Source organism: Thrips palmi, unplaced genomic scaffold, assembly GCF_012932325.1.
Source record: "Thrips palmi isolate BJ-2018 unplaced genomic scaffold, TpBJ-2018v1 HiC_scaffold_5, whole genome shotgun sequence".
Taxonomy (NCBI): Eukaryota; Metazoa; Arthropoda; class Insecta; order Thysanoptera; family Thripidae; genus Thrips; species Thrips palmi.
The window spans coordinates 13802654-13925524 of NW_023144632.1; the positions used below are offsets into that span (position 1 = coordinate 13802654).

The window sequence follows — 122871 nt, forward strand, 5'->3', positions numbered from 1 at the left end:
GTCTCGGTCGCGCAGTTCGTGGTCTTCCCGAACGGCGTGACCCACACTTTGACGTCGCTGGTGTGCGTGTACACTCGAGTGACGTCACCCATCGACCCGACTCGAAATCTCGTGTACACTCTGGCGAGGAAGAAGTCCTCGTCGTCGCGCATGAACCAGAACATGATTTCGTTTTTTATCACGCCGTATTCGAACCAGGGAACGTGGGTTCTTGCTCTCTGATGGTTTGCCTGGAACGCATCTCTTTTGATGACGTTTGGTGGTATGGACGAGCTTCCTTCAGTTGGAGCCTCTGTTTGCAGAGTCGTAGGCGTTGTGTCGGCTGTCGTGGTGGGGGCAGTCGACGTCTCAGCTGTGTTTTGAGTTGTAGGGGATGTTTCGGCTGTCGTGGTGGGGGCAGTCGACGTCTCAGCTGTGTTTTGAGTTGTAGGGGATGTTTCGGCTGTCGTGGTGGGGGCAGTCGACGTCTCAGCTGTGTTTTGAGTTGTAAGGGATGTTTCGGCTGTCGTGGTGGGGGCAGTCGACGTCTCAGCTGTGTTTTGAGTCGTAGGCGATGTGTCGGCTGTCGTCGGGGGGACAGTCGACGTCTCAGCTGTATTTTGAGTCGTAGGCGATGTGTCGGCTGTCGTCGGGGGGACAGTCGACGTCTCAGCTGTATTTTGAGTCGTAGGCGATGTGTCGGCTGTTGTCGGAGGGACAGTCGACGTCTCAGCTGTATTTTGAGTCGTAGGCGATGTGTCGGCTGTCGTCGGGGGGACAGTCGACGTCTCAGCTGTATTTTGAGTCGTAGGCGATGTGTCGGCTGTCGTCGGGGGGACAGTCGACGTCTCAGCTGTATTTTGAGTCGTAGGCGATGTGTCGGCTGTAGTTCGAGTTGCAGGTGATGTCTGAGTTGTTTGCTGAGTTGCAGGTGATGTCTCCGCTGTATTTTTAGTCACCGACGATGTTTTGGCTGTATTCTGAGTCGCAGGCGATGTTTTGGCGGTAGTCGGAGCCGTAGACGTCGGCCCGGCTGACTGTTGGGTCGTCTGCGTCGGTGGGACAGTTGCCGCGGCCGTTGTGCTAGGGCTTGGACTTGGACGCGCTGTCGGCTCTAGGGTGGAAGTCTCCGTCTTTGGACTAGTCTGGATGTTTGGTGGCATAGTCGATGGGACCGATGAGCCTGAACGAAATTAGTCAATAAACAAAAGTGGAAAATGTTTCCTGGTCCGCTGACAGCATGGTGGCTCACTTGTGGGCTCATCGTCAGGGTTCCACGACGTCCAGGTGACGGACACGACCTGCGTCGTGGCGTTCGAAGACTCGCAGAGCAGGTTCACTTCTGCAGATGCGGGCACGTGGATGACTGCAGCTATGCCCTGAGTCGTGGACCAAGCCAGTTGCAATACACGAGACAGCTTCAACGTTCCCCAGCCTCCCACGCACACTGTACCTGCCCGTTTTCGTAGGGGAAGAAAATGGTGGCATCGAAGGTGATGTGCACCCCGCCAGTGGTGATGCATGAGCAGAACTTTTCGGGGGGACCAGCCACAGAGTCCGAGTCCGGGGCCGCGACCACCGCGCACATCCCTGGGACAACAAGTCCGTCCAAACACGCCGCACTAGGTCGCCAACGACCGCGTAGTCCGAGACTCACCCAGCAGGACCGCGACGACGAGCGCCATGCCTCCAGCCGCACTGCCGCACTGCTTGATGGCACTGGCGCCCCGCGCATCGGCTCGCGCGATAAGCTAGCGGCCAGTGCTGGCGGGGAGGGGTGGGGGCCCCGCAGGGGGTGGCGCAGCAGGTGGTTGCCTTGCGCGCCTTGCGCCGGGGTGACATCTTCACTCGCCGGGGGCGCGTGTCGCGGTGCTCGCGGCGAGGGCGCAGGTCAGGGCCGTGCCTTGGTCCAGCACCGAAAGCGGCTGGGCCGAGCTGGGCCGACCTCGACCAGGGCCACGGCCTCGGCCACGGCGCTGACCGGCAGAACGTTTGCAGCCCGGCACAGAGACGGCGCTGTAGCGCGCCGCTGGACCGTGCGACGGCCCCCAGCTGCCCCCGCCCCGCCAGCACTACAAGAAGTCGTTGTGCGTCAAGTGTGTACTGCCCGCACAGCAAGTTTATGGCAGAGTTGGCTACATATCGGCAAGCTCGCTGTATCGCAAATAAAACACGGCAGGCGTATCAGCGACAAACGGACCTGGTGGATCAGGCCAATCGGGGTTGGCAGATGGTGGCGGGGCCGGCCGGCCGTGCCGGACCGTGGCGTGGGCCGTCAGGCCGGCCGCAGGTGTGACGCCGTGCCGCGCCGAGCATTGACTGACTCGCCGCCGAGGAGTCTGCGGGAAAAGACAAGCCGCGAGTTCGTCGTCCTAATTGCCCCGTTTCCAGAGTAATCAAGAGAGGGAGAGAGAAGGGGGAGGGGCAATGCGCGGCCCCGCGGGGCGGCCCGGCAGCGCGTCGCCGCTCCCTGTGTGTTTGCGCATTTCCACTCGAGCCGAGCGGATCAAGTTTGACTTTGCCGGAAACAAACGAGTGGCTCTGAAAGGGATCGGACTGGATCGGCTGACCACGACCCCCTTGACGGCCGTCGACGGCATGGTCGCGGCGCTGTGGCGGAGGGGCCGGAGGGGTACGCCATGGGGCTGCTCCAGGGCCAGCGCGGCCGGCAGGGCCAAGGCCAGGGCCAAGGCCAGGGCCGTGCAGCTTGCGGCCGGCGTGAAAACGATCGGGAATCAATTGGGAAGGGCGGCGGAAGGGAAGGGCGTTTCGTGCCATATGGCGGCCCGGGCCGAGGCGGGCCGCCGAACACATTTCGCCGTCAAATATCTATTTATTTAAAGGGGTGCCGTCTTGATGGTCTTGATGGGGTGGTGGGGAAGTTGCCTCCGCCCCCTGCCCCTGCCGCCCCCCTGCGGCTGGCGCGAGGCAGCGCGAGGCAGCGCGAGGCTGGCGGGTCGGCGGGACGGCATGGCGCGCAAGCAAGCAGCTTGCGGCTAAGTCTGGCGCACCCCTTCGGCGCACCCACAGGTACCATCTGCCGTGTACCATGACCGTGACGTACTGGGCCTGCACTGGGCCTGCACTGGGCCTGCACTGGGCCTGCACTGGCCATGAGTGATTTCGGGGAACCCAGGGGAACCCCTGCCCGCCGTGCCCGCGGTGCGGCAGTACCGGGCTCACGGCCCATCAATCTTAACCCCTTGCTTTACTTAGCCCAACTGCCTCGATTACACACGTTCGTACACGCGAGTCCATATGTCCGTGCCTCATTTCATTATTGGTTTTTGTTCCATTCCTGCGTCCACGTTTTAAAAATTGTCTGGTTTCCGGCCCACTGAAAACTAATCCCTTCTGGCCAGCGCCAAGTCTGACCGCACAGCTCGGCGTCGCGCCACCCCCTCCCCCTCCCCTCGCCGTCGACGCGTGTGTGCCAGTGCCGCACAAAGGACCGGCTCCGCCCCCCAACGTGCGCCGCGCGGATGTCTTTAAATTTAATCACAGGAGCATTACTTTAACATGAAAGAAATCAATCCGGAAAACACGGTGCGGTGTAGGGCACACGCACACACACGCACACACAAGCCTAGAAAGCTGGATGGCGGTACACCACAATCGCTGCCGATAATTATATGAAATTATTGGCAGCGACATAATTCCCTTCCCCGCTGCAGTCGCTGCAGTCGCGTGCGGTCGGACACGGACACCGCGGCACTCTCGCGTGGCGTGCTGCGTGCGGTCTGCACGGCAAACGACCCAGGAGTTACGGTTCAAATCCGTTCGCACACGGTTACGGATCTTGCACGACAACGAAACTGCGGCCAAGTCACTTTTTCCAGTGGTGTTTAGGACAAGCTGTTTAGAAATATCTCGTTCCAAAGACCAATTTTCCAGGCCAAAAGCATTTCTTCAGGCCAAAAGCATTGGCCAAGAGTCTTTCTTCGGGCCAAGAGTATTTCTTCTGGTCAAGACCATTTCTTCAGGCCAGTGCATTTCTCCAGGCCAAAAGCATTACTCCAGGACAAAAAGCATCACAGGCCAAGAGCATTTCTTAGGCAAAGAGCATTTTACAGGATTTCTTGCGAAGGTTTCGAACGACTGGTCTGTAGGTGGCCACCAATCACCACTCTTGATCCTTGTTCGTCACTGCTTTTTGTTGCACAGTGGGCCAGAAAACCGGTGGAGGCGGTCAAAGATCCCAGACGCGTTTTTTTTTTCTCCAGAGTCGCTAAACAGAATCGAGCTTAAAATGCGTCTAGAATTTTGGCCGCCTCCACCGGTCTTCAGGCCCACTGCGTGCTGGCCGCGAGACCCCCCGTGCGTCCGGTCGAGGCTGCGTCCCAGCGGGCAGGACGGCGTGGCGGCGCGGCCCGGTGTCGCACGCCAAGCCACCCAAGGCTCACCATTAGCCTCAATGCCATGATATGTTTTGAATGCGCCAAAAGGGTTGCGATTACCCTAATTACAGGCTGGGTCGGGCCGCGCGCCGTACGCAGTTGCCGGGGTGCGGTACTGGGTGCCGTGTGCGGTCCCTGCGGTCCCTGCGGTCGCGAGGCAAGGGTGCTGCCGCGGCACTCAGTCAAAGGCCACACTGCAAATTTTATTTTACAAACCATTTTTACGAACTCCGCGCCTCGCCACTGGGCGTCGCGCGCTTGATCCAACCCAACCCGAATGTTTTCTCTGTATCTGTCGTAGTTCAGTGGCGTGGCGTCGTGACAGGACTGAGCGGGGAACACGGGGTGCGCTTGGCCGAGGCGTGTCGCGGCTCCGACCGCCTTCACGTTTTCCATACAATCATCATCAGCGTCGTCTCGTCGTCGCAGCGGGCAGCAGGCCCGGGGCCGACCCCGCCAGCCCGGCCAGCCCAGCCCGGCCAGCCGGACGCTCATCTAATTAATTGAGCCGATTATTCGGTTCATCGGATGTGGCAATGATGCGGCCATGCCGGGAGAGGGCACTGCCAGCGGCGGTCGGGAAGGGGCAGGGAAGGGGGATCCACCGGGGATGTGCCCCTGCAGAGTGATTGCGCAGTGCGGCCGAGTCAGTCCATCTCCGTCGTACTCCTATGGGACGTACCATGAGTGCGAGTGAGAGAGAGGGGCTCCCGCGGAATCGTCTGCTGCGCGCGCCTCCAGCTTTTTGGCCACTTGGCGACCCGGGCCGGGGCCGACGTGGTGGGTGTGGTAACGGCTGGCACCTCCACCTTCTCCACCTCCAGGGTGCCCGCCTGGCCCGCCCTTGGGCCCGCCCGCACCAGGCCGGCCAGGTGATGACGGGGTGGCCCGGCGCATGCCAGCCTGTGCTCTGCCTGTGCCCCCGGCGGCCCTGCGGCCCTGGAGCCTCGAGCTGCCTCGAGCACGGCGAACAAGGCTGCAACTCCGGCAGCGGGCCGGCGCAGCTACGGGCCGCCAGACGCAAGGTGCAGAAAGACCAGTGGGGAGTCGTAACGGCCGACGGCCAGGGCGGCAGGGCCAGGGCGGCCAGCTCCAGGACCAGCGCGTGCCACAGCCAACAAAGGCGGCCGTCGAGCGCCCCGGGCTGGCCGAGTGGCCGAGCGGCCGTCTCGCTGGGTGGCTGGGTGGGGGTGCGGGCACACTTTGTTGCCAAAAAGAGAAATGGCCAAGTCTCGGAATCCCCCCCCCCCCTGCGGCCCCCCGACCCCGACGGACTCAACGGCGGGCGTAAAATGCATCTATGACAAGAGGTTGGCTACTTTGGCCGCATTTCCCAACTGCGCAAGCCCCCGCATGGTGCCCGATACCATAGAGGTTCCATTTCCCACTTTTCTCCAGGTCCAAAACGTGCCGACGAACCCGGTGGTCGACTTGGCGCTGCGCGATTTTCCCGCGCCAAACGGAGGCACACTGGCACGGCAGTGGCACGACGGGCACCCGGGTCGCGGCTGCTGCGCGACGCTGCGCCTCAAAGCACGCCGAGCTCCAGGTGTGCTGGCACTACCTGCCCGGCCCTCTTTAAATGCCCCGAGAAGACGAAACCTGCACATGCCTTGGTTGGCCTCCCTCGCCCCGCGTAGCCCCGCGCCCCGCCCGGCCGAGACCAACGAACACACGTCGGGGCCCTTCGCCCTGAATGCGCGCACAACGGACGACGGGGACCCCGGCAGGCAGGCAGGCCGCCGAGCCGGGCTCCAGGCCCCGGCAGCCCCGGCAGCCCACGGCAGCCCCGGCACGCAGAGAACACCGAGAACACCTTGGCGGAAACCCAATCCAGGTGCGCGGGCCCGGGCCAGCAGGCCCGGGGAGGACGAGGTGGAGGGACGAGGGGCCTCCATGGACGGCGCACGCGGAACGACAACAAGGAGGAGCCGAGGAAGGTGGCGGAGGTCTTGCTGCAGCGCTGCAGCACAATGGGGAGGCAGGGACCTTTAAAAGATTAAAGATCCGCGGCGACGCGGCGGAGGAAAATTTCTCGAATGCAAGGTGTGTCCCTCCGTCTCCCCCCTCGCAATGCCGGGCCAGCTCACCCCCGTCGTGAGCCCGCCACAACTTGCAGGGCCAAAAGTAAACACGTCAGAATACCAGCAGCTTTTACCCAGTGAGGGTAACTCGTGTTGGTTGGTCTGTACGTCCTCCCGCGGCGTGCTGGCACTCTTCAGACCCCCACACTTCCATGCCTCGACTCGGAAAAGTCAAGACTTGGCCCGCGATCCACGATAGCCACTGCAGGTGGTGCCCTGCTGGTGTCAACGTGGTTCCAAGCATTCGAACGTCCGGCCCAGGCCGGCCCGGGCCATGATACACCCACCCGGAAATCAAGACACGTTGGGGCAGGAAGGGTGGGGGTCGAGGCGTAACCGCCACAATGTTATTAATCGGGCCCCACCTGAGGCGGCCGGGCCAGCAGGGCCAGCAGGGCCTACCGGGGGCACCCCCCACCCCCATCCCCACCCCGTTCGGCCGTTGGAGCGTAACGGCCGCGACCTTCCTCAAAGCAGATCCACCTGCCGGGGCCCCGCCGCGCCCCCGCCGCCCCCGCCGCCCCTCGCAGGCCCCACCGGGCGCCAAAGGCAAGGGCTCTAATGGTTTCCCCAACGGTCGTATGCGCGTTTTGTTTGCAGGCGGCGCGCTGCTGTACGAGGCCCGCTTACTTTTTCCTTGCGACGGTCGCCGCAACGCCGTCGGATTTTGTGACTTTCGGGACGACCCGAGGCCGGCCCAGCGCTTTCCCGTACCGCACGTGTCGTCGGTTCAATCGGTCGGTTCCAGCTCGGCGCAACGGCTGGCGGGGCGTGGCCAGGGATGGGCCAACGGCTGGCCGAAAAAAGTCGGCTAAAATAGGAAGTGCGTCGTCGGCCGAGTCGGCACTGCACTAAAATCAAAACGCACTGATCACGGCTGAGTGGACGCGGAGTTAGTTGTTCAAACAGTGCTGCAGCGGCATGTCCTCAACGTTTTTTCCTCCACTTTTCCAGTTCATAAAGACTCCCGGCGCTGTTTTTTAAAAGCAGATGTCGCGCCGGGCCGGCCGGCCCCGCGACACAGTTGCAGCCGAAGTTGCACCGGGGCGACGCGCTGTGCGACGCGCCATCCGCGGCAACACAACTGCATTCCGAATCGTTGATTTTTACGAGCAGCGATTGACACCTCCATCTGAGTGACGACGCGGCGGCCGGCAGCCTCGCCAGCCGGCCGGACAGGAACGGCGTTCTCGTCGCTCTGTCTCTCTCGCACTCGTGGGGCGTCCCGTCGAGGTGCGAGAGAGACAGACCTGCGCGGCGGCCTTTTAGCCTCGCTTCCTGCTGCTCAGCGGTGCCCGGCGACTTGCCGTGCGCCTCGAGGAGGGCAGGGCGCGGTTTCGCGCCAAAACGCCAGAACGCCAAAACGCCGAAGCGGCGTGTGCACCGAGACGTGCCGCGCCGTTTGCCCCAAAACAAGGAAAGCGGCCAAACAGAGACGCCGAGACAAAGCGGCTTGACGGCAAACAACGCCAGCGACGCGGACGCGGTGAGGCGCACGCGAAGCACGCGAAGCACGCGAAGCACGCGACGCGCAAACGCGCTTTGTGCGGACGCAGCCCCGCAGCCACCGAGCGCCAATCGCGCACTCACTCTGTTCGACTCGCTGGCGCGCTCGCACCCCTGCGGCCTGCGCGGAACGCCGCGGAACGCCCCACGAGTGCGAGAGAGACAGAGCAGGCAGAGCGACGAACGCACACCGGCAGGCTGCGCGGGCACGCGTCGCCGTCTCGAACCATCAACCTCGTTGTTACTCGTCAACGCCTCTACGCTCTCGCCTGCCAGCGATTGTAGTGTTCGGCTCGTCAGGCATCGTACTTGAAGGCAGTTGCTCCGAATCACGGAATCCGCACGGCAGAATGCATCCCCTGCACGTGTTGACTACTCGCAGGGCGGCGATGCAAATCACACTAATTCCAGGATCGTTTGGAGCGCCCCGGGCAAGCGGGCGGGACGCCCAGGTAATTGTTAGCTTAGCGCGCCCCAAATCCGAAATGCAATGAGGCGCGGCGGCTCTAGTTTCACTGGTCTCACTGGCTCACGATGACTCGAGCCAAGGCAGTAGAGACGCATGCATATTTCTCGACGGAGTGTGTGGTGGTGGTGGTGGTGCTGCTGCTGCTGCTGCTGCTGCTGCTGGACGTTCAACGAGAAGAATGATCCCTTCTTTGTGTGCTCCGGCAGACACGGAGGAGCCCGGCGTCGTCTCGGCTTTCCAACAATCATCATGTGAAAAGCGAAAAGCGGCGGCTGAATTGCGCGCACAGGTCGAAGACTCGAAGACTCGAAGACTCGAAGACTCGAAGACGGTCCAACCGCGTTTCTGCGAAGAGGGAAAAGCAGGCAGGCAGGCCCAGGCCCAGCCGGGCAAGGGGTTGACCACTCAGCTCAGGAGTGTACACAGGATTACTGATTACCAGTGATTTCCTACAAAAATACCATAAAAATTCCATAATTTTGGCCAGCTAAGAGCATTTTGGCCTAATTTCATAAGAAAAACCCCCAAAATCCGACAAAAACGGCGAAACTAGCCAGTTTTGGTGTGTGATTACCAATGATTACTGGACGAAGTGTACACACGATTACCAGAGTGGGTAACCCCTTGCAGCCGGGCGGTCCCGAAAGATGCGAGAGAGACAGAGCGACGGCGGTTGAGTCCTTCGTGGGCAGATGGCCTGACCGATAAAGGTGGGTGTAGTGAGGCCGTAATAAGTGAAGAGAAATGTGAACGCCAAACGCTGTCGGTTCGCGGGGCAGCGGGGACGCGGGGAAGTGGGGCACGCAGACGGTGGTGATTCAAAGGTGAAAAAGGAGCCGTGTTTTTGTTTTTGGCAAACGCGGACATTTTGGCGCGGGAGGCGATGAGGAGAGAGAGAGAGCTGCTGCCGGCTGCCGATGGTAATTGGCAGCCGGACTGATGAAGGGGTTGGGGTTGCGGTCCGAGGGGGCGGCCACGCCGTGCACGGGGGCGGCTCCCGACTCGGCGGCAAGCGGCGGCGCGTCACGCCCAGTCCGAGGCACGCGTCGACACGCGTCGACACGAGGAGCTTGTCAACGAGGCCAGCGGGCTGTCTCTCTCTCTCTCACTCCCACTACAGGACGCACCACTCGGACAGTCCGCAGCTTGCTAATCGGAGTGTGCACGACGAGCAGGGTGATCTGCGGCCCGGCTCTGTGGTAGCTGCGCAAGGAGCATTTCAAGACACCGTGGACGCAACCGCCCATGACGCACCAACTAACAAAATATTGAATAAATGCGCGCTACGCTTCGCGCTTTGAATTGAAGTGCTCCAAAGTTTTATCTTTGTTTCTCGGATTTGGCAACATTCCAAGTTCCACTCTGTACTCTTGGCTCTGCTAAGCGTGACGGTGATAATGATTCATGCGACACACGTTCAAGTGGCGTACTCGTGGGCCTCGTAGATAGCCAGTGAAAGGTTGAAACCGTCGAAACGCCGCACCAGAGTATACCAGCAGAGTACTAGAGAGCTTCAGAGAGCGCTGACCGCTGCCCGGGTGGGTCTCCTGTTGCCTGCCACCGCTGCCACCGTGGAGACAAGCTTTGCCTCCTGCCGCTGCCGTTCGGCGGGGCTGCGGGCCGCGGGCTGCGGATGCTGCGGAGCGAGGCCTTTGCGGCTGCCAAATACCGCCGCGGGCCGCGCGCCGCGCCGCAGTGCACCGCACGCACTGCATTGTCTCTGTGAAGTGAGCCTTGGGATCGGCGCACTATCACGCTCCCGGACACGCGCGCACACACACACGGCGGGGCGGGTCGGGGCGGGGCGGCCAGCTGGTGCGGGGCCTTTGTCGCCGCGGACATGACAAATGGCCGCGGGGCGGGGCGTGATGACAGTGGTCACTTGATTTGTGCGGTCCAGCCGACCGACTCCGGTCGCTCCGTCTCTCTCGCGCGCCCACGTAACGCCCCATGAGTGCGAGAGAGACGGATAATCACCGTTTGGGATGAGTTGGACTGCTTTGTGTGGTGCTTGATGAGGCCCGAGGCGCGGCGGATTTGGCATTTGGCGGTCCGGCAGCAGGGGGGTCCGCGTCACGACGCGTCGCCCAGTCCGCGACGCCAAGTCCGCGAGGCTGCGCCGGGCTGTGCCGCCGACGAGGAAGCTGACGAGTACCCGACCCGGCCGCCGTCCCTCTCCTCTCCCTCTCCCCCCTTCGGCCGGCCAGACGGCACACTGACGGTACACTGACGGCACGGAGGACTGACACTTCCAGATCATAAAGTACCCTTTCGGCGCGCCCTTCTCTTTGAGAGCAGTCGATCGCTGGAAGACATAAATTGCAAGGAGAGCGCGGAGAAGGACAAGGCCGTCGGGGTGGACGGGGTGGACGGGGAGGGGACGCGCCACCGCGCTTGGCTGCGCTCGCCGCGCGCTGTCCGTGCATCGCGCACCTCGGACAGCGACCACTCGTCTCTTGGATTAGATGTCGCATTGTTTGTTGTTTGCCCCGAGCCGTCGGCGGCAAGGCGGCAAGGCGGCAAGGCGGCAAGGCGGCACTCAGCCAGCTGCCAAGGGCCATTTTTCGCGCGAAGCGACCCACCGCAGCCCTGAGTTATGAGTCAAGATTCGCGACTGGCGCGGCATGCCGCTCGAGACGAGCGGTTCAGTACAGCCCGAGGGGGCCACCACTCTCATTTCAGGCGTACACAAGATTACGGGATTACTGGATATTTACCAGGGATTACGCGTGAAATTTTCGAAAATTGGTTCGAAAACGTTGAAAAATAGCTTGAAAACGTTGGAAAATGACTCAAAAACGTTGAAAAATGGCAGAATTTAGTCAAGGATTACGTGATTACGCCATGGATTACCAGAGATTACCAGCAAACTTGTACACAGGATTACGGGGGTGGCGGCCCCCTCGGTACAGCCGCGACGCAAGTGTGCAGTGGTGGTCAAGTAGACCCGGCGCCACGGCGCGCCGGCCGGATGGGCGGATAGGAGAGGAAAACTCTCCTTATGTGAGATAAGATCCGAGATAGGCCGCGGCTCTGCAGGCTGCTTCCGAGCAGAGCTGGTCTCTCTCCCACCCACATGGGACGCTCTGCGAGTGCGAGAGAGACCTCCCGCACGCAACCAGCCTGCCTCCTCCCTCAAGGCGCGGGCAGGGTCCTGGGGCAGGGAGGGGATCCTCAGCCGCCCGCCAGGCAGGCAACCCATTCGACGCGGCGCGGACCGTGCGGCTGTTCGGTGGGTTGCCTGCCTGCCTGCCTGGCGGCTGTTCGATGGGTTGCCTGCCTGGCGGCAGTTCGATGGGTTGCCTGCCTGGCGGGCGGCTGCGAACTGCGTTTATAAGCTAAGCATCTTGCCAGGTGAGCATAAGCGCGCATTAGCGAGTCGTTGGTGAGAACGGTCACTAAGATGATGCCTTCCGCGTAGCCGCGTCTCCGCGTGGCGTTGGCCCCAACGCCGACCACACCGACACGTGCGTGTGCAAATGCGCGCGCTAGACAATGGCCAGGCGTGACGCACCGACCGTATTTTCCATCCGAGAAACGAAACGCGCAATTTTGTCGGCGGGATCATCTTTCCCACGAGGTTGGCGTCGGAGCGGCCGAGTTCCGCGTTCAGTCCAAATTAGGCGTCGTCGCCTGGACCAGCCCGACCGACCGCCAGCGCCAGCCCCGCCTGCCCCGCCTGCCCGGGCGGCGTTATTACGATGTCTGGGGCCATCTCGCCCAGTCGACTGCATCTCCTGCCTCGCTGCGGAGGACGCAATCATCGCCATGACCCCTGCTTGCTGCTCATGCAGTACGTGGCGGCGGCATGGCGGCCTCTGGGCCCAGGGCCGAGCCGAGCAGCACGCCGATGACGCCCACTGACGACCGGACTGCGATGCTGCTTCCGGAAACGCCGAGCAAGGGGCGGGGCGGTGGCCGGGCTGGGCAAGGGCCTCAAGGACCGGTGGAGGGAGGGCACTCCCTTCAACCCATCATCGCTATCATGAAGCAGTGGCGCCAAGAAGCAGTGGCGGCTGGCGGCGACCCAGCGGCCCAGGCCCAGGCCTGTGGTGTGACGGTCGGCCCGGCTGGTCTGGCTTCCGATTCGCGTGTGCCCGCGTGCCCGTGCCGGGGAGCACTCCAAGCCGGCGGGCGCGCCAGGCCGGTAGTGTGGCCGGCCTGGCGTGAGTCCGGTGCGCTGTCTTCGTCTTCATTGTCCGGGTGGCGATGAGGCGGCGGCCGGGAGGCGGCAGGCCCGCGCGGCCCTGAGAGGTCATGCACATGGCCCAACGCTCCAACGCTCACGTCGCGAGCCCCTCCGCGCTCCGGCCGGATACGTCGCGCGCCGCCTTTCCCACGCCGCCTGGCCGCCTGGCCGCCTGGCTGGCGATGCCTGCTAGTTGAACGAGACACTTCCTAATGGCGCCCGGCTGCGCTAAGCTGCGCCGCCCGGCCCTGCAGAATGGCTAATTCTCGGCACGGGACGCGCAGTGCCGCGGACTGCCGGCCCGGGGTGCTGACCCCCGTGTGTCGTGTCCCTGGGACCCTGGAGCCTCCAGGCAGGAGGCGCGGGCCGCGGGGCCGCGGGAGTTGGCTGTCGAGTCATTTTCACAGTTTATGCGGCCGGACTGTCCGGCAGAGCGTCTGCACTGAAAATGTATCGGCGCCACTTCGTGCCGACTTCGTGACAGAAAATGTCTTCAGAAGTCACGCTAATCTTTCGGCGCGGCTTATCAGACACGCCCACGCTGGTTTTTGGCATGACTTTCCCCGAAAAACGCCTTGAAAGCCACCTGTCATGCCGTACTTCGGAGTGACTTTCCCATCACGCTGGTTTTCGGTGTGACTCTTTTTCATGCCATCATTTGGCCAGTCAAATGCCAAATGCAGGCCCGCGGCCAAACCGGGACCGAAAGGCAGAAAATGACATTCCCAGTGAGAGGGCAAACTTCCACTATGGAACTTGTAGCCCCTAGGAGGTACAGTACACGTTCATCCTGGGGAGCTGCGGTTGGTGCCTTGGGTAAGGGGTTAACCCGATCTACTCCACGCCGAAAAAAGTCATTTCTTGAACCAAGACAATTTACTTAAAACATGTGCATTTAAGTAATTAAGCAAAGTGAAAGTCCTTGGTGCAGACAACCCGAGGAGATAAACTCGCGGAAACTCTGCGGCCTTTATCAGGCTGAGGTGAATCCTACGACCGTGGTTAGGCAGGGCGGGGCGGGGCGGGGCGGGGCGGGGCGTGCAGGGAGCGGGCGTCTGGACCTGGGCAAGTGGGGGTGGGGGGCGGTGGGGCGGCTGGCGGGACGGGCGTCGCGAGCGTTTGAGGCAGGCCGCCGTCGCGAGGTTGCCCAGGCCCCGCCGCCCCGCCGGGCTTCGCGCTTCGCCAGGCCGGCCGGGGCCCAGGCCCAGAGTGGCATCAGGTGCGAGAAGTGGCAGGCGGCACGGCAGGCCGGCAGGCGAGTAGAGGCGTTGGACCAGGACGGAGCGCGGACTGCGGAGCTGCGGAGCGGCACAGGGACCAGTGTGGAGCGGCACCTCGCGGCGGCAGGACTGCCAGGACTGCCAGGACTGCCAGGACTGCCAGGACCCGACCTCGCGCCTTCCACCCTGCAGCAGGTGACTTGCATCGCTTCCCGAAAGCACCCACGAGGCTCTACGGCTCGTACAAGCCTCCCCTCGGCGAGGGCGGCCCGCCAGTGCCCGCCAGTGCCCGCCAGTGCCCGCCAGTGCCCGCCAGCACAGCGCGCCCATTTCGCGTGGGCCGCTTTGTGTGGCGACGTCGGCGACGTCGAACGTGCCACTGTCGCTATCGAAAGCGGCCGGCCGCGGTGCCGCGGCAGTGTAGGGGCACTAGTGAGTGGTTGCCCGGCGGCTGGCGGCCTGAGAAGGGAGGCGCCAGCCCCGCAGGCCGCACCGCCGCACCGGCGCACCGCACCGCGGCCCCCGGTTCGCGGCGGCCCGTCTGCTCGGCGGCCCTTCCTCAGGTAAGCCTGGCTAAGCCACGCGGCTTTGCCTAGGCCGTTCTGCCCAGGCCGTTCTGCCCGGGCCCCAACCGACTTACCCCCGTTTCCGTGCGGCCTTCGGGATCGATTGCCCATTGTCACTGCAGTGGCGTGGACAGTGCAGCGCAGTGCGGAGTGCGCCTCGGCCTCCGCCCAGTGCGTCCGTCCGTGTGCATTGTACGTTGTTCGGTGCTGTGCTCCGCGCCTGCGCGTCTTCGCATCCGTGTCTCGGCCCGCGAGGCTCGAGGCGGCGCTGACGAGTCGCGCCGTGGAGACAGACCAGTTCGTGACGTCGGCGCGGGACCCGACTTGGGACTCCGGGACGCGTGCAGGCGTCATGGAGGACGCCGTCAGTCGGCCGCGAGCGCGGAGCGCAGCGCGCAGCCGCCGTAAACGCTTCATTTCGTTTTAGCTCGTTTCGCTTCCTTTCGCAGGCGGAGGGAATGTGTTTGCGGCCCCTTTGACGGGCATCCAGCGCCCCTCGGCCAGTGGAGTGGAAAGTTTGAACGAGACCCAGACAGTCACGCGGGCGTTGCCTGGGCGTTGCCCCAGCGGCTTGCGAGGACGAGGGCCAGGACGAGGCGAGGCGAGGCACCCGCAGAAATACAAATCCACCCGCCCAGCCCGCCCAGCCGCCAACACAACGGCAGCACCTCATTAGCCATGCCAGTGTTTGTTTCCGCGGCCGGCTCATGCCAGCACCGCGTCCCGCTTAGCGTCCCGTCGCTCTGCCTCACTCGCACCTGCGCGCGACCATGCAGAGCGGCCCGCGAGTACGAGAGAAACAGAGCAATGGCAGCGACTTTTGTGGCGCTTCAGTCTGCCTGAGAGACTGAGGCACAGAGGGCCCCTCGCGGATATCCAATCGCCGGGGAACCCCCGGGGCCTCGCCGAGGGAAGTCCAGCCGATTCTCGCGGCTCTCTGTCTGTCTCGCCCGCGACTTGGACTCAATTTGCATTCCCGCGTCCGGCTGGATCCTCTGCCGGCCGAATGAGCGGGAAACGTTCCGGATTTTAAAGTTGTTCACGCGTGAATTGAGAAAAAGCCACGACAAGTCAGAAAATTTCTCGCTCTACCCATAGCCGGGAACCTCCTCAACACGCTGGGCTTTCGGAAGTTAGCCGTGAAGTTCGCTGCAGAGATATTTGACTTCGAAAATGGGGTCTTTTAACATTGGCCCTTATCTCCTGACAGTTAGTCAATTTGTCGTCATTGTGTGATACAAAAGTCATGGCCCACTTCAAACATCGGCCTAATGTATTCTTCGTTCTTTTCTGGTCGACACCCCCGGTAAGAGTTAGCTATCTACGGCTTCTGAATTGGCCTCGCACAGATAGCAGACTCTTGCTGGGGGCATCGTGTGTGTTTTGAGTTGAGGCCCTCTCACATTCCCCCGTGGCCCGGGCGCCGGTCGGAGGGGGCGCTGGTGGCGCGGCGCTTGGGTGCTCGTCTCGCCTAGTCCCGCCAGTCTCCACGGTGAAGGTTCCCTTCCCGCTCGGCCGTTTCGTCAGTGGCGCCCGTTCGGCAGTGTTCGGCAGTGTTCAGTTCAGCCCTCCATATGTGGCACGGCCCGTCGACGGGAGGTGGCCGTGGGCCACGTGGCGCAAGGCGGGCCGGGCGGGCAGGGCGGGCCAGGTGCAAATTTTTAATACAGTCACCTCCCCTCCTCCGACCAAAACACGAGACACGCCGACACCACGCCGCATCTACTCGCTCCTTTATGGCTGCACTCGGATTGGCCCATGCACGGCCCGGACGGCCCGCGAGAACCGCTTTCACCCGCTTCGGAGTGGCACAGTGCACTGCAGTGAGCGGGCGGGGCTCGCCGGGCCGGTCGGGTATTCGGTTAGTCATCCGCCACTGCGGGCACTTGCACTCGCGCTGCACTCCCGAGGCCCCAGGCCCGCGACCGCCCGCGACCCGCCGGGGGGGGGGAGTGCACTGGAAGTGGAATCGCTGTAGCGATGCGTGAGGTCGAGATCAGCTTGCCTACCCAAGGACACAGCACCGAGCCCAGTCCTGCGGGTACGTGTCGGGCAGTGGCGGATCCAGAAGCGGCCGGGGGAGGGGGACATGTCCACTTCCAGGGACAGTGTATGGCTTTTTGCCGTCCATACAGCGGACACGGGGCTCCTGCGGCTCGGCGTTGCATTTGAGAATTCTATAGTCTCCATTCAATAAGTCTACATTTGTTTCTGCCAAACATTTCTATTTCTAGTAAACTGGGTTTGTCAACTGACGGGGAGGTAGATCAACTGACCCAGCCTGGCGCCGCCGCCCCCGCAAGGCATGCCAGGTTCTGCGGCTTATTATTGCTTCTGTCACTTCTGTCTTTGCTCCGCAGATGCGCCATGGCCCCGGTGCTGCTGCTGCCGCTGCTGCTGCAGCTGCTGTTCGGGCGCAGCTTGGCGGCGTACCGGCCCAACATCGTCGTCATCGTCGGTGACGACCTGGTGAGTGCCGCGTGCACCGCATGAACCGAGTCGTGTCGCCCGGAAAACAACCGTTGAGTGGAAAACGCCGCACACGCCAGCACTCGGCGGCTCGCTGTGCACTGTACGGCTAAATTTGTCACGACGGGTGTCCGAGACGTGACAAAGCGAGTCTCGAGTGAAGAAAAAAAAAGTCGAAATGTAGTGTTGTGTTGGTTGTCTCTGCTAATCGTCGCTGGGCGCGGTTTTTTATTGGAGGGACTTCCCCCGCGGACGTCACGTTTATTCGCGCATGAACCCAAAGGGCGCTCCGTTCCATTTGGCGCTAATAGCAATCAAGTATGCAAAACAAGCACAAAAACTGACCAAAAAGAAAACATTGTGACCTCTGCTACAGGGATGGAACGACTTGAGCTTCCATGGCTCCGACGAGATCCCCACCCCCAACATCGACGCCCTGGCCTACAACGGCGCCATCCTGAACCAGCACTACGTGCAGCCCGTGTGCACCCCCAGCAGGGCCGCCCTGCTGACGGGCAGGTACCCCATCCACCTGGGTGAGTCCGCGCGTGCCGTCGGCGTGCCGTGCTGACGGTGCTTGCACCGGGTACCTCTTGACTCTCTTGACCTGATGCCCGTCGTTGCAGGGATGCAGGGGCCACCCATCCTGGCCGCCGAGCCGCGCGCGCTGCCGCTGGGCCACACGCTGCTGCCCGAGTACCTGCAGCAGCTGGGCTACGTGACGCACGGCATCGGCAAGTGGCACCTCGGCTACCACCGCAAGGAGTACCTGCCCACTAGGCGCGGCTTCGACACCTTCCTGGGCTACTACAACGGCGCGCTCAGCTACTACGACCACATCCTGGAGACCACGGTAGGCGTCCGCTGCGTGCGCGGTGGTGGCTTTGAGGGTGTGCGGGTTCGAGGAGGCGGCCCCTGACCGGCCTCGGCCTTGGCCTCGCCCTTTGCAGTACCCGGACTACGGCTACATGGCGGGCCACGACATGCGGCGCAACGAGAGCACCGCCTGGGACCTGCAAGGCAAGTACGCCACGGACGTGTTCACCGACGAGGCCAACGACATCATCCGCGCGCACGACCAGCGCCTGCCGCTCTTCATGTACGTGGCGCACCTGGGCGTCCACGCCGGCAACGCGGGCAAGCTGCTCGAGGCCCCGCAGGAGGAGATCGACAAGTTCAGGCACATCGCCGACCCCAACCGGAGGACCTACGCGGGTGAGTAGCGCGGCGACGCTGCACTGGCTGGACGCTGCGAGGGCCCCTGCCAGACAGAGGGTAGGCCGCCCATCGCACGCGGCGGCGCGGCGGCGCGGCGGCGCGCTAGGCTGACGACCTCTCTCTCTTTCTCCTGCCCGCCCGTTGCAGCCATGGTGTCCAAGCTGGACCAGTCCGTCGGCAGCATCGTGGCTACACTGCAGTCGCGCAACATGCTCGAGAGCTCCATCATCCTGTTCATGTCGGACAACGGCGCACCCACCATCGGCGACCCTTACCCCAACTGGGGCTCCAACGCGCCGCACCGCGGGGTGAGTCTTGCTGCCAGCCACTGTAAGCCACTGGCGTCGAGTCCCGGTGCACGCAGGCCTGACCCCCGCTCTGCCCGCTCTGCCCGCAGCTCAAGGACACGCTCTGGGAGGGCGGCGTGAAGGGCGCGGCGCTCATTTGGAGTCCGCTGCTCAACCGGCGGCCGCGCGTCTCCTTCGACATGATCCACATCACGGACTGGCTGCCCACGCTGTACAGCGCGGCCGGCGGCCGGCCATACGACCTGCCGCCCGACCTGGACGGCGTGGACCAGTGGACGTCCCTCGCCAACGACCTGCCCTCGCGCCGCTCCGAGATCCTCCTCAACATCGACGAGCGCATCAAGACGGCCGCCCTGCGCCAGAACAACTGGAAGCTCGTCGTCGGTATGGCCCTGCCCGTCCGTCTGTGTGTCTGTCTGTCTGGTTCGGCTGGGAGCTGCCGGAAGCCTGCCACGCAAAGTGGCCCGGACTCCCTTCGCTGCGCGCCGCGCGCACACACTGCTAATTCGTATTCAATCTCGTTTTCCCGGGTGCTGGCCGCGGGCACTGCATGCGCCTCGCGCCTCGCCTCGCCGAGCTGGGCGCCGCGGAACTCATTTGTCGGGAGTAAACAATACACACTAGCCTACACTACACTAGCCGCAACAGTTTGCCTGCCGCGGCCGCTGCCCCGACCGCGGAAGGGAAGGCTGGGGGATGCGCCGCGCGGCGTGGCGGCGTGGCGGCGTGGCGGCGCGCGGTGCTGCGGTGCGGCCTCGCGGCGGCCTTGCCCGCCACGCCGCGCGCTTCCCACGCACGGCCAAGTAGTGCCAAGTCGTGACGCGTGCGGATCATTAGGGCCTGCAGACTGATTCGCTCTGTCTCTCCCACATGCTGCCCGTGCTAATGCCCCTCTGCTTCTGCTGCCCCGACAGGGTCCAGCCAGGGCGGCAAGTTCGACGAGTACTTCGGGTCGAGCGGCTCGGCCTCGGACCCGCCCTTCAACTTCTCGTCCGTGCTGACCAGCCCGGCGGGGCGCTCCCTGACGTCGCACGCCGCGCGGTCGGGCTGGCCCGTCATCGGCGAGTACGCCATGGTGGCGCTGCGCGCGCGCGCCACGGTGCGCTGCGGGCCCAACTACGTGTCCGCGACCTGCGACCCCGCCGCCTCCGCCAACAAGCACTGCCTGTACGACGTGCAGAACGACCCCTGCGAGCGCAACAACCTGGCCGACGTCTACCCGACCGTGGCGCGCGCCCTCAAGCGCACGCTGGTGCGGTACCGCGCCGGCCTGGTGCCGCAGCCCCCCGCGTTGCAGCAGCCCTCGCTGGCCGACCCGAAGCGCTTCGGCGGCGCCTGGTCGCCCTGGGCCGACGACCTGCAGAGCAGCAACCTGCAGGCCGACAGCTCCACCGCGCCCACGGACGGCCCCATCGGCTCCGGGCCCAGCGCCAGCGTCGGCCCCAGCGCCAGCGCCGGCCCCAGCACCACACCCTCGGGCAACAAGCCCGCGCCCGCCACGGCCCCCAAGCCCTCAAAGCCCAGCACCAAGCCCAACAAGGCCACCACCGAGGCCAACAAGCCCAAGAGCACCGCCGACCCGCTGGAGGAAGCGCCACCGGCCACGGAGGACGATAAGGACGACAACGAAGACATGATCCTGTACTGACACGGGCTGCACGGGCCAGGCCGAGGCCCAGGCGCGCGTCCAAGCTGAAACCGTACTGGTCATCGGGGATAGGTCGAAAGCGAGACCGCAACTCTACTAACTGACTAACTACTCGTTCCGTCCCTGAACCACCTCTTCCGGTTGCAGAGCCAAATAAGATGTAGGAAAAACGGAAAGCAATCAAAATAAAAACCATTGTTTTTAAAATAAAAAAAAAATAGAGAATGCTCGTCTGTAACCGGAAATCTTCGGAAAGAAATCATATTTGTTTTCCCTAAACAACCTGCTTGCACTGAATCCCTACTTTGTCTGTGATAAAAATGTTCTAAATGTAGCTTCGCCCTGTGCGAATTAGTTATTAAGATGAAGAGGACTGCTTCCCGTGAGTGGCGCGTCCCCTGTGTGTAGTTCTTCCTTATTCTGTTTTTCTTTCCCAATTCAGCAGTAACGATTTCACTGCCAATGTAACGCGTCACCGGGCCCTTTCGTGCCCAAGAAACTGAGACTTCCGGTGAACTCCGATTGCCTTCATCATGTGCATGTGTGGGCATCGGCGTTGTTGTCGAAAACAACCTGCCAACCACCAAAATTGTTATTTATTTTACTTTTGCCTAGCGTTTGTCCTCAGAGTAGTGACTCCCCCGAATGTAATGAACCTGTACAAACCCCCCGAGTTATTCCAAAGTAGCACCTCAATAAACCGAGTTCGAAAATCATTTTCCATGTGTGCCATTGATCCCACTTGCGCCCCCTTCACGACACAGCACCATATCGATTGGTTGTGAATGCGTCGCCTTGAACATCGCCGTCGGTCAGCTTGCCGCTGGCGGGAACGCCCGCGCGGTAGGCCACCCAAGCGGCACGGCTCGGCGCGGGGCCCCGCGCGGGCAGGCAACCCAGCGCACACCGCGGTGCTGCAGCCCGGGCAGTAGGCAGCCCATCGTGCAGCGCCTTCGCTGCCATGAGGGAGATGCTCTGAGCCACTGAGATGCAGAGAGAACTGATGGCGACGAAGAGAGAGGGGAGAAGGGGAGTGTGAGTGTTTTTCGGGAAAGGACTGCGCCACGCGTCTGTGGGCATGTAAGGCCCCCGCCTGCACACACACGCAGTCAGAAACAGAGACACGCCACGCCGTGCCCTGCCTGCACTGCATGCGCCGTTGGACAAATGGGCCTCCGCGGTGGAGTCCGTCCGCGAGTCCGCGTCCTCGGCGTGAAGCTCGGCTAGATTCGTCCCTTTGCAGTGTTGTGACAGGGAGGGCAGGGGGAATGCTCGCGGCGCCGGCGCCGTGCCAGGCCGACGCCGCGCGAGCCTCTGCAGCCTCTGCCTGGTCGAACCCCGACTCCGAAACGAGGCTGTCCTGCTGTCCCACATCCGCGACGCGACGGGGGCGGGCAAAAACCGCGAGCGGCAGCCGCGGCCCGGGAGGGGGGGAGGGGGCCCTAATTATCGCCAGGACAAAACACGCGACCAATAATCCCCCTCCTTCCTCTCTCCGCGCGCCGCCAGCCGCGCGGGGTCCTTGTTTGCACCGGGGCGGCGTTGCGGCGTCGAGGCGTCGAGGAGGCACCGCGACGCCGAGGCCTGGATCGCTTTATTTGGCGATGCGGTGGAGGTCGTGGAGGCCGCGGAGGCCGTGAGCGTGTCCTCGGCCGGCTCAAACTTCCGGGGAGGGGCGGGTCGCGCACACACCTGCCCTGCCGCGCCTCACCTGTCCAGTCAGTCGAGGCCCTCCGAGGCCCTCCGAACGGCCCCGAGGCCTGGCGCGCGTCACCAGCGTCGCCGTTCCCCGGAGTAGATCATCTGTACGACCTCTTTTTGTCCGACCTGCTGAAATTCGTCCGACCTGCTTCCCGCTGTTACATTTTTGTACGACCTCTACTCGCGGTGTGCACCGCACCGCCGAACCACCGCCAAACCGTTCCAAAAGACCCCCCTCCCCTCCGCGGCCACCCTCTAGCTTCCGATTCTGATTCCGTGTCGATGCGGCGATGCTAAGATGCCATTGCCCGCGGCGAACGGGAGGCTGTGGCAACCGTAATGCGGCAAGAAGTCCCTTGCTGCTGGAAAAAGCGGAAAAACCGGCGGGGAACACAAGCCCTATCGCCGCGGCGTGAGCAACGAGCATCGAGCCGCCCCCAACTGGAGTCTCGGCGACCGGCCACGCGCTGCCTGCCTGGCTGCCTGCGAGTCGCGGGTTCGAGTCCCCGTTAGGGCTGCACTTTTCACGAAGCCTGCCGGCCGAGTCGACCGGTAGCGTCCCACTGCACGTGCCGGCCAGGCAAGAGTCCACTCTGTCCCTTGTTGCGCGAGAGAGACAGAGCGACGAAGCAGGTACCCGGTGTTCCCGGTCCCGGTAGGTAGTACCAGCCTCGTGACTGTGCCCCTGTGACTCCGAGTCGAATGGCTGCCGCTGCTCGCTGCCCAGGCCGGTCGCGTGGAGCCATGGAACGATGGAACGTGGTGGCGGGCTGCCCCGAGCGCCAGCCGAGCGTGGTGTTTGGAAACGAAAGCAGCCTGCTCCAGACGCTCTCCGCGCTCGCCACGCTCCAGAAGCACGGCATCCCCGGCGCGGTCATGAACGCCGCGAACGGCATGGCCGGCACGGCACGGCCGGCATGGCGGGGGCGAGATAGGACACGTGATCACGTGCCTCGGACGGCTGGCTGGACACGGCGACGCCGGTTTGGTTTCCGGAGCATTCTCAAGGACGTCCTCCAGCGGGGCCGCCCCGCCGACGCGCTCATCGGCGGCCCTTCGCTGAATTTTCACCTCGGTGTGTACGAGTCTGAGCGGGCTCCTGCACGAGGCGCCAAGCGCCGTCTCGCGGACAACAGCCCCCCCCCCCTCCCCTTCCCACCCGGGTCGCCGCCGAGCGCAGGACAGTTATGGAACCAATCGCAAGCGCCAGGCGAGGCGCGGAGGGACCCCGCGGGGGTGGAGGGCTAGCGAGCGCGACCAGGCGCGGGTTTGGCCCTTGGCACTGCAGCACTGCCCGAGGCTGAGGCGCGCCGAGGCTCACGATGCCGGAAACCCGGAAACCTGGAAAGCAACCCCATCGATACAGCACCGCTTTCTACGTCCCGGCCAGCCAGCCCGCACCTCGCGGGGTCGTCGGCGTCGTGTTTTGCCGCCGATGCAGAGCACCTTTTTCTTTTTCCCGGTTCGGTAGCGGATGCCGCGGCCGCGCGGGTCAGTGGCGGGACGAGGACGGGTCCACCCACGCACACCGCGCAGCTTGGAGGCGCGAGTGGGTGCGGCCCTGGTGCGGCCGGCGAGCGGACGTGCGCGCGGCGGGGGGTGGCGGTGGCGGCGGGGTGGCGGTGGCGCCGTGTCGCCGTGTCCGTCACAGCGCGACAAAGACGTCGTCCGTGTGCACAACGACGTCCTTTATCCGCCCGCATTGTCCGGGCCTATCATTTGGCCCGATTCAGGGCCTGGAGGGCTCGGCCTGCAGGCTCGGCCGCTGCTGCCCCAAAGCAGCGGAAGTACGCCTGCCTAGACAATGGCCATGCCGCAGGTGGCCGCTCGCTGCGCCGCGCTCGGCCCAATTTTCTATTTTCACTCTCCTCGGCTGCTTGGCTTGTTGGCGCGGTTATTTATTTGAGCCGCGGACTTTCTCGCCGGCGACCCCGCTCCCCGTTTCTCATATCGCGTCACGCCGAGGAGGGCGACGCATGACCCCGCGCCGCCCCGCGCCGACATGCAGTGCCGCAGCGGCATCAATCACCAATCATCGTCCCTGCCAATCAGCGCGGGCCTTGCCTGCCGTGCCTGCCTTGCCGCGGGTGGCGGCGCCCGGCCCGGCGCTCCGCCCGGAACCAGTCCGCAGAGTTCGCCGCGGCCGGGAGGGGAAAGGGGGTGGGGATACACACGCACGCCGTGTGCCGTGTGCCACACGCGGGGCGCCTCGACGGCGGAGGCCGCGTTCCGTTCCGTTCCGTTGTTGCGCCGCTGGGGTTCCAGCGTGTGTTCCAGCATGTGTTCCAGCGTGCTCCAGGAGGCAGAGGGAGCCCGCCGGCCCGGCCCTGCTTGTCATCGTTCTGCCCCGTCACCCGGTCGGCTCGGTCGCCAAAACCCCAAGTGCGTTCTGCGGAAAAGGCGCCGGCCGCGTCACCGCGTGTCGACACGGGGACCGCGACCACCTCGGCGACCTCACGGTGCGTCCGCGTTGGTCCGCGTGCGTGGGGAGGCGGTGGGGGCCCCGCCGGGTCCCCCCATGACGCGCGAGGCGCGGCGACGACCCTCGCAGGCTCGCAGTGCACACCGAGCCGTGCGCAGCGGGCGGCAGCGGGCCAACGGTGAGGGCGTGACGTGGCGTCGCCGTCAGCATCCCCGTCGAGGGTTCGGCCCCGGACTCGACTCCGGAGCATGCCGCCGGGCCGCGGTCACTTTTTGCCATTCATTATTATCATTAGCGTGCGCTGCCGACCGCTGCCTGCCTGGCCATGCCCGCCGCGGCGCCCGCCCCGAGGCACCACCGCGAAGGGGGAGGGGATGGCAGGGGGCAACAACTTGCACTCCTTCCCTTTCTCCGCGCCGGCCGGGAAGCGGGCGCGGCGGGCGAGCGGGTAACGCCGCCGTGGAGGATGTGGGAGGCTGGGAGGCCTGTGTGGGGGCAGTGCTGCCTGCCTGCCTGCCTGGCTGTGCCGCCTCTGGGACTTGAAAGTGGCGGTGCCGATTTCCTCGCCCTCCACCGCTGCAATTCGCATACAGTGACGAACACCGTGATAGCTGCGAAGCTGCGAAGCGCCGCCAATGGCCGGCCAGACGCCTCCGCGACCCCGTTGCTCCATAATCACACTCACACACACACACACACATACACTCACACAAAATCACACACACGCACACTCTCGGCGCCTCTCCCCGCGCCTCTCCCCGCGCCTCTCCCTGCGCCTCTCCGCACCGCCGAGAAGGTCATCGCCCGCTTCATTTCGGCTCGCGGCCGCGCCGTCTTCGCCGTCTCCGTGGCGAGGTGGCAAGGAATTCCAGCGCTGCGTTGACGGCGGCGCGGGAGCGCAGCAGAGTGCTCTTTCGTTCGTGCCGCGTCGTGTGAGCTTTCGTTTCTAAAACGCGGCATGACGTTTGGCGTCAGTTTACTACGTCCTTTCGCGCCATTTCGGCTCTGTTGTTGTTTTGCTCGTTCCAAGAAACTTTGACAGGGCTACGTAAGCGGCCGCGGGGGTCTGGGGGCTGGGCTGGGCACCGCCGGGGTCGGCCTCGCTATGCATGGACAGGTGACTCATCTCGAGAAGTGGGAGCGGGGGAAGTGCAGGGTGGGGGTGCCGCGCTGCTGCTGATGGTGGTGGTGGTGGCGGCGGTGGTGTGTAGAGTTGAGAGTGTAGTTGCGCTGCCGCCGCTGCCGCTCAGGAATTCGGTCGTGGTTGCCGAGGGCCCCGAGGGCTCGGCAAAGGGCGTATCGTATCGTGCTGAGGATCATCATAGAGGCACTGCCGCGCTGCCACGCTGCCCAGCGTCCAGGATGCTTTCCTCGCCGGTGTTGGCGTCGGCAAGTCAAGCTCCTTGGGCCCGGTGGCGGAGGCGTTTCGTAGTCCTCGAGGACAGCGTCGGTGTGACTGCGGGTAAGGCCCGGGCCGGGCGGCAGCCCTGGCAGCCCTGGCAGCCCTGGCACCACGACACCGTCAATTTTGTAATCAAGCGTAACCCCAGCCCGCCGCCCCGGCCCAGCCCGGAACGCAGCAACGCGGCGCGGGGCGGCGCGGGACCGCGGCCTCCACTGGTTTGGAGTTCCCCGTGCCCGTGCCCGTCCACTCGCACCGCGTTGACTCAGTGCCGTTGCCGCTCCCGGATCGATGGCTGTTGAACGGTTCGCTCTCAGGCACCCCAAGACCCCCTCGACGGTCGACCGAGCCGCCCCCGTTGCGTGCTCCTCTCCGCGGCGCTGGCGCAGGGCGCAGGCCTCGGCGCCAACTTGGGACCCCCGCCGTCAATCAAAGGGCGCGAGGGCGGCGGATCCGGGATTATGTGTCAGTCACGAGCACGGCGCGCCGCGGCGTCGCGAATGAGTCCTCGCGGTGCTCGGCCTGGAGCACGCCCAGCACGCCCAGCACGCCCTGCGCCGCGCCACCCCCGCGCTGTCGTCATGGCGACGCCGCGTTCGAACGGCGAGCAGCACATTTGTTTCGCTTTGGACGGCGCTCGGGCCAGGCGGCCAGGCGTTCTGACAGAGGGCCGCGTTGGCCAACTGGAGGGTGGAAAGCGATGCGCGGAGCAGCGCCGCGATAGAACGAGATCGCATGAAGGAGACGAGAGCGTGTTTTGTGAGGTGGGGAACGGGGAACGGTCTGCTGGCCGTGGCTGGAACGACGTGGAATGACCTGCTGGCATTGCTGCAGGCTGTTATGTGTGTCCGTCCATGCAGCGGCAGCGGCAGAGCGGCCGCTACGGCCCCTCCACAGGCCGGCACGGGCGAGTCTCAGCTCGCGCGCAAGAAGTAGTACATCAAATAGGAAAGCCTTCAAATTCCACACACAGAACTGCAGGAACTTGAGCGCGTCGCTTCGTTTCGTCATGATGGGCAACAACATTCCCCTCCCCGTCACCCGTCGTCCGGCCGCCCCGTGCTGGGTCTCGGCACACACACTCCAGCGTCCAGCCTCGTCCAGCCGTCCGGGTGCCTCTGCTGGAGGGCCCTCCTGGAGGGTCCGGCGTGTTGTCCAGAGGAGTCCATGGGGCTGGAGTGCTGGAGTGCGGAGCCTGAACCAGAGCATGCAGGCCGTGGGCTATGTGGGGCAACGCGAGCGGTCTCTAGGCCCGCCGACCTGGCGGACCTGGCGGACCTGGCAGGGCCGGCAGGCTTAGGCCCTGCAGAGCGTCGGCGAGAGGCCGGCCGGCCGGGCGGGAGGCGAGGCGAGGCGAGGCGCGGTGCGACGACGCTGCGCGACGCGGCGCGGCACGGCAGCAGACAGCACCGAGGCGGGGAGAGGGGGGCTTCGTTGTGGAGGAGGAGGTGGAGAAGAAGGGGGAGTAGAAGGCGAGCTCAGGCCGGCAGGTCGAGAAGGTAGACGGGCGGACCGCGGCAGGTAGCTCAGGCCGGCGGGGCGCGGCGGGGCGCGGCGGGGCGCGGCGGGGCGCGGCGGGGGCCGCGCGGAGGGGGAGGGGCCCAGGTTGTCGGCTTGGGCCGGTGCGCCTCGCCTCGCCTCGCCCGGTGTGGAGCCCGTCCCGCCCGGCCCAGCTCGCCGCTCGCCGTTTGCCGCCGCAGCCCCAGTCTGGTCCCGGCCGCTGGAGATGCAGGGAGCACAGGATCACCGCCGGCCACCGGTGATTCCAGCCCCATAACCGTGAACCGTGCTGCGCGCGCCGTAGTCAGTGTCCGCGTTAGTGCAGTGTGCGTGTGTGTGTGAGTGCGAGTGTTAGTGCCTAAGTGTTGTGATTGAGGGCATGGCGCCGTCCTCCGCGCTGGTCGTGCTCCTGGTGGCGAGCCTCTGGATACACTCCGCCCCAGCGCAGCAGACCCAGCCGCCCCAGCCGCTGGCCGCCGACAACAAAGGTTCGTCCAGTGCATCAATGCAGCCCGCAACGCAGCCCGCAATGCAGCGCCACGTCTCCAGGTGCAGGCCGTCGGCGCGCCGAAAGTCGGACGGCCCGACGGCCCGGCCCGGCCCGGCCTGCCCGGTGTGTCTGTGTCGCCGGCAAGGTCAAGCTGGCGTGGGGCTGCCGCCCTGCCGCCCTGCGGAAGACCAGACATTTGGCTTTGGTTTGCCGCCGAGGGCTGCCGACGAACTGACGGCCCGCCGCCCCGCCGCGCTCTTCGCTTTCGCCCGCTTTTGGCGCTTGTGCGTTTGGCAGTGTGGTGGCGTACGGCCGGTTCTGGCCGCCGTGGCCGCCGTTTCCGATGCCGCTGTCCTGCTTTCATCCCAGTCGGCCTGGCCTGGCCTCGCCTCCTCGCACTCCACACTCCGTGCCGGCCGCTCGCAGTCCGTCCAGCTGGCCTTGCCCTTTGCGCGTCTTGCCGGTCTTGCCTGTCTGCATGTCTTTCTCCCCGCCGTGCAAGCACACTGCAAGCTGCAAGCCGTGCACGCCAGGCCTGGGCAGCAACTCGGCCCTCGGCCTCCAGGGACTCGAGAGACTCCCAAGCGCGCCAGTGCACCACCGTGCCGGCCTGGCCGGCCAGCAGGCAGCCTCCATGCACAACCATGCACACACCTGCGGGCAGAGCAGGCCCAGCAGGCAAGCGAGAGCCTACAGTGTGCCAACTGGACCTTCTTCACCTTTTCCGCGCACAATGACAATCGCCAAGTCGGCAAGTCTCGGTGCCCGGCGACGCACGGCGACGCCGGGGGACGCACAGCGACGCACGGCGACGCACAGCGACGCGGTGCGGCGCCACAGGTAGACGCCCATAATTGAAGAGGTCGCCGTCGCCGCTTTCGTCACTCTGTCTCACTCGCACTCGCGGGGCGTGCCGGGCGTCCCGTGGGGGTGCGAGAGAGGCGGAGTGACGACGCCCGGCAGTTATTCACGGCACCGGTAAGCCCCCCGACAACGCACGCACGCCGCCCATTCAGCCGCAGGACAGCCCGTGCCGTCTCTCTCGCACCCCTCCGCCACGCCCCTTCAGTGCGAGAGAGACGGAGCCACGGCACTATCCTGGCCCCCGCAGCTTCCCGCAGCCTCCCGCAGCCTCCCCCGCGAAGCCGCGGCGACACTGTATACACAAGGAGCGGGCTCAGATAAGCCGCAGAGGGGGAGGCCGAGGAGGGGGAGGGGGGTGCGGGCGAGGGTGGCGACTTGAACGCGCGTCGGAGGATAGAGTGTGAGCACAGCGAGCGAGGGCCGACGAGACGAGGGCAAGGGTTGCCCAGGCCAGCAGCTCGTCCTGGTCTCTGCCATGTTGACTACAAAGGAGAACGGCCAGGGAAAAGGATCTATCATTTTATAAACATGGGTGGGTCATATGGGTGTGTGTCCGCGTGTCCTTGTGTGTGTGTGTTTTACCTTGAGACGGACTCCGCCATGTGTTGAAATCGATACACCATTGTCCCACATGGGCGGGCACGCACACACGCGCGCGGCCGCGACCTGGACTCGTCGCGGGCGAGACGAGGTTTGCTCCGCGTGCTCTAGTTGTTGTCCTGCTCGCGGCTCATTTGCTGTCGCGCTGTCGCATGGAAGGGCTGCCTGTCCACGCCTCGTCCCCCTCTTCTCCCGTGTAATTAAGCCAGACTGTGTGTGTGTCTCTCCGTGTGTGTGATGCACGGGAGAGCTGCTTTCAAGTGATCTGCGCTGATCTGTCTCGAAAGGACGCGAAGAAGGGGGAAAAAAGCAAAGTGTGTCGGGTCGCTGCTCTATGAGACGCAAGAAGTGGACGCCGTGAGGCTGCGCGCAGGTGTATGTGCGCGCGCGTGTGTGTGTGTGTGTGAGTGTGTGTGTGCGTGTGTGTGAGTTCGTGGAAGAGGGAGAGAGTGTGTGTGAGAGAGTGTGAATGTGTGAGTGTGCATCGAGGGCAAAGAGGGGGCGAGACACGCGCCCTGCTTATGACACAGGACTCATGTCACTCTGCCTCCTCATCCCGATTTCCTTGTGTCCTCCAGCATCCAACCCGGTGGCGCCCACTCCGTCGCCAGGTTGCCTCGTCCTCTCTGGGTGGGGCGAGGCAAGGACAATGCCCCACGCGGTGCCGGTGTGCCGGGGCCCCCGCCGCGCGGCCGGTCTGGTCGGGGAGGTGAAGGTGGCCGTCGCCGTCACCATTGTCCGATCATCTGCCGCCCAAAAAGGCCTTCTATCCTTCTATCCGTGTTTCCATGAGTCACCGCGCATTGTTGCGAAGACCCCCGGAGCCAGCCCTGCGCTGCCGGGCCGTGCGGCGCGGTCCGGCACGCCGCGGCCGAAGGCTAAACGAACCCCAAAATGTGTCGGGGATGTCCGGCACGCCGCGGACTTCCCCCTCCCGCAGAGCGCGCGAAGCGGCTTGGCGTGCCGGCCTGCCGCCGGCCTGCCGGACTTGCCAGATTCCTGGTTGGAGTTGTAGTGGAGTGGATCGTCGATGCGCCGCCGTGGCCCCGACGCCGCCCGGCGGCCAGCCCGCCCAGCCCGGCCGGCCCAGGCCGAGAGTCCCGTTGCGAAGAGCGAAGAAAGCGCCGCGACGCCGTGGCGACGCCCGCAGCCCGCCTCGCCGGATGCAAAGCAGGCAAAGCAGTGTGGTGTGCTCCATACGGCACCGCCGGCACCGGGGAGCGCGACTCGACGACGACGCCAAGATCACGGCCGCGGCGCGCTGCCCCGGCCGTGGCGGGTGTGACTCGCGGGACGCGTCCGAGTCGCCTCCACGACGACCGCCTCGTCGTTGACGACGTTGACGACGTTGACCGCTTCGCCCTTCGCCTCGGCTCGGGCCTCGGCTCGGGCCGCCACTTCCACTTAGGCCCGGCCGTCGGCCGGCAGACACGGCGGCAGATGGCGCTGGATTCCAAACCATCATGGCGAGGCAAAATAACGATTGGCTGACGGGCCCAACCCGGGGGGATAGACCAGCCGCCAGCCGGCGACTCTAAGCCCCGCCGACGGCAGGCCGGCCAGGCCGATGCCCCGATGCCTCCGCCTCCGGAAACACCGTCTCCCTCCTCGCTCCCGCTTTCGGACGCGGCCGGAGTCGCGTCGCGCACGATAATTGGCAACGGTCTGAGCGCGCGCCGCGTTTTGGCCGCGCTAGCCTCATGGCAGCCCCTCCTAGCCTCGCGCCGAGCCGACCGGCCGGCAGCGCTGATCCCGCCCGAGCACTGCTTTCGTCGCTCTGTCTCTCTCGCACTCATGGGGCGGTCCGTAGGGGTGCGAGAGAGACAGAGCGACGAAGCAGTGTTCGGAATCAGCTGGCAGTCTGCTGTTGCTTCGGGCTGCGCCAGGTTAGGCAACCCGCCTCTCTCGCACTCACGGAGCGTTCTGCTGGGGACTGGGGCGACGATGCACTGTTGGGAATCAGCCGGCTGGCCAACCCCGCAAGAAGGCCGCGACATAGTGGACCGACAAGGCGTTCTCTGTGTGCGCCGCGGGCGGGGCGGGGCGGGGCGCTGCAGGCCGGGCGGGTGGCGTCAAACACGGCACTCCCATATCGATCATGTTGTTGTCGCCGGCTGCGCCCGTTTCGACATGACGGTCTCGTCTCGTTGCGTGGGGGCGAGGGGGGAAAGGGGGGGGGGGCGACCGGGTGTGGCGCGGGTCGAGCGCCCGGGCGGACGGCCACTGCGGCCACAGACTGTCGCTCCGGCGCTGAAACGGCCGATTCGGTCCGCCCTGCCTTGCCCTGCCCTTCCCGCCGCGTCCCTGTCCCGCGCGCTGGCCGCGGCTCTAAGAGTGTGCCGGTCGCGATCGTGATCTACACCCCGACAGGCCTAAGCTACGACCCTCGGCGGGCGAGGCGTGCGTCGTGCGGCCGCGCGGCGCGGGGCGTGGCTAGGCGTACGGGACCCTACTCGCTTATCGTCATCGGGTGTCGGCGTGGCCGCGCCGTGGCCGCGCCGTGGCCGCGCGATCCCCGTTCGGCGCGCACTCGATCCGCCTCACGCCGAAAGTGAATCGGCCGGGGCGCGGGGCGGGGCAGTACAGTGGGGCCGTCGCCATGGACCGTCGCCGGGGTGCGCCGCGCCGCACGCCGAGAAAGCCCGAGCTGAGCCAAGCCAGCAGGTCCCCACGGCCGGGGCCGCGAGGCCGCGAGCAGCCCCCAGTGATCCTCGATACAGTGCTTCTGAGCTGGCTTTGACAGACACAATCGTGGGATCGCGGTATGACCCGACCCGGTACGTATTGTGATCATTGTGATCCCGGCACTGCGCAGCCGGGCGCCGCCGACTCGTGACGACCCAGTCCTCAGTCCTCGCCCTCAGTCTCGGCGACACTCATTTCGCGACCTCGCCAGTCAGGCACAGGCAGGCCGGGGAAGGGGAGGGAAGGCGGCCCGACCGCAAAATAATTTCAATGTTTCACTCAATCGCGCGCTGCCTGCCGACGCCGCGTGTGTCTTCGCCCTTTCCCCGTCTCCATTTATCGGCCTCTGCCTCATCATTGACCCTCAACATCACCATCATCATCATCATCATCAGCAGCAGCAGCAGCACTGTTGCCTCAGTAGACCTTTAGCGTTCGACTAAGCAGCTGCAGCAAGCATCATCTTCTAGTGTCGTGCGTTAGCTAAGTAACTCTGTGACTCACTTCGTTTATTTGTTGTTGTTGTTGTTGTTGTTGTTGTTGTTGTTGTTGTTTTGTCTCTTCCAACGTCTGCTTGCTGCTGGCTGCACTGCTTGTTCCGTGACGTTCCGTGACGCTGGCAGTGCCGGCTCACTGACGTCACACGAGACAGCTTGCACTGCAGCGACTGCAGCCCTCGCCGTGTTTTCTAGATAATTGCCTCTATGAGGGCAAGGCGGCACCGGGCTCCGCATCGCCGAGGTGCGGCTAGCAAACTGATTCCGAGAGTTTTCGTCGCCCTCCTGTCCCTCTCGCACCTATACGGGATGTCCCATGAGTGCGAGAGAGACAGAGCGACGGAAAGGGCCCCCGGCATCGGTCTGCTGTGCAGGAGGGAGGAAGGAGGAGGCGGTCGCATCCGAAAACCCCCTAAAGTTACATTTGGGTGCAATTCTTAGTCACGGCCCTGCAAGTTAGGCAATATTTTACCCCGAAAGTGGCGCTCCGCCTCGCCGAGACCTCAAGCTGTGCTCGCCACTGCTCGCTGCCGGATGGCCGGATGGGCCATGCGCGCCGTGCAGTGCAGCAGGCCTTCTGGTCCAAACCGGTGAGGTGTTTGTGCCCCCCCCCCTCTCCCCGACCGTGGAGGAGGCAGCCTTTCTCCCTGACTTGGGCTGAGCCAAACCGGCTGGGAGTCCGTGACCCGAGGCGAGGCTAGAGAAAGAAGCCGCTTTTTGTTCTTTCGTCGTTTTTTAAAGGTTTTTTTTTTGGAGGACATACCGATCCATTCATTAGGGCCGGGAGGAAAGAGTAATGAAATCGTCCAGGAGCCGCACCCTGGGCAGCGGAGTTGCTTTTCTGAGGCGCGGCGCTCTTCGTATCGGGAGAAGGAAGAACCTCGGAACTGTTCCTCATTTCTTTCAACCCCGCGGTGCGAGCCGCGGTGCGTTGACAGAGTGCCACCTGCCCGCCGGCTCCACGGTCCGACGACTCACTCAGCGGTACTCCGCGGAATATCTACATCGCCGCGACGCCGCGACGGCCTTTTGACAAACGGCCCCCTCCTTGTTTTCCCGATGGCGCCAGGACGCTTTTCGCCAACGCAGAAGTAAAGGCGACGCCGGGCCGCCCCGCGCCCTGCACTGTACCGTTCCGACTCGTGACTTCCTCCGAATGAAGATTAGAACGCGAATCGCGACGCCGCGCAGCACCGCGGGTACAGCCAGCACGGCCAGCACGGCGTGGCGCAGCGCGCAGCGCCGGGGCGGAGATTCCAGGCTGTATAGTCCGATTACACTAACCAGCGACTTGTAGCGGCCCGGCGCGGCGCGGCCCGGCCCGGACGACGCCGATGCCAGCGCCACTTAAAGCAAGCGCCTGGCTAACTAGTTGAGTGGTCCTGCCTGGTGCTGTTTTTCAGAGGCCGCGTGAACGGTAGGGGCGGGGCGGCATCGCAGCATCTTCGGCGGGGAACCGCAACACACCGACCGCCCGCAAGGAGGCCGACTAGTATCGCACCCTGGAGAGGAGGAGGGGGAGCGACCGGTCGGGGCCGAACTGCCGACTGCGGCGGAGTCCTCTGGTCCTTGGCTTCCGGGGGCAGTACACGACAGCAACACGCTGATGCTCGTCGCTCTGTCTCTCTCGCACTTGTATGGCGGTCCCTTGGTGTGCGAGAGAGACGGCCGGCGTCCCCGCGTGCGTCCCTCCTCCCTCCGCCCCCTCGGCGCGGCGCGGCGTCCCGCTTTTGGCGGTGCACGTCGCCGCCATCGGGGAAGTGGTTTGCGGCTTGTGATGAGGATGCCCCATGCCTCGTGGAGCTCTCGACGCGGTCGCTCCCCGCGGCCGGCCCGGCCAGTCCGGTGGCTCCAGGCCGGCCGTGCCGGGCTATGCCGCGCCGGGCTATGCCGTGCCGGGCTATGCCGTGCCGGGCTATGCCGGTGCCGGGCTATGCCGGGCCGGGCTATGCCGGGCCGGGCTATGCCGGGCCGGGCTATGCCGTGCCGGGCTATGCCGTGCCGGGCTATGCCGTGCCGGGCTATGCCGTGCCGGGCTATGCCGGGTGCCGAAGAAAGCTGCGGCTGAGGGCTGCGCTCCGCCCCTCCGCGCCGTCAGCCATGCAGACATCCCTCCCCTGAGCCTCCAGGCCGTCGGGGACGCGCCGCCGCGCCCGCCGCGGCTCTCCTCCGTGCTAATGGCCGCGCCGCTCCGCAACACACGGCGCCTTCACTGATATTTCGGCCGATGACTCAGAGGGGCGTCGCGGCGGGGCGCGGCGCCGCGGCCGTGGGAACCTCAACGCGGGAGCCGAGCGAGGGCGCCGCGGCCCGCCAACAGCACCGCGCAGCCTCCGTGTAGAGCACGCCGCTCATGGCGGCACCGGGCCGCGGCAGTCGCAGTCGCGAAGCACTTTGTGGAGCAGCCATCGCCGTCCTCGCAGTGCTCGCCGCCCTCGCGCGCCGCTCATGCGTGGATAGAGGCCGTTCTTCTGACGGGACAGGGCAGGCTGAGCTCATGTCGTGCTTACATGTCCCGGCCCGGCCTCGAGGATTTGCCCGGCTCGGCGCGGCTCGGCGCGGCTCGGCGCAACTGATGCCTTTCCATCCAGTGTGTGCAGCAGCCCATTCCATTTGCCCACGGCGTGCACGACAACGCCCGCCACGCCATGCAGGCCATGCAGGCCGTGCGCCATGATGTGAAATATGCGTCCTTCAGTCCGGCGTGGCGGTGCGGAGCGTGGGCGCGGCCGAGTCGGTGTCCGAGTGGTCTAGGCAGCCGCGCTGCCCTGCCCGCGCCACAGCGGGCGGCTCGCGGCTCAGGGTTCGCGTCGCGGAGGCGCACTGCGCAGTGCGAAGGCCTCGCGGTGCCTCGCGGTGTTTGCGGCAAACGCGTGATTTATGCGTGGGGCCGTTACTCCGGTCCCGAGGCTGTGTCTGTCTCTCTCGCACTCCGACCGGACGCCACACGAGTGCGAGAGAGACAGAGCGACGGCCGGCAGCGATGTGCGGAATGAGTGTTGCTGGTGAAAATTCATCGATTCCTCGATGTGGTGCGCGTTGCTCCAGCTGCCCCAGCTGCCGGCAGACCGTTACGACGCGTGTCCGCCGCGTCCACGTCCACCTGTGCGGCGTGCCCTGCCCGCCCTGCCTCCGCCGCAGCTGTCCGCGGTCGTCGTCATGGAAACCGCCGGGGAAGCGGCCCCCGATTCGGCCGCGAGATGGCGGCCCGGCGGCCCGACAGCCCGGCCGGCAAGAAAGGCGAATAGCGCGGCGGCGAGGCGGAGCGTGGACGAAACGCCGCGGTACACTTACCGGCGGAGCGCCGCAATTTGGCGCCTCCCGCGAGGTAAGCGGCGTGTGTGGCGGCGGCGGCCTGCTCGGCCTGCACCAGCACCGCGACCCCCGCATTGTCGGCCAGCCCCGCCCGCCCCGCGGCCCGCAATCGCCGTGGGAAGCCCGGCTGGCCACTTTCTTTGACGCGCACCCCGGCGGGCCGGGTCGGACTTGCCGCCTCCTTTTCGCACAAACCGCGTTGTCTTTCTCTCTCCTCCCAAAGCCCGGCCGGCCGCCCGGGCCAGAACAAATAAATTGGTGGGAATGGCGGCGTGTGCTGCGGGTGTCGGCGAGGTGGCGTGGCGGATGACTCGTGTGTGGAGACGGCCGATAGCCCGATGTGGATGGGATGGGGCCTCGTCAGCCTGCCAGTGCCGGCCTGCCGGCCGCGGCGCTGGGAACGCGCCAACGCGCCCCGCGGCCGCGGCGTCGGGGGTCCGCCGGGCTCCGCGTTCACAAAGGAGGAGAAAGGTCCCGGCCGGCGAATTGGAATGGTATTGGAGCGCCAGGCTGGATCCGCCGGCCGATCCGCCCACCGGGCACCGCGAGGCGAGGCGCGAGGCGGGCGAGAGGCAAGGCCGGGCCGCGGTCGGCGCCGCCGTGCCGCCGTGCCGGCCGTGCTGCTGCCCATCAGTTGGGGGCACAACAATGAGGGCCTCTCGGCCTCTCGGTGACGCAAGAGCAGCAGCCGGCCGACGAATAGAAGCAGGCCAAGCAGGCCCCCGCCTTGCCCCGCCACACACTCGCCGGTCTTCTCTTCTCACCGCCGCGCTGTGGCTGCGGGGGCCGCGGCCCAAAAGCCGCTCGACACCGGCACACACCGGCCGGCCGCGCAGTGCGGCGCAGTGCGGCGCAGTGCGCAGCTCTCACTTTCTGTCATGGGAATATGACGACGCAGAGAGGCCAGGCCAGGCCGGCCCGGTGGCCCTCGCGAACATGTCTGGCGCCAGCGCAGCAACAACGCGACGGCACCGTGGGGCTAAGCCCTGCCTCCACCATCCGCAGCGGAACAGAGAAACCAGCCAGCAGCCAAAGCCCCCGAGAGAGGCAGACGCCTCTGCTCTGCGGTCGGCCGGTCTGCGGCGACAGAGCCGGGACGGCCGGGACGGCGATGACCTTCGAGTCCGAGCGCTTTCCACGCGTTTGTCGGGTGCGATATGCGCCGCACTGCCCGGCGTGGCACGGCGAAGGCAGTCGCACGGCGCTATCGACGCGCTTGGCCCTGGCGGCCCCGGCGGCCCCAGCGGTCGTGGGCCCAGTGCGGCGGCTTGGCCCTGGCACGGATCGTCACCGTAACTTGACGCTCGGCTTTCCAAAACGGCAACGATACCGCGCCAAGGATTACGAAAGCCTGTGGGAACGGTCGGCGGGGCCGGTGCGCGGTGCGTGCGTCGCGCCGGCAGGCAGCCAGGCAGCACGCAGGGAAATGATGGGAGAACGGAGACATGCGTGTAAAGACTGGCATTATACGCTTTTAATTGTACTTTTCTGAGAAAATGCGCGGCCAAAGGTCGCGGCGTCAAACTGCTGGGTAGCCGCGCCGCCGTGCACCGCGGCCTGGGGCTGAGTGCCGTGCGGCGTGCGCCGTGCTCGGGTTGTGCATCGCCGCATCGTCCGGCTAGCCTTGGCCCGGCCGGCCTGCCTGGGCCCGCCTGGGCCCGCCCGCCTCACCGGCCGCGGCCGGGCTATCTAGGGGCTATCTCTCCTGGTCGGGCTGGCGGCGCTCGCGGCCTCCTTCGCCTGCTCGCCGCGGCAACGGCCAGGCCGCGGACTGGCCCTGCGGCCCTGCGCCTTGCCCAACACCACCCTCGGCACCCTCGGCACCAGGCCCGCGCCCTCCTTCGCCACGGCGGGGAGCGGGACGCCGCGCAGTGGATTTGCCAGAGGACCGGTGGAGGCGGTCAAAATTCTACACTTGTTCTCTGAGCTCCAGAGTCGCTAAAGGGGACTCAACCGAACGTGTGACCACAGCAATGGATCCCTCGTTCGGAGAGCAATCTATTGGTGGGGTCACGCGTTCGGTTCGAGTCTCATTCAGCGACCCTGGCCCCTGGAGTTTTGGCCACGGCCCACGGAGCGCCGCTCCGCTCCGGCCGGACTGCTACCGCCGTGGAGGCAGGCAGCCGCGATGCACGTGTGTGTGCGGGTTGCCTACGCGAGAGACGCGCGGCGCTCCCAGCGTTTGCAGCCACAGCAGTGCAGTGCTGGCAGAGCCATGGCGGAGGCGGCGCGCCCGGAGTTTCTTTGCGAAACTGCCTCTCTCACACGTGTGTTGCACGTGTGGCACGTGGTGTGTGTGCGCGCGCGCGCGGACCGAAATGTCATTCTTCTCCTCGGTGCCCCGCGGCTTGCCCCAGGGCCTCAGGCCTCGCAGTGCTGCAGCCTGCTTGCAGCACCCTGGGTGCTGTCATGGGAGTGCTAACAGACACGCAGCGCTCCGCATCGCGTCTACAATGGTGCGGCATGGTTGCCATGGAGACCCGAGGCTGCGGTCAACAACAACAACAATGCCCGTCAGCCGCGTCAGCCCAGCCGGTCCTCCGGGATGAGAAATGGCAGAATGGCCAGCGCGGCCAGCGCGGCCAGCGCTCCTTGGGTGGCACCACGCACACCGCCACGCCGCGCCGCCCGGGAGCTAGTCCGCGGCACAGGGCTCGCGTCGCTGAGCGGAAGAAGGCGGTGGCTCTGTGCGAAGGCCGAGGCCGAAGCGAGGCCGAGGAGAGGCCGAGGTGAGGCCCTCCCGATAGGAGGTTCAGTTCAAGGCGCTGTCTGGACGGCGCGATGGGCCCTCGGCCCTTTCCTGGTCCTACAACCGCGGCATGCGATTCGAGTCAAGTTCAAGGCTCGGCAGGGCCAGGGGCGGCCAGGGGGAAGGGGGCGGGGCGGGGCGCTTGGCCTATCCTCACCAGGTGTGGCTGCAGTCGCCACGGCCCGGCCCGGCCAGGCCCGGCCAGCGAGGCGGCGGAGAGGGGCAATGAACCAGCCAACCAGGCGAGGCAGCACGCGAGCCCCTCTCCCTCTCTCCTTCTCTCTCCCGCTCACGATGAGCCCCACGTCGGACGCAGCCTTTCGGTGTGCCCGCCACATCCCAGCAACAGCACCGCGGCAACCACGCTCCGGAGGCTGCACGGCGCAAGGCACGGCGGGCTGCAGTGCCGGGCTCGCTATCGTGCTAGTTAGCTCTGTTGCCACGTACTAGCCCGTACGCCTCGCTCCTCCCTTTTTGCTTCGTCACACAACACACACACACACACACTAGCACGCGCACGCACGCTCATACGAGTCTGCGAACCCCTTCCGCCATGTGGGTCGCTCCGCCCCGCCCCACCCCCCGCCCCGCCCCGCAGCCATTGAATTGGCGATGGCGGTCTCGTTTATTGGGACATTGTGGTGGCGCACATGTGAGCACGTGAGGGGCAGGCAGGGCAGGCAGGGCAGACTGCGCGGGACAATAGCTTAATCTCCGCCACCTCCCTGGGTCTCTCTGAGCTGAGGTCTCTGGTCTCCGTAGTCCTTAGCGCGATTGTCCCGGACAGAATGGCGTTCCTGCCCGGCCCTGCGGCCCTGCGGCCTGGCAGAGGGCCTAGCTGATGTCCTTGAGGACGACCTGCCCGGCCCGGCCCGACCGTGCCTGCTCATAAAGGAGTGTGTGTGAGTGTGTGTGTGTGGGGGGGGGGTACCCCCTCGACGCGGCAGTGCCCGGGACGCGCCGTAAAGTCCTGGGACGTTAGGGATTCCTTCAAATTGGACGCGGCGAGACAATCACACTGGAGCAGACACGGCGACACGGTGCTATCTGGCCCCGGACGGCCAGGGCCAGGGCCAGGACCAGGGCCCCGCGCGTACCGGCCGCAGCCTCCAGCGCCCTCCAGCGGCCAGCAGCGGCGGGGCCATCATCTCCAGTCGGCGTTCCAACGGAAATGCCGATGCGTGGCGGGGCGTGGCGGGGCGTGGCGGGGCGTGGGGGCCCGGAGGCCCCCTATCGGCCCTTCGTCGGAAAGGTCCCCTGCGGCGTTAATCTTCCATCATTTCGACTAAGTAAATCATGTTTCCTTTTCGTTCTTTCCCCCGTGTCGCTGGCAGCTCTTTGTTTTTCTCGCTCTGATTACGCTGGCCGCACTGGGGCGCCGCAAGCGGCCACTCCTGCCCCACGCGATTCCGGGAAAAGAGTTTCCGCCAAATGGTTGTGCTGCGCGGTGCTGCGAGCGCCGAGCCGATTCGTATTGGAATGGAATCCAGACACTGTGCTGCTGCCGTTGTGCTGCCGGGCAGACGGTGCCACGCCCGCACCGGATGGGGCGTGTACACACACACACACACGGCTGGTCCTCGGCGGCTGCGGCGACACGGAACTGGGTGAAAGTGAAGGTCGTCCTAGCCGCACCGAGGACTTGGCCCCCGCCTTGTGTGTCGCGCCGCGCACAACGTAGTCGTCGTCGATCCCGCCAGGCCCCCGCCAGGCCCCCGCCAGGCCCCCGCCCCCGCTTTCGCCCGCCACGCCGCGGGGCCGCGACAGCTGAAAGCCCCGCGGAAAGCCGCTCTGAAAGCCACGCTGGCGGGGCGGGGCGCTCAGCCCGATGCACACGAATGTAAATCGGAGCGGCGGAGCTTGCGCGGCAGCGGCAGGAAAACAGCGAGCTGCATCGCGGCGAGCGGCGCGGCGTCAATGACTTCCGGTGGTGAGCGGCAGAGCGCGGGCGTTACGCCACGACGGCGCCCTGCAGACGTCACCGGGGCACCGAAGGGCCAGGCAGGGCCGCAGGGCCGGGGTCGACGCGGAGGGTCACCCCAGCGGCGCCCTCCCGGCCGGGATCGTGGCGCCCGGCGCGCCCGCCATGACGGCGCGCTGCTCGCTGCTGCGCCAGTTTCATCACGGGGGGCTCGGCGTCGCCGCGGGGCGCCGCGAGGCGCAGTGTGCGCGGAGGGAGGAGCAGGCAGGCTGCAGGCAAGGGGGCGCAGGGGGCGGGGGGCGAAAGAAAGGGGCCCAATTAACGGATTCCCCGCAGTGACCCGAGCGTGGTGCCGTGCAGGCACGCCTGTGTGTGTGTGTGTAGGTGTGTGTGTGTGTGTGTGTGTGTGTGTGTGTGTGTGTGTGTGTTTGTGTGCATACTGCACGTGCATAAAGCTCCCCGCCGCCTAACGACGCAGTGCAGTACCCAGTGGTCGCCTGGACGCCCTGGACGCCTCGATCGACTGTGACGCGCCGCGGCTCCGGACTGCGTGGAAGGAACTGGGGTTGATGGCGTCAACAGAGCTCAGTGTCCTCCTTCCTCTGGCGCGCGGTGCTCGGTGCTCCTTTTCGGTCGGTGGGCCGCGGCGGGCCGGCCTCGTTTACTCGTTGTTCGTTCCGCTGGCGGAGAGCGAACCGCGAACCGCGGACACGCGCCAGCACGGCCAGCCCGGGCAGTAGGCAGCCGGGCCACGCGAACTGCAGAGCTGCGCGCCGGGCTTGCCTGCGGCGCCCCGGCGAACGCCTTTCGGTGATGTTGATGTTGTTTTTTGTCGCTGTCGTCGTTGTTGTGGGCGAGTGTCGCGCGCGGCTGGGTAATGTGAAGGCCGACTACCCCGCGCGGCCGCGCGTGAGTATGGGTGTGTGTCCCCTGCCAGTGCACCTTGGCGGTCGCCTTGCGGACGCCCACTCCGGCCGCGCTTCGCCGCGACACCTTTTTTTTTATCATAACACCTCGCCTCAAGATAACTGGACAAGCCGACCGGAGACGCACAGCGCAGACCGCCTTGAGTGCCTGGAGCCTGGAGCCTGGCCGGCGTTTGCAGGACCTCCGACGAGTGCTCTCGGCTGTCGGGCCTCAGTCGCCCCAGCAGATTGATTCCGAGAGTCGTTTTCGTCACGTCTCTCTCCACACTCATGAGGCGTCCCGTACGGGTGAGAGAGAGGCAGAGCGACGAAGGCGACTCTCGGAATCGGTCTGCAGTCGCGTCGCGTGGCAGGACACTCGGCCCGCAGTGCACACGCAGTGCAGTGTGATGGGGGTGCCGCCTCCAAGGCGAGCAGGGTCCGCGCCGCACTCCGCCGCACTTCGCCGCGCCCGGGGACCCGGGGACACGACGTGATATGAGCCCCCTCCCCCTTCCCTCGCCCCTGCCCCCCTTTGCTACCTCGCTGAGGAACTCGTCTCGAAAGTAAAAGTCGCACAACGAAGGAGGGAAGCGGCTGCTAACGATGAAGAATGCTGCGTTCTTTTTTATTCCTTTCTTATTTTAATCATGATCATTTTTTTGCCCTGTGTGGGAGCTGTGGTCTTGTTTACATTATTTTAGAATTCAGACCGCAGCCGCTCTCATGGCATCGCGCGCTCTGCCTGGCTGGGGCCGGCTCTGTGCCTCTGCCCCAGACTGCTCCGACAGGCCGACAGGTGGGGTGCCTGCGTCGGGTCGGCGCCATGAGAATGAGGGGCAGAACCGAGCGATTCCACTGCCCGCACTGCTCGCGCTGTCTCTCTCACTCCCCCTCGGCACGCTGGCACGCTCCACGAGAGCGAGAGAGACAGTGTGGGCAGCGGAATCGCTGGACTGCGCGCAGCGCGGTTCCCTCCGGTTCCCTCCCGTATTGACAGACGGGGGCCTTCTCGGCCGTAAGGATAAGACACATGAGACACAAGCTGGAGCGCGATCATCGTGGACCCGTGCCAACGCACCGAATGTGCCGCACGGCGTGCACGGCGTGCGTGGCGTGCACAGGGAGGCCGCCCTGGCAGCCCTGCGACCTTTGTTCCCATGTTTGTGTGTTGGCAGAACGGCAGGCCGCCATACTGGCCTGGCCTTGGGCACCTTGGGCACCTTGGGCGGCCGGCCGGCTCCGACACCGGCGCGGTGCCGGCTCGAGACTGTCTCGACACGGGCGGCAAAGTAATGCCACACTGCAAGTGTCAAACGCCGCGCCGCCACGCCATGTGCTTTCCAAAGGAAAGAATGCCGGGGATTTACGAAAGCGAGCAGTCCTCCTCTCCTCGTCGGCTTGCGCACGGCTCGTGACCGTCGGCACACTTTGGCGGCCTGCTCGGCCCGCGCGGCCCGCTCGCCCTACGTCACAGAGCCGCGGTCCTCCCCCGCCCTGTCGCTAAGCCGTTCCAACAAGATGCAGATGTATTCTCATCCGCGTGATGTGGGTCAGGCGCGGGCCGCTGCCGCCGCCAGGGCCTCCACCAGGGCCGCCGCCAGGCAGCAGGAGTCATGCACGGCGACACTGCGACACCGTGCAGGCCGTGCCGAGCCAGGCAGTCAGCTTGAAGCCAGCTGCATTCGAAAATCTGAAACCCTCAACCAACCGGCAGCTGGTACCAGCCACGACGCCACGACCGAAGTACAACGAGGACAACTTAGCTGTCGATGTATACAAATGCCCGGTCGTAGCAACCAGCTTCGGTGCTTTGATATAAACAAGTAGAACAGGCTGTGTTACAGTGATTTTCTTTTTTTCGACGCGTTATTTCGCTTTTCGTTTCACGGCCGTGATCGCTGCTGCCAGCCGCTGCGCTGGGGCGCAGGCCGATGTGACAGTGAAAGTGGTGTCGCTGCCGGCGTGCGTGCTGCGCGGTGCTGCGGTCCCACCCACGCCGCGCGGCAGGCAGGCAGGCCGTCGACGCGCGCCCCAGAGGCGCCACGCCGCGCCACGCGGACCACAGCGCCGGCTGGGCGTCACGACCTCTATGAGAAGCGTGAGACGCGAGACGCCGCGGCCAATCTCTATTTGCCTAACCGCCCCTCGTTGTGACGTCACGCCCCGTGCGCTCTGTGTGTGGGTGAGGTGAGCACTGCCCCGGTTGGCCAAGCTGCCCGGTCGTGCCGTTTCCTCGCGGAGGCCTGGCGAGATGGCTAGGAGCCGGGGGGCTTGCACTGCCCCGCGCTGCCCCGCGCTGCCCGCCCGACTTCCTGACGGCGTGGCGCGGCGAGGCGTTCGTTGTACCGTGGCGAGAAATAAGTTACTGCGGCGGTATTGGCCGCATTATCAGGGACAAGGCGCGGCCTGCCGACTCGCCTACCGGTCCGCCCAGCCCGCGGCGCCGACGCACTTTCATCGGGCTGACTGGCAGACAGCAAAAGTCCAAGTCCGCCTTGTCCGCAGCGAGTTCCACTCGAGCTCCGCGCGACCGCGCCGTGGACGCCGTAAGTCGGCGGGGCTTAGTCGCCGCGACAAGACGCGACGACGGCCTTCTGCCGGTCTCTCTCCCGTCATCGCGCCGCCCTGTGCTGCGCGTTACCGCGCGGACGAGTCGCGAGTCGCGTCATCCGGATGCATCTGCCGCCCGAACGCACGTGCGGCCGGCGGGGGCGGCGGGGCGAGCGTCAAGCGGGCGGCGAAGGCAATGCGGTGGTTAGAGCGATCCATTGTTGTACGCGCCATATGTAACCACACTGCACACGCATGAGCGTTCCGCCGCTCCGCGATCGGCCGGAAGTGACGCGGTGGTTCTCAAACAGGCCGGCCGGTGTTTGCGACGTGAAGGGGCGCCGCCCTGGCCGCGGTGCGCCGCGGTGCGCCGCACTGTGGCGTCAAAGCCCAGGCGGAAGCGGAGTTGTTGCGCGAGCGAACGTCGCGAACGTGCAACATTAGCCTAGCGGCCTAGTGGGCCACGCCACGCGCGTGCCGGCCGTGCAGGCCGTGCCGGCCAATCTCTGGCGATGGTCTCGGCGCGTCGTCGTGTCGCAACCAACACGCCCGCGTGTCCCGGCCGCCGGCCGCCTCGGAACGGAATTGACCCTCCTCACCGCCCACGCCTCTCGGCGGCCTCTCGGGTTGCTTGACGGCCGGGTCGTTGGCGGTTCGACGCGCTCGTGCGGAAAGGCAGCCCGGCCGGGGACGGGGCGGCGATACACTTTCCGGAGATTCTCGCCGCCTGAGGCCCCGCCGCCCCGCCCGCCCCGCCTCGAGGCCGGAGGGAAGGCAGCCCCCCTGCGAAGCGGGGCACGACAAACATCTTTGAGGAACGGACGAAAGCACGATTTGGGAAGCGCCCCGGGGGCTTCGCGACTGGGGGAGAAAAAAATTCGAGCAATAGTCTGATCTCTCTCGTAGAAGGTGTTTGCCATTTTCAAGTGGATCCGCTTAGGGTAGCTTTGACAGCGAGTAAAGAATTGCTAGTTTCGGGCAGTGCATCATTTTTGGTTTTCTGCTTCGCAGATGTGACGACGACGACGACGCCGGGGCCTCCGAGCAGCACCTCGGCGGCGTCGGGCACCGAGACCGGCCGCGGCCGAGCCATAAACTTCACCACCATGGGCGAGGACGCCGGCAACTCGTCGCTGGCCGACGTGGACGGCAACGGCCACCCGGAGGCGACCACGCTCCGGGCCAAAACCAGCAAGACGCCGTCCGCGTCCGGAGCTGGCTCCGGGGAGCGTCGCCTGGACGACGTGTCCATGGACGACGACGACAACCTGGACCCGTCTTCGGGCATGGGGCTGCACGGTAACGGCTCCACGACCACGACGTCCTCGCCGTCCTCGACGGCCGCGCCGGCGTCCAGCACGGCGTCGTCCACGGCCGCGCTCTCGGAGGTGGCGCCGTCCACCACGCTGCCCACGTGCACGGACACGGACGGCAAGGTGTACGTGGAGGGCCAGCGCTTCTCCAAGGCGTGCGACGAGGTGTGCACCTGCGCCGGCGGCGTCATCACCTGCACGGCCAGGTGCAAGGCGCCCTTCCTGCGCCGGGGCGCCCGCCTGGACCCCATGTGCGTCGAGAAGGACTCCGACAAGGACCCCTGCTGCGTGCTGCTGGTGTGCGCTCAGGACTCAGGTGAGCATCACGAGCTCCCCGTCGAGCTGCGCGTCGAGGCCGGCCGCCGGGCCGCCTGCCGGTTGCATTAGTGCGATGCCGCGGCGCCGCGGCCCTACATGCCCACGCGGCGCGTCGAAACGCCGCGCCGGCCGCGAGCACCGCGAGCACCGCGAGCACCGCGGGCCGCCGGACAGGAAGGCGTGGAAGGAGGATGGTACCAGCGAGGAGAATTGCAGTTTTCTCCCTGCGCACTCTGTTTCGTGTCCGTGTTTCGATAGTGGGGTTGCGGTGATCCTGGGGAGCGGGCTGCTGAGCGGCCTGGTGGGTGGGACTGGGTGAGGGACCGGGCCGATGACTTACTTTGGGGAATGGGCACGCCGACGACGCGGGGCGGGCGGCGAGAGGAGACCAGGCGACGCCACGGCCTAGGCGCCTAGACGCCGCGAGGCAAGGCCCGCCTGCCCCCGAAGCGCCGCGCGCCGCGACGCGCAGCCAGCGCAGCCAGCGCAGCTCGCACCGTAATTAGGACTCATCATTCGCCAACGCGTGAGAAAGCTTTACTTTTCAGTCACGAGATGACAAGGCGCAGGGCGCGCAGGGCGCAAGGCCCCGCCGAGGCCTCAATTAACGGCTTTATTAAAAATTGGTTTAAGAACTAGGTCTCGGGACGAGGCGAGTTTGCACTTGCAGTGTCAGTGAGCGGCCGGCCTTCTCTTCGCTGCCCACAGAGCCGGAGCCGCTGGAGAGCTGCACCTTCAAAAACAAGACGTACAGCCGCGGGCAGACTTTCTACGACGCCTGCGAGTCCTCCTGCAGCTGCGGCGACGCGGGCAATGTGACGTGCAAACCGAGGTGAGCCTCTCCCCCGGCTGCTCCGGCTGCTCTTGCCCGAGCCAGCCACAATCATCCACTCTCCAATCAGCTAGCTCGATGTCCGCCTGTCCGGGCGTTCTGCTCCACCGGCCGTGCGCGACGCGCGACCCACGACCCTTTCGCGACCTGACCCCGGCTGCCTCTGCGACAGGTGTCCGCCCACGGAGGCCAAGATGTCGGACCGCTGCCTGGCCGTGCCGGACCGCGCCGACCCCTGCTGCTCGGTGGTGCTGTGCGACGTGAGCCTGGGCGACCACGACGTCGGCAAACCGGCCATGGGTACGTAAAGCACGGTGGAGGCGTACCGCCGCGTACCGCGCACTGCGCGCCAAAGGTCGCCCGCTGTCCTTTGTGGGCCTGCCGTCGACCTGCCGACTGCCAGTGACACTGCTTCTCGTCCTTCCTCCGTGCAGGCGGCGAGGAGGCCGCCCTCGCCATGCGGCTGGTGCTGAGCGGCGCGGAAGCCATCAACAGTACGGCGGTGCGCCTGTCGCTGCCCTCCGAGGACGTCCCCGAGAACGTGACGGTGGAGGCGTCCCTGGACGGCCGGCTGTGGCGCGCGCAGACCGTGTTCCACGACGCGGCCGCGGCGCCTCTCCTCTCCGGCCTCCAGCCCGGCAGGTACTTGTCGTACTGGCCTCGGCGTTTTACTGCGGCGTGTTCGATGCCGCCAAGCCGCCCAACGCGCGGCGCGTCAAATGTAACACTCTGGTGTGGCCTGCCCGCAGGACGTACTTCATCCGGCTGCGCGTGGGCGCGGACATGGGCAGCGCCGTGGAGGTGACGCTGCCACCCGGCCTGCCCGCACCCTCCTCCACGCCGGCGCCCGCCAACGCCACCTCCAGCACGACGGCCGTGCCCGCAGCCGTGCCCGCGGCCGCTGCCGGCCAATGCACCTACAAGGGCAAGAGCTACGCGCTGGGTGAGTGCTCGCCCCGGTCCTGGAGGTCGTCGACGAGAGGGTATCCGCGGAACGCCCGTCATGATGGCCGCCCCCGTGTTCCAGACGAGGAGTTCCACGACGGCTGCCAGGCGTTCTGCGCGTGCACTGCGACGGGCATGCAGTGCGCCCCCCTGGAGTGCCCCACCGACTTCGGGCTGGACCTGCTGGACCCCGAGTGCCTGGACTGGGAGACGGTGCCACGCAACTTCGTGCCCAACCCGCCCCACTGCTGCCCCGAGAAGGTGTCCTGCCGCAACAACGGGTCCTGCGTCTACGCCGACCAGCGCTTCCCCAACTTCAGCGAGATCCCCACCAAGGTGACGGGCTGCGACCAGCGCTGCTTCTGCGAGTACGGCAACGTGACGTGTGAGGCGGTGTGCCCGCCCGTGTCGCCCGCGCCGCCCGCCGGCCTGCCCTGCCCGCCGCACCAGGCCATCCTGGACCACCAGCACGGCGACGACTGCTGCCTGTTCTGGATGTGCCCGCAGCCAGTGCCGCACTTCGGCAGCCATCCCGGTAAGCAACCAGCGCGCTGCGGCGACGCCGGCGACGGCCAAGTGTCCTCGTGTCCACCGGCATGCGCTCGTACCGTGTGCACCCACCCCGGCACAAACCGCCTGCCACCGCCTCATTGCATGTGTGTCTGTACACGTATGTGTCATTGAGTAAATCGAATCGCAGGTAGTCGGCAACGCGTGGACTCAAATGCCTCCATTTGCCGTCATGTTGTTTTCAGTCACCTCTTCAGAACGCTTTGTCACTAATCTAGATCAAGCCGCCGCGAAATGTCGGACAGTAGTGCTAGCCTGTTCTCTAGAATCCAGATCCTTCAGATTACTCAGCATGAGACAATCGCCGTTATCGGCCGCATAGTCGAGAGCTGTGATTTTGTAGCCTGCTTGTTCTTGTCTGTTCACCCGCCTATGTAGGCCATGTTCGCACTAACCCACCCCGCGCCCCGCCGGGCCTCACCGCTTCATTGCAGGCAGCGACTCGAACTCGAGCCAGACATCGGCCGTCCCCGCCCCCACCCCCACCCCCACCCCGTCCAAAGCCTCCTTCCCGCTCGTCCTCGCGCCCCCGTCAGACCCCAGTCCGAGCCCCGCTGCTGCTGCTGCCCCAACCAAGCCACCCTCAGCCCCGGGTCCCTTCGGCGTCCTGGCCCCACCCAAGGAGGTCGCCCAGAAGCCCGGCGAGGCCTCGCCGCCCTTCCCGGGTCCGTTCGCACCGCCCAAGACGCCGCCCAGGACGCCGACGTCGCACGCCGCCTTCCCGGGCCCGTACGCGCCGACGCCGTCCCCTGAGTCCTCCAAGCCGCACAAGACGCACTTCATCGGGCCTTTCCGCATCGACGATGATGATGACGCCACGGGAAGCAAGGACGCCGACAGGGACGGGAAGCACCCCGCGGCTGGCCCTGCGCGCCCGCCCGGCCCGGCCGAACCCGAGGACCATGACTACGAGGACCACGAGGACAACGAGCACTACGCGCACCCCGGCCAGCATGCGCAGCACGCCCAGGGGCCGGGCCACCAGGGCCAGTACTTCCCGCTGCCCTCCGACAAGAAGAACGTGGACCCGGAGTACCAGATCATCGCCGTGGTGCCGCACAACGTGCACAGCGTCCACCAGAGCCTGCCGCCGCAGTACCAGGGCGTCCCGCCGTACCAGCAGCTGCCGCCACAGGGCCTGCCGCCCCACCAGGGACACGTGGCCCAGCAGGGACTTCCCCCCAGGGGCCTCGCGCCCATCCAAGGGCAGCCGCCACGCAGACCCACTCCGGAAGAACTCTACATCCAACACATCCAGGATCAGGAGGGCGTTCACCACGGTATCCCGCAGGGCGTCCCTCAAGGTATCCCTCAAGGCATCCCTCACGGCGTCCGACAGGGTGTTCCCCAAGGCATCCCCCACGCGATACACCAGGGGGTTCCTCAGGGCGTCCCCCATGCTATTCCTCAAGGCATTCCTCAAGGCATCCCCCATGGCGGCCCCCAGGAAGTTCCGCAGAACCCCGCAGACCTATACCTTCTGCACAACCAGCAAGGTCTTCAGGGCCTCCAGGGGGACAAAGTGTACCACGTGGAGGTGCCACCGCATGGAGGCCCCAGCTCGCCGGCCGGCCTCCAGGAACACATCATCGCCGCCCTGCGCGAGCACGGCGCCCTGCCGCACACCAGACCGCAGCAGCAGCAGCAGCCTCCCGCACACCCTGTCCCCTTCCCACCCCACCACGGACAAGGACTTGGACTCGAGCACGAAGACGACCTCGCGACTGAGACGTCCAAACACCCAGCACTTCAGCAGCATCTTGCTCAGTTGCTTAGCAACCACTCCTACTCAGGTTGGTCCTGCATGCCATCTCGATGCCATGATGCTTGTTTCACCGTCCCCACCACACTCCCTCCCCAGCGGCTGTGGCCCCCTTTCTTGCGTGTTGCCTGTTGTAGTCTTCTAGCACATGTCAGACTAATAATCAATGTCCCCCTTTCGTTTTGTCAAACAACTTTGCCTAAATAGTGATTCTCGTTTCGTCCGCCAGGCTTCCCCGATGGATTCTTGCCTCCTGGATTCCCTCAGCACCCCGGAGCCGCTCGGCAAGGTACACTACACTGCAAATGCCTCCCGCCTCCCTAGTTCCATTTGGCGGCATCACCTTTTCCCTGTTTCAGACGAGGTGACGGTGCACACCCTGGAGGCCGTGGACGACAGCGCGGTGCGGCTCGTCTTCTCCGTGCCGTCCGTGCTCGTGGGGCTGCACGGGCGCGTCGAGCTGCGGTACACGTCCGACATCCAGTAAGCCAACTCCACGTCCCCGTCACCGCGCCGCAGCGCGCCGCAGCGTTTGGGCTTGGCGCGTGCCGTTTCCTAACCCTTCTCCGACTTCGCTTTCTAGCAACGACGAGCCGGCCACGTGGGAGCAGCAAGTGTTGGCGCCGCCCAGGGACCTGATCGCCACGCCGCAGCTCGAGTTCGAACTGGGCGGCCTGCAGCCCGACACCGTGTACAAGATCAAGATCACCGTCATCCTCAAGGACCTGCACAACACGCCGTCCAGCCAGGTGCTGCAAGTCCGGACGCTGCCCCGATGTGAGTACGCCTCTTCTGGCGCGCCGTGGCGGAGCGGCTTGGTTTTGGAGTTTTGGAATGACTGTGTTGACGCTCTGTCTTCTGGCAGCGACCCCCACCACGACGCAGCCGCCGCAGATCCGCGTGGACGCCGAGCTGGCCGTGGCCGAGGTGAACGCCACGTGGGCGCGGCTGTCATGGAGGAAGGCCAAGCCCTTGGAGATCAACTACATCGACGGCGTGCAGCTGCGCTACAAGGAGATCGACGGCAAGGTGTACGCGGCCACGCCCCTCATCCACAGGGCCGTCACGAGCTACACGCTGGAGGGTCTGCGGCCCGACACGCAGTACGAGGTCGGCATCTACTTCATCCCCTTCACGGGCCAGACCACCGAGCTGCTGTCCGAGAGGACGGTCACCTTCACCACGGGCATCGAGAACGGTAAGCAGGCGGAGCTCCGCTAGCCAGCAGCTGGAGCTGCGCCCTCGTCCTCGGCCCTCACGACGCCCTTGCCCTTTCCAGACCCCTACAAGTTCGAGCTGACGCTGGACGTGCACCACATCAAGTCCACGTCGGTGGAGCTCAGCTGGCAGGGCGTGCCCTACCCCGAGGACAAGTTCGTCAACATCTTCCGCGCCATCTACCAGAGCGACGCGGGCAAGGAGGACTTCAGCTCGTTTAAGATCGCAAAGCGGGACTCACCGCCCAAGACCATGATCCAGGACCTCAAGCCCGGCACCAGGTACCGGCTATGGCTCGAGGCGTACCTCACCAACGGCCGCATCAAGAAGAGCAACGTGCAAGACTTCAGCACCAAGCCGGGCTCGGCGCCGACGGCCGCGGGCTCCACGCAACAAGGTACAGTTCGGCCTCGCCGCGTCGCAGCGCTCAGACTTGCTAAGGTCCTCCTTGGTGTTGCAGGCAAGCTGGAGGGCACCCCCCTGGCCGAGGTGTCCGACTACTACGGGCCGCTGGTGGCCGTGGCCATCATCGCCACCCTGGCCATCCTCACCTCGCTGGCGCTCACTCTGTTACTGCTCAAAAAGTGCGCCCAGAGCAAGGCTGCCATCTCTACCTGTAGAAAGAGTCAATCGGCGTATGACAACCCATCTTACAAGGTAGAAATTCAGCAGGAAACAATGGGTACGAGCACTGTGCATTTTATCATAGGTGTTTTCTCATCTGAAGTTGTAGCAGTGTGGCCTAATCAAAATATCTTTTTCATTTTGCAGACCTCTGAAAATGATTCAATGGCATCCAATGGACGAAGTAGAAGTGCTCGAGACTCGAGCGAAGAGCCTTGAGTGCTTCAAATTGTGAGCCGTTCCATCTGCTCTTGTGATGAAACTTGAAACCAGTGATAATTATTGATGTCAGTTACTTTTGACTGACAACAAATGAACCTCTAAAGAGAAGTACTTACGACGATAAGTACAAGCTTTCCGCTTGTATAGAAGATTGTTATTGTAAATGTATATATTATATAGTTTATAAGGCATTTTAGAGAATCGTGTACATATTGTGTAGAAATTTATACGGGACTGATGATTTTGTGAAATAGGAGACACAGGTGACAAATGTGAAGAAAGCAAACTGTGAGGATTGCAGGTTGTTCAGGGTAAAGTTTTTAAGATGAACTGAGGCCTGTTTAAAAATTTAGTCTAAGCAATAATTCTACATTCCCGATCAGTACCCACCAGCAAGCGTTTCTAAAAAAATATTTCTTACTTTTCTATTTTAAATTATTAGTTTTTAACTTTTCAGGACTTAGGGAATCCTTTCAACAAGGAACAAATTGTTAGAGTTGTAGTTTGTTTTTATTGTCAAATTTTATATATGTTACTACTTGTATGTTTACAAGACTCTAATAGTTTGTCATGTTACTTGGAAATAGGGAAACAAACCTGAGAAGTGAACTGTGCCTGCAAAAGACTAGCATATATTTAAGAACAATTTACAAATTAACCATCTAGTGTTTTTAGTCGCTGTGTGGCAAAAAAGAAACTTTGAGAAAAATTATTTATTGCTTTGTATATTCAAGTTGACTATACTCCAATGTGAGTGTTCTTCCTTGAAAGAGTGCATTCCATTAACAATTGTATTTATTGTGTTATAGCAGTGTATGGTCTCTTAATTTGTAATTATTGGACCTCATCTTTGCATTGTGCATCATAATTTAATTGTTGGAGCTTTTTGGGACCATTTGTTAAAAATCTAAAAGGTGTGAAAGGAAATGGTTCTGTTTTGAGACTGAGCCCTTGAAGGCATTCATGTGAAATTCTGTCTTTTTGCAAATTTGGTAACCTGTCACTTTTTAACAAAATTTGACAGCACTATCAAAAAAATGGTTATTTCCACTAACATAACCAGTCCAAAGTGTGGCCTTAAAAGTAACTATTTTGCTCAGTCAATTAATTTGTAAACTAGATGCCTGATGCTCTGGATTCATCCTCAGATGTCCACTCACAGGAAATAACAGGCCTACAACTGCAAGTATGATTGTTTATACTTGTCTTGTGGGTTTCCAGTTGGCCGCTGTTTTAAACAAAGGCTGTTCTCAATTGAAGCAGCTGAATCTGTGTATAAAGTATATTGTATTACCAAAGCTTCTCAACTACTGGAGTGGGGTGGGGTGGGGAGGGGAATGTATCTGACCTGTGCAATATTGTCCTTAAGATACCCTGGTTGTGATATCAGCACTGTTCATCACACGAAATAAGCTGTTTTCGAAGTTACAAATTTGTATTAAGCGAAAAAAGGATACTCAGAGTACCACTTCGTCATAAAAAGAAAATCATAACTAGATATAAATTAAAACCTTCCTGAACACCAGTGTAACATAATGTAGATAGAATAGGCAGAACCTCAGTCACTCATGTCCAGAACAGCATGTATACTTGTCAGAATTAAACATGCGTGTTAATACAACTTAGTGTTAAAAATACTAAGTGTGCCATGTTTGTGGATTTAATTTATAAACACGTTCTGTGTTATAAACACAATTAAAGTTGATCTACAACCCTCCAAAGTCATTTGAGGAGTATTGTTTTTGATTTGAAGCCCTTTTTAATTTTTTTTACACAACAGGTTTCAACCACTAAATCCCTTCAAACACATCCATATACTGCAACACAACTGTTGAGTGCTGATGCAGCAAGCTGGGGTCTTCTGGGGTTCCACACCACATCCAACACAACATCATTCAGCCCCAGCATCTTGTCAATGTAGTCGCTGCTTTTGCGCGTGTCGTAAAGGTAGACCTGCACCAATGAGCACCATCAGTAAGGCCCTTACAACGTCGAATCGACACGAACGAATGGCAACTCACACATTTGTCTTCCGATCCAACGGCCAGGTAACGGCAGCATGGGCTGAGCGCCACGCCGCAGGAGTGGGCGCGGTTGGAGTGCCGCGAGTACTTCTGGACACACCTGGGGGCCGTTGGGCCGTTCAAAATCAAGTTGGCAGGTGAAAGCGCCAGGCTACGCCGGCTACGCCAGGCCAGGCAGACGGTCGTCCCTTTCCACTCACCTGGCCTGCCGCAGGTCCCACATCTTGGCGCCGTCGCAGGTTGCGGCGCTGACGACGAGGTCCACGGCGCGGCCGCTCTGCGGGACGGCTGCCGAGGCCGTGGCCAGCGCCAGGGTGTGCGGGGCGCGAGGGTGCGCGTCGCGGACCTCCACCAAGAAGCGCTCCGCGTCCACGTCGTACACGTGCAGCGACCGGCTCGCGCACCCCACGACCAGGAGGTCTGCCAGAAAGGGAGAGTGGATTAAACGCGCTAACTTGATCGGCGGCCAGGCCCAGCCAGGTTCAGCCAGGGCCTTACTCGAGTAGAAGGTGTTGGGCGCCGCGAAGCACGTGGCTTGCTGAGTGGGCAGCGAGATCCGACGCACTCGCCGCCAGCCGCGAGGACCGCCAACCCTGCACACAAAGCAACTCTCGACACAGCTTCAACGAAGACGCTCCTGTCGACTGATTCCGAGGGCCGCTTTCGTCGCTCTGTCTCTCTCGCACGGGACGCCCCACGAGTGCGAGACGAGGTGCGAGAGAGACAGAGCGACGAAGGCCAAGACGAAGGCGGCCCTCGGAACCTGTCGACTGGGACTCTGGGACCTACCGGGGCACGGCACCGACTTCGGCCCTTTCCTGCAGGCGGTGGCAGTAGAGGTCCACGTAGTTGGCCACGGCGCGCAGGATGAAGCGGTCCAGGTAGAAGAAGGACGCCTGCGCGACGGCGTGTCCCCGCGCCGCCCCCTCGGCCTTGCCACCGGCAACTCCCTGGCCCCGCTGTCGCTGTCGCGGCGCGCAGGCCTTGGCCTTGGCCGCCTCGCCGATGCCGGTGTCCGGGATGTCCAGGAGGCAGCGCCGATCCCGCCAGCCCCACACCTTGGTGCTGCCGTCGCCCGAGGAGCTCATCTGCGGCACGTGCAGCGTTTGCAGCGTTTCAAGCGAGCTGCGGGCAGCTGCGAGGTGCCTTGGTGGCCGCCCTCGGGCCGCCCGGTAAGGACGCCCATGTCTCGTCTTGCAGTGCAGCGGGCATGTGTCGGGTCCGAAACGGCATACGATCAACTGTGGTCTAGCCCGTAATGGTAATGGGCGAGGCGGTCAGCCTGCGAGGTAGGCACCCGAAGCACAGCGCTGTGCGGCCCCGCCGTGTTGCCTACCCCGGAGTTGACAGGCGCTACGCTACCGCGCGCCGGGCCCGCACGCCCGCACAGGCTGCAGCTGGAGAGCGGCTCGGCGCTCTGCAGCCTGGCCCTGTGAGTGTGTAAATGGGCCGGACGAAACGGAGATCGAGCAAAACGAGGCCACACAAACGATGAGCACCGGCGATCCGCCGGACTAGACTCGTAGACTAGACCCACCAGCCAGTTGGAGTCCGCGCTGAAGTCGATGGAGGTGATCCGTGAGTCGTGGCCCGTGATGCGCACGCCGTCCTCCACGCTGGGCCGCGGCCACCGCAGCACGCTGATGACGCCGGGGCCGCACGAGCACGCGAGGCTGGCGCCGTCACCTGCCGACAGGCACGCATCAGGATACGCACCTTCGGCGCCTTCGCGTCGTCGCCTTCGCGTCGTCGCCGCTCCACGTGCTCACCCGAGGCAGCCAGACGCACCGCGGTGCCGAAGTCGTTCCAGAGGCTGACCTTGCCGCGCTGCTGAAGTGGCGGCCTCCAGGAGCGCATCAGGCTGGCGTCGACACCGGACAGCAGGCCGCCGCTGCCGCCGCTGCCGCCGCTGCCGCCACCGCCCCAAAGCCCGGTCTCGGGGAGGACAGGGGGACCGCGAGTGCGCCGCTTGTTGGTGGCGGGCACGAACAGCTGCCGCTGCCCGGCGCCGGGGCCGTACCCAGAGGACCTGACGGGGCGGGGAGGCGGCGCCGTGGGCGCCAAGCTCCGACTCGAAGATCTCGACGACGAGGACGCTGGCGCTCCCTTCCCGTAGGCCGCGGTCACGCCGTCGACGGCTGGCCGGACAAACTGAGCGCGGAGCGGGGAGCGCGGCGTCAACGACGACCTGTGCCCATTAACAACAAAATTATTCATGGCTTCCAGGTTTCAAAATGAGGCGTTTCGTTTTAAAAACCAGTTACTCACAGGTTGAGGAAGCTGATCCCTGACGCGTGGGGAAGGTGCTCTCTGGGGCTGCAGGCGAGGTGGACCAGGTGGGTCCTGGGGCCGCAGCCCACCAGCGCGCCCACCAGGCAGGTCATCCTGCCCGGCGAGCGGCCCGATAAGACCGCCGTGGACACCAGGGAGGGCTCTGCCCCAACAAATCTAAGGAGCGAAAAGTCTCGAGTTGGTAAGCATTGGTAAGCAAAGGTTTCGAAAGAGCGAGACAGACAGAAAAGCAGACCGCAGACCTGCGTAGGGACGAAAGTCCAGACAGGCCCCCGTGTTGCAGTCGTACACCGCGATACCCAGGTTGCTGCAAACGGCGAGCAACGGCGCCGCTGCCAGGATGCCGTCGACGACGGGGTCTGCCTCGTCCGGGAGCAGGTCGCTCGGCGTCTCCTCGGACGGCGGCGGCGACGACGGCGACGCGGTGCACTCCGGGTAGGCGTCCAGGAGCAGGGCGCCGAGGATGACGGAGCTGGCCTCGCAGCCGTCGGCAGGGCCGGCACCTCGGCCGGCACCGCCTGCACATGGCCGAGGAGTGGGGCAGGTCAGAGTCTCGTTTCGCAAGGACAAGCAGGAGGCCCGGCCGGGGGCGTACTCGGAGGCATACCCGGAGGCGTGGCGGGGAGTCGGCTCGCCGTGATGTGGTCATTCCCCGACTTGGACCCTTTTTCGGTGTTTGCCACTACACCCAAGTCTGCGGTGGAATGTGAAACGTCGTCTCAGACTTCAGACAGTAAAACAGTATACTGTTTTGGAAACGTACATGACTGATCCAGCAACCCACCGTCGGCGGTCACCGAGACCGAACTCCGCGATGGAGGAGTCGCAGACACGTGGCCCATGCCCCTCGGAGGCTTGCTGATGCTGACAGAGAAAAGGTGAAGAACTCCCCGGTTTGAGCCCACCAGCAAGTGCCCCTGGTGCGAGCCACACAGAACAAACTCACAGAAAGAAATGCGGTGCCAGCCACCCAGGGCCGCGTGGTGGACCACTTGGCCTGACTGAGTGTCCCACACCTGAAACCAATATGCGACATCGAAAAAACAATTTCAGAAAGGCGATGACAACAGCAAAACGACTTTGATTCAAACAGAGTACCTTAAATGTATTGGAGTCATCCGCAGTGACTAGAAGGTTAGCAACCATTGGTGAGAAACGGCAAAATGATGGGGCCTCCCCAGGAGACTCAAGTGTGGCGTGATGGGAGACTGCATTTAATACTCCGTCAGTGTGCTTGATGCACAACATTAAATATCCATTCAAAAGTCTACTACACAGTAAGAAAAGTTTGTAAAAAAAATTGACAGTTGATTTAGTTACCTGCAGACGTACTATCAAAACATCACTTTCTCTGCAGAGCGCAAGCCAAGTATTGTCACAGCTGATGGAACAGTCACTAATGGATCCTAGCTCCAAACCAACAAGTAAACCAGGATTTGGTGTTCTGCTGTTATGATTGCTGGAGAAGTCTTCCAGACTCCACATTATAACTTTGTCGTCACTACATGAGCATACATATGGGTTTGAAGAAGCCGAAACACAGACTGTAGTTATTGGTAGCCCATGCCCAGTGTCGAGAACCACCTATTATTAAAAGAAAAGAGAGTTTGAAATATGTGACAACCGTATTACAGGTAAGGTATCTGGCAATCTGCATAAAAGCCATTATACTATTACTGTAAAAATCAAATTACCTTATTGTCTTCAATCCAAATCATAAGGGAGGAAGATTGTACGCTGACCAAAAATCCATTTTCAGTTGAAACCGGGTTGCACTTTGTAAAGTTGATAAATTCAGGAATGGCTTCGCGAGAATCTACTAGGAGAATCATTTTCGACGTCAAACTGACAAACTCAAACCACTACCGGCTGTGCAGCACAGATAACGTGTTTGATTGTGACATTACAAAATAATTAGCGTTTTGGTCACATAAGAGGGGACTAAATACGGTTCTCATTAGTTCTACCTTGCCCTGAACTTAAATAAAGACAAAAGTCCCGTCATAAGTGTTGATGAAAGGGCGGTCAACTCAAGGGAGCCGCCATAATGTGTAAACAACATCACTGCCAGTGTGATTTATGTTCCGGAGGGGAGGCGAAGAGAAGGGGGGGAGGGATCACTCAGGCCGTGAGCCGTCCACAACAAACGTAGCGCTCAGCAGACGCTACTTGTTTTTTTGGATCTTTTCTTTGACTGGGTTTCTGGCGTTAATTGACAGATTTTGTTCTGTGTTTAGAACGGTATGTGCCCTTTTCTCGTGCTTTAGAGATAAGTACCATGTAAGATTACTGCCAAAGATTACTTAACCTCTCATCGTAGAGATTGTTTTCTTCTTTTCATTCAAATGGCTTTTGAATGTTTCTAAACATTAGTTGATCAGTAAGTGGGGTTGAGCTCATCTCAACCTTCTTTTTTAATAATTTAAATATTATATTTGGTATTGTTAAAACTACTTCTAAAATTGTGCAAATTTTCATTGCTGGACTTTTGAGTTACAATTGTCCGTCCCACGGATTGACATATATTTAAGTGTGGTTTCTTCTTTGCAGGTATTTTCTTTGTGACATCAAAGTATATCCTTGTCATAATGGCACACTACAAAGGTGCAGCCAGCGAAGCTGGCCGAGCGATGCATCTTATGAAGAAGCGAGAGAAAGCTTTGGAAGAAATTGAGTATCGTAAGAAAAAGATAGAAGAAGATTTAAAACTTAGCAATATAGAGAATAAATTTGCTGCTCATTATGATGCTGTTGAACAGCAACTCAAGGTATGTTATCTTTTGTAATCATGTGACCCTTTAAGGTGTGTTAATGAATATTTTCTCTTACAATTTGTAATTTGAATTATCTTTTTAGAGTTCGACCATTGGTCTTGTCACACTTGATGAAATGAAAGCCAAACAAGAAAATATTGTCAAGGAACGTGAACGTAAACTAGCACAAAAGCAAGCAGAGAAAGATAGGGAGAAACAAAGAGCCTTAGAAGCTAAGCAAGCTGAGAAGGATCGTCAAAAACGTCAGGTAAATATACTGCACTTGCACTCTAATACTACATTATTATTGCAATGTACTGCTCGCTAATTTCACTTCCCTTCTTCCACATGACATGTTAGATTCAGGCTTTGTCATTTAACCTTGAAGAGGATGAGGATGAAGAGGAAGAAGAGCATGCAATGCCAAGTTTGAAGAGGAAACCTGAAGCTACAGTCACATCAGACAGCATTGCAGATGTACCAATTAAGCAGGAACCCTTAGATCAAGATCTAAATGAGTACATGGCAGCTATGGAGCAACGAGCTATTGACAAAATGATGGGAGAGCGTAATGGCGAGGCAAGTCTGTCGATGAAGTTACTCTTAACTGATACACTATATGAAAATGGGAAGAAAGGAAAAGAAGTGATTATAAACATCCTTTAGATACCTCTTTATTTTTTTCCAGCTTACAAGTGATGATGGAGTGGAACAAAAATTCACGCCCCCAGCCAAAAAGAAAATCAGGAAGAATCCTGATGTAGACACCAGCTTTTTACCTGATCGTGAACGTGAGGAAGAGGAGAACAAACTAAGAGAGGAGCTAAGACAAGTATGTTAATTTTATGTAGACTATTAGTGTATTAAAATGTAAAATTACTACTCCTCCTCTTATTAATTTACATTCTATCATCAGGATTGGGCAGCCAAGCAACAGCAGCTCAAGGAAGAAGAAATTGAGGTAACTTTCAGTTATTGGGATGGATCCGGCCACAGAAGGACTGTAAGAATGAAAAAAGGTTAGTTCACTGAAAAATATTCTCACTAAACCATTGTTTAAACTTACTTGTACTTTCTTCATTCTTCATTAAAAAAACATGTGTTTTCTCCTCACAGGCAACTCAATTTACCAATTCCTGCAACGATGTTTGGAGATTTTGCGCAAAGATTTTAGTGAGTTGAAGACTGTAATGGCTGATCAGCTGATGTATGTCAAAGAGGATCTCATTCTACCGCACCACTATACATTTTATGATTTCATTGTAACCAAGGTAAGCCACTTAAATTTTTTATTGTGTTTTCTGCCATTAGTGTTACGAGAAAGTGTGAACTGATAGTACATTCTCTTTTGCTTTAGGCCCGAGGTAAAAGTGGACCCCTGTTTACATTTGATGTGCATGATGACATAAGGATGACAAATGACGCAACCTTAGAGAAGGAAGACTCCCATGCAGGAAAGGTTTTATTAAGGCATTGGTATGAACGTAACAAACATATTTTTCCAGCCAGTCGGTGGGAACCATATGATCCCACCAAGACATATGCTAAGTACACCATTTCTGATAAGCACAAAAAGAAGCAATAATGTTAAGACTTTGCAGAATTTTGTTTATTTATTTATGAGCAGTGGTTTGATCACTGTTTCTTGTGGTTGACCAAAATCTATGTGTCACTATGTTACTCTGTCTCTTATCTAGATTTATGTTACATATTTTCTGTATTTTGTCTAATTAATTCTTTTTTAAGTCATTCATATGTTAAAAGCATGACGGCTACCATGCTAGATATCAAATGTGATTATTTTTTTTTAAATGGTAAATTTTGATTGTTAATGCACTCCATCAAGCAATAATAATTGTTCTCTCTTCACTTGAGTTCCTTGCACTGTGTGGAGGCCGTTTCAGTCCATTACCACTCCCTCTCCCAACTGTTCCACCCGCGCCCTGGCCTTCTGGATGGCGTCCAGAACGCGGCTGGTCATGCGGTCCACGTCCTCGTCCAGGTCCTTGTCGGCCTGCTTGGTCTGCTTGGCGTCCCTGCGCGCGCGCCTCATGCCGCCCATGCCCATGGCGGGGTTCATGGCGGCCATCATGGGAGGCATCATGGCCGGCACCATGCTCATCATGGTGCCCATCATGTTGGACACGCCGCCGCCCGGGAGCTGCATCTGGGCCACACGCACGCCCATGGTGTTGGCGGCCTGGCTGTTCTGCACGGCGTAGATGAGTTGCTGCAACGCGACACAACGGTACAGTACAGAGGGGCGTCGATTAGCTCGAGCGGGGCGTGTGTCTGGGACTCACCATGACCACCTTGACGAGGAAGACGGCGAAGACGAGGAAGGCGAGCGACATGAGCGTGCTCTCGTTGGAGGGGAAGCCCACGCCCTTGTGGCCGCGGCCCTCCGCCATTTCCGCTCCGAGAGCCCTCCCCGTGGACCTCCCCGTGGCCGCCGCGCCGACCAGGCCGAGCGCCGACGCGGGAATGAGGGAGGCTGCGCAGACAGTTGGACAAAACCTTTACGCGCTTTGCAGACCTTGCAGGCCTTGTGCGATCCAGGGCAAGAGCAAAGCCTCACCAATGTGCCTCAGCATCCTGTTCTTGAGGTGGCGCAGGAACTCCAGCTTGCCGCTAACGGGGACTGTGCTCTGGCGGAGCAGCGTTTGGTGCGCCTCGCGGAGCACTCGCAGCGACAGCCCGTCGGCCTGGCCGTCGGCCTCGCCCTCTGCCTCGGCGCCATGACCGTCGACGGGCTCCTGCGGACGGAGAGCATTAGCCAGGCTTCCCTGCTATGAGGCTGCAGTGGCTGCGGCTGCAGTGGCCGCGACACTCACCGGCCCCTCCGCCGCCCCCGCGAGTACCGCCTCTACCGCGGCAGGCCGGGGGCCCGGCACGACGCCCTGCTTGTTGGAGAAGGAGTCGCCCACCGTCCTGCGGATGGTGATGACGTCGTCGGCGCTCGGCCCCGGCGCGCCCACGAGGTCCGCGCCGTCTGGGCCGGCCGGGCCCGCGGGGTGCAGCACCGAGGCTGGCCGTAGAGCCCCCTTCGGCCCCGGCGTCGTCGTCGTCGTCGTCGCCTGCTTCCTGCCGTCGATGACGGGCACCTGCACCCACTCCCCCCGAGCCCACTCCAAGGCCAGGGCCAGCACCAGCACCGCGAGCACTCTCCTCATCGTCACCTGCCGGAGCCGGGCTTCATGGTCCCCGCGATGGTCGCCCGGAGCAGCTCGCGCGCGCACTCGGCTCGGACGCCTTCTCCAAGTGCAGGACGGTGACTGCCTGGCGCCCGGATGGTGACGGCCAGCCGGCTGCTCCCCATCAGTGCCTTTTCGCTGTCTCTGTCGCACTCATGGGGCGTTGCGTGGGCGCGCGAGTGAGTCAGAGCGACGGAGCACGGGTCGGAGTGAGACCGCAGGCGTCACAGGTGAGGGACCACAGCGTGTCACGCGTCACGGACAGGCGTCACGCCGACACGCGTGCCGTTAGAGTAGTCCCGCCCGTCCCGCCGGTCGCACCGTGGCTGACGTTCGGGGGCGGCCTTAAATTAAGAAAGGTCAGAGAGCTGTACTCCCTTTTCTGGCGCTCAGTTCGAATCCCCGTTTTCCGACGCGACAAGAAAATGTGCTGACATGAGAGAAGCTATGCGTGAAACCTTGAAACCCGGCAACTGCATCAGAAATGCATGTCTCTGAAATATCCTGGAATTATCGTCGCAGTTGGTCCGATGAGAGGAACTAAAGGTGACCCCACAATGGGTTGGTCGGTCGCAGACCGGTCGGACGATCGAGCCTGTAAAGAGGCCTGGCGACTCCCCAGTGAAATTACGTTATCTCAGTTAACTTCCCAAGCCTAGAGCAGAACATTCCGGTACCATCAGCCAAAAGATGGGCACATGACTTCACTGTCACTCGGTGGCTCAGGGCGCGGAGGCAACGGCCGCCTCGAGTGAGGACCTGGATTTCACTTCGACTTTGCAATGGAAGTGATATATTTTTGCTACGGCACTGTAATTACTCTTTTCCTTGCAGGGAAAGACAAAAGACCTACATTACTTCTGTGAAGATTCTAATCTTAGATTTTTGAGTAACTTTAGCCGAAGAAACTTTCGTCAGTAGAGCCTCATCTGTCGCCAGCCTGTTTCCGTTCGGTTCTCTAGATGGGCCACGCCACGCGCAACCCTCCCGGCGGACGGGAACGGGGAAATCCCAAGACGCGCTGTGATTGGTCCCCGCCTAATACGGCCCTAGTCCTTCGAGGCCAGCAGCAGGGAAGCATGATTACGTGCATAGTTTTGTTAATGTCAACTTCGTTTCAATTTGCGGTTACTTAGCTTGTTTGGACTAGAAGAGAATCTGGAACTGTCTTCCATATGAGAATTCGTTTACACTAAATAATGTGTCCCAGTTGACCATTGCGAAGGTTCGGTTTAGTGTCTCCAACTTTATTTTATTCACAAAACATTCGTGTGGGTTAAGCCCTGGATTGGACATGAGACAAGTGCGGTCACAAATGGCAAACAGGCGGAGCCCTTGCAGAAAGTGACTCGTCAGATAAATCCTTTGTCACTGACGGAGTAGTTGCAAATTGAAAAGAGTGGAAGAAAATGGTGGAAATAGATAATAAAGGGAACAGAACAACAGTAAATATATATTTAGATTCACCTTTCTTTTTTGTGACCAACATATTCCTCACTTCAATAATACTCGTCAACAAGTAACTTTAGAGATACAGAAAACTTTAGAGTCGTCTATGTCTCAAATTTTATTTAATTTGTTTTTATTAGCAATTTGAAATAAAACAAACAAAAACCCATCTTCAATATAACATTTCCATTTCTCCTTAATTTAGCCATTATGGAACACAATCGACAAAGTAACATAAAAAGTTAAAAGATACCACGAATAAAACACAGCATCATGAAACAAAGAACTAACATTGAAAGTACAGGCTTAACATACACCAAAACATTCCTTTCTGGCTATGCGCACGTAACATTTGAAAATAAAAAAAAAAGTACCTTTCAAAGGTGTTAAAAGAAAAAACAACTATCAAAGTCAATGGAAGAGAGGCATAAAGGCTCATCTAATTAGCATTTAAAAATTTACTCCCTCCTTTGTCATAAACATATTTCCTCATAGAATAGAACTCCTCATCAAGTAACTTTTGATATATAAGGAAAACTTGTAATTCATCTACATCTAAATTCATTTTAAACAAATTCAAAAATGGCAAACCAAAAGCTGATTTTCAAAAACTATCATAGTTAACATTTCCATTTCTCCTCAACTTAGCCATTTATAAACGCAATCAACAAAATAACAAAATGGAGTTGAAAAATTTCACTGAAAGAGCATCATCACAATTGGCAAAGAACTAACATTGTGAGAGTGCAGGCTAATCATACACCAATAAATCAATGTAAGTCCAACTCCGGCATAAAACATTTCAAAATAAAATGGAACTTCCTTTGAAGAACTACGGGAAGTCACCACTACCATCAAAGTGAATGCAAGAGGCTTCAACAAAGGCTCATCTAATCAGCTTTTAAAACATTACTTTGTTCTGAATGCTTGCCTATCAACATCCCCCAGATCAGAATTTACTCTTGAAATTCTCAGACAAATTGAAGTTCGAGGAAACTGTGCATCTGGGCCTGCTGAGATGCAGCCATGTTCAGCACGTGATGTAACAAAGTGCAGAAAAAGGAAAAAGAAAGGAACACATCATTAACAGAGTCTAAATTCGTTGTTCATGGAGAGGCTTTTTCCTGTCCCATTGGCGCCAAAAAGTAAGAAAATGACTATGAATTATTCTCCCTCATCAAAAGGAATCCAGACATAGGCAGAAGGGGCAAATGTGAATGAATCATGAGGTTCTATGATGCTGTCACTTTCAGCGTCTTGAGAGTGAGTGACATTGGTAGAAAGAGATCAACAGAGCTAGAAAGACAAGGTGGTGTTCAGCCCATGAACAATTTTGTCAATATGCATATCGGAGACGGTAGAATTATGAAGTGGATAATTGGCTTTGCTATACAAAAGAGCCTTCAGAAAGCATCAGCTTAAAAATATTACTCTTAGTAACACAGGTTCTAACGCACAAATAAAGTGAGCGTATGGCACATTTACTTGCCACATGTTAAGAGATTCTATGACTCGTCACCAGTGCCTTCACTCAAATACTCTCCTGAATTTTACTTCCAATGAAAGTGAAAATACCATCATTGCAAAATGGATGGCCCAAATTGGCAATTGTGCCTAACTCCAGGCGCGGATCCAGGATTTCCTTAGGAGGGGGTGAAGCAGCACTTGTCGCCTGCTTACAAGGGCAAAGTGGTGCGGCCGTTGCCTGCCTTCCAGGCGATTGCGGGCCTTTCTGGTACCGAAGCATAAGCAAGGGGTGATTACCCATATAAACCCTCCCCCAAATCCGCGCCTGCTTAACTCCTACTGTGACTCGCTATTAACAAACAAATTTTGGGAAGAACATTGAAGCACACAAAATACTCTTAAATCCCACCTACCAAACACAGGGGGCCCCAAGCTGTGTGACAACCACCACCACAATCTCTCTTAAACATGTTATCATACATACATGCAACCAGACTAGCACATACATTCTTTCATCCCCAACACAGCTTAATGTTCTTCCAAAAAAATTGTACAGAGTATCCATGAGAAATGGCGCCCTTTCACATGGATACTATTATTAAGTTTATGAAAAGCAAAGTCAACAAAACTCTGTGTATTGTTAAATTTAAAGACTGTTACAACAAGGTGCTTTCTCTTTGACAGAAATTTAAAAAAGGCTTGAACACTGTTGAAATGGGCACTAAGAAACAAGAATTTGTGTAATTGGTCTGTTCCTGAGGGTTTCGGATGAGGGAAAGGAAAATGGACTGAGTGAATTCTTCGCATTCTGTAATGCTCAGGTTGAGTGGAAAAGTGTCTCAAAATGAATCTGCCGTTCTGCTCAACATCAGCAGATCAAGAAAAAAAATGTGACAAACCCTCAACATAAACTATAAATTTGAGACTCTGTTGGAATATGATGCACTTGCTAATTCTGCTCATTTTGCCCCCACCCAACCAAATCTGCTCCTACCGCCTCACAATGACTAAACAACAAAAACTGACTTGGTATTCAAGTAAAGACTGATCCAAAGGAAATACTGGGCAAGTTACCTTTGAGAATTAGAAGATCTATTTGTTAGCAATTGCTCTAGGAATTAGAAACCTAGTTAATAAACCATAGTTCATCATAAACAAGAGCCAGTATTGAAGGCAACTCTTGCCGAACACATTTTAGCGCAAGCTCACATGCTATTGGTTCAGAAGATCAACATAACATAGAACTTGGTCATCCAGTGCACAAAAGTGAAGTTTTGGCAAGGACACTTTAAACTCTTGTCCGCCGCTCTCCCAGAGGATATATTCTTACTCACAATAGAGCAACAAATACGGGTCAAGCATGTGGCCTAAAGCTGGTCAACATGATGCATGCACCACTCTCTTCTCAGATTGGATTGAAGCAGCCAGGACTCAACTCTTGGATGACTATCTCACTTCACTACACCAGACTCTGAAGTACAGCATTCACTGAAGTGTTTGTTTTCTCTTGACCAGCATCGAAACTTGGTGAATACTCGAACCTGAGGATAAAAGAAACAAAAATAAGAAACAAAGCATGGGGCACAAAACTAAGATGTACATAGAGCACAGTATACTTACATATTTACACATCATAATCTGTGTATGCCGAGTTGAAATGACGAAGCCTCCTGTGCTAATCAATCAGTTGTCAGAACTTCTATGAACATTTAGGCTGTCTGGGCTGCTGTCTGCTGAAGAAAACAAAGAGGTAAGGATTAGTACAGAGATGAAAATCTCAGCAACAAGACAGATACAATTGAACAAGCAACTTACAGGATAAAAAATTTGTGAGTTCGGCTCTCCAACACGTCCTGCTCTCTGCAACTTTGTCAATTATTTGAAGCCAGAAAAAAAATTACAGCTTCTCTCCAAAAACAAAAAAATTCTTCCCAGATTAAAATCCGAATTGGATCCTCTGTCACAGCTTTGACCAACCCTGCTTAGGTTGTCAGCTAGAAGAGAGATTGCAGCAGATTATTACACTGATATAAAAAGGGGGGTAAGAAATGAAGAAAAAAAAAGATCAACTTGCTGAAGTCAAATGAAAATCTGTATAAGCTCAGACTCACTTTCAAATTGATACAGGGGTCTAGTTTGTGTTTGAATCCATGTCTGGGTGAACAATGGACAGGCTTTGCCGCCTGAAGCTAATTTGAGTAACAGCTCATGCAAGACCAAGTACGGCATTCAGCAACCATGTGTCATCTCCGCAACAGACACCTCATCATGGTATGCCTTCTGAACACTTCCATGCACTTGGCCTGCCCACAAAATAATCAGGAGAGGGCAGGACAGCAACCTGAAAATAAGTAAGAACCTATGGAGACTGGAAAATATCTTGACACTGGGCATTTACATTAAGCCCAGTTTTGGAAAGAGACTGTTAGATACTAAAGGGCAACAAAATTAACGAGTGGATAACCTCACCTCTTAACAGGCCACCCCTCTCCCTCCAACGTACCAGCGCACAAATGCTAGCTTGGCATACATCAAATCAAACTTGTGGTTCAGACTGGTTCATGCCTCAGCTACCGCAGTTGTGTTGAAAAACATTATGCACACGCCTGGCATCCTTGGCCCAGTCACCATTGTCAAACACTCAATACACCAATCATCAATCAAACTTGGAAAGCTGACTGTCTGCGATGAGATTGGCCATTTACGTCCAAATGTCAATGGTGTTCTGAATTTCAGGAATGGACACTTCCCACTTTGCCATGCACAAACAAAGGATTGGTCTTCGCTTGGGAGCTGCTTTTTCATCACTGCAGTGACAAAACCATGAAGGCTGCAAAACAAACAGCGGAGAGTGTAAGAAACATGCAAGGCACTAACAGAAACTAAACTTCAGCAAATAGAAACTCACCATTTAGTGTTGCCGCTGAAGTGTCAGGGCAAATCACTTTCAAAGCATGTCCATCCTATAACAGTCCCACTCCTTCGTCGTTAACACTGTTCTGGACTTTCCTAATTCCTTCCATATGGCAGGCAAGTCTAGGCAAGCTCTTGTCACCTTCTTCCATGCCCTCTCAAACATAACAAGTGCACAAATGCTTGCTTAGCATCCATAAAATCTTTCATCTTTTGCATTTATTTTGAAACAATTCTTTATTTAACATTTTTTTAAACAATTGACTCTTTACATTTTTTTAAACAATTTCTTATCCTCCTCTTTTTTTAAAAGAAATTCATCTTCCTCTTTTTTAAACAATTTTTTTTTCCTTTTTTTTAACAATTTATCTTCCTCTTTCTTTTCTTAACAATTTTTTTATCTTCCTCTTTTTTTAACATTTTTTTAAACATTTTTTTTAAACATTTTTTTTAACATTTTTTTTAACATTTTTTTTAACATTTTTTTTAACATTTTTTTTTTACATTTTTTTTTTAACATTTTTTTTAACATTTTTTTTTCTAAGTATTTGTCTTTACATTTTCAATATTTTCGTTTTACACACTATTTTTTTTTTACAACATTTGTTTAAGTGTAGCACATTTTTTTTTTTAAAGTTACACACCAACAATTATCAATCAAAAAATCCTAATGTATTGTAAGGATAATTTACACACTTAATGTTCTCTACCATCAGATTTAAATCTAATTACATGCATATTTTAACTTACTAGATATAATACTGAACTCAAACACAATAGAGAGACTAAAAATTTCACTCGTTAAGCAATAAGCAAATGAAATGCACAGGGTATAACAGTCTTCCAGTCACTAATTAAACAGTACACAAGATACACAAACAGGGTCCAGGGTAAACAAAAAATTGAAAACTCAAGGATATTTAAAATTAAAAGGAATAAAAATACATAAAATACACCTTTCTATGTGACAAACATATTTCCTACTTGAATCAAAGTCCACAGTATCTTTTGAAAAGGTATAAAGGGAGTTGAAAAATTTCACTTAGCACACCATTACAATTAACAAAGAACTAACATCGTAAAAGTACAGGCTCATTGCTAAAACCTATTCCTGGCCCACACAGGCATGGAAATAAAATAGACTTCCATTACAAAAACCATGAGAAGTTGCCACTACCATCAAAGGGAATGGAAGAGATGCTTCAACAAAGGCTCATCAAATTAGCTTTTAAACATTGCTCCATTGCAGAATACAAACCAAAACATCCCCCAGATCAGAATTTACTTTTGAAATTCCTAGACAAATTGAACTTTAAGGACACTAAGCATCTGCTTTAATAGTGCTCTTACGAAAGATCACAAGCATTCAGTTTCACGCGGTGACAAACACCAGCACACAATTTAAAATTAAATCCCAGCAAAAAAAAAGTGAGAAACGCATCAGTAACAAACAGAGTCTCAATTCACAATTCATGAGAAAAGCTTGTTCTTATTATCCCATTGGCAGGCCATATATTGAGAAAATGTAAAGAAAATTAAAGAATCTGCTATGAATTACGCATCCTCATCAAAAGGGATGTAAACATAGGCAGGGTGAATGTGAATGAATCATAGGGTTCTGTGAGACAGTCTATTTCAGGAACAGTGAATATGCGTGAGATTGGACAGTTAGGAAGTGGTCAAAGGAACACGAGTGAGACGCAGATATTGAGGGGCACAAGAACATAATCCTCAAAATGGTAGAATTTTTAACTGGATAGACTCCTTTACTGCATAGAAGTCCAAAGGACATCAGGAAGTTGATTTCGTAAGGCAGAGTTTGATCATTTGAGCAGGAAGAGTCGACTTCAAAATACTACCTCATAAAACAAAGGTTCTGACGCACAAATGCGGTCAGTGTGCTTCATTTGCCACATTTTAGGAGGTTCTACGACTCCTCACCAATGCAGGCTTAAGAGGAAGACAAAGTCTCTACCTTCAATCAAATACCCTGCAGTATTTTCCTTCCTATCGACAGATGAGGGTCAAGATTAAATGGATAGCCCTAATTGGCAAATAATCTCCTAACTCCAGGCGCGGATCGAGAATTTCCGTGAAGCACTGCTTGTCGCCTGCTTACAACGGGCAAGTGTCGCTTTTTGCCCACCTTCCAGGCCTTCCAGGCTGTCCTGGTACCCTAAGCGAGAGGTAATTGCCCCTCCCCTAAATCCGCGCCTGCTGTACATCTAAACTCGCTGTTTTCAAACAAATTTTGGGGAAGAACATTGAAGCACACAAAATACCCTTAAATCCCACCTTCTAAACACAGGGGGCCCCAGACTGTGTGACTACCACCACCACCATCTCTCTCACACATGTTATCATACATACTTGCAACCAGACTAGCATACACATTCATTCATACCAAACACAGCTCAATGTTCTTCCGAAAAATTTGTACAGAGTATCCATGAGAAAGGGCGCCCTTACACACGGATACTGAAAGACAAGCGAGTCAATAAAACTCCACATATTGCAAAACTGAGAAACAAGAATGTGTGTTATTGGACTGTTCTTAAGGGCTTCGAATGAGGGAGCGGAGAATGGATTGCATGTGAAGTCTATGTACTAATGATCTGAGTAGAATTTAAGTGTCACAAAATGAACCTGCCATTCTGCTGAACATCAGCAGATCAAGAGGAAAACATGACAAACCCTCAACATAAACTATAAATTTGAGACTCCATTGGAATGTGATGCACTTGGTAATTCTGCAAATTTTGTCCCCATCCAACCAAATCTGCTCCTACCTCCTCACAATGAATAAACGACAAAAACTGACACGGAGTATTCAAGTAAAGACTGATCCAAAGGAAATTCTGGGCAAGTTACATTTGAGGATTAAAACATCCATTTGTAGCAACTGCTCTAGAAAGTAGATACCAAGTTAGAAAGCCATTTATCATACACAGGAGCCAGTATTGATGGCAACTCTTGCCAAACACAATAACAAAGGGCAAAGATCACATTATCCCATTGGTTCAGAAGAATGACATAATACCAAACTTAATCATCCAGTGCACAAAAGTGCAGTTTTGGCAAGGACACTTAAAACTCTTGTTCCCCACTCTCCCAGCATAAACAGTGCTAGGATATATTCTTACTCACAATAGAACAACAAATATGAGTCAAGCACGTGACTTAACAAGCTGGTGAACATGATGCAGCCACCACTCTCTTCTCAGATTAGACTGGATAGAAGCAGTCAAGACTCAACTCTTCGGTGACTGCATCCCACTGCATTCTCACTCGCTACAATAGACTGTAGCGGGTGTGCAGCAAGCTGTCCAGGTGTGCAGTACAGTGTTCACTGAAGGGTTCATTCTCTCTTGACCAGCAGCACCTGATGGTGAATACTCGCGAACCTGGGGATATAATGAACAATAAGAAACAAAGACTGGGGCGCAAAACTCAGAGATGTAAATAGAGCACGGCATACTTACATAATTACACATCAAAATATGTGTATGCCATTGAGTGAAAATGACGAAGCCTTCTGTCCTCATCAATCAGTTGTCAGCTGTCTGGGCTGCTGTCTGCTGAAGAAAACAAAAAGGGGAGAATAAGTACAAAGGAAGATTTCAGCCACACGGAAACTGGAATTTTAAATTACTTACAGAATAAAAAAAACTTGACAAGTTTTGCCTCTACAAAATGTCCTCCTTTCTTCCATCTTTGTCAACGATTAAAAGGAAAAATAATATACAAAAACAATCTTTCTAATAAAATAGCAATAAAAATCTTCCCAGGTTAATATCAGGATTGGATCTTCAGTCGTAACATTGATCAACCCTGCTCAGGTCGTCAACTGGAAGAAAGATAACAGTACATTAGTATAAAGAGAAAAAAGAAAGTAGAAGTGAAGAAAAATCATCTATCAACTTACATGGTAAAATTGTTTCATCTGGCGTCGTCTCAAAACCATCCTTTCTCAATATTGTGTCAATAATAAAAAATAAAAACACACAAAAAAATCCCCTCCATTAAAAAGATAAAATTCTTCCCAGGTTAAAATCAGGATTAGATCTTCAGCCGGAACATTGATCAACCCTGCTCAGGTCGTCAACTGGAAGAAAGATAACAGTACATTAGTATAAAGAGAAAAAAGAAAGTAGAAGTGAAGAAAAATCATCTATCAACTTACATGGTAAAATTGTTTCATCTGGCGTCGTCTCAAAACAATCCTTTCTCAATATTGTGTCAATAATTAAAAATAAAAAATAAAAACACAAAAAAATCCCCTCCATTAAAAAGATAAAATTCTTCCCAGGTTAATATCAGGATTAGATCTTCAGTCATAACATTGATCAACCCTGCTCAGGTCGTCAACTGGAAGAAAGATAACAGTACATTAGTATAAAGAGAAAAAAGAAAGTAGAAGTGAAGAAAAATCATCCATCAACTTACATAGTAAAATCGTTTCATGTGTGCAAATCTGCTTGGTTGTCAACTAGAAGAACTGTCCACTTTGCAGAAACAGGCCATACAAAAGCAATGCCTTGGATTGTAGAATTTTGCTTCTGGGATATTAGCTAATCAGTGCAGTGACACGCTATCAAGGCTACAAGACAAACAAGAGAGCATAAGTAACGTTCACAGCACCAACAGAAACTCGACTTGAGTAGATAGGAACTCACCATTCTGTTGTTGCCTCAGCTTCAGGGCAAATCACTTTGAAGGCATGTCCCTTCAACAACAGTCTTCAATACTTTTCACTCCTCCTTCTGTCAACACTGTCCATGCCAACTGTCCACGTTCCTTCCAGCAGGCAAGTCTGCTAGGCAAGCTCCCGAGAAGTAAGCTTCTTCCATACCATACCATCTCCAGCCTAACAAGTGCACCAAATGCCAACTTGGCATACATACAATGCAACTTCAGGATCAAATAAGAGTTGGGACATCTGAAACAAAACAGACATATTAGATATTATAAAGGAAACAGGAAAATCAGCGAAAGGAAATAAAAATGTAAAACTACCAATTACCTAGTAATTGATTATCTGCAATAACTGATAGGCTTCAGCTTAGCTGCATTTGGATTTCACTAATTTAAGTGACTGCTCGTTGGATTTCCTTCAACAAATGTCATTGGCGCAGTGCATCTGGCACGACGCGGTAGAGGGCTGGTAGTTATGCCCACCACATAGGGCAACCAACCGACTAACTCGATGCTGTTCTTGGTCTTGAAGATGCCAATGGCAGCATTCACATCCATGTACGAAACATCACTATGACACAGGAGACAGCAGGCCAACGATCACATTCCACCAGCTTTGTTGTACCAATCAAAGCAACCATTTGCTGTCTCCGCAACAAGCAGTTGTTCCTGGTATGCTTGAGGGCCACACATTTCCAGGCACTTTCACGGCCTCCACACACAATACATTAGAAGAGAGGCGTCAGTAACCTGAAAATACACAAGACAACCTGTGAAGACTAAACGGGACACTGACAGAATTCAAAACAAGTCGTAACCGTCTTCAGCAAACAGAAACTCACCGGATTTCAGGTTTCCACATTCAAAATGAGATTCAAATTTTCAGATTGAAAATGGACTAAAAGGCGACGCCCAACCCGGCCAAACGCCGCGACCGCCGGGCCACAGGCGGGACAGGAGGCGGATCCTCATCTTCATCATCGCGCTTCCGGCGCCGCGGCCTCTTAGGAGGAGAAGGGGCCCGCACCTCCTCTTCTTCTTCCACCTCCTCCTCCTCGCGACGCCTCTTCGACTTGCTGGTGGTGGCGGTGCCGCGCCGCCGAAGGAATGAGCCACTAAAAACAATAAAAGAAAAGCGACAGGTAAGTACCACGGACTATTTCGAGTTCACCTAGTTGCAGCTCCTTACGACAAACTTACCTTGAAGTGGTTGGAGTGGTGGTGGTTGGAGTGGTGGTGGTTGGAGTGGTGGTGGTTGGAGTGGTGGTGGTTGGAGTGGTGGTTGGCGGCGGGCCACGGCCACCGTCACCGGGCGGAGGGCCACCGTCATCATCACCGTCACCGGGCGGAGCGCCACCGTCATCATCACCGTCACCGGGCGGAGGGCCACCGTCATCACCGTCACCGGGCGGAGGGCCACCGTTATCATCACCGTCACCGGGCGGAGGGCCACCGTCATCATCACCGTCATCATCACCCGGCGGAGGGAAGAGTGGGAAGAGTGGGAAGGGTGGAAAGGGTGGCGGTGTTGGCGCGTTTCCCCTGTGGAAGAAACACTATCAGTTCACCAAGTTCAGAACGATATCACAAAATCAGCCAATCAGCTAGCATAAACAATCGGTCCAGCTTACCGTGCGATCCTGCGGCTCATGCGGTTCACGTTTGTCGCTATCCTTGCGCACCCGGCAGCAAAGGCGTAGGAGTTTGGCATCCGCGCTCTGGAAGAAGAAAAGCAAGTTGAAATACACTTTCTCAGGGCCGATGGAGTCACTCATTCTTGCACACTCACTGTTCGTCCCCGGAGCGCGCCGCTATTATCGCCTTCCGTAAGGACGCTAGCATTGCAGTAGCTTCTCGCTCAATCCTGTCCTCAAACTGGCGTCTGCAAGCAGAAGGGAAAATTAAGACGCTAGTCACTTAGAAACATGGGACAAGACAGGCAAGCCCGAACTCAAACTCACAAAGCGTCGTTGTCAGGGGGCGGCATCCCACCACGTAACAAATCATATTGAAGCAGAACTGCAGCTTCCTGCTCTTCCTGTTGTTGGCCTGGCAACGGCAAGGGCGATAAGTTACAGCCAAACATAAACTTGAACGTCTCAACGTTTCGATTGAAAATCGAAACCTGGTCGCCGCTGAAACAGACATCACTATTAGTGGACAGTAATGGGGAAAACAGGAAAAAGGAAGCAACAAGGCCAGACAGGTCACTTACTTGTTTCGGTCGAACCGCTCGCACCCACGCCGAACGTGAATTGAGTAGTGTGCCAAGTTGTTAAGGGCCACAGCACAAAAATTGCATCGAACTTTTTTGGGTTCGGATGGGAGAGTGACCACGCTAGCAGCGGGCACCCACACCCCTTCCTCCCCATCAGGCAACGCTTCGCACGTCCCTATGAGCTGGTACATGGCTGCAACAAAAAGTCTGGGTAACCAAGGAACAGCCCGCGTGCACGCTGTGGCGCGAGGTAAAAGACAGTTGCTTACCTTTATGAGTCGCACTTAAGTCAATCACGTGAGTCCCAGGAAGTTCAAAGGCCCTGCCACGGCGGAACGTCGTATAACTGTCTTGCGACCAAGCGGCGAAGACCCCTGCAAACAGAAAAGAAAACGTTAATAAGCAGAAACAGAGGCAAGCGGCGTCATCACGCTTGGATACCCCCCACCCCACATCCATACAATTTACTGCAAGAAGGTCAACTGGTCGCGAACGATAAGTAACAGTTTCAGTGAGGGCAGTCCTATTCGTCGCTCGCTCTCTCTCGCACCTACAGGCGACGCGCCGTGACTACTCCGTACTGACGGCCGAGGGCCGCACTGCGCGGAATCAGGCAGACAAGCTGCTGCACGTTAAGACGCTTGGTTCGAGTCTCATATAGCGACTCTGGAGATCAAAACACGTCTAGAATTATGCCCGCCTCCGCTACCCGGTCTTCTGGCAAATTCGCGCCTCGCAACGAACGGGTTCTCGAAATCAGAAAAGTGGAGTAGCGCTAGGCCTCTGCGGCAGCTACTACTGCAGCAGCCGAGAGCCTAAGGTGTCAACGTTGACGGCGTCTACGGCGGCTTACCGAACGTCAAGGGAGGCGCCGGCCTGCCGACCGCACATAGCAGCGCCACAGACTGCACGGACCTCGAACAGACGGCCGGGGCCGGGACAACACTGGGGCACTAGTGAAGGAGTTGACGCCCGGCGTCACGCGGAGGGTAACATGGGGAGCGGGACCACGACGCGACACTCGGCTCCACCTAGAGAGCCTAGATACTGTGAGAGTCGTCAACCGTTCTCGACGCTCATTGGCTAAGCCCTAACAGACATGGAAAGCCAGTTCTCGGTCCGTCGGAACGCAGCCAATCAGCGACGGCCCCGGCCCCCCACCTCCTCGGTTGACGACCCTCTCCCACTTTAGGCTCACTGGCTCCACCGCAGCAACACTACGAGAGCAGACAGACCAGGCGGCGCTTAGCGGCGGGTAAACGCCGCCCGGCAGCACCCGCACTCGGCTCGGCTCGCTACGCCCAGGCCCGCCCGGCTCAGATTGCGATACCCACTGGGTAAGAATGTCCAGCCGACCTGTGGACCAATCCCAGCGCGTCTCGCGCCGCCACCCTGAGCATGGGCCGGGTCGGCGGCCCGGACCGTCGGAGGAGCGGGCCGCACAACCCGCTCCGATCGGCACGATGCTTGGCTCTGGCTTGGCTTCGTAGCCGAGCTCGCACCGCGCTGGCTCGCTGCGAGCGGTGGCCGGTGCGATGATGCCAGGCAAGGCAGCGAGCTGCTCGAGCTTGTCTAACCCAGAGGTGTGCAACTCCGGCGCCGAAGTCGCCCGGTGGGCAGACGGTCGAGCCGCGCGGGCGCCGATCACGCCTGACCGCCGGTCCACAGGCCGGCGGCGGCCGGTGACAGAGGCAGTCGAACCCAGCCGAGCCGAAGGCAGCCGAACCCAGCTCGTAACCTCGGACGTGTCCCGCAAAATTCGGAAGGGGAGACCGACGGCCCATCATCGTCCGTTCCTCTCGCACAGCCTGGGCGGTGAGCGCCGGGCTGTCCGTTTGAGAACACTGCCGTCTGCTAGCGAGCCAGCCAGCCGCAGGTCAAGCCGAGGCACAGGCAGCCACCATTTGCTACCGGGTAGACGCGCCCGCCCAACGGCAGTCTAGGAGTCGCTGTGCGACAGAGACACCTAGCCGCCTCGGTGCCGGCTCGTCGCCTCGCTCGGCCTAGCCAAAATCCTTGACCCCTTCGACCCCTCACCTCCAGCGGCCAACGAGCCCCGTTGACATGCACAAGTCTCGTCGGGCGGGGAAGGGTGTGGCCGAGCGGGGCCCCGCGGGGCAGGCGGTGCAGCCAACGAGGCCCCATCCCGGCCGGCCCCGGCACAAGCCTTGGCTCTCGAGAGACCAATTTGAGTCCCATTTAGCGACTCTGGAGCTCAAAAAACGTTTCGAGTTTTGGCCGCCCCCACCGCGAGGTCTGCCCGCCGGGCGATTTCGACGCCCAGGGCGGCCCGGGGTCACTGAGTTGCACACCCCTCGGCTCCCTCGGCCGGCCGATGCAGGAGTAACGACGAGACGGCGGACGCAATGCTGAGCCACAAGCAGGAGGGCACGAAGCTTGCAGCAAGCGAAGGGGCGAACGCAATGTGGGGCTGAGAGCGGCAGCCACAAGCAGGAGGGCACGAAGCTTGCAGCAAGCTAAGGGGCGAAGGGGCGAAGCGTGAAGCTCGCGAGAGGGAGGGGCCACCTCTGCGGTGTGACCCCACCGATAGATTCCTCTTTCGGAGAGGTGGGGGTCACATGTTCGGTTCGAGTCCGATTTAACGACTGGAGCTAACCCCACTAGTATTTGGCAGTAGCCACAGACGCGCTTCCCATTGGCTGCGCGTCGGAGACGAACCAGACGTTGTCGGCCCCCAGCTGCGTTTGCGTGGCCAAGCCGCGTGGTCAAGCCGCGTGGTCAAGCCGCGTGGGGCCGCGTGGGGCCCGGTGGGACCCGCCCCGGAGACGCAGCGGAAGCGCGCCGATCGAAACCAAAGCAAAATAGCTCAAACAGCAACGTCAGGGCAGCAAGTCTCATGCCGGGCGGAACTCGGCTTGACGGGACAATGGCCAATCACAGCGGAAGCGTTCACCGGCTCGGCCGCGAACGGTCACTGACAAGTCTCACTGCCTCGGCCAGGCGCCCTCGGACAAGCCCAGGACAAGCCCGGGGCACCGCAGACAGACGCGGGGACCACACGGTCGGTCAAGTCCTCAGCACGCCGACACAGTTGCGTCGAATGGGGCATCACCACAGTCTGGCCATCGCTGACAAACCACGACGGGGCGAGACACGCACGGAACGACAAACACTGAACAAAATAAAAATGCAACTTACCGCGGCGAGGACGAAGCTGAGGCGGCATGGTGAGAACACAACTCAAGTAACACAAGAGTAACGAGAAAATCAGCATTCAAAATCAGAATTCAAGGGACTGATACGGGAAACTCACGTAACAAAACAGTTACACGAGAAAATTAAAACTCAGAGACTGCTACGGAAAACAAGTAACAGAACAGCAACTAGAGACAATCACAACTCAAAGAACTGCTACGGAAGACAAGTAACAGAACAGCAACACGAGTTAATCACAACTCTAAGAACTGCTACGGAATAGGCTGAGTGGCAAGGAGCGTCGTCAGCATACGAATGAGGCGCTTGGGGAAGCCAGATCACCGAAACACGGACTGGTGTGCCTCCGCCTGCTGCGCCGGGGACTACTTTGCACGACCGGGGACTACTTAACGCGTTAGGCTTGTTTTCCATGCAAGATAGACCTGTTGCAAGCGACAAGCGAGCCGATTGTAGGCCCTAGCCTTGTAGGCCGCTAGCTTCCCAATGAGCTAACTGTCATGTAACTTATGACTGATAATTGCAGTGACTATAAATACAAAATTGGAGTCGGCTGGCTGCCGAGCTCACCGTCAGTTCCGTGCCCCTAGCGGCCCTGGCGGCCAAAGTTGGCAGTTGTCTTCCCTTGCGTGGGATTCACCTGCGTTGTTTCTGTTTCTTCTGGACGCCTGGATTAGTCTGAACATTCTCTCGTCAGTTTACCTTTGATTTTTAGGCATGTTCTGAAAGTCATGGAGTTCATAATCCTTTCTCAGTCACTGCTAACAACGATAAATAACTACGCTCCCTAAAGAAAATTGAATTCACAGTATTACTGAGAGAGTGGGGCATGTAGCTGGGGTAGCTGTTAGAGGGAGGAGTTTTTCGTGCATAGTTTAGGGGCTGTATCAAGTGAAGGATTCTGACATGTGACCCTAACCGACACAGTTAGAAAAGCAGCGCTGCGGCGGAATATAAAAGCCGTACCCAGTCGGGATTTAAACCCATTTTAACCACGACCGACACCTCAGCCCACTGAGCCACCGAACCGAGACACCGCTTGCTCCTTCGTCGTCTAAACTTACAGTAATAGTACCGCATTCAAGCAGTCAACTGAGGAAAATGTTCCTACACTTTGTAATTTATATTACTTTATAACCTTTTTATTGAATTGGAGTTTTGTAGGACATCGCTGCTTTATGCATACAACTGAAAAATGTAAACGGTTGCCAAAAATACAATGCAGAATATACTGTGACTAATTTTATTATTGAAAACAATGCTACTGTACATCAGCTTGGCTGAGAGTGAAATGCCTAAACTAGATTTGATACCCAAAAGTTGCTCAGTTATCATTCTACTCCAGTAACATACATAAAGTGTAAGACACAATTCAAAAGCATTTATTAACATAATTATTATAGATGTCAATCACAACGTCTGACTAAAAATAGTTTACATGCACAGTGAACATAGAGCAAATGTGATCTGTTTCCTCCTATTCCACATAAAATTTATTATTTATTTTCAAACAATTCACTTTGAATCTTCAATAAGTCTAAATGCTCAAGTGAAAAAAGAGGCATATACCTGAAAAAAAAACAACAACAAAAAAACACCTCAACAGACTAACAGACAGTTAATTTATAACTAGCACATACAGATTAGTTAGGCTTTAACAGGCAAATCCAACCAAAATCATATCACATTTTTGCCAATTTTGCACCCCCATTCACTGCAGAAGTATAGTAAAATGCTATCTCAAATTAAACTTCAACATTATACTTAAGCTGATTATTTACAGTAAAATTTATTCAAAGCATTTTGTACATGTACACAAAAATAACAAGTGGATGAATGGGGAGGAAAACTGACATCAAAAGAATTTACTAATAGAACAATTTTTTACAGTGATTGGAAGTAGAAAATTTCTAACAAAGCAGATGTCATAAAATATCAGCTCTGATTGTTGAACAGGGATACGTCATTGCATGCAAATATTATTTCTGACATTTGGCTTACAATATCATGAAACTCAACACACAAAGGGTAAGAAAGAATAAATGGATTGGTCATGTACCGTATCAATGTTGCGATTTATAGTCTGCAAAAGCTTCATTGTGAGCAACATCCTGCGAGGAACTCTCCCTCTCCCCTTAGCTCTTCTCTTCTCTCTCTCTCTCTCTCTCCCAAGTCTAAAATAAAGGACATGGAGTAAGACAGAGAACAGCCAAGTTGGTATAACACAAACATCCTTAGGATGGCACTAAGGATTTTGAGGTAGATGACATCGCCTGAAAGAAAAAAGTCAATAACCTAATAAGACGCAACAGATGCATTATCTAACATACACCGAGAAAACAGGTACATGCCTCATTTTTCTAGAAAAGCATACAAATGCACACCACAGCATTTTCCAGCCTTTCATTTATGAAACAAAAAAATCACGAGAACTTAGCTCAACACAGGTTACAGTCGAGTATGAACAAACAATCACAAATGGAAACATTCAATCAATAATGCAAGTATACATGGGATTCATAAACATCACTCACTCTTACATACAAGTCACAGAATCAAATTGCAATTCTATATGGTAAAAATCAATGAAAGAACAGAATTCACACAATAAAATACAAAATAGTAAAGCACCATATCACCATAGACAGAAAGCCAACGCACTTTAGAAACTTTCTTTTACTGTACATTGTATGTTGAACCATTGAATGGACAAACAAAAAATGTCCTCAAGGCTTTTACAACAAAGAAGACAAAACTTTAACAACAAGTAGACTCTTAGTTCAAGCATTATTACAGAATACCACAAAATCAGGCTTGTGCTTTAACTGTTCCCAAGTCAAGCACAATATGAACTTAATAAGAAAATGTAGTATGGTAGGTAGTAAGGCACATTATTTGATCTGATTTTTTATGTGTTGTAAGAATTCATAGTAAGATAAAGAAGAGTCGGTGCGATCTTCAATTAGGCGTTCAAAGAATTTAGAGCGTTGTTTACTGTCTTCCCTGAAAAAAAAAGAAAAACAAACAAAGATTAATTTAAATGCATTTGTAAATGTGAAAACAAAATGAAAGAGCAGTTCTACCATACACAGTACTAACACTAACCTAATTACATGAAAAGTGGCACAGTAAGGTTTCTCTGATTGAAGATATGACACAAAGTTGCGTAATCTACGCGAGTCTTCACAATCGATTTCTGGTAGGTCAAACTGAAAATAAAAGAAATAGATCCCATTTACAATGAAAGCTTACAAAACAGGACTCTAGAATAAAAATTGTGAGTAAGCTTGTTACCATGTCCTCAGGAATGGCACTGAAGGAAGAAACTCCAAGGACATTTTCACAGAAGATGGGAGGTATTGCCCGTCCAACAAGCAGTAGCATTTGATCTCCAGCATCCAAAAGAAAAGCCCCTTGGGAACTGACTTTCTCTGCTGACAAATGTAATCTGGGGGGGATTGTTAAAGCTGTTTCCTCAATCATCACTTCCTCCTATACAGATAGAGATGTGAAATTAAAATATACAGACTGACAAAAAACCAAATTATTGAGCCACAATTATTTGTTTTGATACTCACATATTGGTCTAGGGCATGCACGGGGTACATATCCGGATAAATGAATTGAATGAGGTGGGTTAGAGGTAAAGTTTTCATTTGACACATGGCATACACACGATCATCCAGTCTTGTAGTTGTGCCTGATCGGAAGGCCACCTTCAGAGAGACAGGGAAGGTAACAGTGTGGTATTAAGCCATACTTTTCCATTTTACATTTTAACTAGTAAATAAATTTTCCTTACATTTTTGAGCAAAGCAACAATGTAGAGAGGTAATAATCTAAGACTCCTAGGAGCTAGCAGTCCAGCACCCATCACAGACGACTGTGTTAGTTTGTAGGCTGACAATGCATCTATTGCCACATTAATAAATGCATCCCTTGCATCTGACAATGACGATTGCTGAGATCTATCCACCGCTGCAATAATATAAAACAATTGATGAAAAATAACATCTTTGTGAAAAAATAAATAAAGCAAAGCCAAGGTGTACACTTACCCATTTTGGCAAGGAGGCCAATAATGCATTGTTGATCAGCACTGTGCAAGATATCAGGTAAGCTATTACCAGTAGGCAAACACATGGTGTGGACACGAATTCTTCTTTCACCTAGACAACACATTGACAACACATAGACAACACACTATACTAATACCGTAGTTGATAAAAATACAATTAACCATCTCAAGAGTAATCTCCACAGACCTTTCCCAGAGGTGTACAGCAATGCAGCTTGGAAACATATACTCTGCATATCAGATAGATTTTCTTCAATTGAAACTTGCATTCCAAAGCCGGCATCTGGATTAATATTTGGTAACGACAGTAAATCCGTTGAACGAACATAGAAGTTTCCATGGAATGTATGAATAGACAGCCCTCTGAAAATTGAAAAAAAAAGAACCACAATTATATGACAATAACTCATGAAGCAGCTGTAAAAGGTTAATAAATTCATCAGTGGCCCTAGTACTGACCTGCTGCATCTTATCCTCATGACAGCCTCAAAGCCAATCTTACGTTCAAGATAGCGTCGGAAAGCAGTTTCAAAACTGTCACATAACTGAATGTTGCTAGACTGGAAAAGTGGGAAGTGATATATGCAACCACCTGAAAATCTTGAGACACCAGCTGGAAATAATTTTTTTTAATTTTAATTTCATTAGAGTATTAGACTTTATGAGGGTAAAATGAAACATGAACCCCAGATTTTACTCACAAATGGTAGCAAGATCAGAATATTGTTGGTTGAGAAGAAATAGGTCAACAGCTGTTTGCTGCCCAGAGAACTCGAGAGCGAGCTGCTTGTAGAAGTCAGTGGCAGGATTAAGATGCGGGACATCTTTGGATGCCCTGTTGGCAGGGTCTTCTCTTGCCTTCAATGTGCCAGGTCCTTTGTTGGGTAAGCAGCACTGGAATACGGTAACTCTCCCTCCAGTTGGACTCTTAAAAAAAATACAGACCATCAACACATGTACAAGGGTACCTACTGAAAATCATGTGAAAATGATGATTATCATAATCATCAGTGAGACCCCTCCTTTCTCCTCTTTTGCAACATGCAAGGATGAAAAAGATCTCACCATGAGCTTGAAGGCCGCCTGTAATGCTGCTCCAAGAGCACTCCCAGTGTCATACTGTTCAGAAAATTTTGTTGGCAACAACAGCAACAAGTTTTGAATGAGTTCCTTTCTCTCACCGAGATTAGCCAATAAATTTTCAGGACAGGGCAAGAAGATATCTAAACATACAAGATGAGGGAGGAGAGGAATAATTGAGCCAGGAAAAGTAGAAAATCAAGAGGTTACTACACTGATTCAATGCATAATAAGTTAATACCATCAATATCCATGACAACCATCTGCTGAGGAGCACTCAATCCTTCAGCTAGACTGTAGAAATGAACGGCAGAGTCGAACGTGATGAAGCCCACAGAGGTGCGACCATCACCAGGGAGGTGCTCGAGTTCAGTAAGAAGTGTTTCGCATACTACTTGCAGATAGCCACTTTCCACAGCGAGACGGGACACATCCAACAAGAACAGATACACTGCAGGTTGAGGTGGCCTCAGCTGCAACCAAGGGAAATGTTTTAAAGGAAATTTAAAAAAAAAATTGATATTTTTTAAATTTTTTTTTAAGAGAATGACTTTTTACCATGTATTCTGCAGGAGCTATAAATTCAATTGTGGCTGATTTTACTTCTGGTCTTCTCATGGGCTCTCCATAGGTTTTAGTGGCTGGATCATAGTGAAATTCGTCTGGCACTGCAACAAAGAGTAGATACAGTTAAATTTAAAATTTAATTCTTTTTAAGTTAAAAGGAAACAAAACTCAAACTTACGTTCATTGACTCTAAAGCAGAGGTTACATTTCCAATGTTTCTCGTCCATAAAATATACAAAGGGATTGATATAGGTGCGGCAGATACGACATCGAACAATAGGGTTACATTGAATAACAGGCAAATTCTGGAAGCAAATAATAATATGGTAGGTTTTACAACAATATTTCATTACAAAGTAAAGCCTCCATCTGAAGAGAAAGCAACTCAATAATGACTGCTTACATGAAGATCCCTGAATGGATGAATGAGTACACCTAGTGGTAATCTTGACTTCTTCAAAAGAGAATCCGTTTCTGGAATCCTCGTAAGAGTACATCGGAAGATATCAGGACTGCAATTTACACTGTTCTGGAAATCAGCTGTTAGTCTAATTTTTGGAGCTTCAACTTTTTCAGGGGGTAAAATGTTTCGACTCTGAAGTAGGTCATAATGTTCTTGGCCCTAAAACAAAAACAAAAATATTCTGAAATTTGTAGAGCACTTAATTAGTTTTTGTATTTTTCTTTTTAGAAACAACACATACCCAAAGTTTGTTGTAACCAGCTTGGGTTACACTTAAATTTGACATAGGTGTTGATAGACTATCGGGGCCAGCTGGATGCATCTGCTGAAAAGGTTTTTTTTAAAAATTCAGAAGAGTCATACAGGTAAATAGATGAGAGATTTCTAATGATAGCACTTACTTGCTGTGGATACCTCCGTAGGCCTAAATCATGAGCTAAAGGACCAGACACCATTTGTTTTGGTATATACTGGCCTTCTTGGCCTAATGGCTGAACAGGTCTCTGGAGAACCTGGCCAGAAAGAGATTGAATTGGTTGTGGGAGAATTGGCATGACCGATGGCTGTTGTCCAGAGTAAGGCTGCGGTCCCAGAGGTGATGTAGCTAGTCCTTGGTGCACTGGGTAGAATGGTCGTGAGGGGCCTCCAGGCCCGGAGGGCCACTGACCTGAAGGTCCTGGTGGCAGTTGAGAGGGAGGCACTTGAGATGGCCCTTGGGGCAAGCCCTGTGGGGGCCCTTGGGGAGGCCCTTGGGGAGGCATTAGGGGAAGCCCTTGCGGAGGTCCTTGTGGAGGTCCTTGCGGAGGTCCTTGCGGAGGTCCTTGCGGAGGTCCTTGCGGAGGTCCTTGCGGAGGTCCTTGCGGAGGTCCTTGCGGAGGTCCTTGCGGAGGTCCTTGCGGAGGTCCTTGCGGAGGTCCTTGCGGAGGTCCTTGCGGAGGTCCTTGCGGAGGTCCTTGCGGAGGTCCTTGCGGAGGCCCTTGTGGTGGTCCCTGTGGCGGTCTTTGAGGGTATAGGCCTGGGCCTGGGGGCATCTGCCTTGGAGGCATTTGTCCAGGAGGTCCAGCTGACATAGGTGGCATTTGGGGCACTCGGCCTGTCTGCATCTGTTGCCCAGGTCCAGGTGGCATTTGCTGATTGAAACCCGGGTGCATTTGGAGATTTGGAGGCATATTTTGGCCGGGACCCAGCGGCATTGTCTGTCCAAATCCAGGCTGCATTTGTTGTCCAGGAGCTGAGGGCTTTGGTCCCATCATCATATATGACTGTTGTCCTGGCATTGGTGGCATCTGTTGACCAGGTACTGGAGGCGTGCTTTGAGCAGCAGAACTGGGAGGTAATGGTTGTCCTGCACCTGGAGGCATCTGTCTTCCAGGCATTGGTCCATGAGCGGGTGCAGTTTGTGCGGGAGGCATTGGACCCGTGTTGGTTGGCATTTGCATTGGAGGTACAAGTGCTGTGGAAGCCTGCGTCGTTGGTGCAGCTCTCGACGGCCCCTGCATAGGGAAAGCTTGTCCCATGGGCCTTGGTGGTCCTTGATTCAGGGAGGGTTGCTGCTGCCCAGGTGAACCTAATTGATGTGGTGATGCTTGAGGTCCCACAGTTCCATAGGAATTCTGCGGAGGCAATCCTGCAGATGATGACACCGCAACAAAATTTCCTTGAGGTTGCTGTGCTTGTGTTTGCGAACTTGGAGCAGGCGTGGTTAGAAGATTCCCAGTTGAATTTTGTGATGTAGAATCTTGAGGTGCTGACGGTCCAAGTGTTGACGAGGGTGCACTGGACACAGGGCCCAGTGGCCTTTGCAGAGAGAGTGGGAAGGACCCTGAGGGCATTTGTTGAGGTCCTGGAGGCACCTGGCCAATGGGGGGCATTCTTTGTCCTGGAGATGACTGCAAATTTGGAATAGGTACATGTCCTTGGGATGCAGAGTTGGTCATTACTGTGGGACCACCACTGCTCAAAGGTGAAAGTTGAGACGGTTGCTGAGCTCGGTTAGGAATACTCAAAGAATTGTCACTGGGTACTAGATTGCTGTGGTTATGCGAATTGCTGGTGGACCACGCATTTGGATGGACCACTCCTATGCGGGACGGAGCTGGAGATGAGTCTCGAGACGAGTGGGACGATAGACTACCTGTAATCAAATAGCAGATAAATGAGGTATGTTCAACTGTGTCGTGTCATTTACAAGAGAGAGGAGGAGTGGGCACAAAATAGAGTCACAAGTAAAATTTAATTGTAAACAGCAGCTAAAATTTACGTTCTACCTTGATGACTATGTTGAGATGAGCTTCTTGTGCCATTTGTTGTAGCATGCACAGGTGGCGCAGCTAGAGAATAAAAACCAAAGAATGAATATGTAAATGAAAACACAGGGAACAACCAAAAACAAATTTACACTTACTTTGACTAGTTAAACTGGATTTAAAATCTACTTCTTGGCCCCAGTGAGGTGGTGCACCATTAGGCATAGGCATGGCTGCAGGCATTTTTGCTAGGAGAGGCTGTTCACCTGATACACAAGAGACCAAGTGATTTAAAATTGAATGAATAGGATCTAAATTAATATAAAAGATTGCGTACAGTCAACGTTGGAAACGAAAACGAAAATAAATGTTATTTACCAGCATGTGGGAATTGTGGCACAGAGCCACTGTAGTTGTTGGCCATCAAATTAAAATTTCAGGATATCCTACCAGGCAGAAAACAATTTTATGGATTAAACATACATAAAAGCCTAATAACTCTTAGGGGACTGGTTTAAAATGTTGGATAACTCTAAACTGTCTACCAAAACATTTAAGTAAAGGCAAATAAAACAGGGTTTTGACTAGGTCAAATATCAAAGTCTAGGCAAATAGGTCAAACCAAAGATTAGCTTTACACTGCAAATTTAGGGAGGGGGACGTTAAATGAAATGTTTGACGGAAGCGAATATTCCTGATCAACACCAAACACACCGTTTTGAAACATAATTGGCAATAGTCTTTCTTGACAAATCAAACATTCTTATTGACAAATATTCTATGCCCCTGGCACCAAAACTGTGAGTGCGAAGAGGGGAATGATGAGGACGGGTGTGAGATCGATGGTACGAAAAGGCCTTGACTTTATTAACTAAAAGGAAGATAGATCAATGACATACATAATTTTTTTTTGACATGACGATAAAAAGAGGTTAGGAATCAGGTGAAAATCTGACAACAGGCTATTATGATAAGAGGCGAGGAGACTAGCAGTTCGGAGACATGTAAAGACCCAAAAAGGAAAATAGCGTTGGGAAATTTATCCATCAAAGATTTCTGCTAGGGTCGCACTTGTGGAAAATTAGTGACCAGGGGTAAAGAGCAGTCTGGCGATCAAAAATCTATACGCAGCCGGTAACCTATAATATATTTTCACCACAACTTGTTGATGTGTTGGTACTAAATAGTGGAGAAACTGATACCGACTGACACATTCAATCAGACCCCAAATTACCACCAATTAAGGATAATTGAGGGTAGGAGTAAATACCAACTCACGTCATCCTCAACAGACAGACAGCCACATTCGGAATTCGACGCTCGTCTGTTTTGGTTCCAACATTACGTGGCAATGGCGGCCCGTGGAACGTTACCCGTCTGCTGCAAGGCGCAGGCTGGGGCCCGCGCGGACCGCGCGGACCAGCGCGGACTTTCAACGTGAATCGGGATTCGGATTCTGGCGGTTTGGGTGTTTGGGCTGAAGGCTGCAGTGCAGGCATAGGCATAATGCTGTCTAGGCTTTGTTCTAGGGACGCGAAATGAGGCTGTTGTGTTTCTCTCCTTCTTATTTACTTTTCAGTCAGCGACGCGTAGAATGGTCTGTAGAACCATGGACACAAATGTGGGTCTTCTGCTGTGACTTATGTTTTCTTGTGAGAGGTAAACTAGGTACACTGTGTTTGGCCAAATAACATTGCTAGACGAAAAACACAACTTTTATTTTGAACATCATTTGAACAAACACTTTTTTCAAGACATAATCATTTGGGATCTACAACATTCAACATAGACTATATGGCACGGTGCCTCAAACACTTAATGATTAATATTCTTCCTCTAACAACGAGAAATTACGCAAACACAGTAACAGTACCCTGTACATCATAATCACTACAACACACGTAAAGCCCCTATCCTAGACCTAACACCGTTAAGCTTCAATGCAAGGAAGGTGCGGGGATCGGTAATTCGGACCTGCATCGGCTTCGTCAGCCTCTCTCATGGTTGTTACCAGCTTTTCAGCACTCACCATTCAATCTCTATAGACCAATATAAAAAATAAATAAGTTTATCGAACGAAACCAGAACATGGCGGGTATGCTGAGCGTATAATAATTACAGTATAGTAACAATGATAATGCAAGTTAGTCTTCCCTTGAAATGAAGAAGTGAAATCGCTTCTGCTCAACGCGAATAGAAAGGGAATGGGGAGCGGAGAACATGGAACAGGGAACGGGGCGGAACAGGGGACTCGTGGAGGCACCTTCTCTCATGGTGGAGGGAACAGTATCCCCTCGAGGGAGGGGGGACAAAGCCTACGACGCTGCGGCCACATCAGCCACATCGCCCACATCGCCCACAAAGGCCACATCACCCACATCGCCCACATTGGCCGCGTCGGCCACATCGACCACATCGCCCACATAGGCCACATCGGCCGCATCGGCCAGGTCAACCGTGCACGAGTCAGCCGGGGGAGAGGTAGTGGCGCCCGAGGGGCTGGCGCCGGGGGTGTCGCCGGGGGTGGCAGCGCCTGCGGCTGTGGCGGTGGCGGCGTCGGGGGCGGTGCCAGCGGGGGCGGGGACGGCCTCCACTTGAGCTGCAGGTGGCGGGGGCGGCGGCACGATGCTGGAGGAATCCGCGGCCGGTGGGTGCATCAGCTGCTGCAGCCGCTCCTCCCGGCGCCGCTTGTGCGCCTCCAGCGCGCGGTGCAGCTCGTCCTGCTGATTGCGCAGCTGGGCCTCCACCTGTACAGCAAAGCGGCCAACTCATTTCCACGTAAGAATGACGCGCCGTTAGAGGGCTAGATTTTGAGATTTGGCGTGCTTACCTGCGCCATGTCGATGACGGTGGACCGCGGCTTGGAGGACGCAGGCGACTTGGACGCGCCGAGGGCGCTGGCGTGGGCGTTGGCGCCGGCCTGCTGCGGCTCCTGGGTGGCGCTGTTCTGGCGGCTGGGCCTGCGGCTGGACGCGCTGGACTTGGACGACTGCCGGCGGCCGCGGCCCCCGGGGCTGTGTCCCTGCGCGCCCTGCAGGCCGTGCGGCAGGCAGTCGGGACACGCGGTGGCGCACGCGGCCGGGCACGCGCAGCACGGCACGCTGGCCATCCCGGTGCAGTCCTCGGCCGTGGAGCGGCACGCCCGCAGCTTGCGGTGCCGGCCCTTCTGGAAGGAGGCCGCGCCGCCCGAGCCGGCGCGCGCACGTCCTGCGGACGGGGACGCCGCCAGTGACGCGGCCGTCAACGCGTCCTCGTCGGCGTAGCGCACGAGCCGCGGGCTGCCGCAGCGTCCATCGCCCAGCCTGCAAGTGGAGTGGTGTGAGAGCACCGTCCTGGCATTGTCCTGGAGACCGAGTGGCCGAGGGGAGAGCGTCACTGCCGTACCTGGAGCTTGGACTGGCAGAGCGGCGCACCGCGGTGCGCGACGACTGCGTGGGTGACTTCGGCGGCGACCTCGGCGGAGAGTGCGTCTGCACCTCAACGGACGCGTGCCTGGAAATCCTCGCCAGCACGCCGCTCGCCCCGGGGCCCAGCAGCAGCCCGGCCCTGGGGGAGCCCCTCGGGGAGCCTCCGCGAGGGGACCCCGCCATGGGCGTGCCCATGGGCGTGCCGGCCGGGGACAGCGGCGCGGGCTCCACGGCGTCCTCCAGGCTGCGGACGGTGCCCAACCCGGCCCCGCGCGCCCGCCTCGGTGCCGAGCCTGGCGGAGGAAACGAGATGCACTGTCAGAATGGGGGATGCAGCAGCCATGCAGCAACCATGCAGCAGCCATGTCGCGGTGGTGGGGAGGGAGATCCGACAGCCGCCCCGCCGTACCGGGGAGGGCCGAGCACGTCTCCGTCGTCTCCGTGAACCACTTGGCCCACTGGCCGTCGCGGTCACCAGCGAAGCGCTGGGGGTTGTGCTTGCCTCCGGGGGTCTTCCCTGAGGTGTACAATGGCAATGACAGCCGAGAGTCCTCGGAGGCCGAAAGCGGGGAGTGAGAGAGGCCTTGCCCGTCCTTGCCCGGCCTTGCCCGGCCTTGCCTACCTTTGCCGTCGGCGTCCTCCAGCACGGGGCGCTGCCGAGTCAGCATGTGGCGGCGGGCCGTGTCCGAGCGGCGCGGGGGGCCCGTCGGCACCGTCGCGCCCCTGGACGACGCGCCGGGCTGCGACTGGTCGCGCACCTGCAGAGTCACCGGCCAGTCGTTCGGGAGGTGGAGGTCCATCACCATGGAGGCCTGCGACAAGGAATCGCTGCAGTGCTCCATTCTGGCATGCATTCAGGATACTTTACTTGACTGCCCGTGCCTCGCGGGCAAGCCGGGCCCTCACCTGGCTGCCGCGGTTGGAGCCGCTGGCCACGCTGGCCACGCTGGCGCTGCACGCGCTGGCCCCGATCTCCATGGAGTCGCGGCTGCCCCTGGAGCTGTGGCCGGAGGTGGCAGACTGACCCGAGTGCTGCCTGTTGAGGTACAGGCCGAGGCCCAGCCCGGTGGGCGAGATGGAGCCGAGGCCGTGGAGCTCCTGGCAGTCCACGGACAGGGCCTGGCGGTGCAGCGCGGGGTAGGGGCGGAGGCCGGCGCGGCCGCGGCCTGCTGCCGGCGGGCCTTCGCGTCGGCTAGCGGCCCGCGATCCCCTGCGGGCAGAACCAGGCAGAACCAGCGTGCATCGTCGGGGGCCAGTCAGAGGGCGCTTGGAGGACTAAGGTGGTGACCGAGTGGTGACGTACCTGGCTGCAGCTTGCACCGCCTTCCGGGCCGAGGCCGCGGCCCCCACCAGGTCGGGCGCCGACGGGCTCCTCTTGATGGGCGGCGAGCCCACCCCCGTGGGCCCCCCCGCGCTGCTGCCCGCCGGGGAGTGGCCCGGCACCGCGCCCCCGAGGGGCGTGCAGGCCGCGTGGTGCAGCGAGCTGTCGACAAGTGGCGCGGTCATGCGTCAGCAGTGCATCAGCAGTGCATCAGCAGTGCATCGGCACTCAGCAGAGCCATTCCCCAACTACTGTATGCGGTCGTCGCGCTGTCCCTCGCACTCGTGGGGCGTCCGCATGCTGTGGGCGTAGTGCGAGAGAGACAGAGCGACGCGCGCAGTCAATCCATGGCCTCCGAGCGGGAGCCCTCTCCCTCGCTCCAACGCGGCGGCGCGGCCCACGGAGCGAGGGAGACAGCACCATGATTAAGTCATTAGCCGGCCACCCCTCGGCCACCCCGCCACGGCGCCGCACTCACCGCGAGAATTGGACAAAGGCGGCGGTGAGCGCGCGCCGGTTGTGCTCCGGGTCGTGCTGGCTGCCTGCAACACCGTAATGGCATAAATGTTTTTAGAAGGGGAATTATGTCGCTGGGCCATGAATAAAGCATGATTCAATCGCGATATGAGCTGGCCACAGCCAAAGTGAATTTGTTGGCCGCTCGACGGGCTTTCAAAGTATAGTGAGCCGGATAAACTTGCAAAGCGCTTCTCCGGCGCCGGCGGCAACGCGGCAAAACGGGTCTTCCGGCCAGACTCCCAGCTTCACACCAAAAATAGCCGTCTCTTGAGTTTCTTGACTTTCTTGACGTACGGACAGTGAATGTACTGGGAACATCTGAGTAAATGCGATTGATGCAAGTACATTTGGCTCCAGAAACGCCTCCTGCGCCGCGAGCGGCGCTGTCAGTGCCGCGCACTGCACTGTACGGCTTACCTTGGTGGCGCCGGGAGCCCCTGGTCTGCACGCCGGCCGAGCGCCGGGCGGACGTGCGCCTGCTTGCGCTGGGCGACCTGGTGCTGCCCACGCGCTCCGGCGCGGCCGGCGTCGCGCCCTCGGGGGGCACCGCCGTGCTGTACTTGGGCCTGGCGGGCACCACCTTGGCGGCCGAGTCCCTGGCCTCGAAAGTCATGACGCAGGCCGCCACCACGATGAATCCTGCGGGACGCAAACACCATTACGAAGGACCGCGCTGGCCACGACGGCTTTCCGCGTGTTTTGAATCAGCCGCGCCACGCCTATGGTTTTATTCAGACTGATTCCGAGAGGCGTTTTCCTCGCCCTGTCTCTGTCGCACCTGGCCTATACGTACAGCACGTCCCACAGGTGCAAGGGAGACACGGCGACGAAAACCGGCGCTCTCGGAATCGGTGCTGTGTGTCCCACGCAGCACTCCACGGCCCCTCCCCCTGCCCCGCAATCCCCCAGCACGCTCGGATGGGCGAGGACCGAAGGGACTCGCAGGCTTGGCCCCCGCCGCCCCTCCCGCTGGGCCCCGCTGGGCCCCGCTGGGCCGGTACCACACGAATGACGGCGCGTCCAGTCCCGGCCAAAGCGAGAACCGAGTTCTCGTCCCCCGCCGTCAGTTGTCTCAAAATTTGCTGCCGAGTGAACGTGTCGAGCCAAAATTATTCCGAGCGTCGGTGTGAGGATGAGAGGACTCTGCTGGCCGCATCAGCAAACTCGGTTTAGTCCGCTGTAGTCTCTCTCGCACCAACACACCGGACGCCTCACGAGTGCGAGAGAGACACGGCGACGAAAACGGCTCTCGGAATCAGTCTGAAGATGAGAGGTCGCCCCGCGCCGGCTGTCATCCAAGCGGGCAGCGGGACTCGGGAAATCTCATTCGCGAATCGCGAACCCCGTCGGCCGGCGGATTGGAGTGGCGGCTTGGCCTTCTGGCCTTCTGGCCTTGCGGCCTTTGAGCGGGTCTCTGCTGACAGCCGACACGGCCAAACAGTGTGGCGCACACCGGCTCGGAAGCGCCACAGCCGCCACAGCGCAGCGGCCTGCCTGACAGGTCGATTCCAAACGGTCCTGTCGTCGCTCCATCTCTCTCGCACTCGTCGCGCAGCCCCTAAAGGGACACGGAACTTTACGGGCTGCTCCAACGAGTGCGAGAGAGAGCGCGATGAAACGCCGTTTCAAACGAGATCGCCGTTCGGGCCCTGACGGCCCTGACGGCCCTGACGGCGAGCAGCGAGCAGGCAGCGCGTACAGTGGCCAGGCAGGCCAGGCAGGCCAGGTGAAGGCTGGGGCTGAGTGCCTGTCGGCGGGGTGGCGAGGCGGGCTAGTGTCAGCAGTGGCAGCGCGCTTCTGTTCCTGATGGCGGTCCTGGAGGTGCTGGAGGCCCTGGAGGCCCTGGAAGCCAAGCTGCTCGTGGCGGGGCGGGAAAAGCGGGGAAAGCGGGGAAACGTTGGAAGGCCCCCGCCGGCCGCGGCGTAGTATTGCGCTGTTGCACAATCCTGGAACGTGTGTGTGTGTCGCGTCGCATCGGTCGATACAAGTCGGCGCCCTGACTGCCGTCGCTGCCGTCGCGTCGGCCGTTGCCTGCGGTGCATCGCCAGAAACGAGGCAGTGTTAGCTGCCCAGATGCGACGTCATTGAGAATCGCAGCTGCGTCCTCCCACAATTTACCGTCCGGAAATTGAGTGGTCATCAGACAGAACAACCTATTTTCAATGGGTTTCCCATGTAACTTACGCTCTTATGCCCAACGGCCGCTGAATACTGCAAGTCTCAAACATTCGATTCACGCGCTCGTGACAGCGTACCTTAAGCAAGCACGAGGATCCACGTGAGCGTAGTGTCATCTTGTTTTTCAACTGAGTTTCATTTTCTTCTCGCGGCTCGCTCGTCCCAAAATGTATCGGAGTGCCCCCGGCGAGGGGGGGGGGGTCGCTGTGACCGACTGGGTGGGTTCGCTCGCGTGTGGTGCGGCTGCGGCGCCGCCTGTCGTGCTCAAATATTTGTGGAGTACGGTCACGTCCGAACCGTGAATAGCGAGCGAGCAGAACGAGACAGGCAGCTGTGGCGCCGCGGCGGCAGCGGCTCGCTGAGGTAGACAGCGGCACCCCGTCGCGCTGGGCCGCGCCATCTGCAGCTGCAGAACCACCGAGGGAAAAGGGGCAACAGACCAGTGGCAACCTGAGACCAAACGTAGTGGAGCGGTGACACGCAGTTTCGCATTACCACGCACACGTTTTCAGACAATTCTTCTGCCGCGAGCGCGAAGGCGAGCCCGAACCGGGCCGCTGGGGGTGGGTGGGGCCTCGAGATTCCGAACAGCGCTTTCGCCGCTGTCTCTCTCGCGCTCACGGGGACTGCTCGAAACGAGCGTGCCGCGCCGCTCTGTCTCTCTCGCACCCATACGGGACGCCCCATGAGTGCGAGGGGGACAGAGCGACGAAAGCGACTCTCGGATGCAGCCTGCCGTGCCGCATCGGAATAATGGAGAGGAGTGCGGCGCGGCGAAAAGGCAGCAGCGATTTGAGCGCACGTAATTGTGGAGCCGCATCGACCAGGCATCGCCAGGCGCCGCGCTGCTGCACTGTGACTAACGAGGGCGGGCAGAGACGAGGCGCTGGAAGGCGCATGTCAGCCTCGAGGGGGGAAGGGGCACTGCCATGCACTGGCCGGGGACCAAGAGCTCGTTGAGAGGCGTTCGAGAGGCGTTCGAGAGGCGTTCGAGAGGCGTTCGAGAGGCGTTCGAGAGGCGTTCGAGAGGCGTTCGAGAGGCGTTCGAGAGACGTTCGAGAGACGTTCGAGAGACGTTCGAGACACGTTCGAGAGACGTTCGAGAGACGGTCCCCGGATCGCGGCGTACCGCACCCGTTCATCCCTCTCCATACCCATTCATCCCCACGGGGGCTGCGAGCTCTGCGAGGCAAGGAGAGACCAATATCATGGAAATGCTTGGCATGCCCTCGGCGGGGAGGTCCCTGGAGAGACTCCCTGGAGAGGCTCCCTGGAGAGGCTCCCTGGAGAGGCTCCCTGGAGGCGCGGGCCGTTCGGGCTGCTCGGGCCGCGGGGACGACAAAAGGAAGCCGAGCCGAGTACGCTGCAGAGACCAGCCTCCGCCTCCGCGGCCCGCTGCCCCTTAAGCCGATATTGACGCTGATTGTTGACCGAGAGGGGCAATCACAGCCAGCCAGCCAGCCAGCCAGGAGCAAGCGGGAGCAAGGCCAAGCACTCTCAGCTCTCTGGTATGATATTTTTTCAATAATGCTGAAAATAATTACTATAGCCTGTTGATTTTAGGCCACAACCATATAACAGCTATTTTTTACTGTAAGTTGGAGAAAAACTTTGCGCTCTCGCGACGCGGCGGTGGGGCGGCGGGCATTGCCCTGCGAGGACTTACGCAAGCACCCTCGTGATGTGTGCATGTCCTCCAGCGGGGTCCGAATCGAGAGGCGGGAGGGGAGGGGGGGATCCACCATGGAGTGGCCGAGTATTGTCAACGAACAGCCCCGCGCGGCCCGCCTCGCCTCCCCTGCGGCCCCTTGCGCGGTCCCTATCGCTGCCACGTGCGCCCCTGCGTTGCCCCTGCGTTGCCCCCGTGTTAGCCCAGCCCGCAGTCCCCCACACTGGCCTGCTTCCACACGGGTAAACCCGCTTCGAAAAATCCTGGCCGTAACGGCCTTGCTCGGCCTTGCTCCACACTGTGTTCCAGCGAACGTGCCGTCAACGCTTTGCGCCGCTTTGCGCGCATCAACCTGCCTCTTTGTGGCCGGCGCAGCCCGGCGCAGCCACTGCAGTGGAAACTGGCTCATCAGTTTTTCTGAAAGCCCCGAAAGCCCGAAACGTGGGTAGCTCTGTGCCTCGCCCTGCTCGAGCCCCGCCCGGTGTTCGTGGTTGCCACTCCAGTTAACCCGAAGAGCACGCGTTGCTTCGCCTGCTCTGCCTGCTCTGCCTGCGGACTCGATCCGAGAGTCGTGCTCGGTCTCTCTCGCTCTCGCGCGGCGTCGCGTGTACGCGCGAGAGAGACAGCGGCGGAATGAGTCTGCCGCTCTCCCTTCGCTATCTGCCGCGGACCGCCGCGGACGCCCGTCCGCCGCATCAGATAGGCCGAGGCCCCGCCCCGCCCCGCCCCGCCCCGCCCCGCCCCGCACCGCCCCGCGTTAGCGCCAGCGGCCGAAAGGGTTGGCGATGGCACCGCGCTACAAATGCCTTTTCCCGCCTTTTTATTCCGTGCTTTCTGCTGGTTAATTCCCATTTGCGCCATGTTTTAAAAGATTTGCCTCTGTTCCACGAACCGAAAACCAAATAATAAATGGGCACTGAGCTTGCATGCGAGCGTTTTTTGAGGGGCGTAGGTGCGGGAGTGCGAGGCAGAAGGACGGCAGTGGCGGGCGGGGAGTGAGCCTTGACGGGCAGTGTCGCAGGCCGTGGTCGTCTCTCTCGCACCATTGCTCCACCACACTGTGCGCACTGCACACATGGTCCGACTGGGCGCGAGGGCTACTCCGCCCCCTTTCTGCCCCCTGGCCCCGTGGCCCAATCCAATTCCCAAACAATCTCCCGATCGCCTCTTTTTTTATTACTTTTTATGTTTTCTTTCCCTCCTCTAGCGGTATAAATCTTTCCCCATTTCAATATCGCGCGATCATTCCGGCCGCGACGATAACGGGCCGAATGGATTCCAACGAAACTGGAACTTCGTGTCACTGGCTCAAGCCAATTCTCCATAATTCCTTTCCTTAATTTCCGTTGTAAGATGCAATGAGAAACCTTCGGCAATACGACGAAAAGCGACGTGCGTATTTCTCGCGCCTTCCCTCGCGTTTTGGGGGGAATTCCATAATAAGACTTTTAGAGTGCATAAATTCGGGGCACGTCGCTCATCGCTTTCTCACTGCTTCCTTCGGCGTTTGCGCCGCGCGCCGCGCACGCGCCAGATTCAAATCAGTGACTTGTCAACGCCAGCCGGGCCGCGTCGATGAAGGAAGGGCGGCGACGGGCCGCGCTCAACCGGTACGCGCAGCGCGCACCGGGCGCTGACAGCGCCGATTACACACTGTCATGTCTCATCCGGACGCCGCGCGCCCGCCGCGCCGCGCCCCGCCACCACGCCACGCCCCGCCCCGCCACCCCACCCCGCCACGCCCGCACAGCGCGGGGGTACAAAGTTTATAATTGGAATGCGCTCTTGGCTTCGTTCTAGTCGCGCGCGTCGCGAGGCCCAGCGGCCGGAGCGGCTAAATAAACACCCCGGACACAGGCGGCTGGCTGCGGCTGGCTGCGGTGGCGACACTCTCAGCCCGTTATCAACTATTTCTCATTAGCAGACGCATTTCTGAAAGCAACCATACTTAGCAATAGCTCATCTCTGGGCAAATATTTTAAAAAGCAAATAATTTAGAAATCAATTTTTAAGTACAAGGTGGGCTAGGAACCCTAGCAGGAACCCCGAGACAATGCAGTCTCGCCCAACACGCCCGCACCATTCCCCTCCGGCCTGGGAGGAGCAGTGTCTCGCGGGACTACGTACCTCTCATTTTGTCTCGAGGTTCCTGGTCCACCTGGTATTATTGTCTGCTCGCAGGAATGCGTCCGCCAACGCGGAGAGTGGGCGGCTGGTTAGACTCACCTCCGAAGCCCATGATGATGGGGCCGGCGTACGACAGGTTGTTGAGGTGGAAGCCGCGGCTCTCGTTCTTGAACTGCACCGTCAGGTTGCCGCGCAGCTCCTGCCCCATGGACAGCTGGTCCGCGTAGTAGCCTGCAACACACGGCACCGCGATGAGCCTACAGTGGAGGCAGCCGACGCAAGGAAGCCGCGTGGTGGCGCTTTTCGTGCTGAGACAGACAAAAGGCGAGTAGCTGCGCAGGTCGGGTCGGCGGCGTGCCGCTGAGCCCTTCGACGTCCCTTCCCAGGCCTCATTGATTCGCTACTCGACTCGCAGCGGGGCGGGGCGGGGCGGGGCGGGGTCGGCCAGACCGAGCTCCAGTGCCTTCGGATTGCCGGCTGCTCTAATTATCGCCATGAGGCATCAAGCACGTGGCCCGCCAGTTGGCACCCCACCCTGCCCCGCCCCAACCCGCCCCACGGCACCTCGCCCCGCCCCGCCCTCGGATCGGGTAAGCGCGTACGCAACACGTAACCTCGTTTGCATATCGCGTTGTAAAGGGCCCCTCCTGCGCGCCCCGCCCCGCCCGGCTCCGCCCCGCACTGCTGCTCTCTGAGCCAACAAAGTTTCCGCTCGGTTCCCCCCAATGCCGTCCCGGTTGATGCCTGTTGCCAGTGCTGCCAGTGCTGCTGAATGCCGAACTAGTGGCATGGCGCGGCGTTTGGTCTGGTGCCGTCTCGTACATGGCGGGCCGGGCCCGAAAGGCAGACGATCATTTTTGGTGCAGCCATTAATCGCAATCGCAATCGCCTGCGGACAGCAGGGTAGGCAACGTGCGCGCGCCGCGGTGCGGCGGTCTGCCTACCCCGCGGTCTGCAGGGGCTTCTTGGAGCAAGCTCGATCCCTGGGCCTGCAGCCTCAGGGTGCGCGAGGTCTGAGGGGCGGGGATCAGAGCATCGGTCCCGGACTACGCGCTCTTCTCGTGGCCCGCCCCCTCTTCCCCGCGCCCGACCCGGCGGTGCTCTCGGGCGAACTCTCCCTCCTGGAATGGTGGGAATGGCAAGAACGACCGAAGCCTCGGCGCGGAGCGCAGGCAGGCAGCCACAACAAAGATTCGAGCTCAAGCCGCATAATCAGTGACCGTGCCGCGCCCCGCCCCGCTCCGTCTCGGTCCGCCTCGGAACATCAAAGTCCCCCAACCCCCACGCCGCCCGCCCGTCCGTCCGCCCGTCTCCGCGCCCTGTCTTCCTTCCTTTTTTGGAGGACCGGCGTAAGTTGGGCGGACCACAGCAGCTGTGCCCGGGTCATCCTCTCCCTCTCTCTCTCTCTCTCTCTCTCTCTCTCTCTCTCTCTCTCTCTCTCTCTCTCTCTCTCTCTCTCTCTCTCTCTCTCTCTCTCTCTCTCTCTCTCTCTCTCTCTCTCTCTCTCTCTCTCTCTCTCTCCCACTCGCTGCTCGACCCGCGCGAGGGCATCCCGGGCGGGCAGAGGCCAGCAGGGCCTGGCCAAGCCTGGCAACAAACTTCGGAAATCACGAGATCGGTCTGCGGCTCCTTCACGGCCGGGCAGAAGGGGAGGCGGGGCGAAAACAACTCCAAGATTAGGTGTAGAGTGCACACCAAAAATTTTTAAAATGAATTTGTTTCAAACTGTTCTTATTGCACCCGACAAAAAAATGATCGCCGTGAGAAGGTACTCCGAAAACCCGGTGCGCCTTGACTTGACGCTGGCAGAAAACCTGCTTTTGCGGTGGAAAGTGGGGCGAGGACCTGGGCGGCAGCCCTGGCGTCCCTGGCGTCCCTGGCGTCCCTGGCGTCCCTGGCGTCCCTGGCGTCTCTGGCGTCCCTGGCGCAGTCGGGCCGGCCGTGCCCTGGCCGCTGTGGCCGGGTGCTGCCGGCAATAGTGCGGCCGAGTGGAAAGTTTGCCGCAGAACGTGGCGACGGCGCCACGGCGGCACGGAGGCACGGCGTAATGGAAGTTGGCCCTGCTGCCTGCACCGCCGTGCGGCCGCGCGCCACACACTGGTATCTCCCTCACCGGGGAAAGGGGAGGGGGAAGGGAGGGGGCCCGCACACTGCCTCGCCGTCGCCCTCGCCGCCACCGCCAAGTTTGAGGACTCGATCCCGAGAAAAAGATATTTCGGCCGATGCAGGAAGTGAAGCGGATGCACTGGAAAAGTTGGCCGGCCCACTCAATTGAATGCGACGGATGGCAGTGTGGTGGCGTCGCCGTGCACTTGGAGTTCTCGCAGCGCGGCAGGCTGGCGGCAGCGCGAGTGGCTGCGCGTCGCCTGTTGCGGCGCGGCGACGCGGCGTGGCGGCCAGGCACCCGCTCCACCCCGCCTTGCCTCACCCCGCTTTATAGGGTAGAGCTATTGGCCGCTCGTTAGACGAGAGACTGGGAGAGTGAGAGCGAGAGATGCGCGGACAAGCAGTGCGAGCGAGAGGGAGCGGCGGGCCATTGGGCCTGTGCCTCTCCATGCCTGCTCCTATTGATTTCTCTGTGCGAGGTTCGGGGCCTCGTGGACCTCCGTCAGCCTCCGTGAAATGGGCCTGTGTTCCACGTTTCCACGTCGTACGGCGGAGCGGGGCGGAGCGCTGCCTCCGCGGCTCTAGCCCTGCCACTCCACTGCCTGGTCTGGCCCCCGTGGAGTGTGGGTGGCTTGGCGGCCTTGCTTGGCCTCGTGGCTGCCGTCTGTCTGTCTGTCTGTCTGTCTGTCTGTCTGTCTGTCTGTCTGTCTGTCTGCCTGCCTGTCTAGCTGCCTGCCTGTCTAGCTGCCTGCCTGCTTGACCAGACGAGGTGCGCCGTGCGCATGGGGAGGCGGGGCGGCAAGGCAGGGCAGGGCCGGCACGGGACTGTCAGATGCGGCCATGCGGGCGTTGAAAATGGGAGTCAACAAAAATGGTCCCCTCCCTCCCCCTCCTGGCGGATGGCGGTCCGCGGCGTCGCGCTCCCCGAGGGGCGTTCGGCGGGGAGGGGTGGGAGGGGAAGGGAAGGGAAGGTCCATTGTTTGTCGGCGTTTGAAAAAGCGAATCCTCGCCGAGCGTCGTCAATACATAATGAGAAATAACGCAACGCGGCGAAGCGGCAAAGCTGCTGCGGAGCGAAAGGCAAAAGCCCCTGACAGCTGGACGGGCAGGGTGGGTTGGAGGCACTGGAGGTGCTGGAGGTGCTGGAGGGACTGGAGGTGCTGGAGGGACTGGAGGGCTGGAGGGACTGGAGGTGCTGGAGTGACTGGAGGGCTGGAGGGACTGGAGGGCTGGAGGGACTGGAGGGCTGGAGGGACTGGAGGGCTGGAGGGACTGGAGGGCTGGAGGGACTGGAGGTGCTGGAGGGACTGGAGGTGCTGGAGGGACTGGAGGGACTGGAGGTGCTGGAGGGACTGGAGGGCTGAGGGACTGGAGGGCTGGAGGGACTGGAGGGCTGGAGGGACTGGAGGTGCTGGAGGGACTGGAGGGCTGAGGGACTGGAGGGCTGGAGGGACTGGAGGGCTGGAGGGACTGGAGGTGCTGGAGTGACTGGAGGGCTGGAAGGGGTTGTGGCTTAACGAGATTCGCCGCCCGTTCTCCAGGGGCTCCCAAGCCGAAACCTGATTATTTTCAATTGCGCCGCTCTGGCGTGCGGGAGGGGGAGGGGGAGGGGGACGGGGGAGTGGGGGGTGATTAAACTGCAACTTTGGCGGCCTCAGCCTCTCCGCCACAAAGAGGCGATTGAGGCCGACGAGCCAGACGAGGCGAGACGAGGCTACAGTGTATCGGCTTTCACTCAGCGGCTACAATAACGGCCAGCAGTCGGCGCAACACGACCTCTGCTCCGTCTCTCTCTCCCTCTCTCGCACCGACACGATGACGGGGCACGGCGCGGGGCGGCCGCGAGAGCGAGAGAGACGGACGAACCGCTGGCGAGGCACGCGTCGGGGACAATGCGCCTCGCTTTATTATGGGCGACACCAGCATCGCTTGATTACTAGGCGGGATGCTTTCGACGCGGCAGGAATTAATAGAGCAAGCCCCGCCCCGCCCCGCCCGCGCCAAACTTGCAGGGTGTCGAATTGGAGAACTTACTCGACTCGGACGAGGCACTGGAAGCCACCCCCCACCGTCCTGTTTCCAGCAGCGTGCACGACTTACCCCCCTCTCTCCGCGCGCCTGCTCTGCCCTGCCCTGCCCTTCCCTGCCCTGCCGTGCCGTGCAGCGGAAGCTGGCCCCGCCTCGCCACGTCCCGGCCGTCCTGGCCTGCCCCGCCAGTAGTCCGTAATGCGGCCGCAACCCGCCCGAATGCCCGAATGCCCGAATGTTCTATTGACTCGAAGCAAAATGGCTGACACATCTGTCGGGAACTGCCGAACTGCCAAACGGACGGACAGACGGACGGGCGGCCCCCGCGGCCGCAGTGGACTGAGGCCGGCTGGCTGTGGCACTGTGCGGTCAGCAGCGACCGCACTGCTGGGGCAATGGGCAGCCTCCGTGCCTCCGTGCCTCCATGCTCCAGGTGCACTGCAAAACGCCGTGCGCTGGGCCAGCCCAAGCCCGGGCCAGGACCTGGCCAAGGACAGGGAACCAACGCACCTACGATGGCGGCTCGAAGACTTCGCAACGGGGTGGGAGCCCCTGTGGGCGGCGGGGCGGGCCAGCCCGGCAGTCTCGCGCGTGGAGCGGCTTGCCTATCCCGCCTTCCACAGGCGCTCCAGCAAGCAAGCAGCAAGCCTCGCGATTCATAGGCGGATCCAGCCGACCTGCGGGAGGCACAAAGTTGCGCTTTTTGCCAACTTGCCGGGCAAAGCGTGACTTTTCGCCGACTTTCAGGTGGCTATCTAGGTTCCACAGGAGAAGGGAGGGAGGGGTTCGAGGCGGCGCGGAGTCCTGACCTGCTGTCCTGCGCGTCCTGCGTCCATCGGGAAGCGTCTCCAACCCCTCCCCTTTCCTTCGGGCTGGCGCACGTGGCTCTTTGCTGCGACACGTTACGACCTCGAGATGAATAATTCCCACCCATCCCCCTTCCCCCCACAGCGCCACGCGCGGCCACGCGCCGCGTATCTCTCGCACAGCACAGTGCAGCACAGCGCCGCTCAGTTTTGGGGTCCTCGGTGTGTTATTTGTAGTTCCCCCGTCGGGCGTAGGGGCAGGGCCTGGCAGGGCCTGGCAGGGGCGGGGCAGTCGGCGCCTCCTGGGGCTCCCTGGGAACGGGGCGTGTACACGGCGAACATGCAGAGCCAGCCCCGCCAGCCCCGCCAGCGCAGCCCCGAGCCCCAAGACAAACCCAACGGCGCCGCACCGCGCCGCACCGCCGCAGTTGGCAGCCGTGAGTGATAGGGCACGCTGCGGGCTGGAGGCTCCAGGCTCCAGGTGGACCGCTCACCAGGCCGGTTTATCTCTCGCGGCCGAGTAGACTTGGGGCGAGCTAACGAAGCCGCGTGTCCGAACGGTGCCTCCGCCTCTCTCGCTCTCACGGGGCGCGGCGTGCGGGTGCGAGAGAGGCGGAGTGACTCGGCCGGCTGGCGAGGCGGCGCGGTGGGGACGCGGGGCGGCGGCGTCTGCCCCGCTGACTGCCTCCCAGCAGCCGACGTACATCACCGGGACGAATCAGTGGCCTCCCTCGCCGTCAGCGCGACGCGACGCGGCGCGACGTCAGGACCACGCATCCCTCCGGTCACCTCCTCCAAGACGCCCCGCCGTGGGAGTGCCGCCGTGGGAGTGCCGCCGTGGGAGTGCCGCCGTTACGCCGTTCAGTCGTCGTTCAGCCGCCGTTTATTGACCGTGCAGCAGCCGCTCCAGGCCCTGCGCCCCGCGGCGCCCCGCGGCCCTGCGCCGTCACACCGGCTCGCGTCATGAGAGAAAGGCGTGCTGCATAATGTAGGGACGGGGCCGCGCCGAGGCGGTCGAGGCGTGGCGGGAAGAGAGGGGGAGGGGGCGCTGTCCGATGGGCCTCCATCCCCTCCGTCGCCCCCTGGACGACAGGCGGGGTTTTGATGAGGCGTGGCGCGGCGGCGTGGTCGCGTCAGCCTGGCCCCAGCCTGCCCAGAGGCTGCCCCGTCCCCGTCAGGCAGTAAAAGGTGGACACGGCCAGCGGGACATTTCCATCTTGCAAATGGACTCTAATTTTTCAAAAAGTCACACGGGGAAGGCTGGGGTTGCTGACTCCGCCGCGGCCTCGTCGGCGACCCAGTGACGTCGTGGTCCTGGACTGCGTCCTCTGCGTGCCGCGAAGAGTCACGCCCACGAACAGCAGAACAGCGCAGTCGGCCTTTAATTAGTCCATGCAGCGCGCGTTGCCTCGCCTCACTGCCAAGGCCATCTGGCCGCCCGGCTGCCTGGCTGTCAGTCTGTCAGTCTAGCCCGGCTGTTTGTGGATGCTCTGTCCGGCCGAGTGGGTACACGGGAGCGAGGCTCAGAGAAACAATCAAAAACAGCAACAGGAATCGCTCGTGTTTTCGCTGCAGAGTGATTTGACGTCCATTTTTAATGCCCCTGTGGATTTTGTCAAGAGCAAGAGGCAAGTGTTTTTGGCATTGTCCCCCCCCCCGTCTCTCTCTCTCTCTCTCTCTCTCTCTCTCTCTCTCTCTCTCTCTCTCTCTCTCTCTCTCTCTCTCTCTCTCTCTCACACACACACACACTCTCGCACACAGCGCGTGCGTCCGGCGACCCGAACCCGATTGAAACGCCATCATTTATGCAGCATGGCCGCTGAGAGACACGATGTCGCGCTGTGCTGCGCCGTGCTGTGCGCTGCGTGGCGTACAGAGAGGCGAGAGGCGCGCGGGGACTCTTTGCGCGTTCGCCGGGTTGGCCTGACTGGGCCGGCCGGCCGGGCAGCCCTTTGACGTCAGCTTGATGGATGCCCAGCATGGCCGTCCACGGTTCCACGGAAGCGGTCCAGCCACGCGTAGATTGATTGCAAAAAACGGCCGGGCCGGTTCGCCCTTTGTCGACGACCATGTGAACCGACGTGCTCTCGGTGGCGGCCGCTCGGTCCCTGTGACTGCAAAGTGCGGGCTGCGGGCTGGGAGGGCAGTGTGGCAGATTGTGCAACGCCAGGAGGCCCCGGCACGTGGAGATGGCCTTGCGACCCAAATTTTGGCGCCGACTACTTTATTTGAGCTGGGAAGGTTTCGCCACCAAATCTGGGAGATATCGGGTGTAATCTGTGTGTTACCGACTCCAATGAGAGTGTCACTCGCAACCTCTCGAGGAAACTACTAACTGGTCTCGACATTGGGTGATATGGGAGTTCTTCACTAACCCGAATTATCACTTGCCCGAATTGTCACTAGCCCGAATTATCACTAGCCCGAATTATCACTAGCCCGAACGTCTCGCAAGGCAGTTTCACTAACCCGAATTGTCACTAACCCGAATTATCACTAGCCCGAATTTCCAGAGGTAGTGGACTCCTGACCGGAATAGGCGGTGAAACCCGATGTAACCCTTCGCTCCTCGTTTTTGTCATGACGATGAGCGAAGGGTTCTATCGGGTTTCACCGCCTATTCCGGTCAGAAGTCATATCGCCCTGGAGCTCAAAACGCGTCCGGTCCGGGATTTTGAGCGCCTCTACCGGTCCTCTGGCCCACAGTGTGCCGGCCGCGCGAAGGGCAGCCCTTCATCCCATCCCCGGACGGACGCCAGGACGCCAGGACCTTGGCCAGGACTCCAGCTGGACGAGGCGCCCGCATGGCCGCCTGGACAGGCCGCCTGGACAGCCCCGGCAGCGGCTCCAGCAGCGCCCCCCGCCGCGCCGCGCGCCGCGTCGAGCTCCAGCAGTAATCCCCTGAGTGGACGCGGGCGGCTCAGCCCCGCCCCTCCGCCACGGCGCCTCGCCGCCCCGCGAGGGATTTTTCGCGAGCCCCTCCACCGCCTGGGGCGGGCTTGTTGTCACCGTGTGTGCCGAGTGTGAATACGTGTTTGTTGCCTTGCCTTTCCCCGGGTACAAAGGTGAGCTAAAAGCCCACCCTCTTCTTTATCTTTGCCATTCACGCACAGCCCAGACACACACACGCGCGCGCGCGAGGGGGGGCGACGGGAAGCTTTAGGAAGGGGCTGTCAAACTGTGTCAAACACAGGGTGAAGAATAGGCCCCGTTGAGCCTCGCGCGAGAGGCGATGAAAGGCCTTGGCGTGTTTGAACGAGGCGTCATATGCGTCGGGGAAAGAGAGGCCGCAGCCCGCCCCGCCCCACCCCGCCCCGCCCCGCCCCGTCCGGAAGACGCCGGCACGGGGAAGCGCATTTTTGGCGCGCAGGGGCTCAAGCCCCTGTGATGGGGATCGGCCTCATGCTGGCGGGGCTGGCGGCAGCGAGGCCCTCCCGATAATGCAGGCCCTGATGGCGTGGCGGCGTGGTCGAGGCCCCCCCTCCCCGCTGCAGCCCGCCGTATCCGACGATCACGTATCGGCTTTTACACCATTCGGAAGGGCAATATCCGGCCGCGCGCCCCGCACGCCCCGCACGCCCCGCGCCAGGCGACATGTGCGCATGCCGAGCTGAAAGTAATCCCCACTAATGTGTGCACGGGCCGCGCGACCCGACTGACCCGCCGCGGCGGAGCGAGGGAGCGGCAGGGAGGCTGTGGCGGGTAATCGGAAATGGATTTAGCGGCCGCCGAGGCTGGCGGCGAGGCGGCGAGGCTTGACAGCGAGGCTTGACAGCGAGGCTTGACAGCGAGGCTAGCTTGACAGCGAGGCTAGCTTGACAGCGAGGCTGCCGGTGCCGGACCGCCTGCCACGTCACCCGGACCGCTCGGACGCGTGTCCCGCCAGGAAGCCGTATAGGAAAGGAATCGGGACGAACGGGGCGGTCGGGGCGGTCGGGGCGGTGGGGGCAGGCTCGGACTGGCCAGGGCAGATAGGTGGACAAATGTGCCGGGACCCCCGGCCGGTCGATGGGGACCCACGGTCGGCAGCGAGCTAAGTGTCGCGAGGGTCGCAGGGCCGCAAGGCTTGAGTGGCACCAAATCATCGGTAAATGGGTAGGATATACGATACTAGAAATTAAGAACAAAGTAATCGAGTCGTACAGGGCGTGGGGTGACGGCCGAAATCGAAGGGTAACCATCTCGAGATAATCAGTGTACGCCTAATTGGTGATCAGTGGAATAATCAGCATAATCCGTCATAATCACAATCATAATTTAGGAGATTCGATTGCCTTTTGACCAACTTTGTGAGGCGACGGCTCCCAAACTAGCTGCGATCATGAGACTAGGGGTAATGGACTCGCAACGGAGCTGGCCGGAACCTCTGGCCTTGCTTAATTGAGCTTTGACTAAATATGCGATTTGAGATGGGTGGCCGCCATTTCGGAAAAAGACTCTTAAAGTATGCCCTAATTTCAAAAACGTTTCAATTTTCCCACCAGGCTCGAACAGGAACAGCTTAACCGTTCGCTACCAAATGCCGAAGGGGCGCCGGTCCAGGTGCGAGAGGGAGGACGCATCTTCAACTTGGATAAGCTTCCCGATGCCGCCAAAGGAAGTGACGTCTTCGACACCAAGGTGCACATTGTCCCATCACTTTTGCGGCCATAAGAGTTCTAGCGCAAGTTGAAGAGGCGCCCCCCGCGTCGCCACTGGCACCATGCCCGTCGCCCTGCGCATTTGAGTAGCGCAACGGTTAAGCTGTTCCTGTTCGAGCCCTGGTGGGAAAATTGAACCTTTTTTGAATTTAGGGCATACTTTAAGATGTCTTCTTTCCGAAAATGCCGAGCCATCCATAAACTCAATTTAGTCGGAGAAATAGTGAACTACAATTAGCAAAGCAGAGATTCCGGCCAGCTCCGTTGCGAGTCCATTACCCCTAGTCTCATGCTGCGATCAAAGCCCACCCGAGGCGGGCCTCGAAAGAAAACTAGGGCGTTGGGCGCTGAGGGAGGCCTTTGCGGACCACAGCTAGATTGCACGCTGTGGCCGCCCGAAGTCGGCAATATTTGATTTTTGACACTTTGACAGCTCGGGACGGCCAGCACGCGACGCTCCACGCTATCTGCCTTGACACTGCCCTCTGTCTCTCACCTGAATGGGGCTCTCCGTAAGGGTGCGAGAGAGACAGAGCGACGAACCGATCTTGTCGACTCGCTCTGCTGGCCGTGCCTGGCCGTGCCGCCAAGTGACGACGCCGACGACGCCGTTGAGGTGGGACGCGGCGCGGGCACGGCCGATAACGAGTCGTGACAACAACGCTGCCCTGCATTGCAGCTTCCCGTCCTGTCACCCTCCATTCTCCATACAACACGCCCCGAACACTCCCCCCACCCCGCTTGCGGCTTCAACAATGCGTCATGTTTCTTTCGGGGCACGGAAGACCGAGGCCTCCAGACTGCCAGCACGGACCGTAGGGAACACCATTTGCAACGAAGCGCGCGGACGCAGCGGGCTCCCAAAGTCGGTCCAAAGTCGGCCCAGAACGCCATGCCCAGACATCCGTCACCATTTGAACCTGGGCTGCGTTGGCGGTGGTTGGCGGCGCCGCTTTTCCCAAACGACTTGGCATTCCTCAGGCAGGGAGTGAGAGAGCAAGGGCTTGAGACTGACTGCGCGCTTGGGAGTACCATTGTCCCTTTGCACCGGGGGAGTCAGGGGTGGATGGCTCTGTTCGAGGCGGGCCGGGGCGCGGCGGAGCGAGCGCGAACACCACGAGGATTGCGTAGAGCGCCGCCGCCACCGCAGGGAGCGGACGGTAACGACCTCTAGCCTGCAGACCGTCTGCTAGAGTCGTTTTCATCGCTCTGTCTCTCTCGCGCCCATACGAGACGCCCCATGAGTGCGAGAGAGACAGAGCGACGAAAACGGCTCTCGGAACCAGTCTACTGGGGAGCGGCTGCCCGGGCCGGTCAGGTGTCGAGGGGTGCGGGGGTCGGGCCGCCCCGGCCAGCCCATTGTGAGGTGCCGACAACAAGCAGTGCGGCGGACTCCACGGCCGGCCGGACCGGACCGGACCGGACCGCCCTCCAGCGTCATCTAGAGCCGGCCAAAAGGAGAAATGCGACCCATCCCCTCGCACCATCACGCTTCCAACCGACAATCGTGGGATGTTTCGACATTGTGACACCTTTGCGAGGCCGTCGCAGCCAACCCAAGTGTGGTTAAGACGTTCTCGAGGAGGGCATGCAAGAGTTAGGTCCTTGGAACACGGCCCTTAAGGATCTGGGCACTTCCACCCAGCCTCAGTGGGACACCGCCGAGCTCCAGTGGACGTTCGACGGCGTTCGACGGCAGTTCCGCCGAACTACGACAGTTCCCCGCCGAAGGAGGGTGTTTTCGCCGAATCTCCGGCAAGGCGTCGAGAGAAAAGTTTTAGCGTGTAAAGCCCCGCCGCGCTTTACGCCGCGCGACGTGACGCCGCAGCCCGCCCTCGCCGTCGCCGTCAGGCCGCCAGGACATGTTTGTTGGCAACATGCGCGTCAGCGCGGCAGCAGCGCCGACAGAGATTGAGGAGTCTGGAAAGGCATTACCCGTGGCAAGCGCCAAGGACGGGATTTGAACCGGCGACCTTCACGTCGGCCGCATCTTAAAAAGGAAGGTTTTGGTGCGACCGCAAGGCCTGTCTTCACCCACAGCCGCCGCGCTCGGCACCGCCCAGGAACACCGGGCACTGGACGGCCGCCGCTGGGCTCTGTGGACACCTGGCTGGCTGCACGCCAAAAACAGTGTCCGGGTTTCCCACGCAAACCCTGGCATCGTGGCCTCTTGCTCCAGGGAAACCTGGACACTGTTTTGGACGCGTGCATGCTTTACTTTCCACGTCCGTGCCAGCAGTGTCAGCAGTGAGCACGCCGTACAGTGACTGTGTGCCACCGGGTAGCCGGGTGGACGGGTGGCCCCGCTGGGGGCTACAGCGGGCTGACGTCGCGCCGAGGTCTTGGGGCGCCAATTACTGGCATGAATGATACAACGCGGTGCGCCCCCCCCCCCCCTCGGCCCCCCTCCCCCTTTCCTGGTGTCTCACCCCGCCGCGTCCGCGCGCCGCCAGATGCTCAGCACACCGCTAGTTCCGAGCAAGTTAGAGCGTCGCGAAATTATTGCTGTGCTTTATAGTGTTTTCGCGGAGTCGATCGCGATTCGAGGCCCTCGGCCAATTTGGAGCGGAATGGGCATGCAAATCACATTGGCCAGCCAGCCGTCTCGGCGGCCGTCTCGGCGGCCGTCTCGGCGGCCGTCTCGGCGGGCACGCTGCGCTCGAGAAAAGGACGGCTCAGTTATGCGAGGAGAGGATGGGGTCCTCGACGTCCACGAGATGCCAATCCAACGAGGAGGCACGAGCGCGCAGACACGCAGAGAGGGCTTTTCGGTAGGCCGTCTGGAGGGTAGGCAAGAAGCAGTACCTTGCCCCTTCAAGAAGGCAAAAAGGTCTGTTCCACCCCTTCCAGAGTCCTGGTTTCGCGTCTGGTGCCAGGGGGCTAAACAACACTACAACCTGAAAAAGGAATGATTTCGTGTTCAATGAAATTCTATATACTGAGTCATCTGCTTGAGAAGAAGGTTGAGCTCTCCTCGATTCAACGGCGGTGCTGACCCAGCCGCGTCTGTCTATCCAGCCAATTCCGAGTAAATTTGAGTTGTAAAGTTATCCGGATACTTTTTCGTGTTTTCTCAGCGGGGAGGCATGGCGCGAGGCGGCCACTCCACCAATTTAGAGAGAATTAAGCGAATCACCTCAGCGAGGCCCGAAGCCCCAAGGCCGGGGCACAGTGGGCCACGGTGGGCCAGGAGCGGCCAGGAGACTAGTGCGGACAATCAAAACTCTAGACGCGTTTTGAGCTCCAGAGTCGCTCAACAGGACTCGAACCGAACGTGTGGCCCCACCAATGGATTCCTCGTTCGGAGAGCAATCCATTGGTGAGGTCACACTATCGATTTGAGCCCCATTTCGCGACTCAGGAACCCAAAGCACGTCTAGAGTTTTGGCCGCCCCCCACCGGTCTTCTGGCCCACTGTGCGAGGCCGAAGCCCCGGGGCCGAAGGCCGCTCACCGCCCGTTAGAGGCTTGAGGCTCGAGATGGGGAGATAATAATCGCGGATTGGGTGATTCGAAATTCCGACCGCCGCGGCGCGCCATCCGCCTCGACAGCCCTGGGAGGCGGCGCTTCCAGGCGGCGCCACTCTGCTCGGCGGACTCGGAGGGAGGTAATCGCATCGTACCATCGCACTCGGAATCAAGAAAGGCCTTTCGTCGACCTCGCTGCCGCGGTCTCCCCCTGCCGCCCCGTTCACGGTTCGACGGCCGTGGCGCTGCCCCCCCCCCACCCCGCAGGAGGCACCTTGAGAGCGCCTGCTAATTAAAAGCAGGTGGCTGGAGTGGGGTCGCCGCCTCCCATTACCGTCGCCAAATCGCTCCGGGCAGGCAGGCCGCCAGGCAGGCAGGCAGGCAGGCAGGCTGCTGAATGGCGCATCAGCCGAGGGCAGCGCGGCCTGCTAATCCCAGCACAGGCCCAGACCCAGTCCAGTTGCCCGGCCGGGCTCTGAGTGCGGAGTGTGGCGGGTGTGGCGGTGGGGAGCGCCCGCCACGGCCAGGGTAGGCCGCCCGCTGCACTCGCACGCGCGCGCGCTGCCTGCCTTGGCGCCTTGGCAAAGTGCGCCAAGCGAAACGTGCGTGCCGTAGGAGGAGACGCACGGAGAGACGCGCGGAGGGACGCAGGCCGGGGGGGGGGGGGGGGATGCTGGCGTGCCTCCTGGAGGCGTGGCGCGGCGGGGCTCCGGTGGCCAGCAACAGCAAAACGAGGCAAACACGCCGAGGCCTGAGGCGCGCTAAGGGGCATAACCGGGAATAACGAGGCGGAACTCTTTGTCCGGCTTGGCGGGGCTTGGCGGGGCTTGGCGTTCTTCCGCCCGGCTGGCCGCGCTGCAATGTGGAACGGCACAGTGTGCACTTCGCCTTGCTTTCGCGTGCCTCGCTTTCCGAGAGCCTCGCGTCTCGAGCGAGCCTCGGCCGTGCTCGGCCCTGCTCGGCCGGGCCGGGCACAGCGGATCTAACTCAAGTGGCCCCGGATGGCGAGCAGAACGGGACGGGGATCAATTTCACGGGCCCGTGCTTTGAGCTCCAATAAAGGACTCGGCGGCGGGCGTGGCGGCGTGGCGCGGAGGGGGAGTCTGTTGAAAAGGTAAAACACCGCAAAACACTGGCGCGCGCCAGTGCGGTGGCTGGGCGCCCTGGGCGCAGCGTGCGCAGCGTGCAACAGGGTGAGTTGGCTTGCCACTCGCCGGCACCGCCACGGCTTTGAAATATTTACAGCCCGCTTTCGATGATGGGACCGACCGCAAAAAATAACGGGGAGGCTGGTGGGGGCGGGGCGGGGCTTCGCGGAGCTGGACGTCTGTGAAAACAAGCGCCCTGGGTGAGCGTGCCTAGGAGAAATTTAATTTGAATTTTGATGCGACGGCCGCCAATTTCATGAAATTTCAATGATTTTTTTTCGACACGCTCTGCCCGTGTACTCGGCACGTTGGGGACGGGCACATGCCAGCGCTTCCGAGGCTCGGACACCGAAGGCAAAGGGACTCGAAAAGAGGGGTGCCCGCCGCGTCCGGCGGCGCGGGCGACGTTTGTGCCTCGTAACTGCACGCTGCTTGCCTCCAGTCTCTCGTGGGCCGCGCGCCGTGAACCCCAACTCACGCTTGGGCCGGGCCTGTGGTGCGCGGTGCGCCGTGCCGCGGTGCGCGGTGGGGTGGCGACGCGAGGGCGGCGCCAAGGCGTCGAGTCGGCGCCAAGGCCTCGCTGACTTTTGATGTACTATGTGGAGGACGAGAACTGTACGCGTTGCTGTGTAGCGGGGCGGGGCGGGGCGGGGCGGGGCGGGGAAGCGAGCGCGTGTTGACTCGAGAGCAGCCCTGTCTGCCCGGGCGGCCTGGGCCCGGGCGGCCCTGTGCCCTGGCTCCACGGTGTAGTGGTGGCGCAGGCTCTGCCGGCTCTGCCTACCCCACCCCCGCCTTGCGCTTTTGCGCTTTCCCGGCCCTCATCCCCCTTTTGTCGCGATTCCACGTTCCGCTTCTTTTTGCCTGCTCTCCGCGCAGCTGAGCCGAGGCAGCCCAGGCAGCGCAGGCAGCCCTGGCAGCCCAGCTCCCGCACTGACGGAACGAATACCCCGGAGTGTGTATGCGCCCGTGCTGTACACGTGTGTGCCTGCGCGTGTGTTGGTGAGGTTGATTGCTGCAAGTGGACTAATGCGTCGAGGCGGGTGGCCTCGTGTTGTTCGTTTTGCCTGGTCCGGACTCGATCCTGGGCCATCCGGCCTGTTTTTAGAAGCTCCTATTTCCCGGCCCGCGCTTCGCGCCTTGTTTTAATAACTCGATGAAAAAGTTTCCAATGAACTGTTCTCGTCTCAATAAAGTTGGCACCGGGCGCCCGCGCCGCCGCCCCTGTCACCGCCCCGACACCACCCCTGTCACCGCCCCCTACACTTTCCGCACCATCTCCCCTCCGGTTAGTCACGGCGAAGTTTCGAGTAGAAGCGCTGCCCCCTCCCCGCCAGCGCCAGGCAGGCTTGCGCGGTGGCGGAGGGCTGGAGGCTGGAGCTGGAGGCTGGAGGCTGGAGGCTGGAGGCTGGAGGCTGGAGGCTGGAGGCTGGAGGCTGGAGGCTGGAGGCTGGAGGCTGGAGGCTGGAGGCTGGAGGCTGGAGGCTGGAGGCTGGAGGCTGGAGGCTGGAGGCTGGAGGCTGGAGGCTGGAGGGCCCGACAACGACTCCACTTGAGTACGCCGGCCGGAGAAAGGGGCGAAGGGAGCATCGCATCGAGTGAGTCGTGGCGTGGCGTGGCGTGGCGGCGTGGCCGTGGCATCCCTCGCACCATTCATCACCTCCACGAGAGGCGGGGCGGGGCGGGGCCGTAATCCCAGCACCGCTATCCCGGAGGTGCACAAGAAGGTTGTCCGACAGTGTGGCCGCCGTCGTCGGTCCAAGGCCGCCATCCGCTCGGCCTGCCGCCACCTCGCGGCGTCTGATCGCTGGCTGTGAATTTGGCAGGCGGGCCACGGCGCCACGGCCGCCGCGGATGGAGTGAGCGAGTGAGTGACTCGGAACACCGTTCCCCGCTCTCCCTCCCTCGGCGTCTGGATAGACCAGGCCGCCAGACCAGGAGGGCCTCTTCCGCCACTGCCGTGAGATGAGATAAACCCCATTCAGGGGAAATGGGACGCGGTGGCTCGTGGCGTACAAGCCGCGCTCTCTTTCGTCAGCGCGCGAGGCAGCGCGAAACAGCAACGGGGGATGATTGTTCGCACCGCCCTCTCCCAGGCTACCCGAAACGCTGCGATCTGGTGAGCAGCCTGCTACTCACCCACGATGGCCATGGAGGTGCCGATGACCATGAGCAGCACGCCGAAGGAGAAGGCCTTGCAGGCGTTCCAGAAGCAGCGCGTCGTCACCTTGCCGCGCACCACCTCCACGTTCCAGTTGCCGGAGTGGTGCTGCTGCTGGCGCGCCGTGCGCACCGTGGGCGACAGCTCCATGACGGGCTGCTCGGGCTGCTCGGGCTGCTCGGCCTGCTCCGCCTCCTCGCCGACCTCGCCCACGCCGGACAGGCTGCGCTGCGCGGCCGCCTGCTGCTGCTGCCTGCGAACGCTGCCGGCGGAGCGCGCCGCCATCAGGGCCCCGTGGCTCATCCTGCGAATAGAGAAAGAGAAGGCTGTCAGGCTGCCGATAAGCGCGACAAGAGCGACAAGCGGGGTGGCAGGGCAGAGCAGGGCAGGGCCTGGTCCTCCAGGCCCTCGGGGACGAGGAAAGGGGGACGCGATTTAGTCAGGTAATTTGCCTGCCGCGTTCCGGGCTCCAGACTTGCTGAGGATCCATCGGCAGGGATGGATGAGGGGAGGGATCCACCCCTTTTGCACGCACACAACAAGAAAGCCGGCTCTCCCCCACCCCACAGTAATTATTCTCTTCGCTTTAGTTCATTAGAGCCCAGCGTGTGCTACTCGCGCCGGGCGGGGTGTCGCGGAGGGGGGGGGGGGAATCCTTCATCCCTGCTGCAGCCGGCGCGCTTTGCCGCTCGCGCTCCGCGTCGGTACGTGTCGGCAGCTGCTTGTTTAAAAATACGTTTCAGAAAGTAAGGATTATTTTGATATAGTACTCAAAAAACCGACCAAAAAGTTGGATCCGCCCTTTTTTGTGGTATCATAAACAGATCCGCCCTTCTTCTTGGGCCTCCAACAGATCCGCCTTTTCTTGCGGTCGCTCCACAGATACGCCTGTTCTGCTGGGATACGTCGAGCTGTTGTATTCGTTCGGTCGCTCGCTGAGCCCCGCCTGCTACGCCGCTCTATGCTCCCGGCCTGGTGGCCAGGCCCTGGCCCGCAGTGGGGCTCCCGCGGCACTCCCAGGCACGGCGGGCAAAGGCGGTGCCGTGCCGTGCCGTGCCGAGACGGGCCGGGCACACTCTAAATGTTCTACAGTGAAGATTCTCCATATTATGGTGAAAATGTTCCATATTATGGTGGTGCAGCTGACTTCGTAACATACCATTGAGAATTCACTGTACCTTATAGATATTTTGACGAATTTCGTTGGTATTATGGAGAAAATCTCCACCATAATATGTTGGTGCAGCCTTTCACCGTAAGACATTTACTGTGCACACAGACCTAAAGCGCCCGTAATTTTCCGCCTTGGACCCCAAAGGGCGTGTCCCCGGCTTGCCCGCCCCCGTGCCGTCTCGGTGTGTGAAGCCTTTCCTGTCAGCCTGGCCCGACCTCCACGGCCCCCACGGATGGGGGCGGGCATCGCTCCTCGCCGGAGTGCGAGCGAGCGAAGGAGGCGCAGGCGTGGCCAGTAACCTCCGCACTCCAAAGGTCGTATGGTGAGGATCCTCCGTATAATGGAGAAAATTCTGCTGACTGAATTCTGGAGATAGTCAAAACGCGTTCTAACCAGGACCGAAAGCTTCCAAGGTTTTACAGACGGCCGCATTGGTCATTCAGAAAATGTCAAACAAAATGGGATTCGAACCCTTGAGCCATGTGTCAGGAGCCCACGCCTCTGCCACAGACCACCACGCGGTGCCCGGATGATTCGTCGGGGAGGAGATGATAAGTCCTTTGAAGCTGGCCCATGATTGACTGTCGGTAGAGAGCGCCGGACAGCGGGGGTGCCTGTACAGACCACCCCGCGAAAAGCCAAGGCTCTCGTGAGAGAGGGAGACTCGACCCCCGGCCCATATCAGACGAGAACCCCCGGGGTCGCCGCCTGCAGCACCGGTTCCCCCGCGCCACCGAAGTTGCAGGCGGTCCTCCGTACGTGCGGAGGTGGAAGAAGGGCCATCCATTTTTCATTTCTTTTTCTAGGTTTGTTTTTTATGATGCGCCGCTGCACAGCGGTAAGCAGCGCGTGAGCCCGTGGAACCTCGCGTGGAACCCGTTTCCAGGAGAATGGTTTAGGATACGAGTTCGTAGTACCAAAGGGGTGCGACTGGTTTGTGACCGGACGCGAAGCTCACAGTTGGGAACTTTAAGGAAGTTCCTGCTCGACCGCTACCACCATGGGACAGCGAGGCGCGTTTTCAAGTGGGGGAGGCCCTTGTCCAGGAGGCCCGGGGGGGCGCTCCAGGGGTCGAGGGTTGCGGGCCTTGTGCGTGTGTTCCGAGGGCGTCTGGCGTCTGCGAGCCCGAGCCGGGGAACAGAGGGCCCTCGTGCGGCTCCCGCACGGCCCCAGCCGCGGTGGGGCGGGGGGGGGGGGTCAGGTAGGGCCTGGCTGACACCCTCCGTGGATGTACAGCCCTTGTTGCCGCGCAGGGCGAGCAGGGCGAGCAGGGCGAGCAGGGCCGTGCAGGCCAACCTTTGGCGGTCACTGAGAGGGGGCCAGGGGGTGGCTGCGGCCAGAGAGTTCTGCCAGGGCTGCCCAGGGCTGCCCACGGCCGGCCAAGGAGGTGGCGCCGCACTTCCCGGACCACTTCCTGCACTGCTTTGTGGCGGTGCTCGCCTCGGCGCTGCGACTAAGTCGGGGCCGGTGGTGGTGGCAACCCTCTCGCAATGAAGGACCGGCCTGGACCTGGACCGGCCGCCGGGCGAAACGCAATGGATTGCCGTCAGTGATTTCCCCGGAGAGGCCTTGCCGGCTTTGCGCTTGGCGGTTTGCCCCCGTGTAACTTTCCGAGTCGTTTCGAGGCGGCGACGACGACGACAATACTGACGGGGCTCGCGAACCCGCCCCCGCCGCCTGGCCACCGGCTGGGGCCCTCCTCCCAGGCTTCGAACCCCGCCCCGCGGCCGCCTGCACGTAGCGCAGCGTCGGGGCGCGCGTGCCACCAGCGCCGCCAGGGCCGCCAGTGGCCGAGTGAATAGGCTCTTATTTCTTTACGAGGGTTCAAAGGGGCCGCTGGCTCGGCCCGGCTCGGCTCGGCCTGACCTGGCCCGGCCCGGCCTGGCTCGGCTCGGCTCGGCTCGGCACCTGGAATGGGGCGTCCCAGGTGGGGTGGAGCGGCGGGCGGCCAGGCCGGCCAAAAGGGGAGAAGGGGAGGCTAGTTGAATTATGGCCGACGCGTTTTCTCAAATTGACGCGAATTATCGTGTGGCCGAATCGGCCGCGCGGAGAGGAGGCGGCGAACGTGTTGCACCGAACCAGTTTGCCCATTCGAAGTGACGTCAGTGACGAGTCGGTGGCAGTGCGGGCTGCAGATTGAGGCTTTGATTCAATGGAGGACGAGCTGATGCTGTCTTCGCTCGGCCGGGCCAATGAAGGCCCGAGCAAGGCCCAAGCAAAGCGCGTGCGCACTGGAGCGGGCCGCGCGGGATGGGAGCCGCTTAGCACATTACGACCGGCCCAAGCTTTGCTCCTGAATGCTGCGCGATGCTGCGGGCCTGGCCCTTGGCCGGGCCGGGCCTGCCCGGGCAGCAGCAATGCCTTGCAATGCAATGCAGCTGTTTCCTACTCGCCCTGCTTCCGGGACTCGGCGGGGCCCGCGGCTCGTCTCGGCAGGACCTAGGCCGGCCTAGCAGCCGCCCCGGCCCAAACAAAGCAGCGCCGCATTCCGCACCAGTCTGCACCAGGACTTCCGCTAGGCCTTCCGCCAGGCTGCCCTCCAGGCTGCATCGAATTCCCAGACCAGATTGCCGGTGCTGTTCAGCACACTCGTTCCGTCGCTCTGTCCCTCTCGCGCTCATGGGACGCTCCGTCGAGGTGCGAGAGGGACGGAGCGACGAGGGCCCCGTTCTGAAGCAGCTTGCACCACAGCACCAAGGTCTGCGCCTCGATCTATAGAGCTGTCTGCTGTGGAATGCCTCAAATGCCCTTGCAAAAACCCTTGTTTTGTTTCAAAATCGTGTTTTCGGTCCTCAGACTCTCCTCATTTACGTCCTGCCTCCAGTATGCGATCGGCAATACTTCTTAGGGATCAGTGGCGCCGAGGTAAAAATGCTGACTGGAGTCAGATTGTGTGACTTGGGCGATTTGTAGCAATCGTGTTAAGCGAGCGGCTGGTCTTCAGCTGTCTAGTGTAGTCGTCGGTAGCAGTGTCGACTCACCCACCCCCGCGTCCGCAAGCAGGCCCCCAAGCAGGCCCCAGCCCGGCCCTAGGCTCTCCATGTGGCCCGAGCCAATCAGGGAGGCAGGGCAAGGCAGGGCAGAGCCGCCTGACGTGAATGCAGATGGTCACTGCTGTGAAACGTCCTGCTTGGGGGGGAAACCAATTCCCTCCCCCCCGCCCCCAGCCTGGCCAGCCACCGGACTGGCGTCCTTTCTCTCGATCCATTTCCGGTGGCCAGCCCGGCCAAGAGCCCGGCCGGCCGGCCAGATCCTTGAGCCCAGCTTCATCGGGGAGATGCTAGATCACCGAGGAGAGCCTCCCGGGGGGCCTCGCCGGGCATTGTTGTGTCCAGCCAGCCTCGCGCCTCGCAGGGCTGTTCATAATTTGGCCGCCCCGCCCCACCCCGCCCCGCCTCTATTTGCATGGATGCTGGCGCCGCTGGTGGGCCGCTCCTGAGGCAGGCTGAGGCCCTGGATTATGGCGGCCAAGGGGAAGGAGGGCCGGGCTGCATGTCAAGGAGGCGTCCGCTCTCTATGAGGGCTCGCTGGGCTCGCTCCTCGCCGTGGGTGGAGGCTGACGAACGATTCTCAAGAGTCGTTTCGTCGCTGTCTCCGCTCTCTCTGCGTCTGTCTGTCTGTCTGTCTGTCGCAGTCCCAGGGAAGGCCAACGACTTTTCGGTCGGTGGGTCACCATACTCCAAGGCGAAGTCCGATCGCGGTGGAGGCAGACGGGGCGGAGGGCCGCGATACTGCGATGCCGCCGCGCTCGCGTCGGGTCGGCCGGTTAATCCCCGCCGCCACTGACTGCTGGCCCCGCCGCCCCGCCGCCCCGCCGGCCGCAGCGCGGGGAGTTTCAGGAAGCTTTTGTGGCGGTCTGGCTTCGTTAACATTCCGCGAGCGCCGGCGAGCTCTCGCCGGACAGCGTGCCGGCCATGTACTTGACGTCACGTCGAGTCGGGGAGTGGGGCAAGCGGGGCGAGCGGGGCAAAAGAACATTCCGTCTGCTCCACGACAGCGTTGTCCGGCGGGAAGGGGAGGCGGCTGCCCCGGGCTGCCCGCCACAGGAATTAATCGTGGCAATCTTAAGCATTTCAGGCAGCAGTGTGGCGGGCGGTGACGTTCATTCGGTTTGGCACGCGCACGTTGCGTGGCCACTCATCGAGTCCGTCGCCAACCAGGATGCTGGACTTCCCCTTCGCTTGCCCTGCTTGCTGGCGTATGCAAAGTTCCCTGTTGGTTAAGCAATGTCGCCGCTTGGTCAACATCGTCTACTTGTTGACGAAGGTCTCACCATGGTGAATAAAAGCCCTGACTTCGGGCGGGCACCGAGTCAGTTTCCAAGGTGCAACTGCCTCCAGGATTAGGCCCTGTGCTTTGCATGCCCTGCGGGGACTTCGACCAGCGCCCCGGAGAGAGCACTGCTTCCCCATCAGTCGCGGTGGTCTCGGCGCGGCGCGCTGACATTCCCGTGGACTCGGTGCGAATTATTGACACGCTATGCCGCGCCGCTGCACTGCTTGCCGTCCGCGCTGCACTGACTGCGCAGCGGCGCGGCCACCAAGATGAATATGCATGTCGACGGGGGGCGGGGCTGGAGGCTTGAATTAGCGCTCCCGGTAACGGCACGCCCTCCATGTACGTGTGGCCACACATACCACCACACTGCTTACACTGCTCGGCGCGGCCGGAGAACGAGTCTATGTAGCTTGACCCACCTCAAAGTTGACCTACCTATATACTAATTAATAAAAATATTAATATAAATATTAGAATATAAATATGGGAATATAAATAGGAGTAATATAAATATTACCAAAAAAAGTTGACCCACCCCACAGTTGACCTACCCTATATTTTTGACTTGACCGACGAAGCGCGACGGCCTCGCGGCAGGGGAAGCGCGACGGCCTCGCGGCAGGAGAAGCGCGACAGTGTCGCGGCAGGGGAAGCGCGACAGTGTCGCGGCAGGGGAAGCGCGACAGTGTCGCGGCAGGGGAAGCGCGACAGTGTCGCGGCAGGGGAAGCGCGACAGTGTCGCGGCAGGGGAAGCGCGACAGTGTCGCGGCAGGGGAAGCGCGACGGCCTCGCGGCAGGGGAAGCGCGACGGCCTCGCGGCAGGAGAAGCGCGACAGTGTCGCGGCAGGGGAAGCGCGACAGTGTCGCGGCAGGGGAAGCGCGACAGTGTCGCGGCAGGGGAAGCGCGACAGTGTCGCGGCAGGGGAAGCGCGACAGTGTCGCGGCAGGGGAAGCGCGACAGTGTCGCGGCAGGGGAAGCGCGACAGTGTCGCGGCAGGGGAAGCGCGACAGTGTCGCGGCAGGGGAAGCGCGACGGCCTCGCGGCAGGGGAAGCGCGACGGCTCGCGGCAGGAGAAGCGCGACAGTGTCGCGGCAGGGGAAGCGCGACAGTGTCGCGGCAGGGGAAGCGCGACAGTGTCGCGGCAGGGGAAGCGCGACAGTGTCGCGGCAGGGGAAGCGCGACGGCCTCGCGGCAGGGGAAGCGCGACGGCCTCGCGGCAGGGGAAGCGCGACAGTGTCGCGGCAGGGGAAGCGCGACAGTGTCGCGGCAGGGGAAGCGCGACGGCCTCGCGGCAGGGGAAGCGCGACAGTGTCGCGGCAGGGGAAGCGCGACAGTGTCGCGGCAGGGGAAGCGCGATGACGTCGCGGCAGGTGAAGCGTGACAGTGTCCCAGTGACAGTAGACGATACTTCAAAAAAATTTATAATAAAAATATAGGGTAGGTCAACTGTGGGGTAGGTCAACCTTTTATGTTAATATTTATAACACTATTATTTATAGTCCCATATTTTTATTCAAATATTTATATTAATATTTTTATTAATAAATATATTGGTAGGTCAACTGTGAGGTAGGTCAAATGAACAGCCCCGCGGGGAACGGCGGAGAGCGAACGGCGAAACCGCTTTCGTGTGGACTTGGATCAAGTAGACCCTGTCTCGAAACGAACGAAACGCTGTGCGGAATCAGTCGGCAGGTTCAAGGGCGCTCCATCATACCGTCCACCTCGCCCCTCGCCCATCTTGCGCCCGCGTCGGACGACCCGACCGCCCGCCCGCCCACCTGGGTGGGAGTGCTTTTAAATTTGAGCCTCGCGCAGCAACACTGGAATGCAATATGCTCGACTCGTCGTGTTGCTACTCTGGAATCCGGCAGCGGGGCTGATGAAAGCCCCGCCCTGCCCCCGCCCTGCCCCCGCCCCGCGGCGCCCCGCGGCGCCCCGCCCCGCCCCGCGGCGCCCCGCCCCGCCCCGCGGCGCCCCGCCCCGCCCGGATGTGTGGCGGTCCTCTCTTCCAGTTTGCTGCACTTCCTCGCACCGAAGTTCCGTTCCGTGTCGTGGGTTTGCTTTTCCGCCCGAACTCCTCGTCGCCGCGGAGCGCGGAGGGCATTTGAGTCGTGCAGACATCAAACAGGCCGCCAGAGGCCGCGCGGCCCTGCGCTGCACGCGCACAGGACGACAGCGGCCAGCGAGACCGCACCACAAAACAACAACAACAATACCAATGTTCCGGACAAAGGGATTCGCGTGCGGCGAGGGCCTGGCTGGCCTGGCCTGGTTTGGCCCGGCGGCACAAAGTTGGACGACGTAACAGCGACAGCAACAACTACAGCACCGGGCTGCTGCCTAGCCTATCGATCGGACCCTGCCTGGGCCAGCCCGGCCCTGCCCGGCCCCGCCGCGAAGGGAGTAGCGAGGGGGAGGGAAGGGGCGAGGATCATCAGGTGGCGGTGTCTTATTGCCTTCGTTTGCAGCGCGTCGGAGTCGTAAGCGTCGTAAACGGAGACGAGGCTGTCCGAATTACTCGGTGCACGCCGCGTGCCGCGTGCCACGGCCAACAACACGGCCAGCAGCGCGGCAGCGGTGGGCAGCGGCCGACCGTCTCGAGTCGCGCCGCTCCCTGCCTATAAAAGAAATCCTCTCTAAGCGAGAAATATTCTGTATTTTACAGCCTTTCCCGGCAGTAGACTGTATCGCGTTGGCGAAACTGCCCCCACCGCCACCCCCTCCCCCTTGCCCCAGGCGCCATCTCTTTGCCGTTTATACGCAGGGGAATTGGTCGCGGGCGAACGGCGGCACGGCGGCACGGCGCCATGGCGGATCGGGGATCGCGGGGCGAAAGTGAAAGTGCGAGTGAGAGAGGCTTTCCTTTCCTGCGGCGCCGCGACCACAATGCGAGTGGCTTCGTGGCGGTATACACTTTCTCCAGGGCTTCTTCTCCAGCCCTCCTGGAGGCTTGCCTGGAGGCGTCCCGACTTCACTCGTCGACTCCAGGCTGCTGTTTGCTGCCATTCCACTCGCATCCCTGCGACGCCCCTGCGACGCCCCTGCGACGTCCCTGCGACGCCCCTGCGACGCCCCTGCGACGCCCCTGGCTCCCCGCATCGGGTGACGACAGCACGGCCTCCGCGTCTCCGCGTCGGCGGAATCGCCCTGGACGGCCTCGGTGGGCCTCGGAGAAGTGCGCGCGTCGCGGCGGGGCGAAAGGGGGGGGGGAGGGCAACTTCGCCACCTTGCGCACCTACATCCCGCCGCGCGTACCGCACAATCGATGTAAAGAGAAAACCAATAGACTTGGCGGCGCGCGCCCGCGTCTGTCGCCCGCCAGGCCGCCAGGCCCTGCTTCGCGGCCCATCGCGGCCTCGCCCAGTACATCGCAAAGCGTCGCCAAGTAATCGCCGAGAGCTCCAGGCCGCCACCGTGCCGCCGCCGCCTGCTCGCTGGAGCCGCTGGAGCGCGCGGAGTAATTGCTGGTCGAGCCCTTCCGAGCCAAGCCCCAGTCTGCCCCAGTCTGCCCCAGTCGATACCGCGTGGGGCCGCGTGGGGCCGCGTGGGGCCGCGTGGGGCCGCGTGGGGCCGCGTGGGGCCGCGTGGGGCGGGCAACGCCACGGCACGCCACACCTCGCCACACATCGCTACACGGGCCTACAACCTAACCAGCCGTACACTAAGCCAATAACCAGCGCGATGTGTCTGGGCGGGAGATTCAGTATGGGTGCGTGCGTGGTGTGTGTGTGTGTGTGTGTGTGTGTGTGTGAGAGAGAGAGAGAGAG

At 59.3% G+C, this 122871-nt stretch overlaps 9 protein-coding genes and 2 long non-coding RNA genes across 20 annotated transcripts in view; 3 read left to right on the plus strand and 8 right to left on the minus strand.

The window, feature by feature from the left end:
- LOC117650924 (uncharacterized protein PB18E9.04c-like) overlaps positions 1-1737 on the minus strand; it is a 2156-nt gene extending 419 nt beyond the window's left edge. The window contains exons 1-5 of one of the 2 annotated variants that reach the window (XM_034394572.1): positions 1637-1737; positions 1433-1569; positions 1232-1358; positions 856-1162; positions 1-795 (exon numbers count right to left, since the gene is read on the minus strand). The exon at positions 1-795 is cut by the window's left edge and continues 95 nt beyond it. In XM_034394572.1, coding sequence (XP_034250463.1) covers positions 1-795; positions 856-1162; positions 1232-1358; positions 1433-1569; positions 1637-1664 — 1394 coding nt within the window. In that variant the 5' untranslated portion in view covers positions 1665-1737. Of the gene's footprint in view, positions 1163-1231; positions 1359-1432; positions 1570-1636 lie in introns of both variants that reach the window. The other variant, XM_034394571.1, reaches the window with a different exon arrangement.
- Positions 1738-13824: 12087 nt separating this feature from the next.
- On the plus strand, positions 13825-20770 carry LOC117650869 (arylsulfatase B-like). 2 transcript variants are annotated; one of them, XM_034394483.1, is made up of 8 exons: positions 13825-14039; positions 16771-16879; positions 17256-17415; positions 17506-17732; positions 17830-18094; positions 18245-18405; positions 18495-18789; positions 19320-20770. In XM_034394483.1, the coding sequence occupies exons 2-8, from the start codon at positions 16778-16780 to the stop codon at positions 20051-20053; spliced, it is 1944 nt and encodes a 647-aa protein (XP_034250374.1). In that variant the 5' UTR covers positions 13825-14039; positions 16771-16777; the 3' UTR covers positions 20054-20770. The 2 variants fall into 2 exon arrangements, with proteins under 2 accessions (XP_034250374.1, XP_034250375.1); XM_034394484.1 differs by lacking the exon at positions 13825-14039 and adding an exon at positions 16092-16451.
- Positions 20771-27246: 6476 nt separating this feature from the next.
- On the plus strand, positions 27247-53186 carry LOC117650336 (putative epidermal cell surface receptor). Of its 3 annotated transcripts, XM_034393700.1 has the most exons (15): positions 27247-27566; positions 44669-45286; positions 45997-46120; positions 46293-46420; positions 46555-46762; positions 46870-47063; positions 47148-47604; positions 48089-49428; positions 49627-49686; positions 49757-49880; positions 49981-50174; positions 50263-50595; positions 50677-51012; positions 51076-51272; positions 51387-53186. In XM_034393700.1, exons 1-15 carry the CDS (start codon positions 27458-27460, stop codon positions 51456-51458), a joined length of 4494 nt encoding a protein of 1497 aa, XP_034249591.1. In that variant the 5' UTR covers positions 27247-27457; the 3' UTR covers positions 51459-53186. The 3 variants fall into 3 exon arrangements, with proteins under 3 accessions (XP_034249591.1, XP_034249589.1, XP_034249590.1); XM_034393698.1 differs by lacking the exon at positions 48089-49428 and having other exon boundaries at positions 27250-27566; positions 47148-47600; XM_034393699.1 differs by lacking the exon at positions 48089-49428 and having other exon boundaries at positions 27251-27566; positions 47148-47600; positions 51076-51297.
- A 2343-nt stretch (positions 53187-55529) lies between these two features.
- LOC117650340 lies at positions 55530-56152 on the minus strand. The gene is made up of 3 exons (XR_004588031.1): positions 56020-56152; positions 55754-55933; positions 55530-55673 (listed from the first exon to the last, which is right to left on the minus strand). It is a non-coding gene; the product is annotated as an uncharacterized LOC117650340 (long non-coding RNA).
- Positions 56153-56322: 170 nt separating this feature from the next.
- LOC117651194 (WD repeat-containing protein 27-like) lies at positions 56323-57996 on the minus strand. The gene is made up of 5 exons (XM_034395004.1): positions 57472-57996; positions 57098-57361; positions 56876-57010; positions 56562-56793; positions 56323-56471 (listed from the first exon to the last, which is right to left on the minus strand). The coding sequence occupies exons 1-5, from the start codon at positions 57607-57609 to the stop codon at positions 56323-56325; spliced, it is 918 nt and encodes a 305-aa protein (XP_034250895.1). The 5' UTR covers positions 57610-57996.
- LOC117650338 (protein FAM50 homolog) lies at positions 57885-60399 on the plus strand. The gene is made up of 8 exons (XM_034393701.1): positions 57885-58018; positions 58328-58545; positions 58634-58798; positions 58891-59109; positions 59219-59362; positions 59447-59549; positions 59647-59801; positions 59888-60399. Exons 2-8 carry the CDS (start codon positions 58366-58368, stop codon positions 60113-60115), a joined length of 1194 nt encoding a protein of 397 aa, XP_034249592.1. The 5' UTR covers positions 57885-58018; positions 58328-58365; the 3' UTR covers positions 60116-60399.
- Positions 60392-61703, minus strand: LOC117651195. Its single transcript, XM_034395005.1, has 4 exons — positions 61365-61703; positions 61109-61286; positions 60834-61024; positions 60392-60760 (listed from the first exon to the last, which is right to left on the minus strand). Exons 1-4 carry the CDS (start codon positions 61701-61703, stop codon positions 60431-60433), a joined length of 1038 nt encoding a protein of 345 aa, XP_034250896.1. The 3' UTR covers positions 60392-60430.
- Positions 61704-62053: 350 nt separating this feature from the next.
- Positions 62054-67895, minus strand: LOC117650339. The gene is made up of 6 exons (XR_004588030.1): positions 67549-67895; positions 67110-67470; positions 66752-66981; positions 66456-66634; positions 66261-66373; positions 62054-66181 (listed from the first exon to the last, which is right to left on the minus strand). It is a non-coding gene; the product is annotated as an uncharacterized LOC117650339 (long non-coding RNA).
- A 168-nt stretch (positions 67896-68063) lies between these two features.
- Positions 68064-78093, minus strand: LOC117650871 (WAS/WASL-interacting protein family member 1-like). 2 transcript variants are annotated; one of them, XM_034394488.1, is made up of 16 exons: positions 77626-78093; positions 74736-74840; positions 74464-74659; positions 74210-74383; positions 74038-74130; positions 73880-73966; positions 73449-73790; positions 73091-73363; positions 72577-72998; positions 72230-72492; positions 72000-72153; positions 71737-71921; positions 71479-71658; positions 71210-71400; positions 71036-71128; positions 68064-70957 (listed from the first exon to the last, which is right to left on the minus strand). In XM_034394488.1, exons 1-8 carry the CDS (start codon positions 77699-77701, stop codon positions 73147-73149), a joined length of 1290 nt encoding a protein of 429 aa, XP_034250379.1. In that variant the 5' UTR covers positions 77702-78093; the 3' UTR covers positions 68064-70957; positions 71036-71128; positions 71210-71400; positions 71479-71658; positions 71737-71921; positions 72000-72153; positions 72230-72492; positions 72577-72998; positions 73091-73146. The 2 variants fall into 2 exon arrangements, with proteins under 2 accessions (XP_034250379.1, XP_034250378.1); XM_034394487.1 differs by having other exon boundaries at positions 68065-70957; positions 71036-71131.
- A 774-nt stretch (positions 78094-78867) lies between these two features.
- On the minus strand, positions 78868-87433 carry LOC117650532 (protein transport protein Sec24A). Of its 5 annotated transcripts, none has more exons than XM_034394029.1 (20): positions 87353-87433; positions 86453-86520; positions 86233-86340; positions 86096-86158; positions 84230-85962; positions 84070-84153; positions 83769-83987; positions 83544-83670; positions 83357-83466; positions 83040-83271; positions 82784-82941; positions 82420-82645; positions 82178-82331; positions 81906-82081; positions 81699-81809; positions 81443-81618; positions 81219-81356; positions 80935-81132; positions 80746-80849; positions 78868-80643 (listed from the first exon to the last, which is right to left on the minus strand). In XM_034394029.1, exons 2-20 carry the CDS (start codon positions 86496-86498, stop codon positions 80532-80534), a joined length of 4275 nt encoding a protein of 1424 aa, XP_034249920.1. In that variant the 5' UTR covers positions 86499-86520; positions 87353-87433; the 3' UTR covers positions 78868-80531. The 5 variants fall into 5 exon arrangements, with proteins under 5 accessions (XP_034249920.1, XP_034249925.1, XP_034249921.1 ...); XM_034394034.1 differs by having other exon boundaries at positions 80532-80643; positions 84070-84150; XM_034394030.1 differs by having other exon boundaries at positions 80532-80643; positions 87349-87414.
- Positions 87434-87649: 216 nt separating this feature from the next.
- Positions 87650-113824, minus strand: LOC117651196. Its single transcript, XM_034395006.1, has 8 exons — positions 113627-113824; positions 97395-97526; positions 91739-91960; positions 91281-91344; positions 90388-90616; positions 90104-90293; positions 89891-89998; positions 87650-87747 (listed from the first exon to the last, which is right to left on the minus strand). Exons 1-8 carry the CDS (start codon positions 113796-113798, stop codon positions 87650-87652), a joined length of 1215 nt encoding a protein of 404 aa, XP_034250897.1. The 5' UTR covers positions 113799-113824.
- Positions 113825-122871: the final 9047 nt, after the last annotated feature.

What these genes read in the sequence shown, in the direction of transcription:
- LOC117650869 (XM_034394483.1), top strand. Translation starts at nt 16,778, where the DNA reads ATGGCCCCGGTGCTGCTGCTGCCGCTGCTGCTGCAGCTGCTGTTCGGG. An exon ending in ACCACATCCTGGAGACCACG is followed by an intron (nt 17,733 to 17,829) that starts GTAGGCGTCCGC and finishes CGCCCTTTGCAG; the next exon opens with TACCCGGACTACGGCTACAT. An exon ending in CAACCGGAGGACCTACGCGG is followed by an intron (nt 18,095 to 18,244) that starts GTGAGTAGCGCG and finishes CGCCCGTTGCAG; the next exon opens with CCATGGTGTCCAAGCTGGAC.
- LOC117650336 (XM_034393700.1), top strand. Translation starts at nt 27,458, where the DNA reads ATGGCGCCGTCCTCCGCGCTGGTCGTGCTCCTGGTGGCGAGCCTCTGG. An exon ending in CCCCGGAGCCGCTCGGCAAG is followed by an intron (nt 49,687 to 49,756) that starts GTACACTACACT and finishes TCCCTGTTTCAG; the next exon opens with ACGAGGTGACGGTGCACACC. An exon ending in CGCGGGCTCCACGCAACAAG is followed by an intron (nt 51,013 to 51,075) that starts GTACAGTTCGGC and finishes TTGGTGTTGCAG; the next exon opens with GCAAGCTGGAGGGCACCCCC.
- LOC117651194 (XM_034395004.1), bottom strand. Translation starts at nt 57,609, where the DNA reads ATGATTCTCCTAGTAGATTCTCGCGAAGCCATTCCTGAATTTATCAAC. An exon ending in TTTTGATAGTACGTCTGCAG is followed by an intron (nt 57,011 to 57,097) that starts GTAACTAAATCA and finishes TTGTGCATCAAG; the next exon opens with CACACTGACGGAGTATTAAA. An exon ending in ATGACTCCAATACATTTAAG is followed by an intron (nt 56,794 to 56,875) that starts GTACTCTGTTTG and finishes TATTGGTTTCAG; the next exon opens with GTGTGGGACACTCAGTCAGG.
- LOC117650338 (XM_034393701.1), top strand. Translation starts at nt 58,366, where the DNA reads ATGGCACACTACAAAGGTGCAGCCAGCGAAGCTGGCCGAGCGATGCAT. An exon ending in TGGGAGAGCGTAATGGCGAG is followed by an intron (nt 59,110 to 59,218) that starts GCAAGTCTGTCG and finishes ATTTTTTTCCAG; the next exon opens with CTTACAAGTGATGATGGAGT. An exon ending in TAAGAGAGGAGCTAAGACAA is followed by an intron (nt 59,363 to 59,446) that starts GTATGTTAATTT and finishes TTCTATCATCAG; the next exon opens with GATTGGGCAGCCAAGCAACA.
- LOC117651195 (XM_034395005.1), bottom strand. Translation starts at nt 61,703, where the DNA reads ATGAGGAGAGTGCTCGCGGTGCTGGTGCTGGCCCTGGCCTTGGAGTGG. An exon ending in CGGGGGCGGCGGAGGGGCCG is followed by an intron (nt 61,287 to 61,364) that starts GTGAGTGTCGCG and finishes CTCCGTCCGCAG; the next exon opens with GAGCCCGTCGACGGTCATGG. An exon ending in TCCTCGTCAAGGTGGTCATG is followed by an intron (nt 60,761 to 60,833) that starts GTGAGTCCCAGA and finishes GTCGCGTTGCAG; the next exon opens with CAACTCATCTACGCCGTGCA.
- LOC117650871 (XM_034394488.1), bottom strand. Translation starts at nt 77,701, where the DNA reads ATGCTGATTTTCTCGTTACTCTTGTGTTACTTGAGTTGTGTTCTCACC. An exon ending in GAGCGGTTCGACCGAAACAA is followed by an intron (nt 74,384 to 74,463) that starts GTAAGTGACCTG and finishes TGTCTGTTTCAG; the next exon opens with CGGCGACCAGGTTTCGATTT. An exon ending in CCCCCTGACAACGACGCTTT is followed by an intron (nt 74,131 to 74,209) that starts GTGAGTTTGAGT and finishes TTCTGCTTGCAG; the next exon opens with ACGCCAGTTTGAGGACAGGA.
- LOC117650532 (XM_034394029.1), bottom strand. Translation starts at nt 86,498, where the DNA reads ATGGCCAACAACTACAGTGGCTCTGTGCCACAATTCCCACATGCTG. An exon ending in CTGCTTTAGAGTCAATGAAC is followed by an intron (nt 83,467 to 83,543) that starts GTAAGTTTGAGT and finishes TCTTTGTTGCAG; the next exon opens with TGCCAGACGAATTTCACTAT. An exon ending in ATGAGGATAAGATGCAGCAG is followed by an intron (nt 82,082 to 82,177) that starts GTCAGTACTAGG and finishes TTCAATTTTCAG; the next exon opens with AGGGCTGTCTATTCATACAT.
- LOC117651196 (XM_034395006.1), bottom strand. Translation starts at nt 113,798, where the DNA reads ATGGAGCTGTCGCCCACGGTGCGCACGGCGCGCCAGCAGCAGCACCAC. An exon ending in GCTCCAACCGCGGCAGCCAG is followed by an intron (nt 90,294 to 90,387) that starts GTGAGGGCCCGG and finishes TCCTTGTCGCAG; the next exon opens with GCCTCCATGGTGATGGACCT. An exon ending in GACGTGCTCGGCCCTCCCCG is followed by an intron (nt 87,748 to 89,890) that starts GTACGGCGGGGC and finishes GGCCAAACACAG; the next exon opens with TGTACCTAGTTTACCTCTCA.